The following is a 144,179-nucleotide window of genomic DNA, read 5'->3' on the forward strand; positions in this document are numbered from 1 at the left end:
TTCAGCTCAAATAAGATAGACTCTCTGCTCGTCTGATCCCACCTCCCCAGGCTCTAATGTCCTTACCAGTCCTGCCCTCATTTTTTTCCAGGCCTAGGCATTGAGGAACCGGGGAGCCAGTCCAAGGCCTGCCTTGGGGTAAGGAAGGGATGAGGCAGCGTGACGAACTCACGTATAGGAAAGTAGCCAAAATGAATGAAAAGCAAATAATAAGACAATAGGGAGTAGTGCTGTACTGTGGAAGCTGATGCTCTCTGGACCAACTCAAGGCATTCCAATTCATAGTTTGAAAACACTATACTGCCAACAAGGAGCCCTGGTGGCGCAATGATTAGGCATTTGGTTGCCAACCAAAAAGTTGGCACTTTGAACCCACATAGCTCCTCCATGGGAGAAAGACCTGGTGATCTGCTCCCATAAAGATTATAGCCTAGAAAACCCTATGGAGCAGTCCACTCTGTCACATAGGGTCAGTATGAACAGAAATTAACTTGAGGGCACCTAACAACAATAACGACACTGCCCAGGGTGATACTAAAAGTAATTAACAGCTGGTATTTTATGGCCCTGGCACTGACTTTTTTTATATATATTATGGCCCAGGCACTGACCAATCAGAATAAATAGCAGCATAAACAACCGGCAGGACCCATACCTCACACCATACACAAAAACTAACTCAAAATGGATTAAAGACCTAAAGATAAAGGCAAAAAGTATAAAGATCATAGAAGAAAAAACAGGGTCAATGCTAGAGGCCCTAATACATGGCATAAATAGGATACAAACCATAACTAACAATACACAAACACCAGAAGATAAGCTAGATAACTGAGATCTTCTAAAAATTAAACACTTAAGCACATCAAAAGACATCAACAAAAGAGTAAAAAGAGAACCTACAGACTAGGAAAAAATGTTTGGCTATGACAAATCTGAAAAAGGCCTAATCTCTAAAATCTGCAGGAAAATCCAACACCTCTATGACAAAAAGACAAACAATCCAATTGAAAAATGGGCAAAGGATATGAACAGACACTTCACCGAAGAAGACATTCAGGCAGCTAACAGACACATGAGGAATGCTCATGATCACTAGCCACTAGAGAAATGCAAATCGAAACTATAATGAGATACCATCTCACCCCAACATTACCGATGCAAGTAAAAAAAGCAGAAAATAACAAATGTTATAGAGGCTACAGGGAGATTGGAACTCTTATACCCTGCTGGTGGGAATGCAAAATGGTATAACCATTTTGGAAAATGATATGGCACGTCCTTAAAAGCTAAAAATAGAAATACCGTATGATCCAGCAATCCCACTCCTAGGAATATATCCTAGACTAATAAGAGCCATCACACAAATAGATGTATCCACACCCATGTTTATTGCAGCATTATTCACAGTAACAAAAAAGATGGAAACAACATAAGTGCCCATCAACAGATGAATAGATAAACTACGATACATACACATAATGGAATATTATGCAACAATAAAGAACGATGATGAATCTTTGAAACATCTCACAACGTGGATGAATTTGGAAGGCATTATGCTGAGTGAAATAAGTCAATCACAAAAGGACAAATAGTGTATGAGATCAATTTTATAAAAACTCATGAAAAGATTTACACACAGAAAAAACAATCTTTGATGGTTACGAGGGAGGGGAGGAGTAGGGAGGAAAAACACTAACTAGAAAATAGATAAGTGATAAGTTTGGTGAAGGGTAAAACAGTACACAATACTGGGGAAGTCAGCACAACTTGACCAGGCAAAGTCATAGACTCTTCATAGACACATCTAAACTCCCTGAGGCACCAAATTACTAGGCTGAGGACTGGGGACCATATAAGGAAAATGTTCTGCATCCTACTTTGGTGAATAGCGTCTGGGGTCTTAAAAGCTTGTGAGCAGCCACCTAAGATACTCCACTGGTTCCACCCCATCTGGAGCAAGGAAGGATGAAGAAAACCAAAGACACAAGGGAAAGATTAGTCCAAAGGACTAATGGACCACAGCTACCACAGCCTCCACCAGACTGAGTCCAGCACAACTAGATGGTGCCCAGCTACCACCACTGACTGCACTGACAGGGATCACAATAGAGGGTCCTGGACAGAGCTAGAGAAAAATGTAGAACAAAATTCAAACTCACAAAAAAGGACCAGACTTACTGGTCTGATAGACAGAAAAAACCCTGAGAGTATGGTCCCAGACATCCTTTTAACTCAGTGCTGAAGTCACTCCTGAGGTTCACCTTTCAGCCAAAGATTAGACAGGCCTATAAAATGAGCAATAATACACGTAGCTCAACCACGCATATGAGACTGAATGGGCATAGCAGCCCAGGGGCAAGGATGAGAAGGCAGGAGGTGGCAGGAAAACTGGATGAATGGAAATGGGGAACCCAAGGTCAAGAAGGGGAGAGTGTTGACACATCGTGGGCTTGGCAACCAATGACACAAAACAATATATGTGTTAATTGTTTAATGAGAAACTAATTTGTTCTGTAAACCTTCACGTAAAGCACCCACACACACAAAAATGGTGGGGGGCTGTGTCAGTGAATTCACGTCAAAGCAGGCAGTCAACAAAGCTGACATAGGAACTGTCATCCAGCAGTCAGGAAGAAGGGGACCAAAATGCTGGGCGGCTGGAAGGGAAAAATTGCTCTCACTTAACTGAGGAGTCTGACAGTTTTTATCTGGAGTTCCAGGCACACTCCGCCTGGTGCCAGAACTTTCTGGATTCTCTCTCTTTTTATTCCAGGCTTGGTCTTCCTGACCTTGAGGAGTCATTCTGCTAAGAAGGAAGATATTACCCCAGATGGCACACTGCAAGTACCTATCCTCATCAGCCAGACCAGTGTCTGGGAGCATCTTCCAGTCAGGAGCAAGAGCTGAGGATCTGATAGGCATGCCAGCTGGCGCCTCATTTGCTAGTGGATGTCCTATTTTGTCCTCCACTTGCCGCCATACAGGTCATCCACCATGTCACACAAAGCTAGAAAAATTCTCTCTTAGCCATGGTGACCAACCAGCAAACAGGCTTGCTATCTGGCCACAAGAAACAGACAAGGTAACTTTTTTGTTTACAGACTAGCTGTTTATTAAGCCACAGGTGCTAATCCTCGTTGGCTGTTGTAAGGAAGTTGAGTGATGGTGGGTTATGGCGTTTTTCCTCTTGAGGTGATGGTGTGTTTTTTCAAACATAGTGTGTCTCAGCAACCGAAAGGAACTCTAAAGGGCTTCTTTCTGGTCTGTGGCTAATCCAGGTGCCTTTGGGATCCCTATTTCCTCAAGATTAGAGTGCTCACAGCAGATACCCCTCTTTATCAATTGGCAGCATATGCTTCCTGTCCCAGTGGTTTGAGATGGGTGATTGCAGCCACTACAACCGGAGATCAACAGAGACTTTACAACCGTGGGGCTCTTTGTCAGATGCTTCAGACCTTCTGTTTCCAGAGCCTAATGGGAAAATAAAGCGGATCTCTTGGCCAGAGACTCCATTTCTAGCCAGTTTCTGCAGGAAGGAGTTCTGCTGAAGGATGGCAAGGTTAAAACGATAACTGGGGTCCAGCGATTTGGTTATCTGTTCTTAATTATTTGCAGCCTTTAATGTTCACAGTAAAAGAGGGCATTATGTTTGGTAAAGTAGAGGGTAAGCGAAAAACAGGAAGACCATCAACCAGATGGACTGACACAGCGGCTGCAACAATGGGCTCAAGCAAAAGCAACAATTGTGAGGATGGCACAGGACCGGGCAGTGTTTTGTTCTGTTATACATGGGGTCACTATGAGTCGGAACCAACTTGATGACACCTAACAACAACAATATTTAAGTGTTGATTAGAGACACCAAGACAGTGAGATATAAAGTTGTGTTAGAGCAGGGAGGGACTCTACAGACAGAATTAAGTAACCTCATTTTAGAGAAACTGACGCCCTGGAAGGTTAGGCAACCCTTTCAAGGTCACACAATGGCTAGAGGCAGAGCCAAAACGTTCACTTGAAGCTTAACAAAAGTTAATTAAAAAAATAATAAAATAAAAAAAATAAATGCCACATCTCCCAGCATGACTTATGATAAACTCAAACCCAAGTTTGGGCCAGTGGGATGTAAGAAAGGATGGTAAGTGCATTAAAGCAATAGGATTTACCTTGCCTCCTTACCAGTGACTGGGATGCTAACACAAGTTCTGGAGCTGGAGCAGCCATCTTGGGCCATGAGGTAGAAGCCATGTGTTAAAGAAGGTAGAACGATAAGATAGAAGGAAACTGGTGATCAGGGAGCTACCATACCAGCCCTGGGTTGCCTCTCTTTACATGGAAGATGAATACATTTTTATCTAGTTTAAACCCCATATAATTTGGGTTTTCAGTCACAAGCAAAACAGTCTAATTAAAATCAGCAGTGAAATGATTTTGAAAAGCTTCTTGCAGAATTGCCTGAAAAGAAATACAACAATTTTACTCCCTGGACCTAGATGCCTACTTAAAGTAAGGATCTTTTTCCTTAGAAAAAACTGGGAGTCAGGAAAACACCTCATCAAATAAATATAGCCACTTCGCTTTCTGCCAATTTGAGTTCCTTTGGTTTGTTAAACCAGTTCCTCTTTTACAGCAAATGCCCCCTGGGAAAGCTAAGCTCCTTAGTTGTTCACACCTAAGAATCAGAACATTCTCTACTGAACTGTAAGAAGTTTGGAGAAAAGGAGGAACTGAGACTAGGCTAGAGGAAGAAGTGGAGGAAGTTTAGGGGAGGGTAGGCTGAGGCAGGGTGGGACCCATGAGGGTACAGGGAATGCCAGAGGGCAGGGAAACAAACAGGTGAGAAATGGGCCAGAAAGGGAGGTACTGGGGGCTACCTGGTAGCAGGTCTACTGTGACTGTCCATGACCATGAGACAGCCAGCCCAAACCCAAAAAACCCATTGCTGTCGAGTCAAATCTGACTCATACCAACCCTATGGGACAGGGTAGAACTGCCCATAGGCTTTCCAAGGCTGTAGTCTTTACAGAAGCAAACTGCCACATCTTTCCCCCACAGAGCAGCTGGTAGGCTCAAACAACCAACCTTTTGGTTAGCAGCCAAGCATTTAACCACTGTGCAACCAAGGCTCCTTGAGATGGCCAGCAGCAGAGTAAAATTCCAGGAACTCTTTACCAGGCAGCTAACTTTAGGTCCCCAGTGTGACCTAACCTGGGTCTCTCTGGTTTCCTTTGTCCAAAGTGGTCCTCCCTGACCAGGAGGAGTGGGGAAGGAGTCACTTCACTGAGCAGAGAGGCCGTGCCAGCAGCTTCCATATGCAGTAGTTCAGAGTTCACTGATGACAGTCATTGCCTTCATACAGTCCACTTTTTGCCATCTCTATATTACACATGTAGCATTTTATTAAAATCAACTTTAAATTGAATTGCATTTTTTTTACTTATAATTGCTCTAAGCAGTAAGACCTGTGAAAAGACACGTTGAGTGTGTCAGTTGTATATATCCACCACTCATCTGCTAGTTTCTGATACTGTAGTGGCTTCCATGTTGCTACCATGTTGGAAGCTATGCTACCCGTATTTCACATACCAGCAGAGTCACCCATGGTGGACAGGTTTCAGTGGAGCTTCCAGATTAAGACAGACTAGGAAGAAAGGCCTGATGATTTACTTTCAAAAATTAGCCCATAAAAATCTTATGGATTACAGCAGAGTATTATTCGATATAGTGCTGAAAAGTGGCACAGGACTGGACACTAAGGTCACCCTGAGTAAAAGCTGACTTGATGGCAACTAGCAACAACAACAACACACACACACACAAAATGAAACCCGTTGCTGAAGAGTCAATTACTACTCATAGTGACCCTACTGGACAGAGTAGAACTGCCCCACAGAGTTTCCAAGGAGCGCCTGGTGGATTCGAACTGATGACCTTTTAGTTAGCAACCAAACACTTAACCACTGCGCACCATGACTACACACATATAAATATATATATGTGTATATATCTATTTATATAAGTATATGGCATAATTATTACAATTAAAAGTCTCTGTATCACCAGAAAATCATCTTGCTACCGCTACTGGTATGCATGTTACACTCAGAGAAACATCACATTATTTCATTAATGCCCCCAATGATCCAATGAAGAATAAATTATTTTCATTCTCAATTTATAAATGAGGCAACTGAGGCTCAGAGAGGTTAAACAGCCTCTCAAGAATCCTCATCAGAGCCGGGCTTTGAACCAATGCCTGTGTGGCTTAAAAAGCTCCCTTGCCGGGGGTTTGGGGACCATGGTTTAAGGGGACTTCTAAGTCAATTGGCAAAATAATTCTATTATGAAAACATTCTGCATCCCACTTTGAAATGTGGCGTCTGGGGTCTTAAATGCTAACAAGCGGCCATCTAAGATGCATCAATTGGTCTCAACCCACCTGGAGCAAAGGAGAATGAAGAACACCAAGGTCACAAGATAACTAAGAGCCCAAGAGACAGAAAGGGCCACATGAACCAGAGACTTACATCATCCTGAGACCAGAAGAACTAGTTGGTGCCCGGCCACAACCGATGACTGCCCTGACAGGGAGCACAACAGAGAACCCCTGAGGGAGCAGGAGATCAGTGGGATGCAGACCCCAAATTCTCACAAAAAGACCAGACTTAATGGTCTGACTGAGACTAGAGGAATCCCGGCGGTCATGGTCCCCAAACTTTCTGTTGGCCCAGGACAGGAACCATTCCCGAAGACAACTCATCAGACATGAAAGGGACTGGATAGTGGGTAGGAGAGAGATGCTGATGAAGAGTGAGCTAATTATATCAGGTGGACACTTGAGACTGTGTTGGCATTTCCTGTCTGGAGGGGGGATGGGAGGATACAGAGAGTTGGAAGCTGGCAAAATTGTCACGAAAGGAGAGACTGGAAGGGCTGACTCATTAGGGGGAGAGCAAGTGGGAGTATGGAGTAAGGTGTATATAAACTTATATGTGACAGTCTGACTTGATTTGTAAACGTTCACTTGAAGCTCAATAAAAGTTCAAAAAAAAAAAAAAGCTCCCTTGCTTTCTCCTGAGGAGAAGGAAGGTGGAAACCCCCAAAGCTAAAGAAGAGGAGGAAGAGGAGCAAACCACCCCCAAACTGGGATCAGAGGAATGTAGACTGGATGCCCAGTCCTGGGTGAACATTCCCCCTTCAGCTCTCCCTCACTTCTTCCTTTTCCTTCTTTGTCTTCAACTTCTTACCAAAGCAGAACACTCCAGAATACAGCCCTTATGAAAAAGACTGCTGACTCCTCCTCAGGAGTAAAACTCCCTTTGGAAATTTTTATCTCTTCTGAAATAGCAATGAAGAAACAGCTGTTTATAGTACTGGATGCATCGGGAGGGTGGAGGAACTAGCTTATGGAGAGCACCAAAAAGCCAGCAGTTCGAACCCACCTCGCAACTCTGCAAGATAAAGAGCTGGATATCTGCTTCCGTAAACATGACAGCCAAGAAAACTTTACGGGGCAGTTCTACTCTGTCGCGTGGAATCGCTGCGAGTTGAAATTGACTTGAGGCACCTAACAGCAACAAAAACTTCCCCTGCGAAGTGGACTGATCATGGTAAGTTTGTTTACCTGAAATGACCACTCATACCTGAGAATTTGGGAGGTCAGTTGTGGTGGACAGAGAAAACCCCAGGCTCTGTCACTTACCAGCCCCGTGACCTTGGTTGGGCAGGCTACTTAACCTCTCTGAGTTTCAATTTTCCCATTTGTAAAAGAGGGTAATAATAATCCCTGTCTCAGCATTACATGAGGAACTTATAAGTTAGTGCTAAAAGTCATGATTATTATATATTATTCTAATTACTGTTCAGGTAACAAGGGCCTTCATATTCAGAACCCAATCAGCTTGAAGTAAATTGCAGTACTTGGTAAACATTTCCTCTTCTGCTGGAAAACCTTACTTAAAAAAAATTGGAGGATGTTTTCTCCATTTGGTTGCCCCTGTTCTCTAAAATTAGCATAACTAAGTAATAAGCCTTATTTTAAAAGAAATTATTTTCCTATTGTGATCAAACAAACATTTGGTAACTTTAGAACATGTTCCAAAGTGATCTTTTTAATCAACGCTATCTAAACTTCTGATAATCTCTGCACTCAGTGAGCATGGACATTTAAATAATAAAAAAATAAAGAACTGCAATATAAAAAAAAAAAAAAAAACTGGGGGGAAGTAAAAGATAGAGCAAAAGGAAATTGCTGAATTTTGAATTATCCTTGACCCCAAAGTCCCACTTCAGGCACTGTTCCTCTTTCCCAAAATGCAAAACCTCTTGCCTCTGCCCCAGTGCCCACAGGAAGAACAGACAGGACAAATCTTTGCCCAAATTAGATTCACTTCCCCCCAACCAGCCCAGGGTCCCAGTGATGGAGAACTGCCTCCATGCCACTGGGGGCTGCATTTCAGTTTTAATCAGTACAAGATAGACAAAGAGGTTTAAGTCAGAAACTTGTTGATCCACTGCATTTTCCAGCTGCCAAATTTTTAACTAGATTAGCACCTCTTCACATGTCTTTGTCTCTCTTTCTAATCCCAAATTCAGCAGGCATCCATGTTGCCACTAAGAAAGCCATTTCTTAGCACTGTGGTAAAGAGCGGTCTTTTCATGGAGAGTTACCTAGTGCACGCAATGAAATCACCAAGAAGCCTTCTGAAAACCAAATCCTTGTCCTTCTCAGAACCACTGCCAGCCCCTAAAACTCTTTGCAAGCCTTATCTCCATCCTCCTGTTCTATCTAAGCAAGCACAAACATGAGCTGTAGAACTACAAATAGCCTTGGGAGCACCATTTTCATTGCCTCATCAACATTTCTAATTTATATCCTTCTTTGCTCATATTTAGACAATGATATTCAATCACCTGAGACCCATTCTGAAGAAAATGACTGATTGAGCAAGGGGAGAGGATGCCTTTTTGTTACAGCCTGAATGAAGACATCTGGGACCCCTATCCCATCCCTCACCACTGGAGGGTAATGGCTACGTCGTAGACAACTCCATTTCCGAGTATTTTATCCTTCTAACTAATCAGCTGAGGGTGTTTGGAGCTGTCAGACACCCACCCATAGCTGAAAGAGAAAGAAATATATTAAAAGAACTGTTTGCAGTCACTTCATGCTTATGAAACTCTCATTAGTCTTATGTGTAAAAAGTTGGCCATTGGCTTTGAATGGAGTTTCACTGATGCTGTTGGACAATACTTTATTTCGCTAAATAAAAATAAAGATGCAGTGCCTCTCTGAAAAGGCAGAAGGTACGAGATAATTTTTAAAAAGTTGGTACAATTCTGTTCGATGTTTGATGACATTCAGCGTCCCAGAGCATCGCTCTGAGAATTGACTGTTTTCTCCTTTGATCTCGTAAACAGTATAAATGGACATTTATACAAAGCAATGACCTGGGCACATATGCTAAAACAAAAGAATTTGCCAGGAATGGAAAAAGCATACTTATTTAAATAAGCAGAAACATTAAAACTTCTGTCTGGCTAACTATTAAATTGTAATTCCTTCTCTATTCCATAACATACCTAACAGTTAATCGGCAAGGTCTTTCAGTGTAAAGAGAATTGTTTAAAAAATATATATATATATTTTTCCCCCCAGATTTATCTTGTCTTGCTGCCAGATCAAGCCTTCCCATGCATATCTGCCATCCACCTCTTCCACAGTCCCCTCGCCAGGGAGTTGCACTGGTCTTGATATAAAAACTCTGGGGCTTTAGCATGATCTGATGCTGCCATACAGTCTTCTCAAATGCCTCTCTACCACTTTCTTTTCTTGCTTTCCCAGATCAATTACAAACCACCGTCTTTCTTAGTTGAGCTCTCTGGAGAAAGAAAACCAGTAAGAAATATATATAAATATACACAGAAAGATTTACTTCAAAGAAATGTTTCACACAATTGTGGGGACTGGCAAGTCCCAAATCCATAGGAGAGGTGGCAGGCTGGAGACCTTTTCTGGCTCACAGGACTATGGAGGCTGGCAAATCCAAAATCTGCAGGTCAGGCAACAGGTGAAGACATCTGCAGGCTTACTTCCCAAGATCCAGAAGTTAGGCAACAGAACATCCATTTATATCCTGGAGGCAGACCACACTCCCAAGGAAACTCCCCTTTCAACTAATTGGTTGATCACCTCAAATCACATCGTGGAAGGTAATTACATTACATGACATTACACTACATTACATTACAGAACAGTAACCAATCCAATGTCTGCCAAACCATTGAGAATCATAGCCTAGCCAAGGCGACACATAAAATTAACCATCACACCTTCCCACCCAGATACTTCCATCCCTGACAGTTTTGTCCATGATCTTCATTGCCTCCTCCTTCTGATTAAAACAAAAAAAAAAACAACCCATTGAGATCGAGTCAATTCTGACTGATAGTGACCCTATAGGACAGAGTAGAACTGCCCCATAGAGTTTCCAAGGAGCACCTGGAGGAATTGAACTGCTGACCCTTTGGTTAGCAGCTGTAGCACTTAGCCACTACACCACCAGGGTTTCCATTCCTTCTGATTAGGCCAGCCTTATAGCATCTGCGGTGGGGGCTCTGGTGGTTCAGTGGTAGAATTCTCACCTTTCATGCAGGAGACCCAGGTCCCATTCCCAGGCAACCCACCTCATGCGCAGTCACCACCTGTCTGTCAGGGAGGTTTGTGTGTTGCTGTGATACTGTACAAGATTCAGTGGAGCTTCCAGACTAAGAAGAAAGGCCTGGCAATCTACTTCTGAAAATCAGCCAATGAAAACCCTATGGGTCATAGCAGTCCAATCTGTACTAGCCATAGGGATCCAGGTAGCATTTCATTCCATTGTGCATGCGGTCACCACAAGTCAGAGGCTGACTCGAAGGCAGCTAACAACAATAATAATGACAACATAGCGTCTGTGAGGCTGCATGATACTGTATGCACACAGGTCAACAGAAGTATGTCAAAATCCTGGCTTCCTACTTCCTTGCTGTGTGATCTATGTCATGTTAACGTAAGTTTTCTTATCCTTTCTTCTTAAAAAACAAAACAAAAAAAAAGCTATAATACTACCTCATAGAATTTTTGACATGTTTAAAAGACAAAATGTATATAACATGTATGGCACGTTAAGTGTTCATTAAATAGTAGTTCTTTCTTCTTCCCTTCTGCTCTTCCCAGATAGTCCTGACCATTTCTTTGTCACAGGCTATCTCTAATTTTTCTAATGTTTGGTATTACTATAACTCCCTTTTTATAACTTTCACTCATCATTCCAAGGAACACACTAGCTTGTCAGTTTTGGCACCTGCTATTGGGGAGGTAGTAACATTTCTTGTCACAGGTCATTTTCATAATTGGGCCTTTTACCCTCACATAAAAGAGAATGGTCTTCTCAGATTGAAACTGTCGGGATCTCAGTGGTTTCATGCTTAGCACCAGGAAGCCTCTGTTGGCCCCTTGGGAACCAAAAGAGTAACAACTGAGAAGTTTCTACTTCACTTCCACTCAGAGAGCGCTGCCAAGAAAAGGTGAGACGGCTGCCCATTCGAGTGTGGCTGTCAAAAGCGGGTGGGGATGAGAGAGAGAGGAAATGTGGTACAGAATCCTGTGAACCCTGAGACATACAGCTGCAGCCCTTAGGCTGTGGGGAATAGTGGCCCCTAACCAACCATTTGTACAAATCAGTTCAAAATCTGAAAAAGAAGCCTTCTGTAAACAGAGCCTCTGAGACATAGACAGGGTTTTCTAATATTATTTTTATCATAATAAATTTCCAATATTATTTTTACTGTACCATTATGCCTTTCCCCGAAACAATTGTCCTGAGATCATCTTTAAGCCTTAAACCAAAAATATCCCCTGAAGTCTTCTTAAAACTAAACAATAGTTTAGTTTAACTAGTAAAGAACGTCTGCCTTGATCATAATGCTCTTTTAAGATCTATTTATATTGATAGATCTTATTGACAACAGCAACTCAGAAGATTAGGCAGGAACCTTAGGAGGCAGTGAGTTTATGTTAATGGGGGAGGAAGAGCTCAGAGAAGGAGGATAAAAATGGTTGCCCAACACAAAGAATGTAATCAATATCCTTGAACTGTACCTGCAGAAACTGTTAAACTCATGTTTCCATGTGTATATTCTCAACAACAACAAACAAATTTTTTTTTTTTTTTTGGTAAAGATTATGCCTCTTTTCAGCTCTAAGGGAAATTTGCTTTGATGTTACCTACAGAGGTCCCATTTACAAGGAAAAACAACTTGCAAAATTATGAACTTTCTCTTCTTTTATTTACATATCCATTCCAAAGTTTCTTGGTGTTGAGCACATGACACCTGGTAGCACCTCCAGGAGAGGAGCCCCATCTCATGGAGAATAGTAACCCAAGTTGACCCACATTTTGGGGGAGGACACAATTCAATCCATGACAATCCCCCATGGCCAGTGGTCTCACTCCAAAGCCTAAACAAGGCATTGGTCTGCATGCACCCCTCTGTAGGAGAAGAACCGCATTCCTTCCCTACTGGGGTTGGCCAGGTACTGCATAAAAAATACGCTTAGATAAGTAGTTGCCAGGAATGTTGGCATGTGCTCAGGGCATGAGGGGAGAAATGTGTTAATAGGGCACCTCTGGCTATGGGATTATTTGAGTCAAGAAGCCACAGAAAGGGAGTTAGCCCACAGTCTCATCCCATCCAAGAAGCCAGGCTGATACATCCGATCCTAAAAACAGGGTTCATTCGTACGTCACAGGAAAAGGCAACATGCTGTGTTCAGATTGCCCCTTTCCACCCTTGGTTTAAGCCAGTGGCCACAGGCCCAATCACAAAGAGGGATGCATTAATTAAGGTAGAGCTGAGGCTGCTGTTAAAAAGAGACACAAAAATGGAAGTTCATTTTTCTGACCTAACAGTCAGAGCATAAGCTTTCCAGAGCTTGTATGTGGTCTCATGATGTTGGGGACCCAGTCTTCTCTTTTTTGCTCTGCTGTTTTCAATACAGAAGTCCCTCGGTGGCACAGTGGTTAAGTGTTTGACTACTAGTCTAAAGACTGGCAGTTTGAACCCACCCAAAGGTACCTTGGGAGATAGACCTGGTGATCTGCTTCCGAAAGGTCACAGCCTTGAAAAACCTGTGGAGTAGTTCTACTCAGTAGACATGGGATCCCCATTAGTTGGAACTGACTCAACAACAACTAACAGTAACAGCAACCAACAACAAGGTCTCAATACCTGGCTTCCATCTTGTGATGTCAGATGGCTGCTCCAGCTCCCATTATCAAGTCCACATTCCGGTGGGCAGAAAGATAAAAAGGAGCAAGGGAAGCCATCCTGCTTTCCTTTGAAGCACAACCTGGTAACTCCAAAATCAATTCCACTTTTATCTCATTGGCCAGAACTTAGTCACATGGCCACACTCAGCTGCAAGGGAGGCTGGAGAGATATAGTCCTAGGTGGGCAGTCAGAAGTCCAGTTGGAATATTACTATAGAAGAAAGGGGGAATGGATATTGGGGGACAGCCAGCACTCTCTGCACAAAGGACCAGGCAGGAATATAAATGAGTCAAGCCTGCCTGCTGTAAGGACACATGTGTAGTTACGTGGGTGGTGAAGCTTACAGCAAACTGGCAAGCCCCTCTTTAAGGGACAGCCACTTTTCGCCCTGAATAATACTGTCATACAGAAACTCAGGCTCAGCGTTCCAGGTCAGCTGGTTTTCAAGAAAATCCAGAGATACATGGTTTTTTAAAACTGTGAACTCTCTCATTTTAAAAGTGTCTGCTCAAAAAAATTTTTTTAAACACCGTTTAGACCAAACATGTTTGTGGACCAGATACGGCTCAGTAACTGACATTTTGGGCCCTATATTAGATTCAATTTGCATTGGAAGTGTCAATTAGGCTTAACCCTCTGCCTGAAATGCAAAACTTTTGAAACCCAAAATTAGAGGTAAAAGGCAAATAGACCTTACCATGTGCTTTGGATTGAATTGCGTCCCCCCCAAAATGTATGTCAACTTGGCTAGGCCATGATCCCCAGTATTGTGTGGTTGTCCACCATTTTGTCATCTGATGTGATTTTCCTGTATTGTGAATCCTACCTCTATAGTGTTAACAAGGCAGGATTACAGGCAATGATGTTAATGAGACAAGACTCAATATACAAGATTAGATTGTATCTTGAGTCAATCTCTTTTGAGATATAAAAGAGAGAAGTGAGCAGAGAGGCAGGGGGTCCTCATTACCACCAAGCAAGAAGAGCCAGGAGCTCACGTCCTTTGGACCCAGGGTCCCTGCACTGAAAAGCTCCCAGACCAGGGGAAGATTGATGACAAGGATCTTTCCCCAGAGCCGACAGAGACAGAAATCCTTCCCCTGGAGCTGGCACCCTGATTTCAGACTTCCAGCCTCCTAAACTCTGAGAGAATGGATTTCTGTTTGTTAAAGCCATCCACTTGTGGTATTTCTGTTATAGAAGCACTCGATAACTAAGATACCATGTGAAGAGCTGTGATCAAGACAAACCCTTTAAAGAAAATAATTTGTTTGATTTAGTAGTTGGGCATTGAAACTAAAAAGAACCATGAGTTGGCCATGAATTTCTTTCATCCTTCAGCTATTGCATTTCACTGTTTGCTGTGAAATAATATGACTTTCTCACTGGGTTGTAATGATAGGAAAGTTATTTAACAAAATAAGTTGGAGGAAATGCTCAGCCTCTGTTTTTCAGGTGTAAGATGGAGATGACTTGTGGCAGCCATGAAAATGTGCTGCTTGAACTTCCTGCTGTGGGAGCAGAATTGACTGTCACCCCAGGTGCTGCCCTTCTGGATCCACCACCATTTTAACACGGGGGGCCACTCTTCCCACAAGCTGCCCGACCAATGACTGAGCCCAGGAGGGAGGCTCCTCCAATGGTCAGCTTTGGCTCGAGAACTCCACTTTGGCCCGGTCACACCGTTCTTGTAACTCTACTGCAGTCTGAGACTTCCTGCCCAAACTTCCTTCCTTCCTTCCTTCCCTCCTTGGTTTCACAGGTGTCAGAACTGCGAGAACTCACTACTCTCACCACTTTCTCCTGCTCCCTCCTCCTTTATCCTTCGCATGCTTTTCCTCTCATAAGTCCTTTGCACATTTAATCCCATCTTGGCACTTGCTTCTCAGCAGACATGAACCAACACATGATGCAAATGGTAACAACAGCAATTATAGGAATAGTTATAATTTACTGTGTGTTCACTATGTTCAGGTCCCTGGACGGTGCCAAAGGTTGATGTGATGGGCTGCTAACCAGAAGGTTGGTAGTTTGAGTCCACACGAAACTGCCTCAGAAGAAAGGCCTGACAATATGCTTCTAAAAAATCAGCTATGGAAAACCCTATGGGGCACAATTCTACTTTGACACACATAAGTTGGAATTTACTTGACAGCAACTGGTTTTGCTTTTTTAAATATGCTCCAGGCACTGTTCCAGGCTCTGAGAAGTAGAAAGAGTTTTTTCAGCAATAATAATCATGATAATAGTGGCTAACTTTATTGAGCATTTACTATGTTATAGGCCAATGCAGGAGCCTTGTTGGTGCAGTGGTTAAGAGCTCGGCTTCTAAACAAAAGGTCAGCAGTTTGGATTCACCAGTCGCTCCTTGGAAACCCTGTGGGGCAGTTCTACTCCATCCTATAAGGTCGCTATGAGTAGGAATCGACTCGACACGTTTGGTTTTGGTTTGGAGGACCGTGCATGGCAGTCTTATATGGATCGTGTTTACAAAAATCCTAATGGTGGGTAGAGGACTGCTGTTCTGATTTTATAGATCTACAACTAAGTTAATAGCTTACTCAAAGCCACGTATCATGGTAGACAGTGATTGAAACCCAAGTTTGTCTGGCTCTAAAGCCTGGTCGCTCGAACATCAGATATTTGTATGCCCCTTCCCTATTTCTACTATATGCAAATATCACCACATGCTAGCCTCATAATTTTTTTATTTATGAATAGCTCTTTTACAATTTTTCACTTAATGTTTTTAAATTAACTGATTTTTTAAAACTTGAATATATTTATTTTAAAAGGAAACTTAAAATCCCTACAGTAAACGGGAAACTTTTATTCCTCACTAAAAATTTAAAGGGATCCTAAAAATAACTATAATAAAATCAAAACAATATTATCCAATTTTATCTGGGTAATACTATCACATTTAACTAGACACTATATCTAACTAAAAATTCTAAATCTGGGATATACATTCATTTTATTTAAAAAAAAAAGATTAGCAAGTATTAGGTGTTAAAGATGTACTAGTTTCAAATGAAGAGCTTTCTTCTTGACAAAACCAGAAAGATTAAAAAAAAAAATTCCAAAGAGACTTTCTCAGTATGTAACTCAATGCTCTTTAATGCTGTGTCCCTGGATTCCTTAAGCCCTGTTGTGTGGTTGCACTTTGGGAAATATTGACTGATATGAAAGTGGAGAGTGCTCATTTAGACAGGAAAAAAAGAAATTATACAATTGTCCCTCATAGCCAAAAGAAAAGAAAGTCAATGTCTCAGCCCCAGCATGTTCTCCGCGCACACAGTTGTACCCTCTGGTTTATCTGGAGGGTGCAATCTTCTTAAAAGTAAAACGAACTTGGCCCTGCAACATGAGTGAACCCTGTTTTCGGGGCAGGTGTATCCGGTCGAGAAAGAAAACAGCGTTCTGTGGTTAGGCAGCCTAGCGCATCGCAGTTCAGCACATTCACAAATCAGCCTGCCTGGGAGGGGCTCAACCACACACATAGACGTGGGGCCTATGTAGAAACCTCTCGGCCTCTTTGGGTTCGGGTTCCGAAGGCAGCGCCGATCTGGAGTTGAACAACGCTGATGGAAAAGAACGTTCCACGCCACCCACGGGACACTGCCCTGGGCCCTTTCCAGCCGAAGTGTCATGGCTACTTACATAGACAACGACGAAAATCCCGCTGCAGATCACACAGCTTGGTTCCAGTGTGAACACATTTTGGAAACTCATAGCCCCCGTTCTGCAGGGTTTAACCCAAAAAGAAGACATCTGGCCGCTCTAAGAAGTGGGCAGTGCTTTGAACTCAGCAACAGGGCAGAGAGGGGTTGCCACCAGCCCTCCAGTCTGCCTCTGAGTTCTAAATCAATTTCAGTTACATATCATTTTCGTTTGGTTTGGTGAGTGGCTGGCAAGTTTAGTTGGACTTGGAAGTAGAGAAAGGACTAGGATGCAGTAATGGAGTATTTCCAGTCCTCAATTCGTCCTCACAAAACTTCATCCTTGTGCCCACTTTGCAGATGGGAACTCAGAGTCACTAGGAATTGAAGTGAATCGTTGAATGCCAAGGGCGGACAGCGGGCCTATGGCAGACTCCTCATCCTGCGCTTCCTCAGATCTCTGGATTTCCGGCATATTATTCTTTTGAGTGGTGTCCCTGGGTGGTGCAAATGGCTAATGAGCTTGGCTGCTGACCAAAAGTTTGGAGGTTTGAGATCACCCAGAGGCACCCCAGAAGAAAGGCCTGGAGATCTACTGAAAAATCAGCAACTGAAAACACTGCAGAGCACAGTCTACTCTGACACACATGGGGTCGCCACAAGTTGGCATTGACTCAGCTGAAACTGGTGCTGGTATTTGTTTGAGGAGATCACCAACCTCAGCAGATACATAGGTAGAAAAGGAGGGGGCGTAATTAACATTTATGGAGTGCTGACCTGTGGCCATCAATTCCAACTCCTAGGAACCTATAGGACAGAGTAGAATAGCCCCAAAGGGGTTTCCAAGGCTGTGTTCTTTATGGAAGCAAACTGCCACACCTATCTCTTGCGGAGCAGTTGGTGGGATCGAATCACCGACTTTTCAGTTAGCAGCCGAGCACTTAACCACTGAGCCACCAGAGCTCCCAAGCCCCTGTATACATATTTTATCCTCTGTGAGAATGAAGAAACTGAAGCACTAAGAAGTTAATAGTCAAAGATTACCCAAAGCAAGAATTCAAAACCAGGCATCTGACCCCAATGTTCAAACTCATAAGCACTATATGGTCTTTTGAGTCAGACATACCTGAGTTCAAATTCAGACTCCATCTGCTAGTAGCTGTGTAACCTTGGGCAAGTCACTTGACCACGGTGGCCATTGTTTCTTATCTGTAAAGTGAGGAGAAAATAATGCCTACCACTTATGGTTGTTAAGAACAGCAGTTAAGTGAGGTCACTCAGGTAATATATTTACCCTGGTGCCCAACTCATAAAGGACCTCAATAAACGCTAAATATTATTAGCAGCATAACCATGGCCCAAAGGATCAGTCCACTTTGTCTTTACTTCCCTAATAAGTTCTCCTCTTTCCAGTTCTCCTGTGGATGTTACTACCTGTTGTTGAACTAAGAAAAGCCTTCTATTTATGTTAGCACCCCATCCAGCTGATCTGAGGAAAGGAAGCCCAGAAGACAGAGAAAAATGTATGCTCCTTATTATGGGTTGAATTGTGTCCCCCAAAAATGTGAGTCAATTTGGCTAGGCCATGATTCTCAGTATTTTGTGATTGTACACAATTTTGTCACCGGATGTGATTTTCCTATGGGTTGTAAATCCTCTGTGATGTTAATAAGATGGGATTAGCGGCAGTTATGTTAATGAGGCAGGATTCAATCTACAAGATTAGGTTGAGTTTTAAATCACTCTCTTCAGAGATACAAAAGAGAGAAGTGAGCAGAGAGATGGGGGGGGAGCCTCATACCACCAAGAAACGACAGCCAGGAGAATAACGTGTCCTTTGGGCCCAGAGTCCCTGTGCTGAGAAGCTCCTCGACCAGGGAGGATTGATGACAAGGACCTTCCCCCAGAGCCAAAAGAGAGAGAAAGCCTTCCCCTGGAGGTGGCACCCTGAATTCAGACTTCTAGCCTCCTAAAATGTGAGAGAATAAATTTCTCCTTGTTAAAGCTATTCACTTGCAGTACTTCTGTTATAGCAGCCCTAGATGACGGTGATGGTTAAGATTCTGTGTCAATTTGGCTGGGCCAAGATTCTCAGTGTTTATATGTGATTACTCCCCTGATGGGATCTGCTGTGAGAAGCTAGTAGCTGTGTGACCTTGTGTAAGTCACTTGTCCACACTGGCCATTGTTTCTTATCTGTAAAGTGAGGACAAAATAGTGCCTAGCATTTACGGTTGTTAAGAAGGGCAATTAAGTGAGGTAATGCAGGTAATATATATTCCCTGGTGCCCAGCTCATAAAAGGACCTCCCAATCAATTGAAAGGGAGTTTCACCGGGCGTGTGGTCTGCATCTGAATATAAGCAGATGTTCTGCCTTTTTGCTTTCTCTGGATCCTGCAGGTGGTTCCCATTCATCTGACCTCCGGTTCTTGGGACTTGAGCTAGCAGCTTACGTGCCAAACTTGGAATTCATCGATCTTCATAGCCTGTGAGCAAGAGTCCTGCTCTCTGACCTGCCAATCTTGTGTTCGCCAGTCCCTGCAGCTACGTGAATCAGGAGAAGCCTCTATCCTGATCCACAGACTTGAGACATTCCAGCCTCTACAACCACGTGAGTAGTTTCCTTGATATAAATCTCTCTCTATATATATATATATATATGTTTATATGCTTTACAGGTTTTGCCTCTCTAGAGAACCCAGCCTAAGACAATGACAAAAACACTCCTCAAGAGATTTGGGGCTTCATGGAGGAAATCGTGGCAGGCCCCACAAAGCACTTTCAGAGCCATCGAGCATTTCTGAAGACAGTGACAAAATACAGGAGGTAGAGGGCATCATAGGGCTGCCTATCAAAAAATGTGATATACTGATGTAACCAGTACCAAAAAAAAAGTTGCCATTGAGTCAACTCTGACTCATGGAAACCTAAAGTGTGTCAGATTAGAAATGTCCTCCATAGGGTTTTCAGCGATTGATTTCTTTGCAAGTAGTTCTCTGGGCCATTTTTCCAAGACACCTCTAGGTAGACTCAAACCTCCAACCTTCTGGTTAGCAGCTGAGCACATTAACTCTCTGCACCATGGACTCCAAAAACTAGTTGCCATCAAGTTGATTTTAATTCATGGTGACCCCTTATATACTGATATAAAGACCTCGGTAAACAAGCCAAAGTGAGCTGAAGATCAATGTGTGCCCGTGGTACAGTGAATTACTTCTGTATGGCCCTTCTAGCCATGGTCTTGTAACTACCACAAAGTGATTGGGTGGGACTATGCAGATAATGTGCTTGTGACCCACCAAGGGGATTGGACAGTTTTGCTAATGCAAATAAGTGGAACCCTTGTAAAGGATTGATCAGTTTTGCCATCCCACTAGGCTTAAAAGGAGCCAATCCAGAGGTTGGAGGGGAACCTCACTGCCATCAAGAAGAAGAGCTAGGAGTAGAGCACATTCTTTGGACCCAGGGTTTCTGCACTGAGAATATCCTAGGCCCAGAAGACAGAGAGAGCTGTAACACCAGAGACAGCAGCAAGCACAGCAGAGTCCAGCGGCAGAGAAATGGCAGCAGCAGAACCAGGAGACCGACATAAGACAGCACAGCGGGCTTCCTGGCCCACAGAATAAGGAGGCTACAGTGGAGTGTGCTGACCCAAGGAGCAAGAGAGCTGAGCATCTTCAGGCAGGAAGCTTCCTTGCAGAGTGGGGTGCCTCCAGGCACTTATTGGTGGAGCTAAAAAAAAGAGTTGTAACACTTGCCCAAGCAGGGCAGAGGTCAGGGCCAAGAGGAGCCTGTCCTGGGGGGGAGGGGGGCCAAGAGGAGGCTTCTCCTCAGGGAGCGCAGAGAAGCCTGTCCTCAGGGGCTTGAGAGGAGGCCTGCATGGCTGAGAGCGGGCATGCACAGCAGAGAGAAGGGGCTGCTTGCTTGCACAGCCAAGAATAGCTGAGAGAGAGCTGTTGTGCACTGAAGAAGGGAGGGATGTGCTCTTCACTTCAGGGGAGACTTCCAGACTTTGTTTACGTGCTTCCTGTTCCTGGTCCTGATCCTAAGTTGTAACCTAATAAATCCCACAGTAGTATGGTCTGTGAGTTCTATGTGGCCATTGCAATGAATTGTTGAATTATTGAACCCAGCTGAGAAGTAGAGAGTGTTGTGGGAGGGACAGCTGGTGTCAGAAAGTTTGGAGAGACAAGGCATGTCTGACCTCCACCTCACAGGAATCAGCCTTGGGCTGATGTTGATCTTGATTCTCTCTCCTCTCCCTGAAGTTAGACAAGGAGGTCTGACTCCACACCATTTTTATAGTGCTCCAGGACATTTCACAGAATGAGAACACTGTGAGGAGCGGACTGAGGAATGGCCATTCCTTTACATTGGACCTTAGTAAGGGTGTTACAACCCCACCCTAATCCTCTTTAACATTAAATTACAATCACAAAATGGAGGACAACCACACAATACTGGGAATCAGGGCCCAGCCAAACTGATACACATATTTTGGGGGGACATAATTTATGACATGCTGCCAAGTTTAGGGTGGTTCATTAGACTGCAGTAAATAACTGGAATACTAAAAGAGATTTTACAAAGCTCTGCCTGTGGGTCCACTGTTAGCTACATGAGTTTCATGTTACTCTTGACTTTTGCTTCTTAGTTGGAAGAAATTCTAATATGGTAGTTGTCAAACATGTTTGCATATTCTTTGACACTGTCATCAAGGGTTGGGAATCTAATTGCCCTACCCTTGAATATGGTCTAGACTTAGTAAATAATTTCTAATGAATAGAATTCAGCAGATAGAACACTGTGACCTCCAAGGCTAGGTTATAAAAGTGTGTTAACCTGGAGGACTTGTGCTTCAAACCTAACTGCCATGGTGTGAGGAAGGCCAGGTGACAATGGAGAGGCCAAACGTAGATATTCCAGTCCTCGGCCCCAATTAAGGCCCTAGTCAACCAGCACCACTGCCTAATAGTTGAGCAGGGAAGCCTTTGAGATGGCATCAGCCCCAGTCATTATATTGTTATCTGACTGCAATCTCATGAAGGACCTCAAATGAGAACCCTCCATGAGCCCAGTCATCAATAAATGATTGCTGTGTTTATGCTGTGTCTTAGTCACCTAGTGCTGCTATAACAGAAATACCTCAAGTGGATGGTTTTAACAAAGAAAAATTTATTTCCTCACAGTAAAGTAGACTAAAACTCCAAATTCAGGGCCTCAGCTCCAGGGGAAGGTTTTTTCTCTGTCAGCCTTCCATCAATCTTCCTCCAGGCTAAGAGCTTCTCTCCACAGTGACCCTGGGTCCAAAGGACGCACTCTGTCCCAGCACTGCTTTCTTGGTGGTACGAGGTCCCCCACTCTCTGCATGCTTCCCTTTCCTGTTATGCCTTGTAAGATAAAAGGTGGTGCAGGCCAGTCCCAGGGAAACTCCCTTTACATTGGACCAGGGATGTGACCTTAGTAAGGGTGTTACAATCCCACCCTAATCCTCTTTAACATAAAATTACGATCTCAAAATGGAGGACAACCACACAATACTGGGAATCAGGACCCAGCCAAATTGTTACACACATTTTAGGTGGACATAATTCATGACATGCTGCCAAGTTTAGGGTGGTTCATTAGACTGCAGTAAATAACTGGAATACTAAAAGAGATTTTACAAAGCTCTGCCTGTGGGTCGCTGTTAACTACCATGAGTTTCATGTTACTCTTGATTTTTATTTCTTAGAAACTATTAGTTTTCGTGGAGGATAACAATTATTTTTATTAGATACTCATCAAATATTTTTATGATCCACAGTAATCATTTTTATTAATTCATTTCAAAATAACCATGTCATAAGGGCTGGAAACATTAGTCACTTTATATGTTCTCCTGAGGGAAAAGCAATTAAACAGTCTTTTGGTGGAATAAGCTTGGAACGTATTCTTTAGCTCCCTAAGCCATTAAAAATTGGGAAGCTTTAGAATGAATGGATCCTTGAAGTTGTTTTTGAAGCAGGAATGGTGGCAATAGAGAAGCAGAACATCAATACCTGTAGTTATGGGTTGAATCATGTCCTCCAAAAGATGTTAATGTCCTAATCCCTGTACCTGTGAATGTAACCCTGTTTGGGAATACGGATTTTCTTCTGTTTGGTTATTAAGGCCATACCAGAATAGGATGAGTCCTAAGCCTAACCTCTTCTTAACGATGTCTTAAAAATAAAAAAAAAAAAAAAGAGCAGAGCAGGCATACAAAGACATATACAGAGAAAAGAGATTGTGTGAGGAACCATCTACAAGCCAAGGAACATCCAGATGACAAGAAAAAACCCTCCCCTAGAGCCAATAATCTGATATGGACTCCTAGCCCCCAGAACTGTGAGACAATGCATTTTTGTTATTTAAAGCCATATACTCGTGGTATTTTGTTATGGCAGCACTAGAAAGCTAAGACATCTGGGCCACCTCAGCATGCTGGGCAGTGAAATAATATTGCAGAGGTTGCCTGTAAACCTTTAGCCACTGTCAAGTGTTTTCTAGGAGCTAACTTTGTCCTCATCAACACTTACAGGTCTAAAAATTCCAGCTGTGAAAAAAAATTGGGTATCTATATAGACATTGGAAACCCTGGTGGTACAGTGGTTAGCTGTTAGGCTGCTAACCAAACAGTCAGTTCAAATCCACCAGACACTCCTTGGAAGCTCTATAGGGCAGTTCTACTCTGTCCTATCGGGTCACTATGAGTCGGAGTCAACTCGACAGCAATGGAAATAGCGTAGCACGGCATGAGTCAGAATCAACTCCATGGCAACAGGTTTGATCTGGGTATCCACCCACTGCCGTCTAGTCAATTCTGACTCATGGCGACCCTATAGGACAGAGTAGAACTGCCTGATAGAGTTCCCAAGGAGCGCCTGGAACCCCAGGGTTTTCTGATCTGGGTATATAGACATTAATATGTATACCAATACCAGTTGCCATTGAGTTGATTTCAACTCATGGCAATTCTATATGTATCAGAGTAGAACTGTGTTCTATAGGGTTTTCGATGGTTGTTTTTTTGGAAGTGGGTTGCCAGCCCTTTCTCCTAAAGCACCTCTGGGTGAACTCGAACTTCCTACCTTTCAGTTAATAGCCAAACACATTAACCATTTGCACCGCCCAGGGACAGACACGTACAAATACACATACACACAAGACTCTACTTCTTATCAACTGTGTGTCTTAAATTACTTAACCTCTCTTTGTTTTAATTTTCTCATCTCTAAAATGAGGATAATACTTTCCACATGGGATTGATGAAAGTAAATAAGCTTAGAATAATACTTGGAGCACTAGAATAGAGTGTGATGTTATTAATAATCTAAACATATACGTACACACATCAAAGAAAAACTGGGAGAAATTACACCAGAGTCCACAGTTATCTCTGGGTGGTAGGATTATGGATGCTTTCTGTTTTCTTCTTTATCTTCTTCTATATTTTTAAAACATCCTATAATGACCCTGTATTTCATTAACTAAAAAAATTTTTTTTCAAAATTGACTGTAAGGGATACCTAAAAAAATTGAAATGGTTATTGCAAAGATGGTAGAAGTATGGATAACTTTTCCAATGTTTTTAATTTATTTTTTAGTGTTTCAATTTTTCGTAAGTTGACTTAATCAGGGGAGTTTTTAGGTCTATGAAGATGGACACAGAGGATGAATTAATGTTTAGCCATGTGGTACAGATGCAAGATGTAGAAGTTCATTAGAGAGAGACCACGAGGACTGCAGCAGTCATAGTAGGCTTCTTGAAAGTGGTGAGGCTCATGGTAGACGTAGGAAGATGGGTGCTTTTTCCAGATGACCGATTCCATCTTGTCATACACTGTCACCCACAACAGTTTTGAGCTCTCACTACATGCCAGAGCACTACTCCAGGTGCTGAGGGAATAAAGAAAGGCTCTGTCATCAGCTTACTACTTAATGGGGAAAGTACATTCGTAAGCATGTCATCTTTCAATTTAATACAGAAAATTCCAGTATAGTAATACATGCAGGGCTCAGTGGGAACACATGCAAAGCACATTTGACTACCCTGGGGTTCAGATCAGTTTCTTTGAAGTGGAGTTCTTGAGCTTAAGCTAGACGGATGAGCTAATCCCAGGCATAGAAAGATGGGCATTCCTGGAGGCAGGAACAGAAGTGCGAAATGACGTGGTATCTACAGTAAACCATGAGCAATTGGTTTTGGTAAAGGAACAGAAGTGTGAAAAGACACAGTAGCTACAATAAACCACAAGCAATTGGTTTTACCAAAAGAGTACTCTTCAAACTTCTTTCCCCCACAGAATCCTTTCTGCAAACCAAAGATCATATGTAGGAACCCAAGAGATAAAATAAACAAAATTAGGTTGGCGTATGTAGGGTTATGTGTGGCTGACCCAAGTCATGGCCTTTTCAATCGCCTCATATGCATGTGACAGCTGGGCAATGAAAAAGGAAGACTGAAGAATTGAAGCATTTGAATTGTGGCATTGACAAAGAATATTGACTATACCATGGACTGCCAGAAGAACAAACAAATCTGTCTTGGAAGAAGTACAACCAGAATGCTCCTTAGAAGCAAGAATATCGAGACTTTGTCTCGCAGACTTTGGACGTGTTATTAGAAAGGGCCAATCCCTGGAGACGGGCATCATGATTGGTAAAGTGGAGGGTCACCGAAAAAGAGGAAGACCCTCAGTGAGAGAGACTGACACCATGGCTGCAACAATGGGTTCTAAAGTAGCAACGATTGTGGAGATGGCACAGGAAGGGGAATTGTTTCATTCTCCTGTGCACACGGTTGCTATGAGTTGAAACCAACTCGATGACACCTAACAACACCTAACTTACTTTAACAAATGAAATGCAATCAGATGTGACATATGCCCCTCCTAGAAGAATCTTTAAATGCTTGGATGGTTTGGCCCTGCTTCTCTTGAACTGAGGCAAGTGGTCTTACGATGGTGAGGAGGAAGGATGTGGGACTCTTTCAAGAAGGTCTTTCTACTTTTCAAGTAATAAGGGAAACAGCTGCCCCTTCTCAAACTTTTTCTTGAGAGTCCAGATTTTACACTCTGCTGTAGTGTGAAATTATTTCATTTTAAGCAATGAGCAGCCTGTGTTTCTTGAGGGTTTGTTAAGTCTCTTATGATTTGTGATGCCTACATTGTACACCAGTGGGTTTCTTCAAATCTTAAACTCTGTGTTTTTGGAGAAAGTGTCTTAAAATGATATCTTGCTTTATTTTTACCATATAGCAAGGTTGGAAAAAACATGTGAACACTGGTGCCAGGCTTTCGCTCTGAGTGTGAACTGTCTTTGCTCAGGACAATAGCTTTATAGGTCATTTGGAATGGAAAGTAGACCCTGAGACAAGGGAGAATAGGAGAGAGAAAAAAATGAGAGATTAAACTGTTCTGCTTTAGAAATAAACAAGCATGGGGGGCAGAAGGAGAGAGTTGAGATAAAAAGAGAGTAGAAGTAGAAAAAAAGCACAAGATTAAGTAATGGGCAGTAAGCTGAAACCCAGGTTGGCTAATGCAGAGACTTCTAGTTGTCCCACCAAAAGCTGTCTCCTTTTCTTGCACAGTAATAGAGTTCTAGCTTGGCACATGACTGCCCTGTTAGAGACTACATTTCCCAGGCTCCATTCCAGCTGGTGTGATCATGTGACTATGTTCTTGCCAATAGAATGAGAACAGAAGTAGTGTATGTACCTGCTTCCTTTGTAGGAAATCCTTGGCCTCTATTCCCTGTCTCTTCTTCTCTTCCCATGGGCTGTTGGTGAATGTGGTTTGATCCAGCTTTGATCATGCAGATGAGGACAGCTCCCAGGGGATGACAAAATAAAAGGGACTGTGGTTCCCGAGTGATTGTGTGGAGCAGAGCAGCCTCATACTCTGGACTGGAAGAGAGAAATAAAGCCATAGTAGTTTGTCTGGGTAGTCTGGGGAAGGTTAAAGCCCTCAGCTGCTAACTGAACAGTTGTTGGTGGTTCGAGCCCACTCAGCAGCTCCATGGGAGAAAGACATGGCAACCTGCTTCCATAAAGATTACAGTCTAGAAAACTTAATGGGACAATTCTACTCTAATCACTGTGAGTGACGGTACCTAACAACAACAGTTCGGGGAAAGGTCTTTTTGTTCCAGCACCTTAGCCTAAATCTTAACAAATACAGTGGCAGAAATCACTGTGGGGTTTTTAAAAAATAGATAACTATTATTCAATTAAAAAAAAATTTTTATCTTCTCTGTTGTAAACTCTCATCCTTTTGACTTTGGGCAAGATCTGTTACAAGCATAAAGGCCTTGTGCAAGTAAGGGGTTTGGTAGAAATCAAGGAAAATAACTGGGTCCCGTAGCTGGGCTGACAGAGTACAGACCAAGAAGAACACGTGCTAGACGGTCTATAAGCTAAAGTAATTCCATGGAAGCAGGAGCTCTGAGCCAAAGATTACAATGACAATGTGAGTGCACCTGAATTCACAGAAATCACAGGAAGTGGACCGCATACAAAACATGGAATGGAGGGATGATCCAATTCAATCTAGGTCAAAGGGTGCAGGATGACCTCAATGGACACCTAGACCAAACACAGAGCAATTAACCCAAGAAGGCAGGAATATGTAGTGGTTAAGACTGCAGATTCTAAAGGCAGACTGTATGAGTTCCAATTTCTACTCTACCACTTAAAACTGTGTCACTTTGGAGAAGTTACTTAAACTCTAAGCCTCAGTTTCCTAATCAGTAAATTGAATATAATAATAACAATATCAACCTCACGGTGCTGTCTGAGATCACTCTACATTTTGTGCTCAAAATTAAATGGAATAATGTACATCATGGTGCAGGACCAGGCAATGGCTTCGTTCTTCTTCACATGGAGTCACCATGATTCAGTGCCAACTCAACTGTAGCCAACAATAGCAATGTACATAAAACACTTAGCACAGTGCCTGACATATACTGTGGAATCACATAAAGATTAACTTCTATTATTAACAATAACATTCATAAATTCCATAACAATATTAATACGAAATCCAAACAATTTTTTCAAGGCTTAGAGGAAAATCACAAGCGTTGAGACTTCTTTTGCAAAGTCGTACACTCTCATGTTTCTTTCTTGACCTGAGGAATGTGGGGTAGAGAGAAGGGTGTCACTCCAGCATGCGAGGTGTGCAGGGCAAGTATCAGTAGCTCATTGTTCACAGGAGAAAACAGAGAAGTTGGGAAAGGTGTCCAAGGCAGCAAGCTAGGGGCAGAACTAGAACTAAAACCTGGGCCTCCTGCCATGATTTGAATCCCCAGGCACTTTAGCAGATCCAGAGAACAAAATAATTACACTTCCACCTCAAGGTTCAGGCTGCCCAGAGGCCTGCCCTATTGTTCTCTCCATCTTCCCTTTGTGTTCCCTTTCTAAGTAAACAACTTACCGTCCACTAAGGAACTCAAGCAAGAAAGCCATAGCCATCCTATGCTTCCTGTCTTTCCTTCCTCCCATATCAATTAGTCCTTAAGGACGCCTATTTCATCTCCTAAATTACTCTCAACTCTATCCACTTCTTCCCAGCTCCACTGCCACCAACCTACGTCACGTCACCCACAATAGCCTCTAAATTGGTGTCCACACTTTCCCCCTTCATTTCTTTCTCTTCTCTGCAGCCAGAGATTTTTTAAAACAGAAATGTAATCATGCCTGTCTCTGCTTCATACCTTCACCTGGCTTCCCACTACCCCTGGGATAAAGTCCAACCAGACTACCTGCTTAACTTCAGCTTGCAACACTCTCCCTGGCTCTCTCAGCTCCGACCACACTAGGCAGTTTTTCTGTTTCTAGACCAGAGCTTCTAGCCTTTAAATGCTGCTTCCTCTATCAAGGACAGTTTTTCCTGCTCTACATCCCTTCATCCAGGTAACTCTTATTTGAGAACAATTTTTTATCAAGCTCCTATTATGTGCTAAGGAAATCCTGGTGGTGAGTGGTTAAGTGCTACAGCTACTAACCAAAAGTTTGGCTGTTCAGATCCCCCAGGCGCTCCTTGGAAACTCTACGGGGCAGTTCTACGCTGTCCCACAGAGTCACTATGAATCGGAATTGACATCAACGGGTTTGGTTTTTTGGTTATTATGTGTCAAGCACTGTTGTAGGCCACAGAGATGGTTAACCTTTTTTGTGCCAAGAACTCTATTGGCAATCTGGTCAAACCTATGGATTCAGGCTAATGCTTCTCAAATGTATAAAATAAATACATGGAATTATAAAATAAATAAAATATATTGAATATATAAAAATATTTTTTTATTTGTGAAGTTGTTTTTATTGCTGTGGAGTCAGCTCCGACTCACGGTGACCTTGTGCTTCACAGAAGGAAACGTTGCCAGGTCCTATGTCACCTTCTAGTACCATATTGAACAATATGCTGTTGTGATCCATAAGGTTGTCATTGGCTAAGTTTCAGAAGCAGATTAGCAGGCTTTTCTTCCTAGTCTTAGTCTAGAAGCTTCTCTGAAACCTGCCCACTATGGGTGGCCCTACTGCTATTTGAAATACCTGTGGCATAGCTTCCAGCATCATAGCAACATGCAAGTCACAACCATATGACAAACTGACAGATGGGTGGTGGGTGGTAACACAGGTGTTTCTTTATTATTGCATTAAATAGCAAGATCCAGCAGTGAATCTAAATACTGTACATCATATTAGTGATCAGCATATATTTCAAGATATCTGCAAAACTGTGGTGTGTGACAGCCTCAAGTACAGTTGATACTACCGTGGTTTGTTGCCTACAGTCATAATGGAAGGAAATACTAAGCTTCAGTTACGGGGTTAGTGAAAATAAAGATGCAATTTTTTTTCCTTTGCAGATTCATAGAGCCTTAATTCTACCCACAGATTCCAGAGGGTCTCCAGTTTAAGGTTAAATGTAGGAGGACACGGAAGGAAACCAGATTGACACAGGAGCTTATGTGCTAATGGTGGGAAGACTGATAAGCCCAGTAATTTCAGATTGCAATGAGTTGTTCAAAGACGATAAACAAGTTAATCTCATATTAGAATGAGTTGTTTAATGAAAATAAAGTGAGATGATAGAGATTAACTAGTAGCAAGGAGTCCCTGGGAGGCCCAAATGGTTAAGCGCTGGACTACTAACTGAAAGGTTGGCGGTTCGAACTTACTCTGACGTGCCTAGAAAGTAAGGCCTGACGATCTACTTCCAAAAGGTGGCAGCCTGGAAAACCCTATGGAGTAGTTCTACTCTGCACACATAAGGTCGCTATGAGTCAGAATCAATTTGGCGGCAACTAACAACAGCAATGGGTAATGAGGGTAACTAGAAGACAAAAAGTCCCCCCGAGAAGGTGACCCCAGCTGAAATCTAAAGAAGGAAAAGGAGCTGGTCTCATGAAAAGTCAGGGAAGAGTGTCCCAACAGGAGGGGACAGACAGTAAGAGCAAAGGCCCTGAGGCAGGGCTGGGCATGGCATGGACCAGGCACAGAGGCTGGTCTGGCTACTGCACAGTGTGGTGGGATAAGGTTAGAGACACAGGCACGCCTTTGAAGGCCAACATAGGAAGCCCTTGAATTCCTGCCTTGGTCCCCTCTGTAAAAATAGGGTGGCATTAACACCAGCTTCCCAGGGCTATTCTGCAAGCCCTTGAGATAATGTTCATGGAAGGACCTGGTAAACCAACACACCCTGGAGCTTTCCATGGGTCACACATCACTTCACTTAACCCTCATGGCTCTCCTATGGAGTGTATACAGTTGGGCTCCCGTTTCTCAGAAGGGTTAGGTAATTTGCTTAGAGTCACATAGGTGGTACATGACAAAGCTATCTGACTCCAAACCCCCTTACACTTACCCACCACCATTTTCTATCTCCTGTCTATGGATAAAGCATAAATTATTTCAAATTGAATTCACCCTCCTCTCCACACGATCCTTCCCCCAGCAAAGCAGGCTTTCCAAGGAGAAGTTAGACTCCAAAATGCGGCAGCTAAAAGCCGCATGGCCTGGGGAAGCCACTTGGCCCTAACTTCCTGTTAAAACTGGCATAACCATGGCAACCCACTCCCAGGGCTTGTAGTAAAGAGTCCAACAGTGAAGATCATCCCAAATCAGTATAAGCAGGAGAGGTGTTCAGTCATCTCCAAGTGCTGCTGCGTCCCTCCTCCTCCCAGCTCCCTGAGGTGCTAAAAGCTGCCCTGCAGGGCAGGCCCGTGCAGCCAGCCCTCAGGGACTCCGTGTCTTTTTGTGAGGGCAGAAGCTCTGATGAGCACGTCTGGGTGCTCCTGGGCCGGCCTTTCTAATCTACCGTTGATTTTAGCTGTAAAATTCTCTCCCCAAAGTAGATAAGGATCTAAACAAGGGCTCAGGTGTTTGTAGTGTTCACTGTCCTAAAACAGCCCCAACCAGCCAGGCAGAGTTTCCTTTGCAATTTCAAGAAACCAAAACCAATAGCCTTGGAGTTGATTCCAACTCATGGCAACCCCATGTGTGTCAGAGTAGAAATGTGCATCACACGGTTTTCAATGGCTCATTTTTCAGAAGTAGGTTCCCAGACTTTTCTTTCAAGGCACCTCTGGGTGGACTCGAACTTCTGGTTGGCAACAGAGCATGTTAACTGTTGGCACCACCCAGGGGCTCCTCCCAATTTCAAGAGGTGAGAAAAGAAATGGAGAATTGGGCAGAGGCTGAGGGTTTGTTCAAACCTTTTCAGTTTTCACTCTCTCTTTGTGTTCTCTCCTTTTCACCCTTTCTCCAGCAATTTGACCTCAGACCCATACCCTCAGGAAACCTCTCATGATTTCTTTCCTGCCTTTACTTTGGCCTGAAGTATTTGGAATATAGAATGTTCCCACCTGCCTTCACCTGCTACCCCCAGGATGGGAGAAGATGTCATCAGCTCTGTGCCCTGCTTTATTTAAGGCTTTCGCCCAGTCACAAAGATTTTACTGGGTTGGAAAACATTTCAAAGCCCTGGGGGCAAAGTGCACTGTGGGCAATCTGTTTTAGACAAGTGATGCATCTTCCCACCCCTTTATTTCACTGTGACCAGCAAGACTGAGGACCAGAAATGATAGATACTGACTCTCTGTATGATCCAACTATCCATAAAATTTTGAACAAGAAGAAATGAAACCAGAATGCTCCTTAGGAGGATGGTGAGACTGTGGCTCCCCTACTTTGAACGTGTCATTAGGAGAGACCAATCACTAAGAAAAACGTCATGTTTGGTAAAGGTGAGGTGGTACTCTGTGAGATGGACTGACACGATGCCCAACACAAGGACTCAAACATACCAACAATCATAAAGGTGGTGCAGGACCTGGCAATGCTTGTTCTGTTGTACTTAATGAGTGGCCCTCTCATCTCTGCTGACAAAGTTTTCATTTCATGGTGTTTATTTCATTTCCCTCATAGAGCTCAGTGTCTGTTGTGTAGACAGCAAGTAACAACAACATCAATGTATGATCCAGCAACACGCTAAATGTATTGCATGCATATTACTCCATTTAAACTTCGTCATTGCATTGTGGGCACTACGTTTTTGTTTACAAATATTCTTTATTACAACATTTTAAAATATTCTTTATCTCCACAGTTTTGTTGTTGTTGTTGTCCCATTATGCTTTTACTATACGGTAGAACTCTAACATTCAAGAAAGATGTGACCTAAGACTCTTTTTTGTTGTTGTTGTTGAGAATATACACATCAAAATATACATCAATTCAACAGTCTCTACATGGCCAATTCAGTGACATTGAATACATTCCTTGAGTTGTGCATCCATTCTCACCGTCCTTTTCTGAGTTGTTCCTCCCCCACTAACATAAACTCACTGCCCCCTAAGGTTCTTATCTAATCTTTCTAGTTGCTCTTGTCACTTTAATCCCATATAGATAGCTCTTTAAAGAGCATAATACTTTTTTTGGTTGAAGTTTTAAAGATTATCTCAGGACAATAGTTTCGGGGGTTCATCCAACCTCCGTGGCTCCAGGAAGTCTGGAGTTCATGAGCATATGAAATTCTGTTTTGCGTTTCCTCCTTTTGATCAGGATTCTTCTACAGTATCTTTGATTAAAATGTTCAGTAATGGTAGCGGGGTATCATCCAGTTCTTCTGGTCTCATGGCAAAGGAAGCAGTTGTTGATGGAGGCAATTAGACACACATTCCATTTTCTCCTCCTATTTCTGATTCCCCTTCCTCTGTTGCTCCAGGCTGAGGTGGGTAAAATTATTATCCCTATGTTACAGAAAAGGAAACTGATATATTTATCAAGGTTAATAACTTGCCCAAGATCACTCAGAGTTTTAAACTCAGGTCATCTGATTCCATGGCTCTCACTTTCCTAGGTATTGTCTACTTGTCAAAGAATGGGTCTCGAAACTTTTAGTGGCAGTTAGAAGAAAGTTTACTTTCTCCCAGAATTGATTTGTCAACAGTGAGGTGATGTGGGTAATGTTGTATCATGGAGACTCTTATACATATACTGTAAAATGGTCACAGTTACCTTTGTGAATGGAAAATATTAACTGCCTCTAAGCTTGCTACAGATGCCTCATGGAAACGTAGGCTCCAACTGACTCATACACACTGCAGACACCTAATGGGGGCAGCAGCCTCCTTTTTGATGTGGCTTCTCTTTCAAGCTTATCTTGTTAAACTGCTAGAGAGAAATAAAATTCCTTCCACTGACTAAATTCCTACTCATCTTGGCCGCAGCATGTAGGGAGGGAAGAAAAACAAAGGGAAGAAAAGAAAGCAAATGGGTGAGCTTGCTAGCCGTGGGTAGTAAGGAATATGGGCTTCACCAACCTGAAAAATCTGACAATCTGTCACTCACGTTTGACAGATGGAAAACATGTAGAGTTGGGTGGTTCGCCTCAAGCTGTGTTCACAACACAGCAGACACTGAGCGCTGTCAGGAAAAGAAAGAAAACTGTGAAACGAGAACTATGCCAGTAGAAATGAGAGGGCCGCTCATTAAGTTTTCCTTTCAGCCTCTTACTAAAGCTTTCTTGGCCCTCAGCCCTAGCAAAACTAGAGCACTTACTTCCCTCTTGCTCTCAGCATCAGCTCTCCCTCCCTGAGGGTAGGGATGCAGCTGCATATTCTGCAGTTCCCCCAACACCCAGACCAGCACCCAGCACATACTGGGTGCTCAGTGCCCTTAAACTCATGAAATTCTGAGACCCAGAAGGCAGACTAAAGAGTCCTTCGAGATCAAGCCCATTTCCTCCTGTGAGACATGTGCTTAAGAAAGTACAGGTGCCGCGACTCGGGAGAAGAAGCCAACATAGGGATCAAAGATGACATCTAGGGGAAAGCAAACAAACCCGTTGCTGTCAAATCGATTTCAGCTCATGGTGATCCCATGTGTGACAGAGTAGAACTGCTCCAAAGGATTTTCTTAGCTGTAATCTTCACTGAAACAGATCACCAGGCCTTTCTTCCATGGGTGGGTTTGAACCACCATTCGTTAGGTTAGTAGTATTTGTGCCACTCAGGGACCTGATTATACATAGAGAGACTCCTAAAATGAGAAGTACATGCCTAAATATAATGGGTAGGTTTGTGATGTGATGGTAAGACCCTGGAGAATTGTATTATGCTTGGTAAAGTAGAGGATCAGTGAAAAAGAGGAAGACCCTTAATGAGATAAATTGACACAGTGGCTACAACAATGGGCACAAACATAGCAACAATTGCCAGGATTGCTCAGGACCAGGCAGTATTTAGTTCTATTGTACCTAGAGTCGCTACGAGTTGGAAATGACTCGACAGCACTTAACGAGAACATACCTGCTTCCTTTGCTTGAACATGAGACTTATGAACCCACCTAAGCAAAATCAAACTCAAGGTTAAGAGCTCTGGGAGGCAAAATGTTGAAGGATATAAACAGCCAGGCTCTCACTACGCCCTGTAAATAAAGCCCTTGTCATAGCCCGCTGGGACCTCTGAGCATTGTTGAGGCCCAATAAATAGAAGGTTCTGAACAAATTAAGAAATAGAAGAGAAAACCAGAAGTCAAGATGTTCCCTTTATTGCTGGTAAAGCTAGATGGGAGGACCTAGCTTTGTGTGAGAGCTACATGAGCTTGCTTCCTGAACCTTAGAACCAGGAGGACTTCCCTCCATTTACAGTCAGAACTGAAAAGGGCCAACGCAGAGGACCTGCTCTGGGAAGACTTTCAGCATAAGAAGCAGAGAACATGGCTGGTCCCAAGGGGATTAAAAAAAAAGGAACTAAGCTAAATATTGTTGTTGTTACGTTGTTAGTTGCCATTGAGTCAATTTCAACCAATGGCGACACCATGCGTGTTGGAGTAATACTGTGCTCCATAGGGTTTTCAAGACTGTGACCTTTCGGAAGCAGATCACCTTTCAGAAGCAGATCTCCAGGTCTGGGTGGGTTTTAACTGCCAACCTTTCGCTGGTAGCAGAGCACTTAACCAATTGCATCACCCAGGGAAACCATGCTCTGAGTATGTCCAGTTGTTTTTCCCAAATTTACCAGTTAGATAAATTACTCCACCTGCAGGAGTAAAAGGACAGAGAGAGGCCCAGAGTCATTATTCAAGATCCCTTTGTAGGAAGGAGTCCCTGCGTGGTGCAAGTAGTTAATGCTCTCAGGTGCTAACCAGAAGATTGGAGGTTCAAGTTCATACAGAGGCACCTCAGAAGAACAGCCTGGTGATCTACTTCCAAAAATCAGCCATTGAAACCATATGGAGTACAGTTCTACTCTGACACATATGTGGTCTCCATGAGTTGGAGTTGACGGCAACTGGAGTTGAATGCATTAGGAATGGGAAATGTTTCCCATTAACGAGTATTTATAACATTTACTCACATGGATAAAATATTTATTTACATATACATCTCCCACTTATAACCAGAAACCCATTGAGGGAAGGAAGAGATTGTGTTTTATTTATCACTCTTTGTCAAAACCTTGTACACAGAAGGCATGTAAAAGTGTGTCAAATGGATATGGACCCAGAGTCCAGACAAACCTAGGTTCAAATCTCCTTCTCTGCCAGTTACAGGATGCATAAACTTGAGAAAATTATTTACTCAGATGTTGCAAACCAGTGACCCACCACAAACCACATCCAGCTTAGACACGATCTGTTTGGTCCACATGGTGATGTCCACCAACGCTTACAATTTTATAAATAAGTTGACAACATTTAAAACTTGGGAGACTTCAGGTAAAAATTTGGATTTCTGGTTTCTCCTGAAAACTTGGAAGACTTGATATGGTAAATTGATTGCAAAAATGGCCTTACCTGTAAACCAGTGTCCATTGCAGCACTTGTCACAATAGCCAAAAGATAGAAAAAAACAAAATGTCCATCAACAGACAAATGGATAAACAAAACTTGGTATATACACACAATGGAACGTTACTCAACCATAAAGAGAAATGAAGTCTTGGTGCGTGCCACAATGTCGATGAACCTAGAAAACATTATGCTCAGTGAAAAAAGTCTGTCACAAAATGGCAAATGCTGTTTGATCGCACTTGTATGAAATAAGCAAATACATAGAAATAAAAGATTATTAGTGATTACCAGGGGTGGGAGGGAGGGGAAAGGGGATAGTTTTGTTTAGGGGACATTGAGTTCATATCCATGGGAAAATAACTTGGAAAGGGATAACATTAGAGGTTGTACAACATGAAGAATGTATCAACACCACTGAATTTGTATGTGGAAATTATTGAATCGCTGAAGGTTTTGTTGTGCATATTTCACCACAATTTTTTTTTTTTAAATGGCTTAAATTCTTCATACCTTCCTTGTCCAAACCCTTTGCAATGTTACCTTATGGTTCCACCCAATTAAGAGTTGAAGTCTACACCACCAGGAATATATGCAAAGGACTTGAAAGCAGCGACACGAACAGACATATTTATACCAATATTCATTGCAGCATTAGTCACAATAGCCAAAAGGTGGAAACAACCTAAATGCCCATCAATGGATGAATGGGTAAACAAAATGTGGTACATACATACAACGGAATATTGCTCAGCCAGAAAATGAAATGAAGTCTTGATACATGCTACAACATAGATGGAGCTTGAAGACATTAGGCCGAGTGAAATAAGTCAATCACAAAAAGACTAATATTTTATGACCTCACTTTTATAAAAAGACAAGAACAGGCAAATGTATAGGGACCAAAGTTTATTATCGGTTACCAGTGGTAGGAAGGAAGGGGAAAGGGGAGACTTATTGCTTACGGAATGCTGAATTTCAGTTTACAGTGATGGAAAAATTATATTAAGGGTAGGGTTGCTCAGCCAATTAATGTAATTGCTGTCAAGTAGCTGTACACCTGTAAAAATTAGAAAAAAAGAAGGAACATAGGCTGAGGTTGCTTATGTACAACCAAACACCTCACAGGGTTTGGTTCCTTGGTTTGGAGGTTTAAGGTCATGGTTTCATGGGACATCCCAATTAATTGGCCTAATACCATGTTTAGTGTTTCTGTTCTACCTCCTAGTTCGTTGTGTAGTGTTTGAAGTCCTAAAAGTTTGCAAGCTGCCATCCAAAGTACAGCAATTGGTCTCCATTCACCTGAAGGAAGAAGGGAAATCAAGAATAGGAGGAGGAAATAGAATGTACGTCTGGTTGTCTCCATGAACAACTGCCTCCTTTGCCATGAGAACAGAAGAACTGGATGATGCCCAGAGACCATTTCTGAATATTTTGAATCAAAAGAATCAAAAGGGAAAAAATGCAGAACAGAATTTCAAATTCTCATGGAATCCAGATTTTCTAGAGCCATGGAAGTTGGATGAACCCCTGAAATTATTGCCCTGAGATCGTCTTTAAATCTTAAACTTGAAGTCTTAAAACCAAACGATAGTTTAACTAGTAAAGAATGTCTACTTTAAGCATTGTGCTTTTTTTAAGAGCTATTTGCATGGGACCAAATTGATAACAGCAACTTGAAAGATCAGATAGGAAACTTACAGGGGCAGTGAGTTTATGTTAATGAGGAAGGAACAATTGGGAAAAGGAGGGTGAGAATGGTTGCACAACCTGAAGACTACAATCGATGTCACTGAATTGTACATGTAGAAATTGTTGAATTGGTATATGTTCTGCTGTATATATTCTCAAGAACAACAACAAAATAAATTATTAAAAAAAAAAGTTGTAGTCTATTTCTCTACCTTTTGTCTCTGAATTAGCCTTGTGGCCTGCCTTAGCCAATACAATGTAACAAATGACAGCATGCCAGTTCTGAGCCTGGACTTAAGAGACCTTGCACGCTTCTGCTCTCGTTTTTGGATATTTGAGGAGAACTTGCTGGACCTAAGAGATCATATAAAACAAAGACAAGTTGTCTCTTTGTCAAAACCAAGGCCCAAGACATGAGAAAAAGCCTAGTCAAGATCAGTAAAGCCAAACCTCAGTTAACCCACCAGCTGACTAGAGACACATGCATGAATCCACCTAAGACTAGAAGAACCACCCCTCTGATCCATAGACCCATGGACAATAATACTTGCTTATTGTTTTAAGCCACTGAGTTTTGAGGTGGTTTGTTACGCAGCAATAACTGATAAAGCCGGCTATGTTGGGCCCATAAGGTCCCTGGATAGTGCAAACAGTTTGTGCTTAACTGATAACCTAAAGGTTGGTGGTTCAAACCCACCTAATGGCACAGCAGAAAATAAAGGCTTGGTGATCTGTTTCTGAAAGATCACAGCCTTGAAAACCCTGTGGAGCAGTTAGTTGTACTCTGCACACACTGTGTCACCATGAGTCAGAATCGGCTCAACAGCAACTAGCAGCAACAACAACATGTTGGGCCCTCGGTCCCTCACGGCAATACTTAGCTGAGGCTGAGCAGCCCTTTTAGGTGAAGCCTGAATTTTGCAGTTTCCACTATTCCTGGCATTCTCTATTGTCTCTCCAACATTGTAGCCCAGTGACAGTTGTCATTAATTATCCCTTGATGTGTTGTTTTTCTCATAGTTGGATTAACAGGAAACTCAAAGAGTTCTTATACCCTTGTCTATCAAGATTTGTCTACCAAAAGAGATCAAGATAGCTATGTATTCCAAACAAATGGTAAAGTGCATATTTCTTTGTGGAGGAAAAACAATCTTACACCAATCGCATATGCCCACTTGACCGCTGTATGCAACTCAGTTTGAGCTCTTGATTTAATCCCTCTCGGCCTCAGTTTTCTCTGTAAAATGGGGTTAAATACACATGTCTCAGAGGATTCTTTAAGAATTGAGTTAGATTTCAAAGAATAACATAGTGGTTTAGGTTGCCAGGATTTAAATCCCGGATTTACCACTTAGTAACTATAAACCCATGCATAGTACCTAGAACCCTGATAGACGCTCAGTGAAGCTACTTTAGTCTCATTTCCCTGTAAGAATTATTTCTAATCTTAGTATCATTGCATAAAGTTAGTAGCAATCAAAGCTAATTTTAAATGAGATTATCATTTTAGAAATAGCCAAAGGTTCGATAGAGACTCAGACAATGTCAATTTGCTGAGTATTAAATAAATTTTTACAAGAGTTATACCTCTGATCATGGTACAAACATCTTCTGAAGGTATACCAAAGAAATAATACAAAGGCAAAAACACAGAGATATTCACAACATCCATTCAAGCGAATAAACACCACCATGGGGAAACACGGCAATTTGTTTAGAAAATAATGTTAAGTGAAAAAAATGATACACAAAATGGCATATATGCATTAATTGCAATTCTACAAAAATATAACTGCACATTGAAAACAACTGGAAGACAGTGTAGGATAATATAAGCAGTTGCTATCCCAAGTTTATAAAATTTTAATAAAATTGTTAACGGGTATACTACAATATTAAAATTTGGAAAATTATGAAAACATATTATCATAAAAATGTTAAGTATTTGTAGCGCATTACTCAAAGGGTATTACAATATATTATTTTATTGGCATTTATCAATAAATTTAGAGCATTGGAATGTTTTATTGGTAGATGTAAGAACAAGCTATTAAGTAAAAAAAAAATCTTTTGTTTTCTTAAAATCTACAATTTGCATGGTTACAGTTAAGGTCTTTCCCTCAGTCCCACTCTCACACTCACATTTCATCCCTCCTTGTGGTTAAAAACTGAACAGAACAAAATCCCAGGGCCTCTAGCTCCAGGTCAGATTATAATCACGGGAAATCAACAAATGTTCCATCCTTACCAATTATGGAAGAGCAGAATCTCAGCCCTCCTGGGACTCACAACCCTGGCTCCACATTATCTGATAGGACATTTACACCCAACTTTCAACATGTCACCCTGGGGTTGCATGTGAAAAGGACCGTTTCCCTCTTCCTTAAATGCTACCACTGAGCAGACCCCTCTCCACCTACCCCAACATTCTTCCAAAAGAGAAAGAAACATGGGTTTCTTGGGTGTGGGGACTTTCATGATCTATATAAATCATGGAGGGGACAGGACTGCATAAAGATAGCTTCACTGATGACTAGGTGGGACTCAGTTCTCTTCCTAGATCTTGCCAGTAGTATGTGGGCTCAGGTTTCCTTATCTGTAAAATGGATTAATTCTTTTTGCTCTTCCCTACTTCACAATTGGTGCTGGTAGTGGCAATATCAGCTAACCTATTGAATACCTGCTATGTGCCAGACCCTATGCTAAGCTCTTATGAATTTATCTCACTTAATCTTCACAAAAACTCCAATAGAAAGGTATTTGTATTATCCCCATTTCATAGTTGAGAAAAGGGGCTCAGAGAAGTCACATAATTTGCCTGTGGCCACACTGTTAGTCAGTGGCCATGAAAGAACTTAAACTCAGACCCATTTGATGATGTCAAAACCTGGCTTTAAACCTATACACCACAAGCCCTTGATATAAATTTATAAAGCAACATAGGAAAGCATGTTAAATATTTTTTAAAAGCCGGAGCACACATATTAGAAACATAATGAAAGAAAAGGCAGTTTCATCTTATTATACTTTGTATGCACTATTGGGTTCCAAAATAAACTTCATGTCTGGAACATTCTTCCCTACCTGAAGCATTTGAGAAAGAAAACCAAAAAGGTTTTTTAGACGTTACTCTCAGTCCCTGGCACTTTCAGTCATGTGATACCAACTCAAACCCCAGAAGGGACTTTCACAATCATAAACCCCCTCCTTTCATAACTGAAGACACTGTGGCACGCAGAGCAGAGCGTCAGGGCAAAGCCACACACAGAGCCCCAGTACAGCCTGACTTTGCCCAGGCTTTGATGAGTTATCTCCTGATCCCATCCACAGAGCTTTTCTTTCTTTCTTTTTTTAATAATTTATTTTATTATTGCTGAAAATATACACAGCAGAACATACACTAGTTCAACAATTTCTACATGTACAATTCAATGACATTGGTAACATTCTTCAGGTTGTGCAATCATTTTCACCTTTCTTTTCAGAATTGTTCCTCACCCAGTGACATAAACTCAATGCGATCAAGCTTTCTATCTAAATTTTTGAGTGCTGTTATCAACTTGTTCCCAAAGATAGTTCTTTAAAAGAGCACAGTGCTCAAGGCAGACATTCGTTATTAATTAAGTTAAACTATCGTTTGGTTTAAAGAAGACTTCAGGAGGTATTTTTGGTTTAAGGTGCAAGGATTAAAGATTATCTCGGGGCAATGATTTCAAGGGTTCCTCCAACCTCAATGGCTCCAGAAAGTCTGGATTCCATGAGAATTTAAAGTTCTGGTCCACATTTTTACCCCTTTTGATCAAGATTCTGCTATAGAATCTTTGATCAAATTGTTCAGTAATGATAGCTGGGCATCATCCAGGACTCCCGATCTCACAAGAAAAAGGTGGCTGTTTATGGCCATTCACAGAACTTTAAATTCTGCTTTGTTAAAGTGGTGTTGGGGAGTTTTGAAAACTTCGGCCCCCCCCCATCTCTCTCTTTGCTACCCCAACCACATCCTTGGCCCTCAGTCATCGTCTAGCACTCTGTATTTGCTGGAGTGCTTGCTTTCATAGAGCTCGGCACAAAGATGCAGGAAAGTCTGCAGGGTGAGCTTTGATTAAATAGGGAGAGACACCTCCTCGAAACCAAGCTATGTTTTGCCCACCACACCCTAGACATTCTTACCCCTTGCACCAAAAAGGGTGTCCCCTGTTTGAAGGCAACTGCAGCCAAGATGTCTGCAGAACTGGTTGAGAATTGCATCTCTAACCTTTGCACAGATTCATGCAGTAGCAAAAAAAAAAAAAAAAAAAAAATTATATATAACTAAACAAAATAAAGAGATCTATAGAAATTCAGCTGATGAAGTCCCCATTCTTTAAAATCTAAGCTAGACCTAGACAGAAAATTCTCTAGTGAACATACTCTGGTTTATCATTTGCCACCATTGTTCTGCTGAAGCTGCTCTTGATAAGGTTATTTCTATGTCGATAAATCCAGTGGACAATTCTCAATTCTCTTCTACCTGAATTGTCAGTAGCATTCAGTAAGTTGAACACAGGGTCAGTACCTAGGTAATAATAACGGTGTCACTTGGCTAAGGAGTTCATCAATACTCCAATAATAAAAGTTTGGAAGTTAACATCAAAATAACTGGCACTCTTTGTAGTTGTCAAAAATATATTTATACTTTTGTTAACTGTGTATAGGTCTTTCTATGGAATGGGTTCAGTTCTTCTCAAGTAATTTTTTTTTTAATTGTCTTTAGGAAGCACCAAGTTTATTGAGTCTATATAGAATCCCTTCAGAGATAATATAAGTAGTTGCTATCCCATGCTAAAAGATGTAATATTATGGCACAAGTGGTTTTCAATCAGCTGCTAACCTAAAGGTAGGCGGTTCAAACCCAACCAGCAACAAACTGCTTTCATAAAGATTACAACCAACCCTGTGGAAAGGAACCCTGGTGGCATAATGGTTAGGTGCTCAGCAGCTAACCAAAAGGTTGGCAGCTTGAACCCACCAGCTGCTCTTCAGGCGAAAAGACCTGGAGATCTGCTCCCATATAGACTACAGCCTAGGGATCCCCATGGGGCAATTCTACATTGCCTTATAGGGTCACTGTGAGTCAGAATTGACTTGAAACCCTATGGGGCAGTTCTACACTGCTTTATAGGGTCATTGTGAATCAGAACTGACACAATGACCAATAACAATGACCAAAAAAAAAAAACAAAAAAAAAACCTGTGGAGCAGTTCTACTCTGTAACACATGGAGTGGCCATGAATCTGGCGTCAACTCAACAGCAGCGAACAACAACAACCCATAGCCTCATCACTTGTTGGGCCTCCACTACGCATCAGAAGCTGCATACTTAATGGTTCAGGGCACAGGCGCTTCTAGAGTCTCATTGCTTGGGTTCACAATTTGGCTCTGCAGCTTACCAGCTTAGAAAAGAAGAGAAATATAAAAACACACAGAGCTACCATGGAGAGTTGCATAAGTTGTTCACTGCATAAGGTGCTTAGCCCAGCGGTGAATGGTGGTTGAAATTCTGCCCGTGTTCCTCTTACCAAGCCGTTTGTCCAAGGCAGGGTTATATCCATCTGAGGGAGAGGGCTCTGCTTGCAGAAGTGTGTGCCCATGAGATCCCTCTCTTCAGAGAAGGTGACTTTTTCTAATTTTCCCAAGGACGCCAATGAAATTGGGGCCTCAAGAGGCAACACTTAATGCAATTTGGTCATGGGATCAAGGTTACATTTTTGAACCTCAGTGACTAGGGCATTTCCTGGCATGTAACTGTGCTCAACAAATAATTTGTTGTATGAATGAATATAAAACAATCTTAGAACAAGATATAAGTGCTGAATGTTGTGGAATCTAAAGGTGCTTCTCAAAGTGTGGTCCAGGAATACCTGAGGTTCCTTAAGATTCTTTTAAGGGGTCCATGAGGTCAAAACTATTTTCACAGTAATACTAAGACCTTACTTGTCTATTTCTTTCTCATCCTTTATAAGTGTAGAAAGTCCAAAAAGTTTGTTGATAGGGTTGCAGATTCTACATTAAAACAAACCCTCAAGAAACTACCACTACAATTTTTGTAGGACTATCAAAGAGGATATGCGTAATTATATGAAAAGGCAATCAAAATAGTTCTCTTTGTTCTAACTACATATATATGTGAAATACATATATTGTATCCTAAACAGTAAATTACATCAAATTGAATGCCGAAGCAGATATGAGAATCCAGCTATCTTCTATTGGTAGACATTAAAGAGATTTGCAAAAATATAAAACAATGCTACTTTTCTAACAAAATTTTTTGTTGTTTAGGAAAATATAGTTATTTTTTATTTAAAAATGTCATTTAGGGTACCACTTAGTGGGCTTATAATTGTTATTTTAAATTAGTTAATATGCAAATTTAAAAGATGTATCAGTTGGAATTTTAATATGGTTAATATTAATAGCTACAAGCCACATTGACAAAAATTCTCTGGTTTTCTCAATCCGTTTTAGGACTGTTACGTGGTCCCAAGACCAAACAATATGAAAACTGCAAATATAAAGCAAATTATGTTATCAGAATCCCCTGGGGGAACATTGTAAAAATACAGATTCTGGGCTCCACCCTCTAGATTCTGATTGACTACAACTGGGATGGAGCTCTGAGAATTTGTATTTTATAAGAACTCTTACAGCAATTCTGATCATCAGCCACGGATGGAGACAGTAAATGTAGCAGAACTCTGAGGAAATACAAGATCAAAATGAACTGTAATTTTCAGGGAAGTCTTCAGGTATTCAACATTTACCATGTACATACGTGTTCCAGGTACCGTTGGCAACACTGCCAGACACCAGTGAACAAGACACGGGTCTCATGAAGCAACTCACAGACCAGTGGGAGAGACAGATAAGGAAGTCCACAATTATAACACTGTGATGGGGGCCCTGGTAGGAGAAATGGGGTGCTATGGGAGCACAGAGGCAGGGCACTCTGCTTTGGAAGAGCTGGTCTTAAAGAATGGGTAGGATATGGAGGACCAAGGAGAAAGGGGACTCAAGGACATTATGCCTGGGGGCAAATGGCCATGATACCCAATGTAATGAGGGGTAGGTAGTTGACCAGCCGGGCTGGCATGGAGAGCTGGCTGGAGAACAGAGTAAGATAAGGTCAAACAGATCAGCAGGCCACGTGATGGAGGAGTTTTTTTGTTTGATTGTTTATTTTAGCACAGGCTCTTTTTTATTGTGGTGAAAATATACACAACAAAACATACACCATCTCAACCGTTTCTACACATACAGTTCAGTAGCATCGATTGCCTTCTTCAAGTTAACGCAGGCTCCTAATGGAGATGGGTGTTGTTATTACTTCCCTAACAAAATGGCATAAAGAACTACTATTTATTTTATTGTGGTGAATATGTAGACAGAGAAACATTAGCCAATTCAACAATTTCTACAGGTATAATTCAGTGAATCTGATTATATTTTTCATGTTGTGCAACTATTATAGCTATCCTTTTCCAAACGATTCTACCACTATAAACATAAACTCCATGTCCCCTAAGCAAAAACTCCCTCTTCCTCCTTCCTCCACCACTGTAACCACTAATACTTTTTAGTTTCTATATATTTTCTTATTTCATATAAGTGAGATTACTCCACATTTGTTCTTGTGCAACTGACTTATTTTGCTCAGTATAATGTTTTAAAACGTTCATCCACGTTGTGAAATGATGGAAGAGTTTACCCCCACTTGGAGTCTCAAGTTTGGTGGGGATAGGATAAAAGACATGCTTTAGGATTACAACTCTGGTGACATAATGGAGGGTAGCTTGGACAGCGAGGGACTGAAGAATGGGGTGCTTGCTAGTTGGCAATTAGAGTAATGTGATTCTGGGGACCATCCAAGCCAGGTAGGATAATAAACAATGATGCTTCTGCTCAGGGCCTAAAAGAAATGAGATAACCTGCTGAAAACCAGACAGGGGGATAAAATAAATTTAATAAACCCTCCCTGAACTTTCTATGCCCTTTTTGTTTAGATTTCATGAATCATTTTAGAGCAGTAGCTCTTGAAATGTTTGGGTCATGGACCCTTTTGAAAATCAGATGAAAGCTTTAGATATTCTCTCAAAGGAAAAAAAAAAGAATTAAAGCAAGAACATTGTGTGTGAGTAAAGAAAAAAGAAAAATTTTTTTTTTTTAAAAAAGGGTTTATTCCACTCTAGTGTCCCTCACCCTCATGTCATTTTTTTGTCCATTTTTCTTAAAGAGGTGTCATTTGATAAGGGTGGGGGAGGGGATAAAAAAGATGGTTTGGGCACAATAAGGCGTCAGAGTTTTCCTGTAAGAGATGGTGAATATGAGCAAAAGAAAAGTTGTGGGTAGAAACGTCACTCAGAAGTCCAAGAGGTCTCTTTCTGTGGAACCAAAAGGAATCAATGCAGGGAAGGGCCAGGGACACAGCCCAAGTGTAGTGATAGAGGAGGAGGAGAAGTAGGCTGGCTTTTGCAGGGTTTGACCGATAACTTCATGGGGAAAGGGAAGAACTATGCTTGAGGAGTAAGACTGCCTTTCTTCCTCCAAATGGACTATACGTTTACATCCATCAGACATTGTACTCATAATTAAGGGCAAATTTTACCTCTTCACTTACTCAGTTCCTTGGGGGTCCTCGTCTTCCACAGCATTTGTGAGCAGGCTTCCCCCAACCAAGACTGCTGATCGCAGTTGTGAAAGCTGTTCACTGAACAACCCTCTTGGTAGAGGTGACGGTGGAGGCTGAAACCCAGGCTGTGCTCTACTTGCCAAGCTCTGCAAGCTGCACCCAGAACAGGCACAATTTTCTAAATCTCACGTAGGTGCTGTGCTGCCTAGTGCTCCACTCTATCTCCTCTTCTGCCTTCACCGCTGTGGAGAATTTTGATAGTTGTAAGTCTCCACAGGTCTCCACAATGTAACATGGGTTAGGAAGCCCTCCCTCTCCCCGCCTCTCTCTACACTCTGCTCCTCCATCTTTCCTTCACCCTTCTCCCAGAGCCTCTCACACACACACTTCACTTTCTCAGAGAAAGTAAATTAAGGTTGAAGGAGGAAAATTACTTACTATATGACAAGTGTGATTCTTCTACCAACAACAGAAAAAAGAAAAGACACAAACACAAACAGAATACAGCAGCCTCCCTCCTCCCCTCAGCCCCAGTGAAAAAAGTTGTGAAAAAGGACGACCCATAAGCAGTACCTGAATAACAGCCTCGGAATTAAAACCACAGGAGGGCTTTACCTTCTCACACAGCTGGTGAGCAGGCCTGGCTGGGCTCCAGCTCACACACCTGCTGTGGTCTAGGGGAGGAGGCCTTCTCTGGAACAGGCCCCATTGTAAGTCCTCTCACCAAAATTAGCTCCAAGCTCTGTCTGGTTGTATTTCCTCCTCTCTTCTACTTTAGGAGTAAATTTGAAAGTGTGAGAAATGTCAATGGTTACCTCATATGCAAGTCCAGCCAACTTACCTGCTACCAACAGCCCCTTTCTCACCCTGAGGGACTGGGCCCCTGCTTCCTGAGCCCCATAGTGGAACTGCTCCTTCTAGTTTCATTCCTGAGAGGACACACTAAAGCATAGAACAAATAAAGACCTGTTGTCGTTGCCATCCGAATGTACCCACACGCAGCAGAACACACTGCGGCCATCTCCTGCTTCATCCCCATGATCAGTTGTAGATTGGACCATTGTAATCCAGGAAGTTTTCATTGGTTCATTTTCAGAAGTAGATTGCCAGGCTTTTCTTCCTAGTCTGTCTTAGTCTGGAAGCTCTGCTGAAACCTGTTCAACAACAGGCAAGCCTCCACTGACAAATGGTGGTGGTTATGCATGAGGTGCATTGGCCAGGAATTGAACCCAGGGCTCCAGCAAGGAAGGTGAGAATTCTACCACTGAATGACCACTGCCCTCCCCGCCCCACCCCTGACCTGGTACTACAGGACTTTTTCGTTACAGGAGACCAGTAGTCCATAATCACCATCGTCATGATAATAGTGAACATTTACGATGTGCTTCTTATGCTTCAGGCACAGTACGAAGCCTTTTCCCTTCAATAACTTACTAAATTCTCACAAACACCTCATGAGCTATTATTACCTCAGTTTCACAGTTAAGAAAACTGAGGCTCAAAGAAATTATAGAGCTTTCTCAGGAGCAATTGCTCCCACCAACTCTTCCAACCCATTAGAATTCTTTACTCTCTCCTCTTGTACACTCAGAAAAATGTTTCACGGATACTTTAATTGCGATCATGGATCCAAATTGTATTGCAGCTTTCTTCAGGGCAAAAGGCCTCTAGGAGTCCACTTCAAAGATTCATACTTGATAGAGAATTTTACAGGATAAGAGAATGGTCAGAAAATCATTATTAGACTAGTCACGGAAAGAAAAGAATATCTGGTTAATGGTCAACTAGAAAGACGGCTAGTGGGGACAGGAGATGGCGACTAGTTTCCCAAAACATATATATAACAAGACTTTTGCCATTTCAACAGTTTTCACATGAACAGTTCAATGACAACGTGTGCAACCGTCACCACTATCCATTTCCAAATTTTTCTATCGCTTTTAACAGAAGCTCAGTGCCCCCTATAACCTAGGCATTTTATCAGGAGCACTGATTCTCTTCTAAAAGGTTGTAAATTACATCACACACACAAAAGAAACCAGTTCTATCCCAGACCCCGTTTGAGATAATTTTTCTTTTCAATGTTATTATGGTGAGTATCACATTATACTGATGTAATAGATGACTGTTCAATTTAATTCTATAATACTAATCTATAATTGAGAGGGATCAATCCCTGGAGAAGGATATCATGCTTGGTAGGGGTTGAATGAAAAAGAGAAAGACCCTCAAAGAAATGGATTGATACAATGGCTGCAACAATGGGCTGAAACATACCTACTATCGTGGCAGTGGCTCAGGACCAGGCAGTGTTTCGTTCTTTTACGCCTGGGGTCACCATAAGTCAGAACCGGCTGACAGCACCTAACAATAACAATTCATAATCATGGTATCGCACCTATCTCTTGAGGACAGAGAAAGTTGGGATCCTGTATATAACATCGTCTGTAACAGGTGCTTAATAAATATTTATTGAGTGAATGAAGAATCAAATAAATGAGCTTCCCTAAACAAAGGAAAAATTAGTACCCTACTTCAACTCTGTTGATAGTTCAGTCCAAAGACCAGGGCAGATGGGCAAACTGAACACAACAAGATTAAGTGCAGAAATTGAGAGTAAGTATTCAGAAAGTTTTATGGCAATTAGACAATGTGTATTGAATCTAATAATAAAAATGAGAGCTTGTGTTTTATTTATTCTTTGCTTTTTAGTTCATTTTATCTATTAATTCTTTTTCTTTTTTTCTAGGAAATTATTGTGTTTTTAACAGTATTGGTCTGAAATGATTGGAAATTTAAAAACACAAAACTGGTCCTTTACCACAGCAGTTTGACCAAATGAGCACAGTCCAATTGGAAAGGTCAGGCTTCTTCATCATACGAGAAGTTAAATTCCTAAGCAAAAAGCCTGGCAGAGAAAGAGACCCTGTGTCGCCTATACACAAACCTTCAGCCAGTCAAATCTAACAACAGCCCTACTGAAGATGACTAGTCTTTTTTGGAGACAAGGAAAATGGGAGATCATATCCACTAGGGTTCTTCTAACGCTTCTTGGAGCCTTGCGATAGTTTGAGACTCTGTAGCACTCGCTCCCTTTCTTCGCCCTGCCCCACCCCCAAACTTCAGAACGAACCAGAAGAGAATCAGAGACATTAGCATCAAAGCAGAGCAAAATCTGGGGCTCTGTGTTGTGGCAGGATGGGGGTTTTCTTCCCCCCTCACCCCCTCCTTTCCTTACTCCCGTCTGCCCCGACCCCAGCCCTTCCTGGGAGGAAGTCTTTGGTAAGATGGAGAACAGTGACTCTAAAAGCATAGTAATGCATGGATGTGAGAAATGTTAATAGGAATAAGGGAAACACATGTTTGTTTCACAGCTGTTTTACTCTGGATCATTGGAAGGGCTTAAAGCTCGTCCAGGGACAAAAGGAACCAGACAGGGCACCTTCGGTATGGAGCCCAAACCTGTGGGAAGGGCAGAGAAGGTAGAAGAAGATGGAGGGAGGGGGTGGCAGGTGGCACGAAGAGGAAGAGAAGACCAGAGAGTGTAGAACTGGATGGACGGTCATCAGACTCTGTAACGAACTTACAGGTGACTTGATAGGAAACCAAAGAAGCCTCTAGACTTCACGTTCATCATACCAAGGTTTTCTTTCTGGTACTGGATGGTCCCCATAGGCCCTCCCAGCTTACGCAACCAAGGAGCTAGAGCACAGAACCAAATTAGAGGACCATAGGCCGGAGCCAAATTGCCTGGAATTGAGTCTTGACTCTGACACATGCTAGGTGGCTGACCTTGGGTGAGTTTCCTCATCTGTAAAATGGGGATGATAAGTGCTTTTATCCTGGGTGCTTGTGAGAAGTAAATGAATTAATATACATAAGCGCATAAAACCAAAGCCAGTTGCCTTAAAGTTGGTTCCAACTCGTGGAGACCCCACGTGTGTCTCGGAGTAGAGCTGTGCTCCATAGGTTTTCAATGGCTGGTTTTTTGGAAGTAACTTACCAGGACTTGCTCCCGAGGCACCTCTGGGTAGACTCCAACTTCCGACCTTTCAGTTAGCAGCCGACCGCATTAACGATTTGCCCCACCCAGGGGCTCTGTACAGCATGTAAACCCGTTGTCGTTTAGTCAATTCTCACTCCTAGCGATCCCACGGACAGAGTACAACTGCCCCACAGGGTTTCCAAGGCTGTAACCTTTCCTGAAGCAGACTGCCACATCTTTCTGCAGGGAGAGGCTGGTGGGTTCAAACTGCTAATGTTCTAGTTAGCAGCCAAGTACTTAACCATTGTTCCACCAGGGCTCCTTGTAGAGCACATGGAAAAAAAAAAAAGCCTGTTGCCGTCAAGTCGATTCCAACTCACAGAAACCCTGTAGGAGAGAATAGAACTGCCCCATAGGGTTTCCAAGGAGCTGCTGGTAGATTTGAACTGCCGGCTTTTTGGTTAGCAGCTGAGCTCTTAACCACTATACCACCAGGGCTCATTGTAGAGCACATAGTGCCGGATTATTACTGTGGCTCTAAGCAAGGATACACACGCACACACACACACACAAACACACACACTTTCCAGTTCAGTGCTCAATAGCCCACAAATACAATTAACAAATATGTGGTTACAGGTTACTTAAAAAATCTGGGCTAGCCACCATGCAGTCATCACACGCAGTGACATAGGAATACATATATTCCATTGACACGCTGACATTGAAAGCTGTTGACAATATAACAAGAGAAAAAAAGCAGATTGCAAATCAGATTGTGCCATATGATCCTATTTTTGTAAAAATATACACATGTGTCTGGAAGGATGGATACAAAAAATGAGGTAAGGGTGGTTATCAGAGTGATTTTCATTATTGTCTTTGGGTTTGGCACTATTTTCTAATCTTTTCATCAGTAAGCAGGAGATACATGTATAATTTCTCAGGACTGGTATAGAAAACCATATCTGTATAAAGAATCTCTGCTTGGCTGTTAACCAAAAGATCGGCAGTTTGAATCCACCAGCCACTCCTTAGAAACCCTGTGGGGTAGTTTTACTCTGTCCTATAGAGTTGCTATTGGTCGGAATCGAGTTGATGGCAACAGATTTAATGGGCTTCTTTATGATTCCTTTTTTTGTTATGATTCCTTTAGCTTCCCCCAGCCAGGCTAGGCTGCAGATTTACCTTCGGAGCATCTGGGTAGAGGGATGAGGTCCCCTCCTGAGGTCCCCCTGAGCTCATGAGGCCCCAGCCCCGAGATGCCCAGGGCTCCTCGCTCCCAGATGTTGAGCTTCTTAGTAACGGGCAAGGCAGCGTCCTGTGTCTTCCTGCTCTCCCATTGCTGCTGGCTCCATGTTCTGCCCTTTGTCTCTGACATTTTCATTCTTTTTATAATTATTTAATCATCTACTGATGCCCTGACATATTAAGCAAAGGGTAAACCTTTAGCTCCCATCAATGACGCCTGAAACAAAAAGACACAGAATCCAGATCTCAAGGATAGAGGCTGGAAGGTCTGAGGCCCGGAAGTTGAGACTTGGTGCCCATGTTCTGGCTGTGCCGAGAGCCAGCTGTGTGTCCTTGGGCACCTCCAAGCGTCAGTTTCTCCATCTGTAAAGTGATGGGGTTGAACTCTGTCCTCTTTGAGGCCTCTTCTACCATCAGAAATTGAGTTAGAAGTAAATAATAGAGAAGCAGAAGGAAGATTTCTGGCCATGTTGGATTTCACATTAAAAGAAGGAGAGAAAAGGATTAGTGTGCACTTGCATGAAGTATCCAGATAATTAATGCAAATTCGGTTTGGGGCCTGGATATACAGATAATTTCCTGTCTGTTTAACTCACCTTATTCGTCTTTAGCCCACAACCACACAGTGGTGCATTCTGATAATAAGGATGATAAGAGCCACCAGGACTTGGAACCAGAGACCTCATATCTGGTCAGTAACTGTGTTCATGGCCTGAGCAAGTTACATCCCTTTCCTGAACCTCATCTCTCCCACTTCCTCTTCACAAGATCATGGGAGCCTCCAATGAGATCATGGTGGAAGAAGAGAAAAGGGAGTTTGGAGCCAAGAGAGATCTGAGTACAAATTCTAACTCTGCTGAGCATTAGTTATTTAGCCTTCCTGAGTATTAGCTTCTGTGCCTCCAAAATGAGCTGGATAGTAATATCCCACAGCATTGTTTTGAGGTCACGTGGGACAATGTATATGCAGTGCTTTACAGTCTGTAGAGTGATAAACAATCACTGCCAGTTATTATCATAAGGCATCAAAAAGCACTGGGAAATTGTAAAGTGCTATATGAATTAATGTGTGGAAATGGAGAATGATGACTAGGATTGATTCGCTCAAGAAATGTGGTTCGGCATCTACTATGGGCATGGCACCATTTCAGATGGGAGGAATAACAATGGGTAAGGCAGGTACCTGGCTGCAGAGAGGTATCTGGCTGCTCAGAGCAGAGATGGTGAGGAGGAATAGGGGAAGAAGGAAGAGACATATCTGAGAAGTACACATGTACAATGATGTATTTGGAGCACCCTGAACTTTTTTTTTTATTATTAGTTTTCTAGGGTTGTCATAACAAATTATCACAAACTTGGTGGCTTAAGACTACAGAAATTTATTCCCTTGCAGTTCTGGAGGTTAGAAGTCCGAAATCAATGTGTCAGCAGGGCCACGCTCCCCTCAAAGGCTCTAGGGGAGAACCCTTCCTTGTCTTTTCCAACTTCTGGTGGCTTCTGGCATTCCTTGGTTAATGGCTGCGTAACATGAATTCCTGCCTCTGTCTCCATGTGGCTGTTTTCCTTGTGTCTCTCCATCCATTTCGCACTCTTCTCTTATAAGGGCTTGTCATTGGACTTAAGGCTCACCCTAATCCAGCATGATCTCAACTCAAAATTTTTACCTTAGTTACATGTGCAAAAACCCTTATTCCAGATAAGATCACATTCTGAGCTTCCTGGTGGACTAACTTTGCTGGGCTGGTGGGGTGCGGGGTGTGGCAGGGGGGACAATTCAACCTACTATAGTATCTGTAGTCAAAACCTCCAATTCTCTACAACCACAACTCTACAACGCGAAAACTACCCTTGAGTTAACACTGGTGAATCACTTATAAGTTACAGCCCTTGTCTGTTTCAATTATTGTAGATCACAGACAGATTGGAGCGCTTTACTATGTTCTTTTTCAACCACAGGCCTGTAAAGGACGGGCACATCCAACCGCATCAACTGTTGAGTTCTAGAAGATGCAGCCCTGTCATTCTGTGTCACCATGATGGCTTGCGTGTTGCTGTGATGATGGTAGATATGCCACTGGTATTTCAAATACCAGCAAGGTCACCTACGGTGAACAGGTGTCAGTGGAGCTTCCAGACGAAGACAGACTAGGAAGAAGGACCTGGCAACCTGCTTCTAAAAAGTCCAGTGAAAACCCTATGGATCACAACAGAATACTGTCTGATACGGTGCTGGAAGATGAGCCCCCTAGACTGGAAAAAAAAAAAAACTGGAAGGCACTCAAAATACACAGTGGTGGCAACAATGGGCTGGAGCATACCAACAACTGTGAAAATGGTGCAGGATGAGGCAACATTTGTTCCATTGTACCTAAAGTCGCCACAAGTCAGTCAATTTGACAACTAACTACAACAAAAAGAGGCAGTCAGGCTCTCAAGTGTTGTAACCTTCCTTGCTGCTTCTTTAGCCCATGCTGCCACGTAAGCATACGGCCTTCACATTTTTGAACTAGCTCCACAGAGCCCAGCAGGCAAGCTCTTGGCTCTACTTTGAGTCTATCTACACACTTGTTTCTAGTCATTTCCTTCCTTTTGTCCAGAATTTGTTCAAAACCACTTCCCTGTGTAAGCTCAAGCACCACCCTGTTTCTGTGAATCACCTAAATTTTCTGTTCAGTCTATTTGCTAATCCATCCCCTGAAGTTGCCCTCATTCAGTCAAACCCAACAGGAATTCCCAAAGCAATCGGTCACTTCCGGAGGCGGCTGGGCAATACTAAACACTAGTCAATGTGAAAGGGGTGTGTCCCCCACTCCCAGGGCCAGCAGGGAAAATGTTAAGCCTGCTTTCTTTTTCAGAGAGGTTGTTTCTTTTAAAACCAGATCACTGATGGGGTCTATCAAGGACAGCAGACTTCTTGTCAATTAGGCCTCTCTTTCCTGCCTAAGGAAACCTTGGTGGCATAGTGTTTAAGTGCTACGGCTGCTAACCAAAAGGTCGGCAGTTCGAATCCACCAGGTGCTCCTTGGAAACTCTGTGGTGCAATTCCACTCTGTCCTATAGGGCTGACTATGAATCAGAGTTGACTTGATGGCAATGCTGAGTGATACAAACAACTACTGTGCTCAGGTGCTAACCAAAAGGTTGGAGGTTTGAGCCAACTCACAGGCACCTCAAAAGAAAGGCCTGGCAATCTACTTCTGAAAGATCAGAACCATCAAAAACCCTGTGGAGCACAGTTCTACTCTGAAGCACATGGGGTCTCCATGAATTGGAATTTACTCCATGGCAACTGGCTTGATTTTTTTTATCCTAATTAAACTATGAAATAGTCTCTCTCCCTTTTCCTATTGTGTTTTCTTTTTTTTTCTATTGTGTTTTCTTTATAGCACTGATCCCTCATGCACATTTACTGTAATAAATGCTGAATGAATAAATAAGCGAATAGAGATGGGTTTTCACTTACAATAAAGAGCAAAGCCTCTGTTGATCCCTTCTGCAAGATACTAAAAGGCATCTGCTTTGTGCTAAGAAACAATAAAACAATTTATAAAGTACAGGAAACCTGAAAGAAAGAGCAAACTTATGAAAAGTGAACAAATGAAAAACTCCATGTTCATCTCTATTTCAGAAGCTTAGAAAACAGCAGTAAAAAGGGTGGTAGGAAGAGTGAGGTACCCGGGGTCCACCATCAACTCACGGAGTTTCGGTCAACTCGGTTTGCACTCTCAACATCTAAGTGTCCTCATCCTTAGAACAGCAGAGTCCTTCCAGCTCAGAGACATGCAGTATGGAATTGAATTATGTGACTGCTATTTATTGAACGCCTACTATGTACTAGACATAGTACAGCCTTTACTGTATTAGCTCTTTTAATCCAGGTGCCCTGGTGGTGCAATGGTTAAGCATTTGGCTGCTAACTGGAAGGTTGGTGGTTCAAATTCACCCAGCTGCTCCAAAGGAGAAAGATCTGGCAATCTGCCTCCATAAACATCACAACCGGGAAGACCCTACGGGGTAGTTCTACTCTGTCACATGGGATCGCTATGAGTTGCAATCAACTCCACAGCATCCAACGACAACAGCAACACCCAATGATATTATTTTGTCCGTTTTACAGATTAGAAAACTGAATTACAGAGAGGTTAGGGAACTTTCACAAGGCCACAGCTAGTGAGTGGCAGAGCTGGGATTCAAGTCCAGGCAGTCTGACTACAGAACTTGAACATGTTTTTTTTTTTTTACATTTTAAACCATGAATTGTATCATACACATAAATGAGTATATAAAACGTATAAGAATAGTTTAGATAATAAATAATGACCAAAAAAATTAAATGAGAGCTCATGTATCCACTTCCCAAGCTTAAGAAATAGAACGGACCAATGTCTGTGATGCCCCTGAGTAACCCTGATCAATCATATTCCCCTCCCTCCCTGGAAGAGGTAACTACCAATCTGAATGCTATGTTAATCATTCTCTTGCTTTAAAAAAAAAAAAAAACTTTAATCATAAGTATTGTATTGGTAAATTTTGCTTGCATTTGAATTTTATAAAAATGGAATCATACAGTACGTATTATTTTACTACTTGCTTTTTTCCCTCAACATTGGCTGTTGTTAGGTGCCATTGAGTCCATTATCAACTCATAGCGACCCCATGTGACAGAGTTGAACTGCCCCCATAAGGTTTTCTAGGCCGTGATCTTTATGGGAACAGTTTTCCAGGTCTTTCTTCCATGGAGCAGCTGGGTGGATTCAAACCATCAACCTTTGGTTAGCAGCCAAGCCCTTAGCCATTGCACCACATATCTGTATGGATATGTGTAGCTACAGTTCATTCCTTTTCATTGCCACATGGTATTCTGTGTGTGAATACACCAAAATTTATTTAACCACTCTCTGTTGATCACATTGGTTTCTTTCTACTTTTTTCTATTACCTACAATACTACTAAGAGCATTCTTATAATGTCTCCCAGGAAATCTCTGGTTCATGGAATTTCTAGGTCAAGGGTATTTGAATATTCAGTATTACTAAATAATGCCTGCAACTTATACCAATTTACACTCTCATAAGCAGCATGTATGAGTTCCTATTGTTTCACGTCTTTGTCAACATTTGATATTGTCATACTTTTTCATTTTTTGCCAACTTGGTGGTTAAAATATTGTCTTAGTCATCTAGTGCTGCCGTAACAGAAATGCCACAAGTGGATGGATTTAACAAAGAGAAATTTGTTTCCTCATGGTAATGTAGGCTAAAAGTCCAAATTCAGAGCGTCGGCTCCAGAGGACGGCTTTCTCTCTCTGTCAGCTCTGGAGGAAGGTCCTTGTCCTCAAACTTCCCCTGGTCAAGGAGCTTCTCAGGCACAGGGACCCTGTCTCCAAAGGATGCACTTTGCTCCTGGCGCTGCTTTCTTGGTGGTATGAGATCCCCAACTCTGCTTGCTTCTCTTTCCTTTTATCTCTTGAGAGATAAAAGCTGGTGCAGGCCACAGGGAAATTCTCTTTACCTTGGATCCGGGAAGTGACCTGAGTAAGGGTGGTGTTACAATCCTGCCCTAATCCTCCCAGCATAAAATTACAGTCACAAATGGAGGACAACCACACAATGCTGGCCTAACCAAGTTGATAGACACATTTCGGGGAAAACATAATTCAATCCATGTCAAAGGTTAAAACTCACACTGTGAGTTTTTTTGTTGTTTTATTTTGTCTGTTTTGCTTTTCCCCGAGTACTAATGAGATTGAACTCCTGTTCTTGTTTATTGGTCAGGCATATTTTCTCTTCTGAGAAATCTCTATTTTTAAATTAGGTGTTTGTCTTATTTATTCATAGTAGTTCTTTACACTTTATATATATATAATATGGATAGGAAACCCAACCAAACCCACTGCCAGTTAGTCTATTCTGACTCATAGTGACCCCACAGGGTTTCCAAGGCTGTAAATCTCTAAAGAAGCAGACTGCAACATCTTTCTCCCAAGAAGCCGCTGGTAATTTCGAACCACCGACTTTTCAGTTAGCAGTCGATCACTTTAACCACTTCTCCACAGGTCTCCTCTTAATATAAATGTCTCACTAGAATACCAACAATTCGTGAAAATTGCTATCCCCAAATTATTCTTCTGCTTATTCAGATTGGAATTAACCAACATATTTCTCCCCTCTCTCTTCCAAGCAAATAGATGTCTATAGCAATATTTCCTGGATTTTGAGGTTCAGGACAGAACAGTTACCTAGGCTCTGTCCCCTACAGTGGGGACTTGAGTAGTCACTAAGTGCCAGAACAGATAGATGCCTTTTGATATTTAGTGAGTGTATCAAAGTCCCACAGAATAAGAAATTGATTCCAGATGGATCAAATGAAGAGACTTGAATGAAGGTACTTCTTGCAGAGCTATGGTATGGCTACAGGGAACATTTATAAGCATCCAAAGACCAGCCAGTCCAGTGAGATATGAAACACCTGAGATTTTTTCCAGAAAGAATAACAAAAGAAAGCTCACACAGGAAGACCACCAAGCACTAATCATCAGCACAGCCCTACAGTGTGTAACAGGGATCGTTCTTAACCACCTTGGTTGATTATATTTAATGTTCTTTACACTAAAGTGTAAAGAACATTAAATATAATCAATCATGTCGTTTTTAGCTAGTGAAGTTTAATTATACCAAAGTTACATGGTAAAACTGGGACATTGTGAAAAATACCTGTAAAAGGGAAATATCCCCATTTATCTGCCTAAACCTCAGTTTCCTTAACAAGAGAGAACAATATCTACCTTGGGAGCATTTTAAGAGGATGTTATGATGTATGTAAAGAGCCTAGCACAGGGCCTGGAACCTGTAGACATTCAAATGTAGTTTGTTGCTATTGTGATTATCATCATGTGGTATTTTACTCACCTTACTCAAATCCGCCAGGCGCTCCTTGGAAATTCTACGGGGCAGTTCTACTCTGTCCTCTAGGGTCGCTATGAGTCGGAATCGACTCGATGGCACTGGGTGGTGAGTTTACTCTATTTAACACTGCTTCAACTGGAGCCTGCTTCTGTGTGGGGTGTCCCAACATGTGGCATACTATTAACAGGTTCTAGAATATTCTAACCTAATCTAGACTATTCAGCCTATTTGTCTGTATAGGGATTTATCAAAAACATAATAACACCACCAGTTGAACGACAGTTTACAGATATAAAGCATTTCCACAATCATTGTTGTACTAATTCTTAGAGTGACCCAGGAATTAGTATCTCTGTTTTGAGAAAGGAAAACTGAGAGGGAAAGACACACAGCTCAGACTTTCTGACTCTAAAATACACTCCACCTGTCCCACCTCTTAGTCCCTCATGATGGCTCTCTGTTGTTGTTTTTTTTAGGTGCCATCGAGTCACTTCTGACTCATAGTGACCTTATGTACAATAGAACGAAACACTGCTGGTCCTGCGCCATCCTCACAATCATTGTTGTGTTTAAGCCCATTGTTGCAGCCACTGTGTCAATCCATTTCATTGAGACTCTTCCTCTTTTTCAATGACCCTCTACTTTACCAAGCATGATACCCTTCTCCAGGGACTGATCCCTCCGGATAACATGTCCGAAGTATATGAGACTAGTCTCACCATCCTTGCTTCTAAGGAGCATTCTGGTTGTACTTCTTCCAAAACAGATTTGTTCATTCTTTTGATAGTCTATGGTATATTCAATATTCTTTTCCAACACCACAACTCAAAGGCGTCAATTATTCTTCTCGGTCTTCTTTATTCATTGTCCAGGTTTCACATGCATATAATGTGATTGAAAACACCATGGCTTGGGTCAGGCATACTTTAGTCTTCAAGGTGACATCTTTGCTTTTCAACACTTTAAAGAGGTCTTTTGCAGCCAATTTGCCCAATGCAAAGCATCTTTTGATTTCTTGACTGCTGCTTCCGTGGCTGTTGATTGTGGATCCAAGTAAAATGAAATCCTTGACAACTTCAAGGATGGCTCTCTATCTTCCATTAAATACTAGGTTCCATGTCAGGATATATTTTAGAATCCACTGAAAAGTTAATGTGGAATTTAGATTTATTCAAGTACTCTATGAATATACATCAAAAAATTTTTCTATGGTTTATTTTATCTTGTGAAAAATTGCTTGAGATCTTGGTCAGTGATTATGTTTCTCTGCTTTATTGAGAGAGACACAGCCTCAGGAAAAATGTCCCTACCATTGAGTTGTGCTGACCTGACTCAACTCCAAGGATTGTCTTCTCAATATTCAGGACAAACACTCACAAACGCCTGTGCCCTCTGCTGCATCAAAACCCTACAGATCTCCCAAGTGGAATCCTCCCTTCACATCTTATTCTGGGTGAAGTGCAGTTCCTTAGTGCCAAATCCTAAGAAAGAAAGAATCCACCCCTCTTCCCCCCTCTTACTCCCTCATCTAAAGGAAATACCTGAAACCTGAGGGCTGGAAAAGTAAGACATGAAAAAGAATTTTCCCACGTTTTTTAAAGTGTCAAGTCATGGTATATTTCATCTTTGTCAATTCACATGCAATCGACCTCTGAAATTATACTTAAAAGTCAAGATTGGGGTAGTGTACTAGATCCCTGAGCTACTGTAACAAAATACCACAAGCTGGGTAGTTTATAAGAACAAAAATTTATTGTCTCACAGTTCTGGAGGCTAGATGTCTAAATAAGGGTATTGAGTGTGTCAATTTCTTCTGACGGCTCTGAGAGAGAAACTATTCCATGCCTTCCTCCTAGATTCTGGTAGCTCCCAGCATTTCTTTGCTTGCAGTTGTATGGCATCATTCCCCTGTCCTCCAGTCTGAGTATCTTCTCTTTTACAAGGATACCACTCATACAGAATTAGGATCCACCCTACTCCTCTGTGACTTCATGTTAACCTCACTGATAACATCTTCAAAGATGTTGTCCAGACAAGGTCACATTCACAAGTACCAGTATTTAGGACTTCAACATATTTTTGGGGGGGACACAATTCAATCCATAGCAGATAAGGACCTTTACAAATGATGGTGCTCTGTGACTTAGCCAGATCCTGTTCTCATTGCCAGAAAGAAAAATGAAAGAGAAAGACTAAGCTCAGACTCAGAATGTTTTATTGAAAAATAATTTTTAAAATACAGGCCACTTGGCTGCTAGTGATGAGGTCTACAAGGTCACATGAGATAGGATGTGGCAAAGCCATGCAGTCGAGCTGCTCTGGGAGGAAGTGAGGCATGGTGGTTTTGAGCACAGCTTTGGAGTTAGACACACCTGCTTGAGGTTCCTGGTGCTGCCACTCACCTGCTGTATTGCCTTGGACTCTTTGCATCAATGTGCTGAGACTCAGTTTCATCAAGTAGGATGAGACTCATAGTGTGGCCACTTACATGCCATGTGATGAGTTGTTGCACACAAAAGTGCTTAGCACAGTGCCCAGCAATTCTGAAGCATTCGACAGATTTTAACCATCAGTATTATTGTCTTTTGGCACTATAATTGGTTTGTATTCGCCTGGAGCAACAGATTAAAAAGGAGAGTCAGGAATAGGAGGAGGAAATGGAATGTGTGGCTAATTGTGTCCGTGAACAACTGCCTTCTTTGCCATGAGACCAGAAAAACTGGACGTTGCCCGGCTACCATTACTGAAAGTTTTGATCAAAGATTCTATAGAAGAATTCTTATCAAAATGGAGAAAATGGAGAAAATAATTCCAAATTTTCATGGAATCCAGATTTTCTGGAGCCGTGGGGGCTGGATGAACCCTGAAAACTATTGCACTGAGATAATCTTTAAACCTCAAACCAGAAATATCCCCTGAAGTCCTCTTAAAACCAAACAACAGTTTAGCTTAACTAGTAAAGGATGCCTGCCTTGAGCATTATGCTGTTTTTAGAAGTATCTATATGGAATCAAACTGACAACAGCAACTAAAAAGATCAGATAGGGATTTTAGCGGGCAGTGAGGTTATGTTAGTGGAGGTAGAACAACTCAGAAAAGGGAGGTAAGAATGGATGCACAACTCAAAGGATGTAATCAATGTCACTGAATTGTACCTGTAGAAATGGCTTAATTGGTGTATGTTCTGCTGTGTACAGCCTCAACAACAAAACTAATTAGAAAATTTTTTAAATCTTATGGATCACAACAACAATATAATATCTTACATGTATCAGGAATGGGTGATTTCAGCTTTTTGTCACTCAGCCTAATTATATCACACTGGACTTGGCTAAGGAGCCATGGTGGCACAGAGTTTAAAGTGCTTAGCTTCTAAGCAGAAGGTCAGCAGTTCAAACCCACTAGCTACTCCGCAGGAGAAAGATGTGGCAGTCTGCTTCCACAAACATTACAGCCTTGGAAGCCCTATGGGGCAGCTCTACTCTGTCCTGTAGGGTCATTAGGAGCCAGAATTGACTCGACAGCAATGGGCTTGGTTTTTTTGGATTCTGCCCCTCATTTAAATAGTCAGAATAAAGCAAGACGGAATAGGATGAATCACTCAGCCACTCAAATCATTGCCAACTCTTTAATATAAACAAGGGTATATTTAATGTTGCTACTTGGTATATTTAAGAATTGACACACAATCTAGTCCACGAAAAGGTATCATGACTTTTTTGAAGAATAAGAATATGCCTGAATCTAGGCAGGCAAAAATAAATATACACACATGTAGAACATACTTATAAATCACAACAATTACATGGATTCCACCAAAATGACTAATTCTGCTTCTTACCCCTGTGAGGACGGCTAGGGTCTGCTTCTTTCCCATAACCACTTAGGTGGCACAACAGCCCAATACCTGTCTTTTTCTCTCCAGTTTGGTTCAACAGACTTTTGTTTAGCTCCTATTCCTTCCCAGTGCTAGGCCCTGAGACACTGAAATAAATGCCATCAAGAAAAGTCCCTGGAATTGGACTGGACTATAAGATAGACAATGATACTGGTGAAGAGTGAGCTTCTTGGCTCAAGTAGACACATGAGACTATGTGGGCAGCTCCTGTCTGGAAGGGAGGTGAGAAGTCAGAAGGGGACAGGAGCTGGCTGAATGGACACGGGGAATACAGGGTGGAGAGAAGGAGTGTGCTGTCTCATTAAGGGGAGAGCAACTAGGAGTACATAGCAAGGTGTATAAAGTTTTTATATGAGAGACTGACTTGATTTGTAAACTTTCACTTAAATCACAATAAAGAAAAAAAAGAAGAGTCCTTCAGTGGTACATAAGGTTAATAAGTTCAGCTTGTTAGTGGCTCTGTCCCAGGTTCTGCAGCTATTACTTGGAGCAATCTGATTAGCCACCTGAAAGGTTTCAGTCTTTCTTGGTGAATGAGATAGGTCTATTTAGTGTATAATTTGAGTTCGTGGAGTGAAAGGTAATACAGTAAATTTTAAAAAGATTTTTCTAATGATAGAGAAATGTAGGTGATAATTTTTAAATCACTCCAAAAATCCATTGCCGTTAAGTGGATGCCAACTCATAGTGACCCTATAGGTCAGAGGGTCAGAGTAGAACTACCCCATAAGGTTTCCAAGGAGCAGCTGGTGGATTCGAGTTGCTGACCTTTTGGTTAGCAGCCGTAGCTGTTAACCACTGCACCACCAGGGCTCCTTTACATCATTAGGCAGTATTAAAAATCTAGTTCAATAATGTATTTTAATACTGCCTAATGCTGTTTTTTTTTTATACACAAACATTAGGCAGTATTGAAATACACTATTGAACTATGTTTTTATTTACAGCTTTAAATAAGATACGTAGGTGGAAAATTAACCAAAAGGATGAGTTTATGGTCTTTTTTAAATTTGATTACCTAGTAAAATCCAGGCAAGTGGATTCAATAAAATTACTACCACTTCAGGAGATAATAATAACGCTACAAACATATGGCAGAGCCCCATTAGGTAATTTCACTCAAACAGGAATTTGTGTTTGTAAGTACATATGAAAAGACTTTCTAAACCTAATTATATACAAGAGTTATGCATTTTGTTAATATTTAAATAAAATATGTCTTTAAATACGAAGTTCTTTGGGAAACTCACTTTGTTGTCCAAAATTAAAGGGACATGGGTGACCCTCATTTTAATTTTTTTTTTTTTAATCGAAGATGGAATGAGTAATCATTATAGCTTCCCAAAGAATTTTTATTGAACTGGGCAAGAAGTTAGTTTGTAGAGTTCATTCGGAGGCCAAGCCTCATCATCAAGTGTGCCCAAAAGGAAACACTGCTCAAGATGTATCCAGGAAGAGTATGAACTCTTCCCAGCTTGCCTACGCTCCCTCTACCCATTAGTCTCTGGGGTGAGTAAATGAGCATTGGGTCTCTCTGGGCTTTAGAAGATCTTGCACTCATTGATGGAGAAAAGCCTCCTTCTGTTGCGCCTTCTGGCTTGGTTGACAGCAGTTCGGACGGCACACTCAAACACCTGCTGCACTCCCCGGTTGCTGAGAGCTGAACACTCCAGGTAGCCCTTTGCTCTCACATCCTGGGCCAGTCTCTTTCCATCTATGGCATTGACGCAGGAGGCCCGGTGGGGCCCCACCTCCCGCTGGTCAGTCTGAGTGGCCACCACTAGCACAGGGGTACAGGGCAAATTGCTTCTGATTTCACCAATCCACTTGTTCTTCAAGTTCTGGAAAGAATTATGGTTGGCCACGGAGTAGCACATCAGCACCACATCTGCCTGCTGATAGGACAAGGGGCGGATGCTTCTGAACGCGTCGTTGCCAGCTGTGTCCCAGAGGCCCAGGCTGATCTGGATGCCGTCCATGAAGACATCCACACCTGTGTTCTCGTACACTGTGGGCTTGTAGGCCTCCGGGAAGGTCTCTGAGGTGAAGCGCACCAACAGAGACGTTTTCCCCACAGCAGAGTCTCCCACCAGCACACACTTGATCGAACTCAGCATCTTCCCAGGCTGGTTTTCCTGTTATAAGTTCGGAATCCTGAGGAAAAGAGCCCTCAGTGGGCTGCTGCAGCAAACCCCATTCAGCAAGGGGATGAAAACCAGATGCGTTTGTCTTCTCAGGGCCTCTGATGGCACTTTGTAAAATTTTACTTGTCCCTGTCCATCCAAGGAAGAAGCACAGGCTACTTTGAAAACCTCCAAAGCCTTGTCTTCAGCTGAAACCAAAAGAGAAAGGGAAAAAAATTGAGCACTTTTTTTTTCTTTTTTGATGTCAGGGGGCTTCCTCCTTGGGCAAACTCATCAACTGTAGGCCCCATGGCAGTGTAGCCACTCCCCCTAAGCTCATCTAAAGATCAAGTTCCATTCCCCTTGGCAAAGAAAGCTTGACTCCCTTATTCCCAAGCACATGTACCCCAACTCCCCCCGGGGTCAAGAAGCAGAAGTTGATTTTATCTCTAAAATCAACCTAGCGATACACACACACGCACACACACAAGCAACTGCTCCCATTGCAACATGAAAAAGACCTCAATAACAACCTGGTGTGTGAATCACACGTTTTTCAAACTGCTTTGTGTTGGCTTCAGTTCCAACAACTGAAGAAAGCAGCTGAGAGTGTTCACTGTCTGCTCAGTTTCTGACGGATTCCAGCCGCCTTGGGAACTGCAAGAAAGAGCAAGGTAATGAGTGACAGATAGTACAAGCATTCCCCTTCGTTTACTGATCGGTCACCCAGTCTTTGTCTTATGTGGGAATTCATGTTGAGGAAGGAGAAAAGAAATCACCAGACCTATAAGTTTGCTATAATTTTCCCCTTGAGATTTCCCCAAACTCTAAAATATCAATGTTTCTAGGAAACTGGACAGTTGACTAGAGGTATAAGAGAAAGGGCATTGTCCTTGGAGTTTTCTGTGTCTGAAATCAGGCCCCATCACTTACAGCTTTGAGCAGTTTATCTCTGAGCCTTGGTTTACACATCTGCAAGATGGTGATAAATTTAGGGACTACTTCTCAGAGGTGTTGCAGGGATTAAATTCTATTTTTCACTGTTTGGGCTTGGCCACCTATGTATCAGGGACTCTACTAGGTTCCTGTGAAACAAAACGATAGGCTTGAAAGCAACCAAATTCAGTGCCTATCACTTAAACAGGGATGATGCAGTGTTGAATAAATGTCGGCAAAATCTCCTCGATAAAGAACAGTAATGAATCTGTGAAACATTTCATAACCTGGAGGAACCTGAAAGGCATTATGCTGAGTGAAATTAGTCAGTTGCAAAAGGACAAATATTGTTTAAGACCACTATTATAAGATCTTGAGAAATAGTTTAAACTGAGAAGAACACATTCTTTTGTGGTTATGGCGGGGGGAGGGAGGGAAGGTGGGAGAGGGTTACTTGCTGATTAGACAGTAGATAAGACCTACTTTAGGTGGCGGGAAGGACAACACTCAATACAGGGGAGGTCAACACAACTGGACTAAACCAAAAGCAAAGAAGTTTCCTGAATAAACTGAATGCTTCCAAGGTCAGCAAAGCAGGGGCAGGGTTTTGGGGACTATGGCTTCAGGGGACATCTAAGTCAATTGGCAAAATAAAATCTATTAAGAAAACATTCTGCATCCCACTTTGAAGTGTGGTGCCTGGGGTCTTAAAAGCTAGCAAGTGGCCATCTAAGATGCATCAATGAGTCTCAACACACCTGGATCACAGAAGAATGAAGAACACCAAGCTCCCAAGGTAATTATGAGCCCAAGAGACAGAAAAGGCTACATGAACTAGAGACTACATCATCCTGAGACTGGAAGAACTAGATGGTGCCCGGCCACAACCGATGACTGCCCTGACAGGGAACACAACAGAGAACCCTGGGGGAGCAGGAGAACAGTGGGATGCAGACCCCAAATTCTCATAAAAAAGACCAGGCTTAATGGTCTGACTGAGACTGGAAGGACCCCGGCGGTCAGAGTCTCCAAACCTTCTTTTGGCCCAGGACAGGAACCATTCCTGAAGCCAACTTGTCAGACATGGAATGGACTGGACAATGGGTTGGAGAGAGATGCTGATGAGGAGTAAGCTACTTGCACCATGTGGACACGAGACTATGTTGGCATCTCCTGTCTGGAGGGGAGATGGGAGGGCAGAGGGGGTTAGAAACTGGCAAAATGGTCACAAAAGGAGAGACTGGAAGGAGGGAGAGGGCTGACTCATTAGAGGGAGAGTAAATGGGAGTATGTAGTAAGGTGTATATAAATTTATATGTGAGAGACTGACTTGATTTGTAAGCTTTCACTTAAAGCACAATAAAAATTATTTTAAAAAAATAAAGAAAGAATTCAAGAGAAAAAAAATGTCGGCAAAATTTGAATTTCATGAAAGGGTCAAATAAATTCTCATTCGCTTAAGGTAAAAGAGCACCAGACGATGAGATCAGCTCTGGGGAGAGGCCATCCAGCTTCAGACAAAGAAAACATCTTTCAGACCCAAATTCAGAGTAAAGGTTTTTAATAAAATCAGAGCTTTGTTAAAAACAATAAGACTTTGACAATTACAGAGATCAACTATTTATTAAGAGTGAGGGAGAAAGACAGACGTTTGGAAACGGGCAGTCAGTTCTAGGAGAAACTGCTGTGACCACCACAGATTTTTTTTTTTTTTTTGCTTATATGCCATTTACAATCTTGTGATAAAAGAAAGAACATATGGATGGTTCTTTGATGGTTAGACACTAGTGCAGAACAAGTCACGTGGAATACACAAAATCCTAGAGATACCAGACTGGGGAAAAAAGGAAGTTTTAGGCTAAACATCTACTGTCTATTCAAAGTGAGCAAGGTTCTTGGGAAAAAAAGAAGGGGCATTCTTGAGGGATTAATGAGGTTGGTTTGGAGGGGTATGTTTAATGATAAGACACCCAGAAGTTTTGGAGCATTGTCCAGGCTTTGGGGGAGTTGTTTAATTTTAACAGCTTATAATCTCCCTGGTTTAAGATCTTCCTGACACACCACATGTAAAGCAACGTAAAGCAGACCTATAGATCAGCTTCAAGACATACTTTTAAAAAATCAGTCCTGATGTTCCCTTCCAAGACTTATCTACCCTTGTCAACCCACAGTCTCTGTTTAATTTACACAATGTTGTTGTTAGCTGCTTTTGAGTTGGCCCCTAACTCATGATGACCCCATGCACAAGGGAACGAAACACTGCTCAGTCTTGTCCCATCCCCAGGATAAATTGCAGGTTGGATTGTAGTGATCCAAAGAGTTTTCACTGGCTGATTTTTTGAAAGTAGTTTGCTAGGCCTTCCTTTCTAGTCCGTCTTAGTCTAGAGGCTCCACTGAAACTTGTTCAGCATCATAGCAACACGAAAGCCTCCACTGACAGATGGGTGGTAGCTGCACATGAGGTACATTGGCCAGGAATTGAACCCAGGTCTCCTGCCTTGAAGGCGAGAATTCTACAACTGAACCACACACTACCCAAAAAAAAAAAACCAATTCCGGCGAGTCGATTCCGACTTACAGCGACCCTATAGGACAGAGTAGAACTGAACCACACACTAGCCTTTGCAAATGAGTTAATCAAATAAATAATTCACATGATTTTCATGGATTCGTTTTATTTAAACACACATAAGCTGGGTTTAAGCTGGGTAACCTCGACAAAGTTACTTACCATCTGAGTCTTGGTTTCCTCATAAAATGAAAACGAGAAAAGCACCTTTTTCATGTGATTATTATAAAGATTCAATATAAGGAGAGTCTTGCTTAGCACAGAACGGGAACTATAAGGAGCCATCACATTATCTATTTCACTACTATATATTAAAAATACCATATATTAACTGTCCATAGCATAGGGTCTGGCGTGTCAAATTCTCAGCTGAACTCTATCTGAAATCGCAAGTTGGGTCACTCTCAGCCACCATGGTCCTGGACACCCATTTGTCCCCAGACCTTTGAGGAAATAAGGTCTCCTTGGGGCTCTGTCAGGTTCCAGTTAGGTTTTCATTCCTCAGACTTGGACCAAAAACCAAACCAAACCCAGTGCCGTTGAGTCGATTCCAACTCATGGCAACCCTATAGGACAGAGTAGAACTGCCCCATAGAGTTTCCAAGGAGCACCTGGCGGATTCGAACTGCCGACCCTTTGGTTAGCAGCCGTAGCACTTAATCACTACACCACCAGGGTTTCCCCTCAGACTTAAGGCTGTCTTAAACACAAGCATTTGTGATTCCCTCGTTAATTAGTCCAGAGCCAAGACCTTTAAAGACATTTTATTTTGAACCCAAAGCAGCAGAACCAGAACTAAGAAAAATGTGCATATACCAGGTTTTTGATTATTTAAATGGAATCTGCCCATAGATTAATTGAATAAAAGCCAAATTTCCTGAGTGATTATCTGCAAAAGGAAGCTGAGGAGACAATTATTAAGAACACAGGCTTCAAAGTCTGGCAGACCTGAAGTTGAATCCTGGCTGCCTGATAGCTTATCGTGTGCCCAAAGAAGAGTTTCTTAACTTCCCTGAGTCTCAGTTAGCTCCTCTGAAAAATCAATGTAAAAATGTCTATGTCACAAGGTTATTGAGAGTATTAAATGTGCTAAAATGTTTTATAAAACGTTTAGCATAGTGCCTGGTACATAGTAACTTGTCAAAAACCAGACCCATTGCCGTTGATTCTGACTCATAGCAACCCTATAGGACAGAGTAGAACTGCCCCATAGGGTTTCCAAAGGCATAATCTTTACAGAAGCAGACAGCCACATCTTTCTCCCGTGGAGCACCTGGTGAGTTTGAACCACCAACCTTTTGGTTAGCAGCTGAGCACTTAACCACTGCACCACCAGGAATTCTTGGCACATAGTAAACATAAAAAAAAAAATTTTTTTTCATGCAATAGTCTTTATTACTAATAACGTTGTTAAATAACAATTATTAACTGAAATAATAAACAAGCATTAATTTTAAGTGGGAAATTTAAAGTAGCACTAAAGAGATTTTTCTAGCAAAGGGTATTTTGTGTGTCTTATACCTAGCCAGGAAAATACAGGAATTCTTCTTGTAGCATAAAAATAAAAATTTGATGCAAGCAAAGAAATTCTTGTCTTGAGTTTTGCCAGCCAGAGAGCTCCGAAGAGTCAGACGAGAGAGAAAGCTCTGCTCAGTCAAGTGACCTTCACGCACCTCCCAGTTCTGACATTAAGAGGCACATCAAGTCAGCTCTCAGGGCCTTGGTTTCCCAAACTAAAAAAAGCTTATCTGAGGTTAGACAATATTAGCTTTCTCTGTGGTTCTATTAAAATATAAGCCAAAGGAGGAGACTTTATTACCTGCTACAGTGAATACAAGAACACAAACCACAGCATCGTTCTGTAGCGCTAAATAAAGATGGATGCTAAACCCTGAGGAAATGCGTGGCCTTCAGCAGATGGCCAAATATGGAGCTGGGAGGAATTGGAGGGAGGAGGAACGCTAGTCCCAGGTTAGAGCGATACCCTATATAGTCATGATAGATAATCTTCAGATGGTGTGTCACATGTGCCTACGACTGAGCCAGCGTGGGTCACATCATCAGTGTGTAAGGTCGGTTGGCTTGATTTCAGCGGAATATTTTTTAAGGGAGAAATTCACCCCAAAAGGGTGAAAAATAAAAGCAGGTTTCCAGGTGTATTTCACAAGTGGCTAACTGGCAGGGGAGGCCCAATTATAGATCTCTCAATATGATAGAGTTCAGATAGCTACATGAGTGAGGTCACCCACTACACCACGTTAGGCTGCTCCTCTGAGGCTAACTACGTAACAGACAAATGTTCACTTTGGTGAAGGGAAAGACAACACACTATAAAATATAGGAAAAGTCAGCACAACTTGGCCAAGGCAAAGTCATAGATGCTTCCTAGACACATCCAAACACCTTGAGGGTCCCAGTTACTGGGGCTGGGGGCTGGGGACCGTGGTCTCTTGGAACATCTAGGTCAATTGGCATAACACAGTTCGTAAAGAAAACATTCTACATCCATCTTTGGTGAGTAGCATCTGGGGTCTTAAAACCTTGGGAGCGGCCATCTGAAACACATGTACGGGTCCCATCCTGTCTGGAGCAAAGGAAAATGAAGAAAACCAAAGACACAAGGAAAATATTAGTCCAAAGGAGTAATGGACCACATAAACCACAGCCTCCACCAGCCTGAGCCCAGAAGTACTAGATGGTGCCCAGCTACCACCACTGACCACTCTGACAGGGATCACGATAGAGGGTTCTGGGCAGAGCCTTGTAAGAAAAATGTAGAACAAAATTCAAATTCACAATAAAAGACCACACCTTCTGGTCTGACAGAGACTGGAGGAACCCCCGACACAATGACCCCCAGACATCTTGCTAACTCAGAGCTAAATCCACTCCCTAAGTCCACCTTTCAGCCAAAGATTAAATAGGCCTGTAAAACAAATAATAACACACGTGTGAAACCTGCTTCTTAGTTCAATCAAGTATATGAGACCAAATGGGCAACACCTGCCCATAATCAAAAACAAGAAGGCAGGAAGGGACAGGAAAACTGGACGAAAGGACACAGAGAACCCAGAGTGGAAAGGAAAAGGGAAAGGGGGAGAGTGCTGACACACCGCACAGATTGCAAACAATGTCACAAAACAACTTGTGTATTATCATAGATTGAATCATGTCCCCCAAAAAATCTGTATATCAATTTGGCTGGGCCATGATTTCCAGTATTGTGTGGTTGTCCTCCATTTTGTGGTTGTAATTTTACGTTAAGGAGGATTAGGGTGGGATTGAAACACCTTTACTAAGGTCACATCCCTGATCCAATGTAAAGGGAGTTTCCCTGGGATGTGGCCTGCACCACTTTTTATCTTGCAAGAGATAAAAGGAAAGGGAAGCAAGCAGAGAGTTGGGGACCTCATACCACCAAGAAAGCAGTGCCAGGAGCAGAGCGTGCCCTTTGGACCCGGGGTTCCTGTGCAGAGAAGCTCCTAGTCCAGGGAAAGATTGATGGCAAGGACCTTCCTCCAGCACCAACAGAGAAAGCCTTCCCCTGGAGCTGACACCCTGAATTTGGATTTCTAGCCTAGTAGACTGTGAGAAAATTAATTTCTCTTTGTTAAAGCCATCCACTTGTGGTACTTCTGTTATAGCAGCACTAGATAACTAAGACATGTATAAATTTTTCAATGAGAAACGAATTTATAGTGTAAACATTCACCTAAAGCACGGTAAAATTTTTTTTAAAAAAACCCTGTGGAGCACAGTTCTCTGACACACATACAGTTGCCATGAGCTGGAGCTAACTTGACGGCAACTGGTTACCTCTAACATAGCAATAATTACACTCTGCTGAAATTGTTGGTCCTCTTGTGTTTATTCCTGACCTGTAAAACTCGAGTGAGATCCGTCCTACCTTCTTTGCCCAGAACTTGTAAGGCTCAAGTGGAAAAGACAGCACAGCAATAACCTGGGCTTGTGCTTTTACAGCACTTTGTACAGTTGGAAATGCTCCCGTTTGTTTTGTGAGAAAGGTCCTTCAGAATGATACAGCATAAGGTAAAATTATGAACATAAGATTAACTAATTATTATTATCACTGGTTTTAGGTTAGCTGGGCAGATGCCAATTCTAACTAGTACCCCTTCTTCAAACACACTCCCTGCTGCAGTCTTTGCCTGGAAGTCAAAGGGACCTATAAGGAGCCATGGAAGGTGAGAATTCTGCAAATGGACTACACCTTAAAAATGAGTAATCAAATAATGAATTCACATGATTTTCATGGATTCATTTTTTTTAAACACATGGCCTTGGCCAAATTACTTAACCTCTCTGAGTCTTGGTTTCTTCCTAAAATGAATCATCCAATTATGATAAGGATTCAATATAAGGAGGGTCTTGGCTCTTTGGCTGAAGGCTCACTCCAAAATGCTGATGGAATCCTCAGTTTTCTTGTTAGAAAGTATGAACCCGTGGCAGTCATTAGTCATGCATGGTCTGTCAATTACAGAGAAGATATCTAAATGTCAAAACCCTCAGAGAGCTTTTGGCAAAGGACCTGAGCCGACCAATTCGTTCACTAAGGTTATTGATAGCGCCACAACTCCAACACGTTTAGATGATTAGGAAATCCTCCCACTGCTCAGCAGCTCATCTGCTGCCAGCGCCCTCCCTCAGTGGCCCCTCCTCAGCCTAGCAGGGACCAGAGCAAGGGGCAGGCCTGGCTCAGGGTGGGTGAACCCATCTGGCAAGAGGTGGGGGAGACTTTGTTTTCGTTTCTCTTTCTTGGGGGAAAGAGGAGCAATTCAAAAAATCTTAAGCAACATAAAAGAGAAAAAAAAAATCTAACCGTCTCTGAATTTTATCACTCCAAATTCTTTTTTTTAATTGTAAAAATATATATATAACACATTTGCCAATTCAACATTCTTCACATGTATAATTCAGGGATGTCAATTACCTTAATCATGTGCTACTCCAAATTCTTATTCAGTTTTCGTTTTCTAATAAATATACACTGGTATATAATATCTTCTATACATTTTTCCATATCTAAAAAAAGGTTATCCTCAATGTTGTCTACGCACTTGCCAGGTATTAGCTAAATAGCTTTCCATTGATTCAATAATTCATAATTTGTCATTCCCCATTGTTAGCATAGGCTTTGAATTAGTTCCAGGATTTCATCATAATTAACAATTGTGCTGTGCCATTAAGAGTTTCATAAAAATTACTTTTGATGTAGAAGTATTTTCTAGGAAGATATATTCACAAATGTGCCATTGCTAGGTTGTTGGGTCATTTTGTCATTTTTATTTACATGTATTGACAACCTACCAGAAGCTAAGTGCTTCATTAGTTGTTTTGTTCATTTTAAAAAATATTTGTTAAAAAAACATTTGTTTGTAATTGATATCATGCACCTCAAAAATGTTAAATTGCAAATGTTGAGTTGATATATATATTTTATTTTCTTTTTTACACAAACTAAAGAAACAAACAACCAAATGTTTGTTTAGGACGTCTTGAGTGACAGGCAATAGAACAGGTCCTGAGGACACAATAGTGAACAAGATGGTCGCTATTTTCACGGCGATTATGGTTTCACAACTACAGAGACTTCAGAAGGTTGAGAAGCTTATCTACGGTCACACAGCCAGGAAGTGGCAGAGGTAAATTATACTCAGAGTCTGACTCCAAAGCAGCAGTAACTCTAAGTATCACTCGACGCCCCATAATTTCTATCAGCCTCCTGTAAAGGTGTCCCAAATACAACTATGTTTCCTACACAAACTCAGACTCAAGACACTTTTCCCAGCCACCCCTTCCATCCAGGTCACTATGCGTATCTCCTTCCTACAAAGAAACCAGTTGTTGATATTTTAAAGGAAGTGTGCTGTTTCTTGATCTGGGTGCTGGTGTCACAAGTGTCACAGTTTGTGAAAATCCATCCAGCTGAACACCTACAATGTGCTCGTTTTCTGTACGTATCTTAAATATCAATAAAGAATATTTTTTAAAGTAAGGCTATTGTCTTTGCAGTGAACATCTTCTCAAGGAGTATTTAACCTTAAATTTCATCTTATATAAGTTTATTTCAGTTATTCCCAATCCTACTTTAATACTCCAGCATGTTTTTAATTGCTATAAAGAATCATTAAATTCTCCTCAAAATAAAAAAAGAAACCACTTTTACATCATTTTATTTTTATACATGGATCATCACGGTTCCAAATGAATTTTGTTCTGAAAGTTCATTTGCAAGCCACTAGTCTGCAAATTTTAGTGCATGTTCCCCAGAGTCAAGGTTCTAAGCAGTATTTACCTTCCTAAGCTGAAAGCATATTTAGTTTAATTAATATGGAACATCTCAAGTCCTGAGACCTTTCATATCTTAGCACCTTAGTTCTTGAAGCCCCTCTGAGTCATAAGCCATGCCGCTTTGATGCCCCAGGCCAAGGAGGAACCTGGCACCTCTTCTCTTCCAGACGCCCTGACCTGAATGGTTCCTTCCACAACAAGTAGCACAATAATTACATTATTGCCTGAACTCAGGGTGCTCAGCCTGGTCCAAGTTCAGTCAAATTACAAGCCTAGCAAACCAGGCAACTGCCCATAGCACCAATCTTTAAGGGATATTAAAACCTCATCTCAAAACTTTTTTTTAACCAGTTGTTGTACAGTCTATTCCAACACATGGTGATCTCATGTGCGTCAGAGCAGAACTCTGTTACGGAGGGTTTTCAATGGCTGATTTTTCAAGAAGTAGATCTCCAGGCCTTTTTCTGGTGGCACCTCTGGGTAGACTCAAACCTCCAACTTTTTGGTTGGCAGCCAAGCTCATTAACCATGTGCACCACCCAGAGACTCTTTTCTCAAATCTAAGGCAATAGAAAAATGTATTTACTGCAACTTGTCCCAAAGCAGTTAGAAGAAATACTCTGCAAAGCTGCTTGGAGCTGGAGGTGCAAATCCCAAGGGCATGCTTACAGAGACCACTTTGTCCCTGAACTTCTTTCTAAGGAATGTGAATTTCATTGACCAAAGGCCCCTTATTTTTCTGAGTTGGGTACACATGTTTAGAGTCTGAGTTGAATTGTTCAAGGAAAGAGAGAATGAAGAAGCAGGCCCATGCATATCTAATTGTGCTATGGTGCAATGATGCTATAAAGCAAAGTTGTCACACTAAGGCCCATTCGGTAGCCAAATTCAGCCCACTGCCTGTTTTTGTATGGGCCGCAAACTAAGAATGGTTTTTACATATTTTTAATGATTAAAAAAATAAGAATACTGTTTTGTGATATGTGAAAATTACATGAAATTCAAATTTCAATGTCTATAAATAGTTTTATTGGAATACAGCCATACTCATTCATCTATGTATTATTTATCACTATAACACAAAGTTGCAACAAAGACCTTATGATTCACCAAACCCATTGCCATTGAGTCGATTCCGACTCATAGCGACCCCATAGGACAGAGTAGAACTACCTCATAGTTTCCAAAGAGCACCAGGTGGATTTGAACTGCCAACCTTTTGGTTAGCAGCTGTAGCTCTTAACCACTATGCCACCAGGGTTTCCTTATGGCCCACAGAGCCTAAAATATTTAATATCTGACCCCTTATAGGAAAAGTTTGTCAACCCCCGCAATAAAGACAGGCAGCTCAGGGTAACAGGAAGAGTACAGACTCTGGAGTCACACAGTCTTGGATTTGGCTCCAATATTTGCCACTTACTATGTGGCGTTCAGCAAATTACTTGACCTCTCTGAGCCTCAATTCCTTTGTCAAGAGAGGCAGTATAATATGGTGATTAAAGAGTATGAACTCTGAAAGCAAACTGCCTCCCAACTCCACTACCTCCTGGCTGTGCGATCTTCTGAAAGTTAGTAACCTCTAAGCCTCAACTTCCTCAATTTTTTTGTAAACCTAAAACTGCTCTAAAAAATTAAGTCTATTATTTAAATAAATGAAGATAGGAGCCTGAGTCCATGATGCCAATGGAGCCTCAAAAAAAGTCCTTTTTACAACTTTTTAGACAGTCAAAAAAAATTGAATATGGCCTGGGTATTAGATGACATTAAGGAACTATTGCTAATTTCGTGAGGTTATAATCATATTGTGGTCATATATATTGTTAAAGTCTTTATCTGATAGTGAAGTTGATATATTTACAGGTGAAATCAATATATCTGGGATTTTTTATTCCAGAAAGAAAAAATAATAACAAAGTAACAGTGACAGATGAAATAAGATTGGGGAAATGTTGGAATCTGTTGAAGTTGGGTGATGGGGTATATGAGTGTTCACTAGTCTGTTCTCTCTACTTTTATGTATGTTCAAAATTTTTTCTCATAAAAGTTTTTAAAAGTGAAATCTTTTGTTTTCTATAGCACTGCATCCAAGCTGTAGTTTTAGTCTCACTTTTTAATTATAGAAAAAATGCAGAAAAGAATAATAATTTTTTAAAAAGTATTCTTTATGCTATGTCGACTTTTTCAAGTATTTGAAGGCTTCACCCACAGTGAAAGGGAAAGAAGAAGAAAAACCACAGCCCTGGGTAACTGTTCCTCAGGCAAGTCACAAAAAGAAAATCTTGTACTTCAACTACAGACTCTAGCTGCATCTCAACAGGACATCACCATCCAGCCCTGGGAAGTAGCAGCCACCTCTAGAAATTATTCCAGCGAAAGGATCCTCTTGAAGTTACTTTGAGATTACCCAAACTCTGCTTCCTAACTTATATAATTACGTTCACTAACTTCCTTTGGCCCTCCCTGCCCTATTTCCGCAGAGCATCTCCATCTTTCCAAAAGAGCAATAAGTCATAATGAAAATAACTTTAAAAGGAAAGAAAAGAAACTCAAGAGCGAAAATGTATTACCCAACAAAACCAGATGACAAATCAAAGTAATTCTGAGAGTGAGGGAGTTCCCTCTGCCCCGGGGGTCTTTTTTGTCTGAAAAGGCGGTGGGGAGTTTCTTGAATACAACCCACGTATTCAAGCCATTGATGGTGAACAGCAGGTCGCCTTTTATTTGCTGATCCGATCAGACTGAAGATGGTCTCCTGATTCTCCATAACTTCTCTACTCATTTTCTGTGAACCATTTCTACATATCCTTTCTTCTGATTATAAAAACAGTACATACACATTATAGGACATTTAGAAAACAATGAAAGATCAAAAGAAGGCAAAAACCACCTACCATGTAGAACTAAAACCTGTTAAGATATTAACGTACCTTTTCCTGGTTTTTTTTTTTTAAACAACTATCACAGCGCTCGGTTTTTTTAATCATGCTTTATATACCATTTAACATCTTGCCTTCTTATTTAACATTTTATCATAAATATTTCCTATATCATTAAAGATTCTTCAAAATTTCAATGACTACTTAGTATTTCATTATGACTGTAACATCATTTATTTAACCAACTGTCTATTTTGGGCATTTAAATTATTTCTTCTGTTTTACTACAATAACATTAAATTAACATTTTTATATAAATTTTGTGTATGATTATTTTGGGTGGATAGATAGTTATTAGTGAAATTACTAGGACAAAAGAGATCAAAGGATTGGACCAGTTTATACTCCATAAGCCGTGCACAGAAGGAGCCCTGGTGGCGCAGTGGTTAAGTGCTCTGCTATTAACCGAAAGGTCGACAGTTCAAACACACAGTGCTCCACGAAAGAAAAATGTGGCAATCTGCTTCTATAAAGACTACAGCCTTGGAAACCCTATGGGGCAGTTCAGCTCTGTCTTGGAGGGTCGCTATGAGTCAGAATCAATTCAATGGCAACGGGTTTGGATTTTCAAAACCAGTGTATGAGAGTGTTCATTTCACCACACTATCACCATCACTGGGTATAATACTTGCCAGTTTGATTTGTTTTAATTTGCATTTCATTTTTGACTAGTGATAACTAAAATTCTATTATATGCTTACTGGCCACTTACATTTTTTTCTTTTAGAAATCATCCATTTATGGCCTTCGCTAGCAAGGCAGTCATCTTTTATTAATGATTTTTAAAAGATCATTAGAGATTAAGGATATTAATCCTTTCCTGGTTAAACAAATTGCAATTTTTTAAATACATTTTGTGACCAAGTATTCTGGGAAATTCCCCAAATTCCTGGTACTCCCCCCATCACCAAGCAACCCCTAAACAGAATGCAAAGTAATGTGTCTCCCCCTATGGAAAAAAACTTAGCATCATCGCATGCCTAAAAGGTCATGTAGTTTAGCCCACTCATTTCTCTCATGAGAATATCAATGACTAAAGAAAAACGGTTTAAGTAAGGGAAGTATGGGGAGCAGGGAGGAGGGGATGAGAGATGCGGGGAAGGGCCCTACTCAAAACCCAGAAACTTGATCAGCTGAATCAGCACTCTTTCCATCTACAAATAATTTTTTCAAATACATAGTATGTCTACATTTTATAGCCCATGCTAAATTTCCTTCATATTTTAAGTGCAAAGCCATGTAGATAGCTAGATAGATATTTCAAATCATTCATATAGCAGCAGTTTTGCTTTTTTTTAGAGAAAGATCTTACTGTATACTGGTGACTTTTTATTCAAAAGTGTGCACCTGGTTTTAATACAGAAATATTTTTCAAACAGATTTTCCCTTTCTCATTAGCTACCTTCAAGAAGATAGCTCTTTTTAGGGGCAATCATTAAGCTTTCAAACATCCTCTAGAATTTGGATAAATCCTTAGTTTACAAATTTCTTAAACTATAAAAGAAGGAAAAAGTATTTTGTTCTGGGTATTTAGCCCAGACCTATTCATATATTAGGGAAGGGGAGGAAACACTTTTCATAAAGTATGAAACAGTAAATGAAATGAGGTGGCTTAATTTTAGGTTCTATGTATAAAACTGCCAATACCCGATCGTTTGCAAAGAGCCCAGGTTATAGAGTAGGTAGGACTCTCATCTTCATAATTGATTAGCAACATAGCCCTGGGTGAGTCATATAACTGGAACTGTAAAATGTGGCTAATAATGCATAGTTTACAGGATTTTGAAGGCAATTAAAAAGACTATCTCCATTGCCTAGTGGAGTGTCTGACTCTTAGTAGATAATGGTAACAGTAAACACATGGCGCTTACCATTAGCCGGGCAAGTTTTAAGTTCCTTATAAAAAGTAATTCATATAATAATTACAGCAATACTGTGTGACTGATATCATTTTTGTCCTATATTACAGCTGGGGAAACTAAGGCACAGAGAAGTAAAGGACAGACTTGCCCAATATAACAAGCTGATAAGGGAGGCTTGGGTTTGAACCCTGGCAGTCTGGCCTCAGAGGCCATTCATTGTGCTGACTCTTCCTCCTCTCCCACACACCAAACATGCCTTTCACTTGGGTGAAGACTGCCCACCTGGTAACCTGGATGAAAGTAAACCAAACCAAACCAAAGCCATTGTCGTCAAGTCGATTCTGACTCACAGCCACCCTATAAGAGTAGAAATGCCCCATAGGGTTTCCCAGGCTGTAGTCTTTACGGAAGCAGACTTCTTTCTCCCATTGAGCAATTGATGGGTTCAAACCACCAACCTTTTGGTTAGCAGCCAAGTGCTTTAGCTACTGCACGACCAGGGCTCCTTTGATTAAAGTACCAAAACCAAACCCAGCGCCATCAAGTCGATTCTGACTCATAGCAACCCTATAGGACAGAGTAGAACTGCCCCATAGAGTTTCCAAGGAGCACCTGCCGGATATGAACTGCCAGCCCTTCGGTTAGCAGCTGTAGCACTTAACCACTACGCCACCAGGGTTTCCTCGTTGATGAAAGTAAGCAATCCTAAAATAAAGGTAGGAGGCGAGGAAGGAGAGCTGAAAAGACGTTTCTGTCCGGGTGGGTGATTTGTTTCTTACTACCAGCCTAATTTCTAATAGTGAAGGTTTGGTGGTTCAGTGGTAGAATTCTTGACTTCCGGGTAAGAGTTGTTGCTGTTGTTGTTAGGTGCTGTGGAGCCAGTCCCCATGCACAATAGAACAAAATACTGCCTAGTCCTGCGCCATCCTCACAATTGTTATGCTTGAGTCCATTGTTGCAGCCACTGTGTCAATCCATCTCTTTGAGGGTCTTCCTCTTTTTTCCTGACCCTCTACTTTACCAAGCATGATGTCCTTCTCCAAGGACTGATCCCTCTGATAACATGTTCAAAGTATGTGAGACATAGTCTCGCCATCCTTGCCTCTAAGGAGCATTCTGGTTATACTTCTTCCAAGACAGATTTCTTGGTTCTTTTGGCAGTCCATGGTATATTCAATATTCTTTGCCAACACCACAATTCAAAGGCATTAATTCTTCTTCGATCTTCCTTATTCATCACCCAGTTTCACATGCCTATGAGGCTATCGAGAACACATGACTTGGATCAGGCACGCCTTAGTCTTCAAGGTGACATATTTGCTTTTCAACACTTTAAAGAGGTCTTTTGCAGCAGATTTGCCCAACACAATGCATCTTTTGATTTCTTGACTGCTGCTTCCATGGGTGTTGATGGCAGATCCAAGTAAAATGAAACCCTTGACAACTTCAATCTTTTCTCCATTTATCATGATGTTGCTTATTGGTCCAGTTGATCCAGGTGGGATCCATGGGTTCAATTCCCAGTCAACGCGCCTCATGCTAAGCCACCACCTGTATGTCAGCGGAGGCTTGCATGTTGCTATGATGATGAACAGGTTTAAGCACAGCTTCCAGACTAAGACAGATTAGGAGAAAAGACCTGGTGATCTACTTCCAAAAATCACAAAGGTCCAAGCTGCAGCCAATCATGGAGATGGCACAGGATTAGGCAGCATTTTGTTCTGTTGTGCATGTCATGCACGGGGTTGCCATGAGTTGGGGCCCACTTGGTGGCAGCTCACACAACAACATATGTACTGTTCAGTAAGGATGCCCATGTTATATTAGTAACTGAAAAAAGCACCCATTTATATAGAAATAAATGCATAATCCCAGTCTGGTGTCCTTGGTGGGATCTGTCTTCCCTTGCCTAGCAGTGCACTGCCTGCTCCAGGCAAAGGACAGGTCTATCTGTGTGTAATGGTGGGCAAACTTAGCCTTGCGATAAATTCTCAGCTCACCTTACAAATGTCCTTCTGTAAATAAAACTGCTCTAGGAGGACAGCAAGTTCTTAAATTGTCTAAAGGAGAGGAGGAACAAAGAGGAATAATCTAAGAACACAGTTCGAACATATTTGCTTAGATTTTTTAAAATCCGCTTTTGGAATATAGATGTATGTCTATTTTTTTGTCATTTAGTGTTTTTTGTTTTTAATTGTGGTAAAATACAACAGAAAATTTGCAATTTCACCAATTATAAGCGTATAATTCAATGGTGTTAGTACATTCAAAACGTTATGCAATCATTGCTACTATTTTCAAACCTTTGTCATCACCTCCAACAAAAACTCTATTCCTATGAAGCCATAAGATATAGGTGCTTTTTATTTGCTATAGCTGAACAGTGAATAAGGAAGACCAAAGAAGAATTCATGCCTTTGTACTATGGTGTTGATGAAGAACATTGAATACACCATGTACAGCCAGAAGAACGAACAAATCTGTCTTGGAAGAAGTACAACCAGAATGCTCTTTAAAGGCAAGGATGATGAGACTACATCTCACATACATTGGACATGCTATCAAGAGGGACCCGTCCCTGGAGAAGGTCATCATGCTTGGTAGAGGGTCAACAAAAAAAAAGGAAGACCCTCCACAAGATGGATTGACACAGTGGCTGCAACAATGGACTCAAGCATAGCAACGACTGTGAGGATGGTGCACACCTGGGCAGAGTTTCATTCTGTTGTACACAGGGTCACTACGAGTTGGAACCAGCTCAATGGCACCTAATAACAACACTATGTATATAATATATATATGTTATATATATATTACATTGCAGATGTAATACATAGCGATAGGATTCAATATTCCTCTAAATGCTTTGCTCTGAACAAGGACTTACAGAAATTGAGAGACACAAGTTCATAATGACCCTGAAAGTACCAGGATACTCCAGAGCAAAATCCTTATTTAATTGTTTGATTGACTACTTATGCATATATAATATTCTATTAACATTAAGTTCCAAATTCACAGAGGTCTGAAAAAATGGCAGGATAAAAAAAATAGCTACCTCTAATTGGCTTTAAATTAGGTCTACTGGTAAAGAGCCTAATGGGGACAGAAAATAACAAAGAAAATGTTAATATAGTTTAGACTGGGACTCGAGGCTTAATTTTTTTTTTTTTTTACTTAATTGATAATGTCCCTGACTCTCTTTTTTTTTTTTCGTTTTCTGACTTTTAATTATAGGAGAAGTGACTTCATGGGGAGAGGTAATTCGATGGCCGGGCAAAGAGAGCATGACTGTGGCTGTACTTCATCATAATAAGGCCCCATCTAGCTGGGACCTCAGAGAGTGAGATTTTAAATTAGAGAGAAGAAAAGCAACATTCTGCATACAAATGATCTCACTCCCGGTTTCATCCCACAAAAGATTAAAATGTAAATGGACAAGTGCTGCAATGAAGGCAAATGCAAAATGCCAAGAGAACACTGAAGACAGAGGGCTTAAATCTGCCAGGGTGGTGGGGGCGGAGAGGAGTGACATTTAAACTGGGTCTCCACGGAGGGCAAGAAAATGGAATTGGCAGACGGCATTCGGGCAGAAAATGCAGCTGGTGCTGAGGTGCGCGTGTGGGAAGACAGGGCTGTGCATCTGAGGAGCAGAGAGCTGGTCCTCCGGCTGAAGCAGAGGTGGGAGGTGACCCTGGGAAGGGACACCTGAGCCAATTGAAAAAGAGCCCTTTATGGCAACTTAAGGTGGAATGTACCCTCCGTTCAGCCTTCTCTCTGATTAAAAAAAAAAAAAATTTGCCATCAAGTCAACTCGAATGCGTGGCAACCCCCTGTGTGTCAGGGTAAAGCTATGCCCCACAGGGCTTTCATTCGCTGAGTTTAAGGAAGTAGATCACCATGTCTTTCTTCCGGGCAACTATGGGTGGACTCGAACCTCCAAACTTTCAGTTAGCGGCTGAGCGCCTTAACCATTTGCACCACCCAGGGACTCCTCTGTTTCCTTTTTCTCTTTTTCCTTGTCCTTCCTTTACCTAATTGTTGCTGCGAACTGTCCAGACTACCTAGCTCCCCAAAGCTCTCCCTGCTATTCCTGCTTCAATACCCTCAATTGTGCTGTTCTCACCTCCTGAAAGCACCCATTTGTACAGAAATAAGTGTACAAGCTGTTCTGAAACTTCCCTGTCCGACTCTTCCTGGTAAACTACTACCCACCCCAGAGCTCAGCTCAAATGCCACCTTGTTCACGAGGCCTCCCAGAAACCCTCAATGAGTATTATTTTTCTCCCTTATTTGAGTTCACATATCACCTTCAAGTATCTTTATGTTTAGTTTTTTTAATAGTTAGTACATGCCTTTTTTTATATAGTAAACTTCAAAGAGTAAAAAAGTAGAAAACATGCCTTCCTTCAGGGTGGCCCTCAGGGGCTGAAGGTCACCTTCTCTGAAGCAATGACGATTCCCATGCATTTTTTCCAAAGCTATTACATTATTACATATACTCACATGCATATATGTATACATGTATGTGTATAAAGATCATTCATATACACACACGCATATCCTTTTTTTTTATACAAAAATTGTAGCATACCACACTATAATCCCTGGGACGCCTTTTTCACTTAACAATATGTGGTGGAGTTTTTTTCCTTATCGGTAGATTTTGAGTTGCCTGATGTAATAGAGGACTAAAAAATCCCCCCTTGGTTATGGGTAAATCTTAAATGTAAATACCCCTAGCAGAGTCAGCACAGTAATCCAGATTTTTTCACACAGTATTGTCACTAGAGGCAGCTTGTAGTGACTAGAGCCCCAGGCTGAGAGTCAGGTTCAAATCCTGGCTCTACCACTAACTGTGCAATCTTGCTCAAGCTAATGAACCTCTCTGAACCTCAGTGTTCTCATCTGTAAAATTAGAGATTGAATTAGATGGGCTCTGAGGGTCCCTTCACTGCTGATATTCTGTGTTTCTCTGAAAGCATTGGTGATTCAGTAGTAGAAGTCTCACCCTCCACATAGGAGACCCAGGTTTGATTCCCAGCCAATGCACCTTATGTGCAACTATCACCCATCTGTCAGTGGATGCTTGTATATTGCTGTGATGCCAAATAGATTTCAGCAGAGCCTCCAGAGTAAGGCAGGATATCATATGTGCTGTCTTGAGAGCAGGCTGTAACAGAGAAAAGGGTGAAGGAGCAGACATCCCCAAGTATCTGCCACAAATGGCCTTCTGGACTCCCAGGCTTTTTCTCGTGTCTTGCCTTGCCTTCTCTTTCCTGTCCTTCCTTCTCCATCCCCAACTTTGACTCCAAGGCAGGAGTCCCAAGAACCCCTCAGCATGGATGATTTCTCCAAACTAAGCACAAGAGGCCCTCTTGTATGTCTAACTTCAAGGCTCCATTTGGTAGGAACCATCTTTGATTTACAAAAGATAGAAACAGAACCTGAACACCTTTCCCTGGGAATATATCTCAATGCAGTTTAGAGTTCTCAGGCCTAATTTGTGACAAAAGGAACTTGCAACTAGTGAGAACCTAGAGAGCTCTCAGAGACTATTTGGAGAAATTACCATCCATTTGAAGACCCTCAACAGCAGAGTAGTAGTTGTTCAAATAGGCCAAGAGACCCAAAGGTGAGTATTGTTTGGGCTCCATGAAATCCCTCAGTTCTCTAAGACACCTTTGTGGCTTTCTTGGACAAAAAGGCTACCATTGGCCACTTCACTCATTTATCGTTAGAAACCATACCAAAGATGCAAGTTCTAGGCCAAGTGTTCCATTGCCTTAAAACAACCAAAAATTGTTGGCCAGATGCCTGTAGGAAGCAACTAGTATAGTCCCTATCATGGAGAGGTGCTCTCGATAACAATCTGCCCTTGGCAGAGTGAATTGCAGCTCTCATTAGATTATCCATAGCTCCTAACTTTTTTTCCTAACTAGAGTTTGACATTCATCTATTATGCCAATGCTTACGCCTCTACACAGCTATCATCAATGTGTGTGAAACCAAGAAGCATAATCCTAAATCTGTTCTCACAGCAGAGTTTTTCAGAAAACACAGTCCTTGACTGTGCAATTGACTGGTGCTATTTTTTCATTTTTGTTTGTTTTTGCCTTCATTTGCATCCACTTTTTAAATGCAAGACAACGTGCCTCACAGGGTAACATTCCACATGGGCGAAAGGGAGACCATCTCTTTTGTCATTCAACTCCTTGCCAATATAGAAAAACATTTAATTATGTGGAGAAAAGTGTATGGCAACATTCTTGCATGAAAAAAAAGCAAGCTCAAAACAATAGGATCCTTATTTTTTAATTAAAAAAATAGAGAAAGAGAAAGGATGTAAGGAAATACACTAAGATGTTAACAATGCTCTCACTGACATGATTGCTTTTTCTTCTTATGTGTTTATGTTTTCCTAATTTCCTTCATAACATACATGTTACTTTTGTAACAAAAAAGTTATAAAAACAAAATCTCAAGATCCTTTGGTAAAAAAAAATATAAATGCATCATGAAGTTCCTCCCTGGGCAAGAGCACCACTTGTTAGTATCACTGGACAGTACTTCCAAGAAAAGTAGCACAGGAGGCCTGGGTCCTGAGACTCTGACTAAGGAAATGACCTTCAAGAAGTTCAAGGTCCTCTCTCACCCACCACAGTCACCTCATCTGTCAAATGAGCAGATAGAACCACTGGGTCCATAAGGACCCTTCTCATTCTCAGTCTGTAACTCCTCACAACAGGGCTCTTTCAGATACTACTCAAGTTTAAACTAACAAAAAAAAAATCTTTTTCTAAGCATAGAATATTCCAGTGATTTGGATTGTGGCCAGACCATCCTGCTTAGCATGCTAGAAAAATTCCTGGGGCAACTAAACTCCTAGGAAAAGAGGTTTCTAGGTAACGGGCATGGATCTCACTTTCAGAATTTATTGAAACTTCCCTTTTGTCATTGATTCCCAGAATGATCAAGTTGATTGAAATCTAAAAGGTCATCTCATCCAACCCCAAATTTTAGTCACCCGTTTGCCTTACTTGTCATTTTTGCCATACCTATAAGTAGCCAAACTATTATTTACTTGGTTTTTAAAAAAATCATCACTAAATAAACTCACATTTTGTACCTGCCCTTGCCCTTGCCCTAAGCAATAAAATTCATGAAATCATAGATTTGCTTGGTAATTATATATATTTTTGAAAACATTAAAATAAACACATAATTATTATAAAAAACCTTTTTAAATGCCTGCCCTAAAATGATCTTGCTTATTATCATTGGTTTGCATAACATGCTTGGGGAACACATATCCAGTCTAATCCTCAAAATTTTCACTTAGAAAACTGACACTCAAAGAAATAAACCTCTTGCCTAAAGACTCATATCTAATGTGAGAAGATCTTATATTTCTTTCTTTCTTTTTTGCTTTGTTTTTTCTCTTTTATTTTATTCTTTGGCCTCTCCCCAAAATAATTCAGCTAACTTGCAGTTGAGTAGACAGTTTCTGGGGCAGGCCAACTTGGTTTTGTTGATGGAGCAGAAACACAAAGAGATTATAATCATCTTTTGCTCTTTCCTGCTGATACCAATTAACAGGGCGGTAATGAATCATTATCTCATAAGGACCTGCTTTCCAAAAATGTTAAGGCTCCTTTTAATCTTTGTTTAGTCAAATATGGCACTTTCATACTTTATTTCCATTGAAGATTTAATATCATCCATACTTAGACAAAATAAAAATTTTGTTGAAGAAACTTGGACTGATCCATTTCATAAAGCATAAGTTCCATAAATATATCTCATACAAGTTTTCACTTTAAATTTGCAAGAAATACTGAAACAATGTGATCCGAGTGCTATTTTGATACCGGTACACTAGCCTGTTATTTGGTTAACAAAATATTACTCTAACTAAATTCACGCTTCTAATCATCCAAATCAGGTTTAAAGAAAACGCAAAAACCAAACCAAACCAAACCCATTGCCATCAAGTCTATCAACTCATAGTGACCCTACAGGACACAGTAAAACTGCCCCCTAGGGTTTCCAAAGAGTGGCTATTGGATTCGAACTGCTGACATTTTGTTTAGCAGCTGAGCTCTTAAGCACTGTACCACCAGGGCTCTGCAGGTTTTAAAAAAATAAATTTTTAAAGTTTTCTTAATAGAGACTAAAAGTAAACAACTTCTGACTCAAAAAAACAAACTCATTGTGGTCAAGTTAATTCCAATTCATAGCAACCCTATAGGACAGAGTAGAACTGCCCCCATAGGGTTTCCAAGGAGTGGCTGGTGGATTCAAACCGCGACCTTTTGGTTAGCAGCCGGTCAGCTTCTGATTAGCAAGGATAAAGAAAACATTTTAATGATCAGGCTTTCGATAATGTAGAGCTGTGTTTTTTGCCTCAATTCCCTCTTGGAAAAAAAAAAATAACTAAAAATACTCTTTAAAATATAAAAATCATCTTTTTAGAAGTATCAAAGAGCTGAAAATATAACAAACTACCAGGCTAAACCTAAGAGAAAAGGAGAACCTGGTGCGGTAAGCAGAAGCTTTAGTCCTGAAGCACGTGTTACCTGGAGAACAGAGCTGAAAAAATGAAAAATGATCTGCAGTCCTGACAGTCTCATGGGGCAAGAATGGCAGAAGTCAAAGCCCAGTCCCCTCCTCCCCAGGGTGGATAAACTAATGGATCTCACACACGTGTATTAGCTGGGACATCAAAGGGCATACCATCAGGATACAGGTGAATCAGAGATAAACCCACCATCTATTCTATTCCCAAGGAACTGGAGGGGGAATTACCTAGGCCTTGTTTAGACAGAAGGGGAAATGAAGGGAAGGAGGACGGGAGGTAAGGAAGAAAGAGACCAGAAAATCTGTCCTTGAAAGATCGTACCCAGAGACCTTCCCAGGGATTTGCAGCCCAATGTATTTGGCACCTGGCAAACCCAGGCACATGGCAGAAGTTTTCAAATTCTCTCCAAAGAAAAGCATCTTCATCGTAAGCCTTGGTTGTGGTTGTTAGGTGTCTTCAAGTCAATTTTCAACTCATACTGACAGAGTAGAACTGCCTCATAGAGTTTTCTAGGCCGTAATCTGTAGGATCTCTGTGAGTCGGGATTGACTTAATGGCAACGGATTGATTTTTTAGTTTAATTTTTACAAAAGCAGATTGCCAGCATCCCCCGCACACCACCCCCACATCAGCAAAGTCACTGTCAGCCATTCAGTTTACAGCCAAGCACTTAACCATTGCACCACCAACCAACCAAACCTGTTGCTGTCGAGTTGATTGCAACTCATAGTGACCCTATAGGACAGAGTAGAACTGCCCCGTAGGGTTTCCAAGGAGCAGCTTATAAATCCCAACTGCCAACATTTTGATTAGCAGCCTAACACTTAACTACTGGGCTACCAGGGCTCCATTGCACCAGCGGGGCTCCTCAAATTCATACAAATAATTTTTCAAGGATAGAGGGCAACGTGCCATCAAAGACACCATTTTTATTCCCTTAAGGCATGCATTACTATCCAAAGCAAGACTGACAAATATGGAAGGGAAATTGTTGTGGTGTTCAAAATTAACTGCCTTCCTATCTCCCCTGCCACCAGCTTGTTCTCCGCCCCCCTGCCCCCAGCACTCTTGATGTCTGATGAAGACTAAACTTCATGAATATATTTGTTCCAGGTTGAAAGAAAATGGGCAGCCTTATCAGGCAGTTTTCGTCAACTTAATGACTTTTCTATGGCTTTTGGCCTTACCTCACAGCCTCAAAATCTGATTCTGACAATTACCAAGAAAATATCTGACTTTCCAGGTGGAAACTCACTTTAACCAAACTCATGAGATTTGTTTACATACCGATTCACTTGTTGACAATGAGATATGCAGTTATCATAAAGGCTAGAACACTGAAACCATCAACACGATCTGTATATTCTTTCTCCATAGGGAGAGCTATCGGAAAGCAAACTATAATGAAAACTGGTGCTGGTCAGCAGGGATTCAGAGTGACAGGACTTAGTTGAATGATCTAAGGACATACTTGAACCTAAAGCATCCTTTTTCCTGATAAGGATGGTCTTGTCAATGTGATCGAAATACAGAAAGTCCATTAGCCAAGATTCTTGACAATGCATGGATGGGAGGTGCCAAAGAATGAGTCTCATTCTCTCTTGTTGTCTATGCTTTCATGAAAAATAAACCTTGCTTTCTGATTAACTTCTTGTTTTATAATTTATAGTCAAGGTCGCTTAACATCCATGATACGTCCTGTGAAATAGGATGTTATACAAGTTGCACGTTGTGGGAACACACTACATACGGGCAGTCCCCATACAACCCATAAAAAGAAAAAAAAAAACCATAGTTACCAACAAACCCCCCTAAAGCCTATTAAAATCTTATGGGAGCTCATCAGACAAAGCTCAAGAGCTGTATCCACTGGATACAAGAGGCCAGCCTTACTGGTGTGCAGCTGGTGGCCAGGCAAACGCTACTTAGGCAGCCAGATGGGGACTTTTCACACAGCTAGGCACAGTAGAGGCTGCATGCGGGGGCGCAGAGAGGTGGCAGCAGGGACCAGGTGGGGAGCAGATGTGCAGGTGTCAGGAGCTAGGCTGGTGGTGATGGCCCTGGCAGCTGCCACCCTGGGTGCAGCTGCTTCCTAATCATGTGGAGCTGCTGCCACGGAGCCAGCAGCCTGCAAGTGCCCTGAGCTAGCCAGCACATCCTCAGCACCCATGGCAGAAGTGGAGGAGCCTCGGCAGGCACTGCCAAGCCGCAAGGCTGCTGGGCAGGTGAATGAACCCAGGAGGAATGGAAGGAAGAGGAGGAGGCAGAGGAGGAAGCGCTGGAGTATTGGGATGCGCGCTGGAGCACTGCTACTCTTTCACTCTGAGGGTTTGGGGTCTTTAAAACCATTACCAAAAAAAAAAAAACCCCAAACCCGTTGCCATGGAGGCAATTCTGACTCATAGGGGCCCTACAAGACAGAGTAGAACTGCCCATAGGGTTTCCAAAGAGTAGCTGGTGAGCCTTTTTGAGTATCAGCCAAGCTCTTAACCACTGTGCACAGAGGCTCCTAAAAACCATTAGGAGGAAATAATAAACAAAAGGAAAGCTATATTTCCATTAGGAAAAAAAAAAAGACCTTAGGGGACCACAGACGTATATGTGATCGAATGTTTTCCTAACTGCTATTATGCAATTATATGGCACATGACTGCATATATAATTTTACATATTATATTATTAGTTATTATATAATAATATATCATAATAATATAAATGATATATATTTATATTCTATATTATATAATTAGTTCTTACATAATATAATACGTTCACACATATAAATTACTTTCTTCAATCAGACTACAATTCCATTTAGGGAACGATTTCAGCTCTTGACAGTGAATACTTAGATCCATTACATGCTGATTTAGACCTTAATCCTCAACTTAAATCTGGCTCTCAGGAAATGTCATCTTCATGTATTAGGCTTCCCCAGTCTTGCCTTAGTAATTCAAAAGCCCTCCTCAAATTACATTCAAGGAGACAATAGGAAAACTCCAAAAGAGACCACCCTGGGCACCAGCATTAGCTAACCCTTTTTTTAATCCCATAATCTTAAAAGAAGCTGAAATGCACCAGAAGCTAATCACCCCACCACCATTCTACCCACCTCTAACCAACTCTTCACTTGTACATTATGTATGTTATCTGGTGCACACTCACATATACCATGCAGACATCCATAACAAAGCTTCCTTCCTCTTCACCATTCTAAAAGTGCCACCCATACCACAGGCCGCTGACCAAATCTCCAAAGAGGAGATTGTAGAAACTAAAGAACTTGCATTACAAGGAGGAAATCTTCACAGTACCCCTACAATATACAAAGCTTGTGCAAATAAACTTTTAAACCAAATGAACTAGAAGAGGGTAAGGTACAGCTGTATAGGGGCAGTTGTTTTAGAATTATATAGCTGAAACCTTGGTGATGTAGTGGTTAAGAGCTATGGCTGCTAACCAAAAGGTCAGCAGTTCAAATCCACCACGTGTTGGTTGAAAACCTTATTGGAAACCCTGGTGGCATAGTGGTTAAGTGCTACAGCTGCTAGCCAAAGGCTCGACAGTTCGAATCCACCAGGCACTCCTTGGAAACTCTATGGGGCAGTTCTACTCTGTCCTATAGTGTCACTATGAGTCGGAATCGACTCAATGGCACTGGGTTTTTTTCTGGGTATAGCTGAAAACACTTGTTCTCCCCAAGCACCAACTGGAATTTTCCTCCACCGCCTCTCTCAACAGAGGGACTCTTTGGTAACTATTCCTTCACGTCTGTTACTGTTATTGCTTCTCTCAACCAGACCCAGAAACTTGCAAATCAACACAGGTTTATTTATTTTAGATAACTTTGTGATTCTGCGGAAACCCTGGTGGTGTAGTGGTTAAGTGCTATAGCTGCTACATCAGCAGTTCAAATCAGCCAAGTGCTCCTTGGAAACTCTGTGGGGCAGTTCTACCCTGTCCTATAGGGTCGCTATGAGTCAGAATCAATTTGATGGCACTGGGTTTGGTTTTGGTTTATTGTGATTTTGTTTAGTTTCATATTAATAAATCTTACCTAGTAAGACTAAATTTGATAACCTTTCAGTGGCCTCTTCAGGGTTCCATTTCCCATGAAACTACTAACCTGGTCTAAGATGATGGATGTAGAGACAGATAGAGTTGAGATAGAGACAGAGATAGAGAAATAACAGCAGGAACCAGAGCAGTGAAACCTACACTTGCCATTTTTCCATAACAGGGTCCCAGGAAACTTCCCTACCATAAAGTCGACTATCTTTGGGTTAAACCATATCTCCTCCTTTTTTGCACCACTGTGCACATAATGACATAGAGGGCTTCCCTTTCTCTACCAATGATCTTCCCCTTGCTGAATGTCAGTGTCTTCTCAGCTATAAGTCACCACTGCTACTCTTGCATAGAACTGAGTGTTCTAGGCCCCTCATTTTTTAAGAAGGACTGTGGCTCAGAGGCATCTGATAACATCCCCCACAGCACTCTTCTTGACTTGGGATAATCAAGCCGTCCAGCTTAGGGGAACACTACCCATAGGGAAATGGCAAAGGAAGCAGCTCCCAATCTCTTAGCAGCAAGTTACTCAACCTCTCTGGGCGTTAGTTTCATCATCCATAAAACAAGAGGGTTTCATTCCCCCTCCAAATGCTATGAAGATCAGGTATTCCTCTTATTCCAGCACCCCAGATAGAAATACTTTCTAAACAAGTTTACCTAAGTGACTTCCTCTCTTCAAGAGAACGTGTGAGGCAAACTAAGTAAAACAAAAGGAATTTTGCCCCCAAAATACGAGGCTGATAAGCCATGCCATCATTTACTGAGTGCCTGCAAGGTGCCAGAGACTTTCACAAGTGACCCCATTTTATCCTCACAACAACCCCACATGGTAGATAATACTACCCCCACTTTTCAGATGATGAGACTGAAGTGCAGAGAAATTAAATAACTTGTCCCAGGTTCACAGCTAAGTGTAGCAGAACCAGGGCTGACTCAAATCTAGGTCTGTCTAACTATCAAGTCCTGTACTTCACATGGCACTTCAGTGCCTCCAGTCCTCTCATGCATTGAGGATCAGGAACTAGAGAGCAGAAGGAAGCTAGTGGACGGTATTTAGTTCTTAGGTCAAGTCTTTAGATTTTTCTCTTGAGAGTGAATCCCCAAGATGTTGGGCATATCTGTATTAAAACACAAATACAGGCATACCTCATTTGATTGCACTTCACAGATACTGGGTTTTTTACAAATTGAAGGTTTGTGGCAACCCTGAGTTGAGCAAGTCTATCAGCGCCATTTTTCCAAAAGCATGTGCTTGCTACGTGTCTCTGTGTTACATCTTGGTAAATATTTCAAACTTTTTCACTATTATTACATCTGTTATAGTGATCCGTGGTCAGTGACCTTTGATGTTACTATTGTAACTGTTTTCAGGTGCCATGAATCGTGCACATATAAGACGGCAAACTTAATCAATAAACATTGTGTGTATTCTAGCTGCTCCATGGAGCAGCTGTTCGTCCCCCCAACTCTCTTCTTCTCCTCAAGCCTCCCTATTGCCTAAGACGCGATAATATTGGAATTACGCCACTGAATAACCCTACAATGGCCTCTAAGTGTTCAAGTGGAAGGAAGAGCCACACATCTCTCACTTTAAATCAAAAGGTAGAGATGATTAAGCGTAGTGAGGAAGACATGTTGGAAGCCAAGGCAGGCCTCTTGCGCCGAATAGCCAAGTTGTGAATGCAGAAGAAAAGTTCTTGAAGCAAATTAAAAGGGTTACTCCAGTGAACAGACGAATGATAAAAAAGCAAAACAGGCTCATTGCTGATACGGAGAAAACTTTAGTGGTCTGGATAGAAGATCAAACCTGAAGATCAAGCCATAACATTCCCTTAAACCAAAACATAATCCAGAAAAAGGCCCTGACTCTCTTCAATTCTGTGAAGGCTGAGAGAGGTAAGGAAGCTTCAGAAGAAAAGTTGGAAGCTAGCAGAGGTTGGTTCGTGAGGTTTGAGGAAAGAAGCCTTCTCCTTAATAAGAAAGTGCAAGGTGAAGCAGCTAGTGTTGATGTAGAAGCTGCAGCAAGTCATCCAGAAGATCTAGCTAAGATAACTGATGAAGGGGGCCACACTGAACAACAGATTTTCAATGTAGATGAAGCAGGCTTGTATTGGAAGAAGACGCCATCTGGAATTTTCATAGCTAGGGATAAGTCAATGCCTGGCTTCAAAGCTTCAAAGGACAGGCTGACTCTCTTATTAGGGGCTAACGCAGCTGGTCACTGTAAGTTGAAGCCAATGCCCATTTACCATTCTGAAAATCCTAGGGCCCTTAGGAATTATGCTAAATCTACTCGGCCTGTGCTCTATAAATGGAACAACAAAGCCTAGATGACAGCACATCTGTTTACAACATGGTTTACTGAATATTTGAAGCCCACCATTGAGAACTACTGCTCAGATAAAAAGGTTCCTTTCAAAATATTACTGCTCATTGACAATGTATCTGGTCACACAAGAGCTCTGATGGAGATGTACAATGAGGTTAATGTTGTTTTCGTACCTGCCAATGCAACATCCATTCTGCAGCCCATGGATCAAGGAGTAATGTCAACTTTCAAGTCTTATTATTGAAGAAGCTTACTTTATAAGGCTATAGCCGCCATAGATAGTGATTCCTCTGATGGATCCAAACCTGCAACGTATCTGAGGTATGCCTGTACAGTGGGCATTAGAACTACAAATTAAACAGAATTTCCAACTACTTCTTGGCCATTTGGAAACCCTGGTGGCACAGTGGTTAAGAGCTACAACTGCTAACCAAAATGTCGTTAGTTCGAATCCACCAGGTGCTCCTTGAAAACCCTACTGGGCAGTTCTACTCTGTCCTGTAGGGTCACCATGAGTCGGAATTGACTTGACGGCAGTTTTTTTGTTTGTTTTTTGTCTTTTTAATGCACAACACTGCATATAAGAATTGTGAGTAATTCCTTACCCTCCTGGAATTTATCCTGCTGTGGATGTTTGAATCAGACCAGCAACAATTAAAGACATTAGGTACACCTAATTACTTCATTCAGGGCAACGGTGGTTTAGTGATGGAATTCTCCATTTCCATGGGGGAGACTTGGGTTTGACTCCTGGCTGATGTACCTCAGATGCAGCCACATATCTCTCAGTGGAGACTTGTGTGTTGCTATGATGCTGAACAGATTTCCAGACTAAGATGGACTAGGAAGAAAGTCCTGGTGATCTACTTCCAAAACATCAGTCACTGAAACCCCTATGGATCACAATGGCCCAATCTGAAATTTACTGAATACCATTTTGTTCCATAATTGGGAAGCCAAATAATTTCTTAACTAGATACATAAAAGAATTAAACAGGCCAGAAACACAATAGGATTTAAGGAGGATGGAAATGTGCATGGGCTGGGAAGAACTTGTGGAGCAAGTGGGACCTAGCTACTCTGTGCAGGGAAGGATTTGAAAAGGTGGAAGAAGGAGGAAAGGGCATTCCAGGTCAGCATTACTGCCCAAGGCCTCATAGAGGAAGTGATGTCTGAAGACAGTTGCAAGGGGGAAGGAGTTTGGCAGGGTGCCGAGGGGAAACTGCAGGTGCAAAGGGACAGAAGCCTGGGAGCAAGAGGTGTTTAGGCACCAATAGTTCAGCGCACCTGGACCTCAGAGGAGAGTTGGAGAAGTGGTAGGAAATGAGAATGAGAAGATGGACCTTGTGCCTGTAAAAAATTGGAAGCTATTGTTGTTATGTGCCATCAAGTAGATTCTGACTCATAATGACCTTATATGGTAGAGTAGAACTGCCCCATGCGGTTTCCTAGGCTGTAATCTTTACTGAATCAGATCACCAGGTCTTTTGTCTGTGGAGCTGCTGTTGGGTTCCAACTGCCAACCTTTCAATTAGCAGACGAGTGCTTAACCCTTGCATCACCAGGGTTCCTTGGTTGGAAGAGATTGAAGGCTTTTGTGTAGGAATATATGTTAAAATTGGTGTCTGGGGAAGGTTGATCCAACAGTAAAACATATTTAGGTAAAATGTAAAATGTTTATACCATTCATTCTTGTTGTGTGCCATCTAGTCCATTCCATCTCATAGGGACCCTATATGACAAAGTAGAACTGCCCCATAGGGTTTCCTAGGCTGTAATCTTTATGTGAGCAGATCACCAGGTCTTTTCTCCCACAGAGCAGCTGGTGGGTTGAAATGCCGACCTTTCGGTTAGCAGCTAAGTGCTTATTGAGGGCCTAGCAAACTAATACGCAAAGATGAATAAGACTCATTCCTACTCTTAAGAAGTTCACTCTCCAGTGGGAGAAGACCAACTATTACAAGATAGTATAAGCTGTTCCTTAATTTAGTTTATGACATTATATGTGGCAGGTGTTGTTAGTTTTCTACTCAATACCCGTGCCTTCTTCATCTTTGGGAATAGAAACCAGTTTCGTTTATAAAACAATGTGCAAAGCCTCAGGCAATAGATGATGCTTAGTCTAGGCCAGTGTTTCTCAACCTTTATTTCATTATCACCCCCCACAAACCCAGAGCATTTTAGACACTATTTTCATAATCGCCCCACCCATGAAATTTTAATACCATGCATAGACTATATACCTGTTTATGTACTGTATATATATATCTGTGCCTTATATATATAAACAGTAAAATGTTTTCAGCCTCCCCCCCAAAAAAAAAAATTCTCACCCTTAGGAATGATATCAACACCACCACTACAACAACGCCTTAACCTATTACCAACCCCACTACCTTCCCATCCCTCACCCCTCTCCCCATTAAGAATGCGCAGTCTAAGCTATTCTATTTCCTGTTTCCCTGTCTCTCTCACAACTGAGGTGGTCAAATAACCCAGTTCTAGCCAATGACACCAAAACTGACATCTGTTTGGAAGGTTTCTGGGAAAATTCTTGTTTTCCTGGGGTGGGGGGGAAACAGCCACTGCCAGTTCAGTTTCCTTCCCACCACCACCCAGCCCCAACCCTCTCAAAGGAGGCACAGTGCTGGAAACTGCAGCTGCCATCTCAAAACCATGAAAAAAGACTGTCAGAAGAACCACGCAGAAAAAAAGAGTATCATTGAGCCACTGTGTGCCAGCAACACAGAATTCCAGACTGCTTGTTATGTAAGAAAAATAAATCCTGATTTTTTAAGCTATTGTTAGTCAGGTATTGTATACCTTGCAGCTGAAAGCATTTCTAACTGATATAGTGTCTCATGGGCTATAGCTGTCCTAGTATCATCGTAAGAGTTGTTGCTACACCAAAACCAGAGAAAGAAGCATGCACAAAAACAAAACATGTAATCAGGAATATTACACAAATCAAACGAGAAGTTTCCCTTACATGTTTAAAAAGAAAACTTGCTCCTTCGCTAAACTAATCCACTGTTCAAATAATTTCAAAATATCCCAACTAATATTTGGTATTTTAAAACTAACAAACTTTTAGCTATTTGGTATGACTGTATAGAGAAATGGCCACGAAAGGGACAAGATAATTTTCATTCTTTTTACCAGAATGAATAAATATATCTTTATTTATCTAATAGGTGTGTCTTTTAAAATGTTCATAAATCAGTTATTTTTAAATTGGATATTTATGATGAGTAAGGAAAATGCACTTACAAAAGATTCTTTTGGAAATCTTTGCACATGTTAAAAAATTTTAAATATCATCTGTATTCACCACTGGGATATTTTCTATTTTGCTTAAATTCTGATATTATAAAAAAAACCTTGCCATTGAGTCAATTCCAACTCACAGCGACCCCATAGGATAGCGTAGAACTGCCCCACAGGGTTTCCAAGGAGTGGCTGGTGGATTCAAACCACCCATCTTTTGGTTAGTAGTCAAGCTCTTAATCACTGTGCCACCAGGTCTCCTATCAAAGTAGAAGACCCGAAAAACTCAAAATCTTTCTAAATCTTAATAAGTAAGATTTAGTTTTAGACTTAAAATTTTCAAACATGTAGTTTCTTTCAAAATGTCAAAATAATTATTAAATCAAATTCATTTTACTAGTTTCATTATTAACCTCATACCATAAATTGACTTTCTTTTGATAAGGTTTGATAAGGCTTATTAACACTTTTTTATTACAAAAATAATACATGCTCATTACATAAGATTTAGGAAAGAAAGAAAAAACATTAAAAACTCATATGTAGTCTTACCACACATTAGAGAATAACTTTTAAAGTATCGGTTTATTTACTTCCATATTTTGAATTTGTGTGTAAAATATGGAGGTAAACCTTTTTTAAACCAGAAACACAGAGTTTTATATTCTGAGTTTTTTATGAGTAACTAAGCATTCTTCCGAAATAATATTTAATGAATGTTTAATAAGCTGAAAGATAATTTATTTAACCATATCTTTCTGTTGGGCATTTGAGGTGGTTTTAGGTTTCTCTATTACAAAAAAAAAAAAAATTGTTTCTACTCAAACCCTAAAAGACTGTAAAGGCAACTGAATTTTGTTATTTATCTTACTTTTTATCAGTTATTGGTTAGTTAATAAGTAGTACTTAAGAGTTTTTACACACCCTGAAAATTGACAAAGGAAACATTATATATATTGGGGATTTTTATATTTATATTTATAAATATACTTATACTATAATTGATAAAATGATGAATTACATACCTGCTGAGAAACAAGACAAGTCATGCCCAAATGAATAAAAGAAGGAGCACAACATTTAGACTCCAGATAGCGCGAATGAACGTAGGAAAACTTAAAAAGTGTGATCATTTAAGCCCTCAGAAGAAAGTTTAAGATAACATAACTTATCTGGTTTTGGTTTAGAAAAAAAAAGTGAAAATGAACTTAAGCTGAAAACGCTGATGATTTCTTTTCTTGAGTACAAAATTGCATAATCTAGTTTTTCAACTGAAAACCCTGAGTCTAGTGCCTATTGTAAGAAACACTTCTGTTTTTCCTTCCATAGATCTGTGTGACAGGTCTGTCCTGGATGACTGTCATATGGGCCACCCTGGGACAAATCCAAAACTATTGGTTTGGGTTTTGAACTTTTGATCCAAGGTTTACACAGAGCCCCACCACCACCAAAATGTGAAGACTGTCCATGTATTTTCATAGCTCTAGAATTTAATGGACACATTGCCACGATCTATATTTTAATTGTTTTTCCTGAGATGCAGAGGCTAAACAAAAAGAAAAGATAACAACAAGCCTCAGAAAAAATACCCATATTTGCCCTTTGTTAATTCGAATAATCCTTTTAAGCATTTTTATTGCATTTCTGGCACCTTGGGAAGCAATCTTTACTTTAAGCTTCTTTCTACAGATGTGCACATCTTAGAGGGAAAGGAATGGAATGATGGTATTTTTAATGCGTAAAAACTTAGATAAACTTAATTAAATAAATACAAATAAAATGTACGCAAACGTATTTCAGTTAAAAGGCATAGGCCACATTTGCAACAATAAGCATGTTTTATTATTAGACTTTTAAAAGCCTGCATTATTTCAAGTATTTCTCTGATATTTCCAGATATTCTGTGTCTAGAAATAGAGTGATGCTGTGATTTTCGCAGATGTAGGAAACTGTGGTAGAGTCAATACGTAAGGTTTTTCTGCCTTCTCCCCTCTTGTACCTGTTCTCCACGCTCCGTCATCACCACCACAGAAAGAGAGAGGATCAATGCAAACTTCAAGTTATGGTCCACAAATATTGGGGCTTGAGGAAAATCAAGGTTTACCAAAGGAAAGTACAGTATATCAAAGGGAATTTCTGTAGCAGTTCAAATCTACCAGCCACTCCTTGGAAACCGTATGGGTCAGTTCTTATAGGGTCGCTATGAGTCAGAATGGATTCGATGGCAACCTTTTTTTTTTTTTAAGGGTTTTGTAGTTGATGTTGGGAGTTTTACATCATGTAAAATTTGAATTCAAATATCTGGTTTTCCTTTTCCTCTTTAGAAAGAGGAATCACAGGCATCATTTTCAGGTCACGACTGGAACAAAGACAGGCAAAAATTCTTGTCACAACTGAGAAAAAAATGCAAGAAAGGGAGGAAAAGTTTCATGGTGTGGTATGTGCACGTCACAGTGCTGGAGAAGCGATAGCTAGACCAGGAGTGAGGGAAGACAAAGGAAAAAGTAGGGTTTTTGCCTGGTGCAGGAAGCCCTGAAAGGAAGGAAAAGCAGCAGGAAAGAGACAGGTTCTAGTCAGGTCCTTGCATCAGCCACTCCGTTGCTAGGTGGAGTGACAAGCTGGGGAAGCCATATCCAGGAGATAAGAGGGATAAGAGAGTTTGCTCCAGGCTTTTGGTGTTCATGGAATATTCCTGTTTTGAGGCCTGTAACCGAGGATCCTATGATGCAGTAGGATTATTAAAACACATAATGAAATTGGCAGGAAACCTAGTCATAAGTGTAGAATAATTAAAATGGTTATAGAAGTTGAGGTGCACTAATTATTTGGATATATTGTTACAGATTTTCTACCTCAAAGATAAGGTAGTGGGTTGAATTGGGTCCCACAAAAAGATATGTTCAAGTCCAATCCCCCTTCCCACCCCCCAGCTGATTGCTGTCAAGTCCATTCCAACTCATGGTGACCTTATAGAACAGAGTAGAACTTCCCCACAAGGTTTCCAAGGCTGAAAATCTTTACAGAGTCAGACTGCCACATCTTTCTCTCATGGAGTGACCGCTGGGTTCGAACTGCCAACCTTTCAGTTAGCAGCCAAGTATTTAATGACTGCACCACCAGGGGTATTTCCTAACTCCCCAGTACCTGTGAATGTGACCTTATTTGGAAACAGGTCATGTTAAGATGTGGTCATACTAGATTAGAAACCCATTGCTGTCAAGTCGATTCTGATTCCTAGTGACCCTATAGGACAGAGTAGAACTGCCCCACAGAGTTTCCAAGGATTGGCTCGTGGATTCAAACTGCCGACTTTCTGGTTAGTGGGCGAACTCTCAACTACTGTGCCAACGGGGTTCCTTACTGGATTAGGGTGGGCCCTAAATTCAATGACTGGTGTCTTTATAAGAGAAAGGAGAGGGAGGTTTGGATACAGAGACACAGACAGGAGAATGATGTATGAAGACGAAGCAGACATTGGAGTGATGCATCTGCAAGCAAGAGATCATCAAGGATTGTTGGCAACCGCCAAAGTTAGGAGAGAGGCATGGGGCAGAGTCTCCCTCAGACCCTCCCTCCAATACTATTATTTCAGACTTCTAGCTCCAGAATAAATTTAAGAGAATAAATTTCTATTGTGTTAAACCACCCAGTTTATAGTAATTTGTTGGAGCAGCCCTGGGAAACCAGTAGAGATCTACAATTCTTTCGCTATCCTCAGGCTAAGAGAACCTTGACTCATTTCACAATTCATTTACCCAGGTACACATACATTTTTTCTGGAGGGTTGAGGATTGGTGCATTTCCCCTCCCCACCCTGTGGCTCCCCAACTCTAAGGCCATGACATGATAACATGATTTCATCTTATCACTTGCAGAAGAGTTGGCTAATTTAAACAGGTGGGTTTGGAGGAAGAAGACTTAGGCCCTATCACGGTCCCAGTGAACAGGGGATTAACAAAGGCATGATCTTTCAACCAAAAACAGCCAGTTCCCTGAATTACAAGTTGGGCACCCACTAACGGTAGAGGGTCAACTGGGTTTCTACATAGGAAGAGAACTACCCCCAAAGTCATCAGGGCCCAACCAGACGCTCAGCTTCAGAGAAGAAAACTTACATCTTCCACTCAGAAGCAACTGCATTATGCTAACAGCAGCCTGGCTGGCTATCTGATATTCATAGAAGGGCATCAGTTGACCCCACACACCACTCACTACCCTCTGGAGTTTCAAATCTGTATTTATAAGCTGCCTTGTTTATTGTACCACCCATGGTATCAAATAACAGCAGGTAAGACGTTAAAGTAAAATCTTGAAAGGCTGCTTTCCCAAAGGGGAACTGACCCTGGCTTCATTTATGAGAATTCAGAATTAAGGCCCCCCACCCCACCCCCCCAAAAAAAAAACCAAACTCAGTGCCATCGCTATAGGGTCATTATGAGTCAGAATCAACTCGACAGCACTGGGTTTGGTTTTTTTTTTTTTGGGTCCCAAGAGACTAGAGGCCCTGATGACGGGCAATGTGAAAAATTCTTTAAAGTAAAAGAATGGTCTGCAGTATAAAGTTAGAAGACTCTGAAACGTTAAAGGCCTTTTGAAATCTTATTATAATACTAAAATTATTCTAAAGCCAGGCGAAGTAGATCATCTTAGTATCACAGCTACAGTGATGTTTACCTCCTCCGATGTACAGACAGACTCTTAGATAGGAGTTCTTAATTTGAGGCCTGTGGACCCCGGGAGTCCGTGCATGGGCTTTAGAGGGTCCATGAGGGATACCCAAAGTTCCAGCTACTGCACCTCACGTGTAGTCACTATCCATCTGTCAGTGGAGGCTTGTACATTGCTGGGATGCTGAACAGGCTTCAGTGGAGCTTCCAGACTAAGACAGACTAAGGAGAAAGACCTAGTAATCTACTTCTGAAAAATTAGCCAGTGAAAACCCTATGGATCACGACAGTCTGATATGCAACCAATCATGGGGATGGCACAGGATCAGGCAGCATTTTTTTCAGTTGTGTGTAGGATTACCATGGCTTGAGGGCCAACTCAATGGCTACCAGCAGCAATAAATCCCTTAAAACTGTATGGCAAATGTGCATGTTCCTGTATATATGCTTTTTCTCCAGGAGAGAGTTTTTCGTTCTCCTCAAGCTCTCAAGGGAATTTGTGACCAAAAACTGGCTAGGAACCACTGCGTTAAAGTGTAAGCAAATCAGTTCATGAAAAGCCCTATCAGCTGGGGACTAGGACAGTCAGCAGAGGTGCTTGTTGAGGGAGGTCTGACTTCAGGTGTCAGTCTCCTGCACGTTCAACAGACCCTGCATCGTGCCTCCAATATTAAGAAGGGTTGTTGAGTAAGTCTTTGATTTATCATGCCATGTCCCAAGAGACTAGAAGCCCTGATGACGGGCAATGTGAAAAATTCTTTAAAGTAAAAGAATCATCTGCAGTGTAAAGTTAGAAGACTCCAAAATGTTAAAGGCCATTCGAGATCTTATTATAGTACTAAAATTACTCTAAGGCCATGTGAAGTAGATAATCTTAGAATCACAGCTACAGTGATGTTTAGCTTTGATATGTTTATTTTGTGAAATATTGTTGTTATGGCATATGTCTAACTCTTGTTACTATTTTAATTGCTAGAGTGCCATTATATAAAGTGCTACATTTCATTAAAAAAATTATACTTTCTTTCCTTCTTTAATGTAATGTTATCATACCTTAAGGCCCAAGATGTTTTCTGGACATATCACGCCCACATTCTATTGTGTGTTTATTCTTAATTACCACCTCCTAATGAATTGACTTGATGGCACTGGGGGGGTAATGGTTTGAAACCACCACCCATTTCTCAGTTTGTCATACTGGGTAGCCTACATGTTGCTATAATCCTGGAAGTTATGCCACTGGTATTTCAAATACCAGCAGGGTCACACATGGTAGACAGGTTTCAGCAGAGTTTCCAGACCAAGATATACTAGAAGAAAGATCTGGCAATCTACTTCCAAAAATTAATCAATGAAAATCCTATGGATCATAAGAGAATATTGTCTGATATAGCGCTGGAAGATGAGCCCCCTAGGTTGGAAAGCACTCAAAATACACAATGGCCCCAACAATGGACTCAAGCATACCAACAATTGTGAAGATAGCACAGAATGGGTGATGTTTCATTCTGTTGAACATGGGGTCACCATGAGTTGGAACCAATTCGATGGCAGTTAACAACAATAATGGTTTGAAGTAGACTGTTCATGGGTCCTAGACTTCCCTATGATCATTTCTCTGTGCTGCTACCTTACAGTTCCCCTGTTCATAGCTACTTTCAGTTGGTTCAAATGTCTGAGAAAAGTTGTTTAACTCTGGAAGGGAAGTCTGTGGCATAAACTATATCCCATGAAGGAGCATCACAAGTACCAAGCCAAAAAACCAAACTCATTGCCGTTGACTCGACTCCTGTTTTTGTTTGTTTTGATAGATTCAGCACAATAATGTATCCCTTCTGGGCTTTTGCTGTTTTCATATTTCTTGTACATCATAAAGTCTTAGATGCTGAGCCTTCAGGTAACCACACAGCCTCACCCCAATACATTCATACACTGACATACATTCCCAGGACCAACCCAAACTATTACCTCTGGTCTGTTAGTATTTCTTGAAGGATGGTCTACAGACCATTTGTAGCTGAATTTTTATGGGGTTGAAGAGCTTGTTAAAAATGCATATTCCTGCCAACCCCCAGATCAACTGGACCAGAATCCATGGAGGTGGAACCTAGGATGCTGCATTTGTTCACACATCCACCATCCATCCAGGTGATCTTAAGCACGCTAACCTTTGAGAACCCATGATTTAGAAGAATTATTTCCTCTCTATTTTTGGTCCTGCTGCTTTTTTTTTTAATCAAAATGATCTATTTTCACATCCATCTTGCTTATTTTTCATACCTCTCCCCTTAAACTTTAAAACTTCTTAAGTTCACTTACGGACTTTGTCCAGATCTTTTCGTTACCCACACAGCGCTAAAACAAAAATCTGCTATTTCACCATTCTTTATCACACTGATTGCTTTCACTTTTTTATGCTCCCATTTAATCTTCATTTATAACGAAGTCGGAAAGTAAGTGAAATTTTGAATCTTGCTTTTCTAACTTATCATATTGTTGTTGTTGTTCTCAGGTGTTCTTAGGGTCGGTTCCGACTCATAGCAACCCTACGTACCACAGAACGAAACACTGCCCAGTCTGCACCATCCTTACAATCGTTGCTATGCTTGAGCCCATTGTTGCAGCCATTATGTCAATCCATCTCATTGATAGTTACGAAAATACATTGATATGATGAACTTATTATCCTATCAAATAGATTTTCATAACTATCATAATTATGACTTTTAATGGCTACAAAATATTCCATGCAGTTAATGTTGCTAGAACATCTATTGTTTAGTATTGAGGCTATTTTCAGATTTTGATGTTAAAAAAAAATACAATGAATGATTTTATGCATGTTATTTTTCTTCCTTTGAATTATTTATTTAAAATGAATTTTCAGAGATAGAATGAACAGATCAAAGTATAAAAGCATTTTAGTGTCTCTTCATACTCACTGCCAAATTGTCATATATGCTACTTTACAAGAAAAAAAGATCTAGCAATCTACTTCTGAAAATTAGCCAATGCATTTTAAAACTGTAGCATTTTATACAGTTCTTCAGTGGTGTGCTGGTAAATATTAAAGAACAGGATCTCCAATAAAAAGGGTAGGGGCCTGATTTATAGTGTTTGCTGGTTTCTCTGGTGTTAATACTCCCACCACAGCCAATTTCAAGCTAGTAACACGGCATCACTGAACACAGAGTTGGAAAGAGGTACTCATTATAAGATATTTCCATCACACGGAGTAATAAAAGTAAATAACTCCAAGATCATAGATAACTGCAAAATGTAGTAAATAATTGGGAAGTGATAAGTTTTGAATATTTGTTACCTTTCTTTTTAATATAATTTATTTCATTATAGATTTATATAATTTAATTTTTAATGGCAGCACAGTGGTTAAGAGCTGTGGCTGCTAACCAAAAGACTGGTAGTTCGAATCCACCATCCATTCCTTGGAAACCCTGTGGGGCAGGCAGTTCTACCCTGTCCTATAAGGTCACTAGGAATTGGAATTAATTCAAAGGTAATGGTTTTATGGTTTTTTTTTTTTTTTTTTGGTGTTTAATAACCGGCTTGCAAAATTTCTAAAAATATTACAATCAGCTCTTGCAAAAGAATATAGGCTGGCTCCCGCACATCACTGCACCTGCCTCACTGATATTTTGCAAATGCACATCTTAGTTTTTCGCTGAAGCATTGAAAATGTATTTCATTCCCATCTGTGCCACTAACAATAGCTATGCTTTTAGGTTAGCAGATTAGAACATAATGAAAAAAAAGGATAGAATGGGAGAGCTGTCTCCTATCTGGGTCAACTAATTCTGCCCACTCATCCCCCATTTGGGTAATGCTCTCCTTGGGCATTCATTTTACTGGCATTTTTCCATGAGGTCATCTATACAAACTACTAAATCATTTACTTGCTCAAATGCTGGACTGAATGGATGACTATAAGCAGTTCTCATGGCAAATGTGATGAGAACTGTACCTTATGTTACTTAACCACTCTCTTCTTTGGTTTTTCTTTTCTACGAAATGGGGAAGAGGTCATTGCTGACTTTAGTTTTACAAGAACTAAGCACAGAGATAGGAAGTCTCCATTTTACACTCCAAGACCCCACTGAGCATTCAGTAATGCTCTGAAACTTCCAAAAGTAATTCATTAGTATACTATTTTAAAGGAAAAGAGGAATGGGACTGTGATTTGGCACTTTCTACCTAAAAGCGAATCCCTTTCTTTGGGTTTTTCCTGAGTAATAACAAATAGCTTTTCTACCTATTAAACACTTCAGAGTTTTTAAAGAAATGAAGACCTACTTTTGCGTGTTAAATGTAAATATGGTTGGCAAAAACCATCTCCATGCACACACGCTTGACTCAGTAATCCCACTCTTAGGAATTCATCCTAAGGAATAAATTTAAAAGAGTGAAAATATGTTCTATGTGACCATATAAATCACAGCAGAAAGAGGGTCAACTTGTCTCATTTCAGCACTTGCTCAACTTATCATTTCGGTCCTGGGACCCTGAAATAATTTAATTCTATGATTTTTTTTTCAGTGCTGGAAAGGCACAACTGCCTCCAAATCACTTGGGTAGGGGGACGGGAGAGGGGGAGGGAGGAGTTTCCCTGACCCCATTCTAAGATTGGGGAGTGATACATAAGAATTCCTATTTTTAAAAGTTCCCCAAGTGGTTTTGATGCTCAGCCAGTTTAGGAACCACTATTCCAGTCCAGAGCGAGACAAATCAATATCTTCCCTGAACGATTGTCCATTTCCAGAGAATAGTGCCTCAACTTCAAGTCAGGGCATCGAGAAGTTGCTCAGGGTATTTAAGCAGCTGCTAGGGTCAAAATGACTAAACAGCCAAGGAGGAGGAGCCATATGCATCTGACACCCTTCCACCTCCCTTTATTCATCCTTTCCATCTCTGATACGCCCTCCTTGCTCTCACTGCCCCCCAGCACTCAATACTGTCATGCTGCCTTCTAACCCCCACTTTGACAATCCATCCTGATTTGTGCCCACCCCTTTCCATACACAAAGGCCCAAGTTTTCCTTCCTTATGTGGGGCTCTAGAGGGAAAAGTCCGTCAGTAGCACAAACAGTGGTTACTCAGCTGCTAACCAAAAGACTGGCAGTTTGAAATCACCCAGTGGTGCCGCGAAAAAAGGCCTGAAGATTTGCTTCCAAAAGGTCACAGCCAAGAAAACCCTATGGAACAGGGTTCTTTCTGTAACACATGGGCTTGCCACGAGTCGGAATCGACTTGAAGGCAACGGGTTTGGTTTTTAGGGTTTTCTAGAAGGAAAATAATTTTATTATTTGATTCATCTGTACACATAACTGAGAATCCCTTGCATAACTAACATACCAGCAGTATTTGCATTTTTAAAAGGTGATTTACTAACCCCAAACAATCTTTAATCCAGAGAGAAGAACAGAGAAACGGCATGCCCTTAAAAAAAAAAAAAAAAATTTTTTTTTTTTTTTTCACCCACACCCATGCAGCCAGAACCTAAATAAGCACTTTGGGCACCTGTCATCAAAATTAGTCACAACTGAATAGAAATGGATTTTTAGCTATGCCTTCCTAGCATTGAAAAAAAAAAAAAAAACGTAGAATTAAATTATTTCAGATAAGTAGCCAAGGAAGAAGAGTCGCGCTCTCTGCCTCTAATTCCAAACACCTCGATAATTCCACCCAAGTGTTCAGAGAGCAACAGCAACCACAGATGAAGTTACTCAGAGGAATTCTCTTATAAGCCTGACAAACTGGTATGGAAAGGCTTGAAAAATCAGTTTCTAATCTTGTTTGCCTTCTTTCATATGCGCTATCGCTATAAAACACCCAAACCCTGTGGCTGGTCCATAATCAGTACTCCAAAAATGTTAACTCCCAACCTCCACCTGTCACCCCCACTTTGAAAGAAATATTGTCATAAAAAAGTTAGTTTACAGATATATCTTACTCCCAAGGAAGAAATCATATCATTTTTATTTTCATGTCCACAGCCAAAGTATTAATAAGAATCACAGTAGCTACATTTATTGAGAGTTCATTTTCTACCAGGCCTTTAGGCTTAAATGCTTTAGACATTTTTATCTCATTGTATCCCTAACCTCTGAGGTAGGTATTTTCAGTTATTATTACTGTTGTTATCATTACAGCTATGTTACAGATTTTTTTTAAATCTAAGGAGTGAGAAGTTAAGTAACTTGTCCAAGGTTCCCCCAGCTCAGAAGCAATAGAACCAGAATTCAACACAAGGCAACCTGGCTTTAACGTCCAGGTTCTTATCCACCACACTGTTTTGATTGTTATTATATGGATGCAAATATTTCATGGTCCAGAAAAAAAGGGCCCTAAATTATTATATATATATTTCCTAAAGGAAAGACCAGAGAAAGCAGCAGCAGCAGCATATCCATAATATCTCATTCAGGCATGCAAACCAAGTAACATATTTCATGGAATTTTTTAATTGGCTTTTAGGAATAGAGACTTGCTTGTAACGTGCCAACCAACTCATCTTCCCAAGAGGAAGGCCACTTTAATTACCAGATGGTTGAAAGTCCTCCTTAAAATGTAGTAACCACAGAGTTCTGACCAGTATCCCAAGTCACACGAAAAGCTTCTCTGCATAAATGGTGTGCTAAGGAAAGACAGAAGTGCCTGGGTGGTGCAAAGAGTTAACATGCTCAGCGGCTAACTGAAAGGTTGGAGATTTGAGCCCACCCAGAGCCATGTTGGAAGAATGGCCTGGGGGTCTACTTCTGAAAAATCAGCCATTGAAAACCCTATGGAGCACAGTTCTACTCTGACACATATGGGTCATGAACAACTCTACAGCGACCGGTAAGGGGAGACAGTGAAGGGCAAGTGGTGGACCACAGATGTGGAGGAGATGCATAAAGGAGCCCCAAAGGATGAAGGTGCAAAGATTGCCAGGCTCCCCCTCAAGTGGAATTCTGTGAGAGCTGTGAAAGCTGATAAGGAGTCTAATGGTATAACAAGACTGGAGAACCATTAAAGGGAGCCCATTCTCCTCAGTGGTCTCTCAAAGTCCTGTATGACCTGTCCACACACTAACTTTCCAAACTTACCGCCCGATGATGCATAAAACAAATTTTCGTCTCTTCTCGGATCAGTCTCCTTAAGTGGGCTAGTCATCTGCAGTCAGTCTCATCTTTGTGCCTTTGCCCACACATCCTCTCAGTCTGAACTAAACTTCCCCTTCCCCATCTACTTAAACCTCACATCCGTCCAGGCCTAGGTCTTCCTGCCTAGTTCACCCTAAGTCCCCTTCTCAGAACTCTTGTAACTCTTGAAGCTTATGCAACCCATTCATCGCTTAATTCCCACCTTATGCTGCTTCCTAAATTTACTTCTTACCATGACTACCAGATCACAAGTCCTTCCAAACACAGATGTCTTTTTATTTCTCATATATCCTCCACAGCACCATCTTAGGTTCTTACCAATAAGCAATAATCAACTACTTGTTGCTTGCTTGAATGCTTCAATAACAGCTTTAATTTCATAAAGCACCTAAAACTGGGGATTTCCCAAACTTTGTTTAGTTACAGCCCAGGCTACTTACCAGTATGTCCCCAAATTCAACCATCTCATAAAACTAAATTTAATTCTAAAATATATACTTATACACCATATATCACTTTTAGAAAGAGGACATTAGTGTCGGCAACAGGTGAAACAAGCTAGGAATTTCTGATCCAAATCTACATCATCTGGATTTCGGTCCTGTTTCTTTCCTAAACTAGAAAAACTTTTAACTCATATTTGCACAACTAAAGGATCTTTAGATTTCCTTCATCAAGCACTACGTGATATTTAAACTGGTCATATATCTGAGCTCAGTCATAGTCAGTCACAAGCATATGAATTCTCTAGGAGAACATCTAGAAAACTAAAAAGCCAAATTTTATAACTTTTAATGCTTCAAAAACTACATGCCTCTTGCTCAGACTTCACTGGGGATGGATGCCAGAGCACCCCCCTGTTACAGATTGAATTGTTCCACCCAAAAATGTATACCCACTTGGCTAGGCCATGGTTCCTAGTATTGTGTGATTGTTCTCCATTTTGCCATCTGATGTGATTTTCCTATGTGTTGTCAAATCCTACCTCTATGATGTTAATGAGGCAGAATTAGAGGCAGGTATGTTAATGAGGTATGATTCCATCTACAAGATTAGACTATATTTTGAGTCAATTTCTTTTGAGATATAAAAGAAAGAAGCAAGCAGAGAGACAGGCAGGCCTCCCACCACCAAAAATGCAGAGCCAGGAGCAGAGCATGTCCTTTAGACCTGGGATCCCTGCGCTGAGAAGCTCCTAGGCCGGGGGAAGTTCGATGATGAGGATCTTTCCCCAGAGCTGACTGAGAGAGAATGTCTCAGTCCTCTGGAGCTGGCCCACTGAATTTGAACTTCTAGCCTCCTAGACTGTGAGAGAATAAACTTCTGTTTGCTAAAGCTGTCCATTTGTGGTATTTGTTATAGCAGCTCTAGATAACTAAGACACCCCCCAACCCCTGCATTAGCTGTTTACATGTTTTACAACAGATAGAAGACAGTAGCCTAGAGTAAAGCTACATAAAATTACAAAGTGTTCCATTGACACTGAAGAAATACTTTAAAAGAAGCCAAAGTCTTACCTGTTGTGGAATGCCAAAGAAATTTGTTGACACCAAAATGAGTGACTCCGGAAGTCAAATTCGTTCAGCGCAGGTGGGTAAAAACAAAAGCAACTTGGGCCCTTTCACCGCTGTGATTCCCTTCTAGGATCAATATTGACCCACTCCCTAAGAATACAACTGATTGACATTTGAAGAGCTAAAAATATATGAGTTGGACAGGTAAAGAATCCAACCCAAGATGTTGCATTAGTGTGCGTGGTGCCTGGAGCAGCAGGAACAATCCAAATGCGACAAAAGAGATTAGCAAGTTCCTGTGCTGAAGTCAATTTCCTGTAGCTGGCTTCTCCGCCGTAGGGGTTTCATTTGTGTGGGTTTTGGGGTGTAAGTGTGTGTACATGTGTGCACGTTTCTCTCCATGAGCATATGAAACTTCCCCAGATAAGAGGCAGAAGAAGGCCTTTGCAGCAAGGCTAGGTTTGTATTTAATTTACCCGGTCCCCAGTCCCCCGGGCCACTTTCCTCACTCTCCTCCCCCATTTTCCACCAGCAAATCACTGACATAAGACTGAGGAAAAGAAGAGTGAGAAACCAAGATGATTCTTTAAGGAAATGGAAGCAAGCAAAAAAAAAAAAAAAGAGCCCGCTTCACTAAATTGATTAAGCTTAGAGGAAAAAAAACTTACGACTTATACTTCAGCTTAGTCACCACACTAACTATGGAGAGAAAATGGTGGTGGTGGGGTGGGGGGGGGTTGTTGTTCTGGCTTGGTTTATTAATAGTTACTAGATAATTTGGAAAGAACATCATCAGTCACATTGAGAACTCAAGCAGCCCCATCATGCATCCACGCTTTTATGGGCACCTGTGTTGTAAGATACTTAACTATGACTTGTTTCAGACTCCTCAGAGTTTCATCATTTGCCTAAAAACACAAATTTACTTGTTTTGTCCTTCTGAGCAATCCAGGTGTACAGACCAACTGCAACTATTGAGATGATGGCTCAGTTGCCTAAACCCACAAATGTAACTTTCATAATATGATCTCACTCCTTGTGCCTAAGATCCCAGAAAAATAATTAATGCCACTGACCAGGGTGATATCTTGGTCAGCATACCTACGTGCCATAGGGATAATGTCAACCACGGTCGGGCCCACAAACATTTATAGAGCACCTATTATGTGCAAGATACAGCGGCGGGTCCTTGGGTGGAGGTGGGGAGCACAAAGATGTAGAAGATGGAATCTCTTCTTATGGTCAAAGTCAAGTGAAGGAGACAGACAAGAACATAAAGGAGATGCTGTAAGTCAGGATCTATTTAAGTCCCAAACCTCTCACAAAGAATTCTGGGACATCAAAAAAAGAAAAAAACAACAATCAGCTGCCATTGAGTCCATTCTGACAACCCGTATGTGTTAGGGTAGAACTGTTGTTCTACTATGAGAACTAACTGTTGTCATGACTGTGACATTTCAGAAGCAAATTGCCAGGCCTTTCTTCTGAGGTGCCTCTGGGTGGGTTCAACCACCAACCTTTCAGTTAGTAGCCAAGCACTTAACCATTTGTGCCACCCAAGGACTCCTCTGGGACACCAGTTACTGGCGTTGTGTGCCATCAAGTCGATTCCAACTCATAGCAACCTTATAGGACAGAGCCCATAGGGTTTCCAGAGCAGCTGGTGGATTTGAACTGCCAGCCTTTAGGTTAGCAGTCTGAGCTCTTAACCACTTTGTCACCAGGGCTCCAGAGTCAGGTATAAAGGAAAGCGAGTGCAACCATTTTGCAAGCTGAAGTAGACACCGAAATTTGACGCAACAGTCTAGAGAATAGTCTCATGATAGCCTAGAGAAGCTTGGGTGGATTCCAGGAGGTCCCAGAGACCAGTATTCAACAACTTGGTGAATTCCTCATCCTTGAAGACTCAGAATCCTGTTATCTGCCTAATACTATGCACTGCAGAAAAGCACAAAGAACAAGACAAACATCAAGCCCTGTCCTCACAGCACCTAAACCCTAGTGCGGAAGACAAACAAAAGATATTCAAGTAAATGTGATAATCACAATTTGGGTAAGCATTGTACTGAGAATCGAAGGGGCTGAGCTAGAAAAGACAATATCCGCTTCCTAGAGATGGTCAAGGAGGGCCTCTTTCAGCAGCTGATATTTAAGCTGAGACCTAAAACCGTGGTTCTCAGCCCTGGCTGAAAATCAGAATCGTCTGAGAAGCTTTTAAAAAATACCAGTCCTGCTGAGTTTCTGTTAATGGTGGTGAAATAATTTGAAAACAGATAGTGGTGATGGTTGCACAACATGATGAAAGCATCAATGCCACTGAATCGTACAAGTAAAAATGGTTGACTTGGCAAGTGTTTTGTTTTATGTATATACAAATGCTCCTTTAGAAGCAAGGATGGTGAGACTTCATATCACGTACTTTGGACATGTTATCAGGAGGGATCAGTCCCTGGAGAAGGACATCATGCTTGGTAGAGGATCAGTGAAAAAGAGGAAGACCCTCAACGAGATGGATTGACACAGTGGCTACAACAATGGGCTCAAGCATAACAATTGTGAGGATGGTGCAGGACCAGGCAGTATCTCGTTCTGTTGTACATGGGGTCGTCGCTATGAGTCGGAACTGACTTGACAGCACCTAACAACAACAATATATATATTGCTGTGTGATATATATTCATCAAGCAATAAAACATAAATTTGATATGCATATCACACAATAAAACAAATAAAAAATATCTATAAATTATAGCAATGGTAAAAATCTATTGCAATATCCACAGAAACAATGAGAAGTTGTCTTCTAAAGATCCAGTTGCCTTCTATCTTGCCTTGTAGAAAAAAATTTAGAAAAAATGTGGTAATTCCCACTGAGTTCCACAAAAGTAAAATATGTTTCTAACTGGTCAGAGAATCAAACCTGATCAATTTTAAAACAACAGTAAAAATTATTGTTTTTCTGAACCCCATCCCCCCCAAAATACACCAGTACCTAACCTGTTCCCCCCCCAAAAAAAAACATACCAGTGCCTTGGTTCCACCCCAAAGATTTAATTGGTCTGAGGTGGGGCCTGAGTATCAATATTATTTTAAACTCCCCCAATTATTTTAATGTATAGCCAACCACCACTCGAAAGGATAAGGAGGAAGTAGCCGAGGGAGAGTAGAAGGAAGGACATTACAAGCAGAGGCAGTATGTGCAAAGGTACTGTGGTGGGAAAGAACTTGGCGTGTTCAAGGAAGCGAACAAAGATTAATATGTCTGAAGTATGGTCACGGAGTGAGAAGACAGTACAAGATGAGAATTCACAGAGATGAACACACACTCACCAAGCTCACAAGAAACTCTAATATGAACTCAAGCATCAATATGTTCATATACAGTAAGAACTCAATCTGCCAGGTGAGGTCCTTGAGTTCTCTGGACAGCACATTATCTCTTTCTAGAAAATTCTCCATGAAAAGCCAAATTACCATTGTGATGTTATTAGGTGAGCAGAACATATAGCTTCTGGATACTTTATCCTTGGTTTTAATCATCAAAGAATTGAGGCCAGCTTATAAAGATACACCACTCATTTTTCAGCGGAGGCTTAGGTGTTGCCATGAGGCTGAACATGTTTCAGAAGAGCTTCCAAACTAAGACAGACTAGGAGGAAAGGCCTGGTGATCTACTTCTGAAAAATCAACCAGTGAAAACCCTATGAATCATAACGGTCTGATTCGCAACCCATCATGGGGATGGCACAGGACCAGGTAACATTTTGCTCAGTTGTGCATGGGGTCACCGTGAGCCAGGGGCCGATTCAACAGCAGCTAACAACAACAGTAAAGATACATACTCTTTAGCAAGATAAAACAAATTAAAAACAAGAAATTAAAAAATAAGGGCAAGAGGGAAAATGAAGACAAAAATCAAGCTAAAACCAGGGGTGAGGATGATATGGAAAACATATGCCACATGATTCTAAAGCTTTTTAGCAGCCAATGTGAAGAGAAAAACACTACCAAATAGAAAATTTAGTCCTTATTGAATAAAAATGAATTCTTTGCTCAAGATGACAATGACATTCAGGCTTCCCGATGCTGAGAAATTTTGCCCTGGGGCCTCACAGAGAGAACCATCCTGGCCGAAGTGACTAAACACAGCCAGCGACAAGTTTTGTGAGACGGTTTCTTACATTGTTCTCAGTTGCCTGTTCTGTCTGACGGGTGATTTCATCTCACCAAAGAGGTCACTAGAAGCAATCCTTTCAGTGCTTTTAGGGGAGGGTATGGAGTCCCTGGGTGGTGCAAACAGTTAACATGCTCAGTTGCCAACCAAAAGGTTGGAGGTTTGAGTCCCCCGAGAGGCACCTCAGAAGACAGTCCTGGTAATCTGCTTCCCAAAAATCAATCCTTGAAAATCCGATGGAGCACAGTTGTATTCTGACACATATGGGATCACCATAAGTCAGAGTCAAGTTGATACCACTCTCTCTCTTTTTTTTTTTGTTTAGCCCTCTTCTCTGTCTATCTATATCGTTCTTTTAATGGGCAGGGTAATGAAAAAAAAAAATGGGTGAGGGGAGGAAGCAAATAACTTAAAATGTTGTTGTTAGGTGCTGTCGAGTCAGTTCTGACTCGTAGCAACCCTGTGTACAACAGAACAAAACACTGCCTGGTCCTGCACCACGCTCACAATCGTTGCTACATTTGAGCAACTGGTTAGGAGAAATTATGGCGGGAGATTCATATACTGTGGGCTGTCCCAGGACACTGCTCTGCTGGACTGATTTAAATCCAAAGATAAAGATCAACTCCAAATATGCTTCAGAAAATTCACAGTAAAAGACTTTTCTCCTCCAAGCTTATAAAAGATTTGGTGTAGCAAGGAGTTCAAAACCGGTTGTACTTCCAGCAAGAGATCCAGGAGTTTGGCTCAGTTTCCCAGCTGGAGGTAGGATGGGCATTCCCTTAAGAAAGCAAAGAATAGCTTCTTAATCCCTTTAAGAAAGCAAAAAGACAGCTGCCCGCGTGGACAGCCCTCCTCTACCTTCAGTAAAACATGAGACCAGGCTCTGCCCTGTGGGAAACAGATCGAGGCACCACAATCATTGAGAGGAAATACCTCTCGCTCTTTTTTGTTTGTTTGTTTAGCACTCTTCTCTATCTCATTCTTTTAATGGACAGGATTATGGGTGAGAGGAGGAAGCAAAAAACTTAAAATGTTGTTGTTGTTAGGTGCCACCGAGTTGGTTCTGACTCATAGCAACCCTATGTACAATTCAAGGCCTCAGGCCTTGTGCACCTTCTCCACAAAAGGGTATGCACACCCTGGGGTCAGGACAGCTTCGGTCTGTCTGTAGGCCACAGCAACCCCTGGATGGTGCTGGGAAGGGTGTTGCCAGATCTGGCTGCAATACTTCCTTCTCCCTCCTGGCTCCTTGGCCCGCCACCCCTCCTCTTCTGTTGGACTTGTTCTCTCAGTGTACGTAACTGTCACCTTCAGACGTTCTAATATCCCTGGGCTGGGTGTTCCCTCCTATTCCTGACTGTGAGAAACAGTTTTCCTATTGCCTTTTATGTAGGTTTAATCTCTATGTATGCAGTCCATGGGTGGCACAAATGGTTAAGTGCTGAACTATTAGCCAAACAGTTGGCAGTTTGAACCCACCCACGGGCACCTAGGAAGACAGGCCTAGACATCTGCTTCCAAAAGGTCACGGCCTTGAAAATCCTATGGAGAATTCAACTCCGCACACATTGGGTCGCCATGAGTTGGAATCAACTTGATGACAACTAACAACGAGAACAAGCTTCACACATAGTTTAATTTCAGAGGGATTTTCTTGGGAGCTAGGGGGATCAGGGATGGCGATCTAACTTTCTTCCTTTCCTGGAAATACCTCTCCCTCTTTTTTGTTTGTTTGTTTGTTTAGCACTCTTCTCTATCTCATTCTTTTAATGGACAGGATTATGGGTGAGAGGAGGAAGCAAAAAACTTAAAATGTTGTTGTTCTTAGGTGCCATCAAGTTGGTTCTGACTCATAGCAACCCTATGTACAACAGAACAAAACACTGCCCGGTCCTGCATCATCCTCACAATCATTGCTATGTTTTAGGCAATTGTTGCAGCCATTGTGTCAATCTATCTCATTGAAGGTCTTCTACTTTTTCACTGACCCTCTGCTTACGAAGCATGATGTCCTTCTCCAGGGACTGGTCTCTCGTGATAACATGTCCAAAGTAGTGATACAAAGTCTTGCCATCCTTGCTTCTCATGAGCATTCCTCCAAGACAGATTTGTTCGTTCTTCTGGCAGACCATGGTATATATTGAAACTCAGAGAGAGGGAAGGGAGCTAAGGGTATGGAGTTTCTACTAGGAATAAGTCTCTTGTTATAAACCACATTCGTCCCTTCTTCCAAGAAGCCTTCCATGACTACCACCCACCCCTACGACAAGCCCAGGGAAGGTGTTGTCCAGTGGGCTTACACAACACCCTATGTTAACACTGCCTGAGCCCCAACCCACCTGCCCTGTAATGTCCAGTTCAGAGGCCCTGGAGGGCTGAGCCTGACCTTGCTCACTCATGTATCCCTGGCACCAAATAGTCACTCAAAAACCATTTGCTGATTGATATTCTCATCGAATAGTCAGAATTGCCTTCTATGGTAAACATTTTAAACCTATTCTATAGCAAAGGAAACTGAGACTCCAACTGGTTAGATGGCTTGTGTGAAACCATACAGCCAACAAAAAAACAGAACCAAGATTCCCTCGTCTGTCTTGGCTCTTCACACTGCTGCTTCCTAACAGAGTGAGCCGGGCCACTGTGGAGAGGGAGGGGAAGTCGGGGTCCTGAGGTCAAAGGTCCATGTTCTCTCTCCTGAGACCCTCTTCACTGAAACTTGCAGGCAAACAGCAGCCAGGACAGGTGAGGGTTAAAAAGCAAAGACTTGCTTTCTCAAAAAAGTCTTCATTTGAAATACTCACTGACATGACAGAAGAACAGCTTATTTGCTCTTTAACAGTCTCCTAAGAACAAGGATTTCTTTTACTGAGGGTGTTTAAATAATCTGACAACAGTCCATGCACTCTGTACTCAAGCTCATTTCAAAGGCATTCTGCCATTTACAGCAGATAGAACTCTTACACGCAATTGTGAATCCGAACCTGTACTTTGAAACCTGGCATTACGAATCATTTAGTACTAAATTATTTCTAACCTGAGGTAGTGAGATGCCCCCTGCACTCCTTTCTCACTATTAGTGTATTAACTGAAAAGATTTAGATTTCCTGGCTGACTTTTAATGTTTACACAGACCTCATTTGTGACATGCCACCTAATAAAAGATTTTCATGGGTTGTGAAGGTAGGAAACAAGGACTAAAACCTGGTCTGAACGTTTTGAGTTTCAAACCCAGGGTATTACTGTCATACTATCATTATTCTTATCCAGCTTCCTACTAAATGATAAACAACTGTATTAAAACAAAACAGGCATCCCTTCTGACGGACAGATTTCATAGTGGGCGGCCTTGTAAAATGTCAGCTCGTCTTAAGAGAAAAAGCTTAATTCTGATGTGTCACTTTCAATGTAAAAATACTTTCAGATGAAATACCCTTTAAAATTCTAAACATTAAAATATCTGAGAAATTCACCACAGGCTAGAAATCACATGAATGATTTCCTCTTTCTGCATTTTAATTCGTTATAAACAACAGCCTCTCTAACCTGATAAGAATATCATTTCAAGCATCTTCTCTCTTTCCTCTTATAGCCATAACCATAAAAACACCATTTCCCCCCTGCTGTCATTCTCATCATCTCTTTTCTCTTTAAGTATTTTAACATAACATAATGCATTGCTTTTTTGTTTCAGTGAATATTAGGTTCCCAGGATTCTCAACCGCCGTTTTTATCTTGGTTTATTTGTCCCGTATAACTGTGTTTATCTAGCAAACACTCACATCCGGGTTCTTTTTTTATTGCAGAGCCATAATTCATAACAATGCAGGGTCTTGTTCCAGAAGGTGAAAGCACCCAAGTCATAATTCAAGTTATGACTCTATAGTTGTAGTACAACATTAAAAAAAAAAAAAAAAAGTCAAAGCAGAGCTAATGTACCCCAAGGCCCATTACCCTTCAAAGTAGTTCCTTGGAGTTAATGTACTTTTCAGACATCACAGACACTAGTCAAAGTCCTTTTAGAACCTTTTTACGATACCCTTTGCAAAAATAAACTACAAGATAAAACCGGTATCACTGTCACCTCTTCACCACTTGTTTTTGACCCCAAATATCATCCGTGTTACTCACTCACCTTAGTCACTGGACGTAGCTCCAAATAGCCGTCTCCAACAACGAAATCCACTCTAACAGACTAAGATTTGTTATCATTGAAGAAATTTAAAACACTGTGCTTTGGGCTGAGAGATCAAATCCAGAAGAGGAGTTTGCAACGTGAGGTAAGAGCAACATCTCTGGGTCAAGTACACAGACTTCCAGGGGCTAATGCAAGGCACCCAACACCACCTCTGATGCAGAATTCTTGTTTGCTTAGAAAAGAAGGGCATCACTCCTTTTTCTCGCACTCATGTTTTATTCGCTGCGTTGATAGGGATCTTCAGTTTGGGCACAAACATCACAGGATAACTGCAACCCAGAACACCTGCTCATAGCGGGTGTTGAAAACATTTCAGTTAGAAGGCAGGGCAGACCCGTGCTCATTTGTCATCTCTTCAAAATACCAGATCTCCTGCACAGTCCCAGAGGGAACGGGCTGAAGCTTGCATGCTCAAATCATTCTGAAATTTGGGAGAAAGCACACTTTTGGATTCAGATAAAATCCAGCATCCCTTATTACTAAGGATATAGCCCTGATCATCCCATCTGCAAAACAGGTATAGTAATACCGACCGTGGAAGGGTTTTGTAAAAGCTACATAGTGCTTGAAATATAGTAGACAATAAATGGTAGCTATTTATTTTTTTTTATTTATTATGAGACACACCTGTTTTGGATTTTTGTCCTCTGGGTTTTTTTTCCCTCCACCCCTCATGGCAACCCCACGTGTGTCAGAGTGGAACTATGCTCCACGGGGCTTTCGATGGCTGATTTTTTGGAAGTAAATCTCCAGGCCTTTCTTCTGAGGCACCTCTGAGTGAACTTCAACCTCCAACCTTTCAGTTACATGCTGAGTGTATTAACAATTTCCACCACCCAGGGACTCCCCCACCCCTAAAAAAAAAAAAAAAAAAAAAAAACCGCTCCTTAAATAACAACCGCTGAACTGCAAACATTTGAGAAGCTTTGCCAATGTCCAAATTCTAGTTGAAGAAAGTCAACTAAGCTTTTATATCATGTGTAGGATTTTAATGTCATGTGCTTATTGTCTCCATGTTTTAAAAAAATCCAGAAATATTGGAACTTATCTGCAAGTTGTTAATGGTAGTTTATTCCTCATGCGTAACTTGAACAATCACAAAAACTTCAGAAATGTCTTCTGAGGCCATCTGCTTACCACACTACAAACTCCTTAAGATAAATAAGAATTTATCTTTTTCTTTCGTTCAACGAATATTTATTGAGCACTTGCTATAATAACTGTTGAGCATTGTGCTAGGCACTGGAGATATAGCAGTGAACAACAACAACAAGAGAAAAAAATGGCCTACTCTCATAAGTTTGCATCTACTGGAGAGACAACCCATGAACATGATTAGTTAGAAAGCTGTATAATATACCACGTCGCACACACAGCAGTTGCCATCGAGTTGATTAGAACTAATGACAATGCCATGTGTGTCAGAGTAGAACTGTGCCCCACAGAGTTTTCATGGCCATGACCTTTAGGAAGCAGCTCATCAGGCTTTTCTTCCCAGGTGTCTCTGGGTGGGTTCGAACTGCCAACCTCTCAGTGAATAGTGCTTAATCATGTTAAGGAGGAGAAGAAAGCAGGGGAGGGGAATAGGAAGGTTAGGGGAAGAGGGTTGCAAATGTAAGTACAGTAATAAGGAAAGTCCTCAATCAGAAGGTAATTTTAAAAACATCCAATAGCGATTTTAAGATTTAATTGTCTTTAACATTAGCATATATCCCTAGGTTTAATGATCATTTGCATGACCAAGTCCCCTCCTTCTTCTCAGTGACACAGACAGGCCTGCTTCCTCTTCTGACCCAATCTGAGACGGAGTATAGCTGACCACACTGCTCTATGAGACAGCCCTTTCTGGACTAGAAGGAGATCACGTGTGTTCCCCTCTCAGCCCCACCCCTCCACTTAACTGCTCACTCCTCCAACTTTCTGTGCTTTCTGAGTTTCAACTCTGAACGTTTGTAAGTCTTTGTTCATTACAAACGTCTGACACCTAAAGAGAAACATGACCAGAGCTAAGTACCTACTGGAATATTCCAGGGTAGTAGGAGCTTTTTGGAGTCCCTGGGTGGAGCAAACCATTAATGGGCTCAGCTGCTAACCTAAAATGTTGGAGGTTTGAGTCCACCCAGAGGCACCTCAAAAGAAAGGCCTGGCGATCTACTTGCAAAAAAATCAGCCATTGAAAACCCTGTGGAGCACATGACTACTCTGACACACCTGGGGCACCATTAGTTGACAGGAAATGGTTTGGAGATTTTTAAGACCCAGCATCACAATGCTGCCTTCTTCAGCTTGTTATTCTCTCCTGACTTGATCTTCCTAGCCAAGCTGTAATAATACCTTAATAATAATAGTCAACTGGCCTACCACTTATTGAGCACTTAATAAGAACCAGTTAAGCACTTAATATGCATTCTCACTTAATCGTCCTAACAATTATGAGGTAGGTACCATTGTTATCTCTGTTGGCAGGGGAGGAAGCTGAGCCACAGACAGCTAAAATTATCTTGCTCAAGGTCACACAGGCAATAAATGGCACCTCCTGATTCCATGGTTTATCTTTATATTTCTTTATGATGGTAGCCAGTTGAATTTTGCCAATATTTTTGGCACCCTTGACTACAGGATATAACTATCTCATCTAAATATTAATGTCTCTTACACCAGGTGGGTACCGCAACCTCTCCAGCTGGTTTGCCTGAACCTGAATTCCAAATGGCTCATTGATAAAGATTTATTTTAAACTTTAAAGGTTACCATTATTCTTATCCAATAAAACAAAAACATGTTCCTTTGCCCTCTTTCTGTTCCTTGCACCTGGAAAGAACAGTTCTTTGCCCCTTTTTGTCTATTTCTAAGATGCCTTTCGTTTTCTGCTTTAGTGTATAGGCACCAGTTTTAGACACATTGCCTTTCAAATACTAGTTTTATTAGCTGTTGCCACCAATCAATTCACCAGGAGGAATTTCACCTACTATCGAGCAGCTCTGCTACCAATATGAAGGACGTGTGTGAAAGAAGATCCCTTTCATGTGGTCACCTGAAAAAAGTTCTGGAAGCCCTTACACACATATACTAATTTATAGAAGGGGCCTGTCACTATCTTCTGGAAGTCACACAAAACTAAAATTGATATGCCTTGTCAGTTCATACTCTAAAGACATGAGTCTCCTAAGAAAAGAAAATGAATTTTATAGGATCTTACAACCAATATGGGGAAATCAGGGTATTCCTGAGCTGAAAGTAAAACGACCAGAGGTGTTTTAGTTGCATGCTGCAATTTTAAATTTTTTTGCACAAATGCCCAGAATGTAGCTTTCACAAGAAAGCTGGCGTTTACTTCAATAGAAAACTTATATTTGACCTGTTAGGAAATCTGGAATATTTGTCCAGAGCTTTGGGAAGCCAGATTCAGATTAGCATATTCCTTCTCCCTTACCAAATAACTTCTTGGAAATATGCACTTGCTCAAGACAAATGTTTAGTCAATTAATAAAACTGAGAGTTCCATCCAAACTTTATTATGGATGCATCTCTCATGGAGAGACCAACTTAAAACATCTGTGTGAAAGTTTGTACTTAATTTAGAAATTCCAATTAGGCCCATAGATTGGCAAACCAAAACACAACATCACATCATCCAGCGGAGACACCGGTTGCTACTGTTTATGGGGAAAAATATTCGTGGCGTCAATGAAAGAGAGACAGGTGTGGGAAGTAGAGGCAACCACTTTCTTCCTGGAGAAGCCACTTCTTTCATTTCTCTACTGCTGGTGACAGCTCAGTCCTAAAAAAAAAAAAAAGAGGCAGGCAATTTCAGCTCAGCATAAATTGTACAGGACGGAATGTCAAGGAATATTTGATGACATGAGAACATGCCCACAACAGACTGTTAAGCGAAAAAGCAGGGGACAAAACTTGAATTTGAATTCAACTTGTTATTATATGTTGGAAACCCTGGTGCAGTAGTGGTTAAGTGCTACAGCTGTTAACCAAGAGGTTGGCAGTTCAAATCCCCCAGGTGCTCCTTGGAAACTCTCTGGGGCAGTTCTCTGTCCTGTAGGGTCGCTATGAGTCGGAATCGACTCAAATGCAGTGGGTTTGGTTTGGTTTATTAAATGTTGTTGTTATTAGGTGCCATCAAGCCAATTTCAATTCATAGCGACCCCATGTGACCGAGTAGAACTGACCATAGGCTTTTTTTTAGGTTGTACCCTGGTGGCACAGTGGTTAAGAGCTCGGTTGCTAACCAAAGAAGTCGGCATTCGAATCCATCAGCAGCTCCTTGGAAACCATATGGGGCAGTTCTACTCTGTCCTATAGGGTTGCTATGAGTTGGAATCCATTCGACAGCAGCAGTTTTGGTTTACAGGTTTTTAATCTTTACAGGATCAGATTGCCAGGTCTTTCTCTCGGAATTGCTGGGTGGGTTTGAACTACCAACCTTTCAGTTAGCAGCCAAGCACTTAACCATTGCACCACTAGGGTCCCTATATTATTATATACATATATATAAATATTAATAGAAGTAAACTCTGAGTGACAATATGAGTGATTTTTATGTTTACCTTTTTGCTTTTCTGTTTCTCCCATATTTTCTATAATGAGCATTTATTATTTATATAGACCAAGTGGAAAAAATATTGTTCCCTTTTTTTTTTTTTTACTGCATTGAGCAAGTCTCCCTAAGTTTTTTCCAGAAACTCTTGTCACCGCTTCAGCCACAATGTGTTCGTGTATTTCCAGAGATTTTATAGCAGTTGATTCTCAGAGAATCACTGAACCACAGCTGGACCTTGCAAAGTCATCTTCCTGGTCACTTTGCCTATACAGGGTCACATTTAGATGATTCTAACCAGATGCAAATTCCAACTTCCATACAGAATCCAAAACCAAGGGATTCTAGGGACTTTTACATTAAACATCTTAGAAGCCCTGTCTTAAAATTCCCTTCAAATGGAAATCATACCTGGGGAAGACATTCTGGGCTTTCCGATAGTTTTATCTTCTCATGGGAAAGATAAAGAAGTACTCAGAAGTAAAAGAGTGAGGTTTCCGGGAAACTAATTCAGTGTCTGAGCTCAAAAAGAAAGAGGTAGTGGGAAACGCTTGATGCTTATTAAGGGAAAACATGTTTGTGACAAATGCAGTCAACGATTGCAAGATTTGGTTTCAAACTAAACCTACTGTTTTCTTATTATTATTGTTATTTAAATTATTGTAGCTGTGCAATTTTTTTAATCGTTTAGGAGAAAAGGAAGTATCTTTGTCACTTCTCCTAAATACGTACTTTCTGCTTAAACAGCATTTAAAATTATACATAAAATTCAAGATTAGTCGTTATTACGTGCTCTTCTTACTTTTTTTTTTAACACATAAATGTTTCAAAAGGCAAATGTTGGCTTAAAATTTTTTTTCAAATAAAAATCTTAAGTTCTTAGATGTTTATCAAGAAACAAAACAGTTCTTAGAGTTTTAACCAAACCTATCTCTATGGCATTTATTATACAAAATATGAAATTTTTTTTTTTGTTCTCTGTAATCCCCTTTTAAATTAATCTTCTAAATATAAAACAATGAGATTTTAAGAAATGCTTTGAAAGGAAAATATGCAAATTACTAAGTTTTTGTTTAACTTTGAGTCTTTGCCTTTCAGGTCTAATTTATAATTTACCAAGTACTTTTATGCATATTACCATATTTGATCCTCACAAGAACACTATAAAATAGTAAAACCAGGTATTATGACTATTATCATCTGCATCTTCATTTTTTAAATAAGAAAAGTAGTACTCAGTAAGGTTAAGCAACTTGCAGAAGGCTACATAGCCAGTTAGTGAGGGAACTCTTTGAATCAATTTACTTCTTTAGCATTTTCTCTCCCCCACAAAAAATTACTTACCCAAATTAATTCATTAAAGCACAAGAGCAAGTGCACATTGAATGGAAGAGAGATGTGGGGAAAAAAAACCACACACACACACACAAAAACGTTATTTTAGGAAGGTCATAGATTTATTGGTACGAAGAGTAGGATATAAAATTAAACTGTGCAGTAAAATCCCATGAAATATAAAAAGGCTTTTAAAAATATTAATGTACTGAAAGACTAAAAATAACTATACCAAATAGAGTAATTGTCTCTGAATGGTGGAATTGAGGGTGATTTTTTCACTTCTGTTTCTTTAATTTTTCTGCTCTGCAGATTTTCACCTATAAATAAGAATTAATTCTATAATCAGAAAAATAAACAATTCAAGCTGTTCTTAATAAAATGTTATACATATATAGTTTATTCTGCTCTATTGTATTTGGTTTTAGTTCAGTTTTTTTTGGGTTGCCTGGGAATTTTTATTTTTAAAAAAAGGCAGATGTGGTTTCAAGGTTTTAAAAAAAAAAAAAAAGTAATGTGAAATCACAGTACCTTATTTGAGGACCCATTTCTCCATTCTAGCCCATGCTGCCCACATAGTTTTTGAAAACGTAACCTGAAAAATCATTTTTGTGGTTTTCTTTGTCTCCACAATAAGTCCTAAGGTTTAACTCTTAACATGGATGACTACCTGGCCAAAAGTCATTTCTTCTTCTTTGCTAAAAGAATTTTTATTTGGGGTTGGGCAAAATGTCCCACCCCAAGGGATGAATCATGATGTCTGGTCTAAGCCAGTGAAAAAGAATCTTCTGGTACTGGCTTCCCAGCTTCCCTTGCTTCCCAGCTTCCCTTGACCCAGTTCTAGTCAATGATATGTTCATGAAAGTGTTTTTGGGTGCTCCTGAGAAAGGTGTTCCTCACCACTTAGATCAGGGAGACACGGGCAGAAAGTAACTGCCTTCCTTTCATGCTTTGGGTTATGTCACATGAGAATGAAATGCTCTAAGAGCTGCATAAGCCATATTAGCACCAGCAGGAAAGTCAAGAAAACCGCAGAGATGCAGAGCCAGAAGCTTGACCTTGTTGACCCAATCACCATATTTTACTCTTCATTATGTAAGATAATTAAATACTTTCATCACTGTCTTAGTTATCTACCACAAGTGGATGCCTTTAACAAAGAGAAATTTATTTCTTCACAGTAAAGTAAGCTCAAAGTCCAAATTCAGGATGTCATCTCCAGGAGAAGGTTTTCTTTCTCTGTTGGCCTTCTCATCAATCTTCCCCAAAACTAGGAGCTTCTCTGCGCAGGGACCCTGAGTCCAAAGGATGCGTTCTGCTCCCAGAACAGTTTTCTTGGTGATATGAGGTCCTCTGTCTCTCTGCTCACTTCTTTCTTTTATATCTCAAGAGGTTGCCTCAAGAAAAAATCCAATCCTATAGCTCGAGTCCTGTCTCACTAACGCAACTGCCACCCATCCTCCCTCATTAACATTATACAGGCAGGATTTATAACGTATAGGAAAATCACACAATACCAGGAATCATGGCCCAGCCCAACTGATACACACATTTTGGGGGGACATAACTCAATCCATGACAATTACCTAAGCTGCAGTTAGTCAGTTATTCTAATACTTGAAATGGAATGCCTTCTAATAATGCAGAAACGAATAACAAAAATCTGAAGTTGAAGCTATCAACATCTTACAAAATGTAAAAAAAAAAAAAAACTTAGGTGGGGCCAAGATGGCAGAATAGTCAGATGCTTCCTGTCATTCCTCTTACAACAAAGACCCAAAAAAACAAGTGAATTGATTATATGTCACAATCTCAGAGCCCTGATCATCAAAGACAAAACTGAAGAGTCGGACTGAGTAGCAGAGGGAAGGAGAGACTACTCAAAAGCAGCACAGAAGTGCTGGTCATGACATCACCGGTGCCCCGCTGGCTGAGTTGGCACAGCACGTGCAGACTGAGGCACACAGCAGTGTTTGGGGACGAGTCTCATCACATCAAGTGTGGCCAAGTGGCGGCGAGTCTGCACATACCTCCAGAGCCAGGTGGGAGCAGCACCAGACCTGCAAAAGTTAAGTGCAAGCTTCTAACCTACTGTGCAGGGGCAAAATAACCCCTCCCCATCCCACAGTTTCATAGTGAAGAAGTGCTTCCTCCCCTCACCCACCACCTACCCTGCTCCACTCCAACACCAGTCCTGCAGTATTAAAAAATGCCATGCCCACTAAGCCAGGAACTTAGGCCTCTGCCCTCACACCAGTCCTGTGGCCACTTTGTTTAGCCACTGGTATAAGGGGTCCACAGACTTGTAGCACCCTTCACCCCGGCCCAGAACTTTGTGGGCCAGTTCAACACTGTGTGACCTCATTAGCATAAAACAGCAGGGCATACACCTGAGCCCCATTTTCAACTGCACCAGCAAAGGGGGAGTTGTAGATTTGGGACAGTTGACACCACCCTGCCCCCTAAGCAGGGGCCCCACCCACCCACACTAGGGACATGAGGGCTGGCGGTGCCACTCACTCCATCTAGCCACCCACAACAGGTGTCTAAATAAGTGGTACCATCCAGTCCCTCCAGTCAACAGCAATGGGTGTTGCAATACCCCCCCCCCACTACGCACTCTAGGGGACAGGAACAAGCCCTTCACCCAGGCAACTGGGAGCAGCTGTCAGCCCCCCGCCTTATTCTGCACATAGCTCTCTACTGCAGCCACATACCTGTGCCTGCTCCAAACACCCCTACACAGCCCCGCCTGTCTAGGACTGTAGGTAAGAGAATACACCACACACTCAGTGACTGACAACCTGGACACCTGTGCCGCAACTCCATGAGAAAAGAGAGCAGACTCCTGGGCTCACACATCTAGTAGTTGTTGTGACCACCTTGAGACGGGACGTGAGAGCTTCAAATATTGCCAACAACCAAAGTAGCTCACATGTCCAGCCTACTTGGGTATATCAAAACAAAACAAAAAGTTAGGACACAGTAAACAAACATACAATAAATAAATATAATAATTTATTGATGCCTCAGAGACAACACTCATTATCAAATCATGTAAAGAAGCAGGTCAAGATGGCTCCAGCAAGTGACCAAAATAAAGAACCAGGAAACCTTCCAGAGGAAGATAAGGTAATGGAACTACCTGAGAATGAATTCAAAAGACTAATATACAGAGCTTTCCAAGAGATCAGGAAGGAAATCAGGCAAAACTCAGATCAGGCCAAGGAACACAAAGACAAAGCAAAAGAGGAATTAAGGAAAACAATACATGAACAAAAAGACAAAATTAACAAGCTGATGGAAACCACATAGAGACAGTAAATAGAAATCCAAAAGATTAACAATAAAATTTCAGAATTAGACAATTCAATAGAAGGTCATGGGAGCAGAGTCGAGACAATAGAAGTCAGAATTAGTGAGACTGAAGATAAATCCCTTAACACCAATTTATTTGAGGAAAAATCAGAAAAAAGAATTAAAAAAAAATGAAGAAAGCCTAAGAATTATGTGGGACACTAACAAGAGGAAAAACATACGAGTGATCGGAGTACCAGAACAGGGTGGGATAACAGAAAACACAGAGAGAATTGTTGAAGATTTGCTGGCAGAAAGCTTCCTTGATATGATGAAAGACAAGACGATATCTATTCAAGAAGCTCAACAAATCCCATACAGGGTACACCCCAAAAGAAAGTCACCAAGGCATATTATAATCATACTTGCCAAAACCAAACACAAAGGTAGATTCTTGAGAGTGGTGAGGTTTAAACAAAAAGTCACCTACAAAGGAGAAGAAGACTAAGCTCTGATTACTCAGCAGAAACCACACAGGCAAGAAGGCAATGGGATGACATATATAAAGAAATGAAGAAGAAAAAAAAAAAAAACTGTCAGCCAAGAATTAGACATCCAGCAAAACTGCCTTTCAAATATGATGACAAAATTAGGTCATTTCCAGATAAACAGAAGTTAAGGGAATTTGTAAAAAAAAAAAAAAAAAACCAAAATTTTGAGAAATATTAAAGGGATTCCTCCATTTAGAGATCCAACAATATCAGAAAACAATCCAAGACTAGAACACAGGACAGATCAACCAGTCATCCAGCTAGGTAGGGAACTCTCAAAAATAAATCAAAGCTAAAAAAGTGAAAATAGGCAACCAGAGACATCAATATGTAAACAATGAAACTGTCAAAACTACAGAGAGGGAATAAACAGTGTAGTCATAAAACTTCCATAAGGAGAGAAAATTAAGGTGATATCAAGAAATAAAAGATCAGTTTAAACTTAGAAAAATAAAGGTAAATTTCAAGGTAACCACAAAGGAAGCTAACAAACCTACCTATCAAAATAAAAAAGAAGAAAAACATACAGACTCAGCAAACACAATATCAACAATAATAAAAAGAAGAAAATACATAAAGAAAAATGAAAGAGCACAAAAAATTAAGTGGAACAAAGAAACTGTCAACAACACACACAGACACACAAAAATACATCAAAATGACAGCAGTAAACGCATACCTATCAATAATTACACTGAACTTAAATGACCTAAATACACCAATAAAGAGAATGGATTAAAAAAAAACATGACTTGTCTATATGCTGCCTACAAGACACACACCTTAGACACAAAGACAAAAACAAACTAAAACTCAAAGTCTGGAAAAAAATATATTAAGCAAACGACAATCAAAAAACAGCAGGAGTGGCAATATTAATCTCTGACAAAACAGACTTTAAAGCAAAATCAACCACAAAGCATAAGGAAGGACACTATATAATGATTAAAGGGTCAATACACCAGGAGGACATACCCATAATAATTACCTATGCACCCAACAACAGGGCTCCAAAATACATAAAACAAACTCTAACAGCACTGAAAAGAGAAATAGCTCCACAATAATAGTAGGAGACTTCAACACACTACTTTTGGTGAAGGACAGAACATCCAGAAAGAAACTCAATAAAGATATGGAAGATCTAAATGTCACAATTAATCAACTTGGCCTCATAGACATATACAGAACACTCCACCCAACAGCAGCAAAGTATACATTCTTTTCCAATGCACATGGAACACTGTCCAGAATAGACCACATTTTAGGCCACAAAGCAAATATCAACAGAATCCAAAACACCAAAATATTACAAAGAATCTTACATGACAATAATGCCAGAAAAGTAAAAATCAATAATAGAAAAATCAAGGAAAAAAAATCAAATACATGGGAATTGACCAACACTTTGCTTAAAAACTACTGGGTTATAGAAGAAATCAAGGACAGAATAAAGAAATTCATAGAATCAAATGAGAATGAAAACACATCTTACCAGAAACTTTGGGACATGCAAAAGCAGTGCTGAGAGGCCGATTTATAGCGATAAATGCCACATCCAAAAAGAAGGAAGGGCCAAAATCAAAACATTAACCCTACAACTAGAACAAATAGAAAGAGAGCAGCAAAGGAAACCCTCAGGCACCAGAAGAAAGGAAATTATAAAGACTAGAGCAGAAATAAAGAATAGAAAAACAAAAGAGCCAACAAGACCAAAAGTTGGTTCTTTGACAAAATCAACAAACCATTGGTCAACTGACAAAAGAAAAACAGGAGAGGAAGCAAATAACCCAAATAAGGAATGAGATGGGTGATATCACAACAGACCCAACTGAAATTAAAAGGATCGTGACAGAATAGTATGAAAAACTGTACTGCAACAAATTTGAAAACCAAGAGACAATGGACAAATTTCTAGAAACACACTACCTACCTAAACTAACACAAACCTAGGTAGAAAAACTAAATAAACCCATAACAAAAGAAGAAATGGAAGTAATTAAAAAAAAACTCCTAGGCTGGATGGCTTCACTGGAGAATTCTACCAAGCTTTCAGAAAAGAGTTAACACTAGGACTACTAATGGTATTTCAGAGCATAGAAAGGATGGAATATTCCCAAACTCATTCTATGAAGCCAGCATAACCCTAACACCAAACCCAGGCAATGACACCACAAAAAAAAGAAAATTACAGACCAGTATCACCTCATGAACACAGACACGAAAATCCTCAACAAAATTCTAGCCAATAGAATTCAACAACATATCAAAAAAAAAAAAATTCGCCGTGACTAAGTGAGATTCATATGCAGGGATGATTCGTCATTAGAAAATCAACTGATGTAATCCATCATATAAATACAACAAAAGATAAGAACCACAAGATATTGTCAATCAATGCAGAAAAGACATTTGACAAAGTTCAACACCCATTCCTAATAAAAAACACTCAGCAAAATAGGAACAGAAGGGAAATTCCTTGATGTAATAAAGGGTATTTATACAAAGCCAACAGCCAACATCATTCTAAACCAAGGAAGATGAAAGCATTCCCCCTGAAAATGGGAACCAGATGAGAATGCCATTTAACCACTCTTATTCAACATTGTGCTGGAGGTCCTAGCCAGAGCAATAAGGCAAGAAAGAGAAATAAAGGGCACCCAAATTGGTAAAGAAGAAGTAAAAAAAAAAAAAAAAAAAGTATCTCTATTTGCAGATGATATGATCTTATACACAGAAAACCCAAAAGAATATACAAGAAAACTACTGGAACTAATAGTAGAGTTCAGCAGAGTATCAGGATACAAGATAAACATACAAAAATCAGTTGAATTCCTCTACACCAACAAAGAGAACTTCAAAAAGGAAATGACCAAATCAATACCATTTACAATAGCCCCAAGAAGACAAAGCCCTTAGGAATAAATCTAACCAGAGATGTAAAAGACTTATACAAAGAAAACCACAAAACACTACTGCAAGATACCAAAAGAGAACTACATAAGTGTAAAAACATACCATGCTCATGGATAGGAAGACTCAACATTCCGAAAATGTCTATCCTACCCAAAGCAATCTACAGATACAATGCAATTCCGATCCAAATTTCAAGGCCATTTTTTAATGAGATGGAGAAAAAAAATCACCACCTTTATATGGAAAGAGAACAGGCCTCAAATAAGTAAAGCATTACTGAAGAAGAAGAACAAAGTGGGAGGCCTCACACTACCTGATTTTAGAACCTATTATACAGCCATGGTAGTCAGAACAGCCTAGTACTGGTACAACAACAGACACGTAGACCAATGGAACAGAATTGAGAACCCAAATGTAAATCCATCCACCTCTGAGCAGCTGATACGTAACAAAGCCCCAAAGTCTGTTAAATGGAGAAAAGACATTTTCTTTAACAAATGGTGCTGGCATAACTGGTTATCCATCTGTAAAAAAAGTGAAACAGGACCTGTACCTCACACCATACATAAAAACTAACTCAAAATGGATCAAAGACTTAAATATAAAACCTAAAATGATATAGATAATGGAAGAAAAAATAGGGACAACACTAGGGGCCCTAATACATGCCATAAATAGTATACAAAACATAACTAAAAATTCACAAATACCAGAAGAGAAATTAGATAACTAGGAACAAACACTTATGCTCATCAGAAGACTTCACCAAAAGAATAAAAAGAGGACCTATGGACTGAGAAAAAAAATTTGGCTATGACATATCTGATAAGAATTTAGTCTCTAAAATCTGCAAGATGCTGCAACACCTCAACAACAAAAAAATAAATAACCCAATTAAAAAATGGGCAAAGGATATGAACAGGCACTTCACCAAAGAAGACATTCAGGCAGCTAACAGACACAAAAGCAATGCTCACAATCATTAGCCATTTTAGAGAAATGTAAATCAAAACTACAGTGAAATACCATCTCACTCCAACAAGGCTAGCACTAATCCAAAAAAAAAAAAAAAAAAACACAAAATAACAAATGTTGGGGAGGTTGTGAAGAGATTGGAACTCTTATGCCCTGCTGGTGGGACTGTAACATGGTACAACCACTTTGGAAAATGATATGGTGCTTCTTTAAAAAGTCAGAAATAGAAATACCATACAATCCAGCAATCCCATTCCTAGAAATATACCCAAGAGAAATAAAAGCTGTCACATGACCAGACATATGCACACCCATGTTCATTGCAGCACTATTTGCAATAGCAAAAAGTTGGGAACAACCTAAATGTCCATCAACAGATGAGTGGATAAACAAATTATGGTACATACACGAAATGGAATACTATGCAACGATTAAGAGCAATGATGAATCTGCTAAACATTTCACAACGTTGATGAATTTGGATGGCATCATGCTAAGTGAAATAGGTCAGTCACAAAAGGATAAATATTGTATGAGACCAATATTATAAGAACTCAAGAAAAGGTTTAAAGACAGAAAAAAGCATTCTTTGATGGTTATAAGGGTGGGGAAGGAAAGTGAGGGAAGATCACTAACTAGACAGTAGACAAGGATCGACTTTGGTGAAGGGAAGGACAACACACAATACAGGGGAAGTCAGGACAACTGGACCACAGTAAAAGCAAAGAAGTTTCCCAGACACATCCAAACACTTTAAGGGACAGAGTAGCTGAGGCTGGGGCCTTGGGACCATAGTTTTGGGGGACATCAAAGTCAATTGGCCTAACATAGTTTATTAAGAAAATGTTCTACATCCCACTTTGGTGAGTGGCGTCTGAGGTCTTAAAAGTTTGTGAGCGGCTATCTAAGATACATCAATTGGTCCCATCCCATTCAAAGCAAAGGGGAATGAAGAAAACCAAAGACACAAGGAAAATACTAGCCCAAAGGACTAAAGGACCTAACGAACAAGAGACTCCACCAACCTGAGCCCAGAAGAACTAGGTGGTGTCTGGCTACCACTAATGACCATCCTGACAGGGAACACAACAGAAAGTCCCGGACAGAGTAGGACAAAAAATGTATAAGGCTCAAATTTCACTTAAAAAAAAAACCCAGGCTTAATGATCTGACAGAGACTGGGGGAACCCCCAAAAATACGGCCCCCAGACACTCTGTTAACCAGAATTAAAACCATTCCCAAAGTGCACTCTTCAGACATAGACAGGACTATAAAACAAAAAATAATACACGTGAGGAAGAATGTGCTTCTTCATTCAATCAGATGTACAAGACCAGATGGGTAGCTCCTGTCAGAAAGCAGGATGAGAAGGCAGGAAGGGACAGGAACTGGTCAGATAGACACAGGGAACCAGGGGTGTAAAGGGGGAGTGTGCTATCACATTGTGGGAATTGCAGCTAATGTCACAAAACATTATGTGTATAAATTTTTGAATGAGAAATTAAAAAGAAACTTAGCAAATACCCAGTCTAAATGACCAACAATATAAAATGTCATATAGAAATGACTAAGTAAATTACTGTACTGGTACATTATACAGTTATTTAAAAATAATTATTTAGGAAGACCATGTGGCCATATGAGGAGATTCTCATGATGTAATGTTATGTGAGAAAGAAAGAGAGGAAGGGAAGGAAGGGGGAAGAGAGAGAGGAAGGAAGGAAAGAGGGAAGGAAAGAAAAAAGGAATGGAGGGAAAGAGGGAGGGAGGGAGGAAAGTAGGAAGGGAGGGAGGGAGAGAGGGAGGAAAGGAGAGAAAGGATGAAAGAACTTAGAATTGTACATACACCATAATTACAACAATGTTTTGAAAGAAACAACGTCAAATCACTAAAAAAAGTTGTCTTAGGGTAACACAATAGACAGTAGGTTGTTTTTAATATTTTTGTCCATTTTCTAAATGTTGGATCTCATAGTTTACAATTTTTACATTGTTGTTTTTGTTGTTAGGTGCCATCGGGTTGGTTCCAACTCATAGCAACCCTACGTACAACAGAAAGAAACACTGCTTGGGCCTCCACCATTCTCATAATCATTGTTTTGCTTAAGCCCATGGTTGCAGCCACTGTGTAAATCCATCTCATTGAGGGTCTTCCTCTTTTTTGCTGACTCTGTATTTACCAAGCATGATGTCCTTCTCCAGGGATTGGTCCCTCCTGACAACATGTCCAAAGTATGTGAGACATAGTCTTGCCATCCTTGCTTCTAAGGAACATTCTGGTTGTACTTCTTCCAAGACAGTTTGTTCTCTTGGCAGTCCATGGTTTATTCAATATTCTTCACCAACACCACAATTCAAAGGCATCAACTCTTCTTTGGTCTTCTTTATTCATTGTCCATCTTTCACATACGTAGGAGGTGATTGAAAACACTATTGCTTGGGTTAGGTGCACCTTAGTCTTCAAGGTGACATCTTTGCTTTTTAACACTTTAAAGAGGTCTCTTGCAAGACATTTGCCCAAAGCCATGCGTCTTTTGATTTCTTGACTGCTGCTTCCATGGGTGTTGATTGTGGATCCAAGTATAATGAAATCTTTGACAACCTCAATCTTTTCTCCGTTTATCATGATGTTGTTTATTGGTCCAGTTGTGAGGATTTTTGTTTTCTTTATGTTGAGGCGTAATCCATACTGAAGGCTGTGGTCTTTGATCTTCATCAGTAAGAGCTTCAAGTCCTTCTCACTTTCAGCAAGCAAGGTTATGTCACCTGCACCTTGCAGATTGTTAATGAGTCTTCCTCCAATCCTGATGCCCCATTCTTCCTCATATACTCCACCTTCTTGGATTATTTACTCAGCATACAGATTGAATAAGTATGGTGAAAGGATACAACGCAGACACACACCTTTCCTGACTTTAAACCATGCAGTATCCCTTGTTCTGTTCGAAAGGCTGCATCTTGACCTGTGTACAGGTTCCTCATGAGCACAATTAAGTTTCTGGAATTTCCATTCTTCACAATGTTATCCATAAATTGTACTGATCCACACAGTTGAATGCCTTTGCGTAGTCAATAAAACACAAGCAAACATCCTTCTGGTATTCTCTGCTTTCAACCGGGATCCAACTGACATCAGCTATGATATCCCCAGTTTCACATCCTCTTCCGAATCTGACTTGAATTTCTGGAAGTTCCCTGTTGATATACTTCTGCAGCCACCTTTGAATGATCTTCAGCAAAATTTTACTTGTGTGTGATGTTAATATTGTTCAATAATTTCTTCATTTGGTTGGATCACCTTTCTTGGGAATAGGCATAAATATGGATCTCTTCCAGTTGGTTGGCCAGGTAGCTGTCTTCCAAATTTCTTGCCTGCATAGTTTCTGTCAAGTAATCAGAGCTTAGTCTTATTATTTCCCCTTTGTCTGTGACTTTTCATTTTTCTCTATCTGCTCTCAAGATTCTTTCTTTGTCTTTGATCTTGGCAAGTGTGATTATATGTCTTGGTGACTTTCTTTTGGGGTCTATCCTATATGGGGTTCATTGAAATTCTTGGATGGCCAACTTTTCACCTTTCATGATATTTGGGAAGTTTTCTGCCAGCAAGCCTTCAACAATCTTTTCTGTTTTCCATTTTCTTTGCCTGTTCTGGAACTCCAACCACACACAGATTTTTGCTCTTGATTGTATTACACATAATTCTTAGATTTTCTTCATTATTCCTCATTTTTTTCTTTAATTTTTCCTCAAAGTTAGCATCCCTGGATTTATCTTCAACCTCACTGATTCTGTCCCCCATTGTTTCAATTTTGCTCCTAAAGCCTTTTATTGAGTTGTCCAATTTGAAATTTTGTTTTTTATCTTTTGAATTTCTAGTTGCTGTTTTTGTATGATTTCTAATTGTTTATTTATTTTGATGTTTTCTTCTTGCTTTATTTTCCTGAATTCTTCTATTGCTTTGTCTATGCTTTCCTTGATTTTGGTTATGTTTTTGTTGGTTTTACCTGTGTTTTCCATGATTTTGTCTATTTTTTCTTTGGTTTTGTCTGTGTTTTCCTTGGTCTCTTTCCTAATATCTTGGAGTGCCATAGATATTAGTCTTTTGAATTCCATATCAGGTAACTTCAATGCCTTTTCTTCTACCAGAAGGTTATCCGATTCGTCATTTTGGTCACTCACTAGAGCCATCTTGTCCTGCTTTTTTATGTTTGATATTGTCTGCTGTCTCTGAGACATTAAGGTATTATCTTCTTTCTTTTTTGATTATATGTTCATTTTTTTCTTCTTGCTTTTTTTGGTTTAATATGTCAGGGTGGCAGGCCAGGCATGCTTTGCTGCTTGCCAGTCTGTGGACACAAGTGGTCTCACCACCTTCTCCAGGTGGGCAGGGCAGCAGCAGGCAGGGTGAGCCTGCTTCACTCTATACTGGTTTGGTGAGGTGGCTGAGAGTGGACTGGGTGGGTTCTCTCTGCCTCCTAATATTGGTCCAGCAGTTTGGGACAATTTACAGCCCATCGCCAGAGGGGCAGAGGTGTCAGACAAGGAGTGGTACAGGCTCACTTCCCACCACTCAGCAGATGGTCAAGTGGTGGGAAGGAAGGGGTGGTGTCGTCCTGGTGTGGTGGGGACCAGGAATGCTCTAGCCATGGCAGAGAGGCTGGTGCTGCCAGGAAGGGGGCAGATGTGGCATACAGTGCTTGATGGGAGGGAGAAAGAAAAAGAAAAAAAGAGGGCAGCACTGCAGACCTGAGGACCAGGGGAAGTGGCATACAGGGCAGAAGGGGGGAAAGTGAGTATCTTAAGCTGGGTTCTCCAGAGAAGCAAAACCAGTGAAGCGTCATATATATAAAAAGAGAAAGAGAGAGAGAGGAATTCTTCTCAAGGAAATGGCTCATATGGTTGTAGAGGGTGGCAAGCTCCAAGTCCATGGTCAGGCATTAGGCTTCAGGCTGGAGCTTCTCCTGACTCATACAGTTGCAGGGGGTAGCAAACCCAATATCCACAGATCAGACGGCAGGTTGCTAGCTCACAGCTGTGAAGGCTGTTGAATCTAAGATCAGCAAGTAAGACGGCAGGCTGCTGGCCCAAGTCGCAAGAACTGGAGGTCAGATGCTGATGAGCTGAATGCAGGATCCAGAGCAGAGCAAAAGCCACTGAGCTGTGCCAGAAAGTCCACATATATCAGATGCAGGCCACACCCCCAAGGAAACTTCCTTTCAACTGATTGGCTACTCATAGCAGAGCTCATCATGGAAGTGATTACATTATATCAGATCTCATCATGGACATGATTACATCATTACACAACTGCCAAGCTACATCATAATTGCCAAACCACTGAAGATCATGGCCCAGCCAAGTTGGCACACAACCTTAACAATCAAAGTAAGAGTGTTTCTCTGGTTCCTGAGTGCTCTATCTCTTGTTGGGAGCTCCATGAAGGTGCTGTCCCATGCTCTCTGTCCACGGTCATTGCTGGCTATGTTTCAAGATGGTGATGCTGTGCCATGTTAGTTGGCAGGGGACCGCCACTCCATATCTCTGCTCATTCTCTGTTAATCATCAATTTCTTCTTTCATTTGGTATTTGATCTAGGTCTTTATCCCTTCATTTGATGCTTAGGGTTCCAAGATTGACATTTGTATCCATTTTACTTAGTTTTGGGTCTTTGCTGCTAAAGGATGGCCTGGTGTGTCTGTCTAGGGCACCATATTGGCTCTGCCTCCTCTGTGCATGTTCTTGCCTGAGACTGAAAGCCTTTTCTTGCATGTGAGATAAAATATTGTTAGTCACAGCAGAGACTTCCAGTCAACCAAAAAATCCCTTTCCTTAGTGTTGTTGACCATTTTCATGACTGTCAGTATGTTTGAGTCAGGACTTCGAACTGTAATTTTTTCCATTCTGGTTAACGTTTGGTTCACCAAAACTTTAAAAAGTTGTTTCTGTTCTGGTTTCAATTTGTTGACCATGATTGAACTGGTTCAAACTGGTTCAAACCTGTTTTTTAATCTCTGATCTCAAATTTATATTCTGCAAATGGATAACCTGGAACAATTTCATCTGAAGAAATATGGCTACCAAATTCATTTTTATACTGCAATTCTATTTTAACTTGAATTTTCTCCATCTCAAGATTTTATAATTAGTTTTGAAAGTAACAATATTAAACTATTTTTTCCTACACATTCATTAATAATTAAATCTACAGTGACAGTGATGTTCAATTTTAATCACTGTCTTAAAATATTTCAATACAAAGGAAAATACAATATAAAATACTTTAATTCCTTTTTTAAAAAATATACTAGAATTCACTGCAGCACTGAGTCACCCTAAAAATAGTATTGTGATAAAAACACTTCTAATATACTGTATAAATATTAAATTGAAGATTTGAAATACTTTTTTAGCAGGAAATTTTCAACTTAATACTATAAAATACACTGAAAAAAAACTTAATTTTGATGTAGGCAAGACTTCAGTACTAATAGTCACGTAAAATTGATAAGAATTTATTCACAAAAATACCAGAAATACAAAGTGTGCTATCATACCTAATACATCAGTACATAAAGACAAAGTGCAATAAAATAGGTAGTACTTTAATATTCACCCAAGTTCTAAGCTAAAGAATAGCCATAACATTACATAAAATAAACATTTTATTACAAATATAGATTTAATTTATAAATATATACAGTTCATTTAGAAGACACCATTACACCTAATTAAAAGAATGTCCTCGCTATTTTTTCATTTACGCTGTCCCTGTTGTCTCACAAGATGTATTTCAAACCCGAGAAAGCTCTCTCAAGACTGACCTGAGTAGCCCGTGCACCCAAAACTACCATAGAAATTTCATATAACTGGAGATAATGTGAACAGTTTTTGTCATGGATTTAGTTATGTCCCCCCAAAATATGTGTCAATTTGGCTAGGCCATAACTCCCAGTATTGTGTGGTTGCCCTCCATTTTGTGATCTGACGTAATTATCCTCCATTTTCTGATGCGTTATAAATCCTATTCTCCCAGCTTCTGTGCCTATAGTGGGAGCCCTGATGGTGCAGTGGTTAAGAGCTCAGCTGCTAACCAAAAAGTCAGTAGTTCGAATCCACCAGCTGCTCCTTGGAAACCCTATGGGGCTGTTCTACCCTGTTCTATAGGGTAGCTAAGAGTCAGAATCAATTCAATGGCAATGGGTTTGGTTTGGTCTTTGGTTATGCCTGTGCTTATGGAGTGAGCTGTCTGTTATGTTCATGAGGCAGGATTAGATTGGGATGTATCTTGAGTCACTTTACTAGAGGGCGTGACTCAAGACACCACCCTTACCCCTATCACCACTCTTAGCACCGTTATTCAAGTTACACCCTTACTCGATGTTCTGGATTGAATTGTGTCCCCCCAAAAATGTGTCAACTTGGCTAGGCCATGATTCCCAGTATTGTGTGGCTGTCCTCCACTTTGTGATTGTAATTTTATGCTAAAGAGGATTACCATGGGATTATAATACCACCCTTACTCAGGTCACCTCCTTGATCTAATGTAAAGGGAGTTTTCCTGGGGTGGGTTCTGCCTCACCTGTTATCTCTCATGAGATAAAAGGAAATGGAAGCAAGCAGAGAGTGGGGGGCTTCATACCACCAAGAAAGCAGCACCGAGAACAAAGCACATCCTTTGGACACTAGGTCCCTGTGCCTGAGAAGCTCCTCGACCAGGGGAAGATTGAGGACAAGGACCTTCCTCCAGAGATGAGAGACAAAGAAAGCCTTCCCCTGCAGCCAATGCCCTGAATTTGGACTTGTAACCTACTAGATTGTGAGAAAATAAATTTCTCTTTGTTAAAGCCATGCACTTGTGGTATTTCGGTTATAGCAGCACTGGATGACTAAGACACTTGAATCACACCTTTTTTCCTCCAAGGGATAAAAGGAGAGAAAAGCAGGCAAAGATAGGAATGTCAATACCACCAAGAAGAGATAAGAGTGAGCCCTTTGGACCTGGGTCCCCTGTGCTGAGAACCTCCTAGAACCAGGAGACACAGAAAGAGTGCTGTAACACCAGAGACAGTGCAAGACTGTGAGAAGCAGCAGCAGAAAAATGGCAGCAGCAAAACCAGGAGACTGGCACCAGGCAGCACAGGAGCCAGCCCACTGAGCAAGAGAGCTGAGTGCCTTTTGGCGGGAGGCTTCCTGTTGGAGTGGTGTATCTCTGGGCACTCAGAGGTGGAGCTAAAGAGCTTTGTAACACTTGCCCAAGCAGGGCAGAGGCCGAGCCAAGGGGCCAAGGGACCAAGGACCAGAGAGAGACCTGCCTGTGGACACAGCTGAGAAAAGGCTCCTCTAATTGACACAGACCTTCCTCCAGAGCCAACAAAGCCTTCTCCACAAGCCAGCTTTCTGAATTTGGACTTCTAGTCTCCTGAGCTGTGAGAAAATAAACTTCTGTTTGTTAAAGCCAACCACTTGTGGTATTTCTGTTATAGCAGCACTAGATAACCAGGACAGTTTTCTTCCCAAAATTTGAGAATACCTTTTTTTTCTCTCAACTCTTTTACACCATCAAAGCTTGTTAATATAGAGTCAATATTAACAGTACAGTCATTTGATCTCAATTTAACTTCTTTTATTTCATTTTGAGAAATAATTCCATCTCATCAACATCATCATTTGAAATGAGAGTATTTCCTGAATTGCTTTCTTTTGTTACATTTTCAGTATTGCTCCTTATCAGATTTTCTATCATTTCCCAAAAGCTTTTTAAATGTAATATGGCCTTCACCTTAAGTTCACAACTAATTAGAATTTGATAATAAGGATCTAGATAAACTGCTCCTAATATGCCATAATTTTCAATAACTTTTTCCCTGATATTAAATTTTTCAATCAACATGTTTCCAAATGTATTATTAAGAGTTCTTAATTTTGGGACAACTACTGTAAAAAGTCATGAAACGGTTTACCTACAAAAAGAAACAATCTTTGATGGTTACTTAGGGAGCAGAGGGGTGGGGATGAAAAACACTTAACAGACAAAAGACAAGTGGAAACTTTGGTGAAGGGTAAGACAGTACACAATACTGGGGAAGCCAGCATAACCTGTACAAGGCAAGGTCATGGTAGCTGCATAGATGCATCCAAACCCCCTGAGGGACGGAATTGCTGGGCTGAGGGCTATGGGGACCGTGGTCTCAGGGAACATCTAGCTCAATTTGCATAACATAGTTTATAAAGAATGTGTCCTACATTCTACTTTGGTGAGTAGCATCTGGGGTCTTAAAAGCCTGTGAGCAGCCACCTAGGATACTCTACTGGTCTCACCCCTTCGGGAGCAAGGAAGAATAAAAAGAACTAAAGATACAAGGGAAAGATACAAGATCCAAAGGACTAATGGACCACATCTACCACAGCCTCCACCAGACTGAGTCCAGTAAAACTAGACGGTGTCTGGCTACCACCACCGATTAGTCTGACAGGGATCACAATAGAGGGTCCCAAACAGCTGGAGAAAAACGTAGAACAAAATCTATCTCAGAAAGAAAGACCAGGGTTGCTGGCCTGACAGAGACTGGAGAAACCGTGAGAGTATGGCCCCCAGACACACTTTCAGCTCAGTAATGAGGTCACTCCTGAGGTTCGCCCTTCAGCCAAGGATTAAACAGGCCCATGGAACAAAACAAGAATAAAGGGGCGCACCTGCTCTGGGGCAGGGACTGAAAGGCAGGAGGGAACAGGAAAGCTGGTAATAGGGAACCCAAGGTTGAGAAGGGAGAGTGTTGACATGTCGGGAGTTGTTAACCAATGCCATAGAATAATGTGTGTACTAACTGCTTGATAAGAAATTAGTTTGTTCTGTAAGCCTTTACTGAAAGTACGATAAAAAAAAAAAGAGAAATTAAAAAAAAAAAAGACTTCCTAATTTTATCTTAGTTTCCACCCCACATACCCAAAAACATCACTTATGGTTAATTGTTCACTTTGCAATCTTACAGTAACTTTCTTTAAACGTTTAAAGTTTCCAAAATTAATTTGATGTATGCCCATTTGTCATTAGAAAAGTAATATTTCATATTACTCTTAAAAAAAAAAATTTTTTTTTTAAGACTTCTCAGAGATTTTTGCATCCTAATAAGCTTTCTAACATGGTGTATATACTGTTCCATCTTGTTGGGCAATCCAACACAGGTTTCCTTAAATTATTTTCCAAAAACTTGATAGACAATGCTGGAACACAAAGTATTCAAATGAGTTCACGAGATTCTCCAAAAAATTATTTCAGTTCAGCATCCCTTATTGCGTCTTTGATAACTAATTGAAGTGTGTGTGCATCACACTTTATACCAGTCAATTGTCTCTTATAAACTTTGTCGCTTTCACAGCACTCTGATGCTTAATGCCTGCAAGTCAGAGTGCACACTGTCAGAGTCTTCAAAATTGCCATTTTGCGCTGACATTTGACACTACATTTCACTATTAATTTTGAGAAAATCAACAAATTTAATCTGAGAGCCATTATCTGTGGCTACAGAATAAATCTGCTGTAAATCAATGTTGTACTTCTCTAAAATTTGATACACAGTGTTTCTTACGTACAGATCTGTGTGTCTTTCTTTTAATTCTTTCATTTCCAGGGTCAACAGATGTATCTTACTGTTTGTGTGAACTAAACATTAATTTCTAGAACTGACTGACTCAATCTACTGGCAACATCCACTTTCAAAGGGAATATTCATTTTTCTAGATGACGACTAATTTTGGAAAGAAGTTTTAAGGACAAGTGAGGTATCATTTTCCTAATAGTCTCTGGTTTCATTGAAAATTTTTAACCTCTTGAAGCAACAATTGGACTTAAAATTTTACAGAATCCTGAATATTCAATTAACTCAAATGAACAATTGTGAACAGTAACTAATTCAACACATGCATGTTCAATTGTTTATCTAATTTCAACATCAGGCATTCTGGCACGGCAAACTGGTCTAATTTTTTTTTTTTTGCTTATTTGGAGCACTTCTGACACTTTCTTCAATCTTGTTTGTCTTCCTGCTTTGCACTGCATTATATTCATCTGTATGGTGATCCCTCAGGTGCCTCTCTAAATTCGATGCATTGTCTACAACCATATCTGTGTTGCAAATTCTACACACGATTTAT

At 41.0% G+C, this 144,179-nt stretch overlaps 1 protein-coding gene and 1 long non-coding RNA gene across 9 annotated transcripts; both read right to left on the reverse strand.

Moving 5' to 3' along the window:
- Nucleotides 1-32,141: 32,141 nt before the first annotated feature.
- LOC126077460 (uncharacterized) lies at nt 32,142-48,976 on the reverse strand. Of its 5 annotated transcripts, none has more exons than XR_007517749.1 (6): nt 48,941-48,976; nt 47,279-47,605; nt 46,652-46,905; nt 36,309-36,333; nt 33,832-33,934; nt 32,142-33,258 (listed from the first exon to the last, which is right to left on the reverse strand). It is a non-coding gene; the product is annotated as an uncharacterized LOC126077460 (long non-coding RNA). The 5 variants fall into 5 exon arrangements; XR_007517748.1 differs by having other exon boundaries at nt 47,237-47,605; XR_007517747.1 differs by lacking the exons at nt 47,279-47,605; nt 48,941-48,976 and adding an exon at nt 47,102-47,181.
- A 13,442-nt stretch (nt 48,977-62,418) lies between these two features.
- On the reverse strand, nt 62,419-119,695 carry RHOH (ras homolog family member H). Of its 4 annotated transcripts, none has more exons than XM_049886982.1 (3): nt 119,339-119,695; nt 65,359-65,482; nt 62,419-65,034 (listed from the first exon to the last, which is right to left on the reverse strand). In XM_049886982.1, the coding sequence occupies exon 3, from the start codon at nt 64,817-64,819 to the stop codon at nt 64,244-64,246; it is 576 nt and encodes a 191-aa protein (XP_049742939.1). In that variant the 5' UTR covers nt 64,820-65,034; nt 65,359-65,482; nt 119,339-119,695; the 3' UTR covers nt 62,419-64,243. The 4 variants fall into 4 exon arrangements, with proteins under 4 accessions (XP_049742939.1, XP_049742937.1, XP_049742938.1 ...); XM_049886980.1 differs by lacking the exon at nt 119,339-119,695 and adding an exon at nt 111,033-111,596; XM_049886981.1 differs by lacking the exon at nt 119,339-119,695 and adding an exon at nt 109,459-111,026.
- Nucleotides 119,696-144,179: the final 24,484 nt, after the last annotated feature.

Source organism: Elephas maximus, chromosome 5 (assembly GCF_024166365.1).
Source record: "Elephas maximus indicus isolate mEleMax1 chromosome 5, mEleMax1 primary haplotype, whole genome shotgun sequence".
Classification (NCBI taxonomy): Eukaryota; Metazoa; Chordata; class Mammalia; order Proboscidea; family Elephantidae; genus Elephas; species Elephas maximus.

Coding starts and splice junctions, on each gene's coding strand:
- RHOH (XM_049886982.1), bottom strand. CDS start 64,819: ATGCTGAGTTCGATCAAGTGTGTGCTGGTGGGAGACTCTGCTGTGGGG.